At 45.4% G+C, this 121,896-nt stretch overlaps 2 protein-coding genes across 3 annotated transcripts; one reads left to right on the plus strand and one right to left on the minus strand.

Moving 5' to 3' along the window:
- Positions 1-11,441: 11,441 nt before the first annotated feature.
- Positions 11,442-44,613, minus strand: SMARCA1 (SWI/SNF related, matrix associated, actin dependent regulator of chromatin, subfamily a, member 1). Its single transcript, XM_032196568.1, has 24 exons — positions 44,472-44,613; positions 41,490-41,576; positions 38,009-38,175; positions 36,965-37,065; positions 36,740-36,840; positions 35,658-35,837; positions 34,106-34,261; positions 33,743-33,874; positions 32,940-33,008; positions 32,091-32,200; positions 31,143-31,369; positions 30,478-30,599; positions 29,936-30,088; positions 28,630-28,762; positions 27,505-27,653; positions 26,776-26,895; positions 25,451-25,561; positions 25,136-25,249; positions 24,624-24,746; positions 23,010-23,142; positions 21,955-22,073; positions 21,528-21,740; positions 16,554-16,664; positions 11,442-15,870 (listed from the first exon to the last, which is right to left on the minus strand). Exons 1-24 carry the CDS (start codon positions 44,574-44,576, stop codon positions 15,799-15,801), a joined length of 3,108 nt encoding a protein of 1,035 aa, XP_032052459.1. The 5' UTR covers positions 44,577-44,613; the 3' UTR covers positions 11,442-15,798.
- A 9,833-nt stretch (positions 44,614-54,446) lies between these two features.
- GAB3 (GRB2 associated binding protein 3) lies at positions 54,447-111,017 on the plus strand. 2 transcript variants are annotated; one of them, XM_032196232.1, is made up of 10 exons: positions 54,447-54,642; positions 91,185-91,488; positions 96,373-96,589; positions 97,430-97,902; positions 100,336-100,391; positions 101,368-101,623; positions 102,634-102,715; positions 104,170-104,272; positions 105,452-105,565; positions 106,502-111,017. In XM_032196232.1, exons 1-10 carry the CDS (start codon positions 54,571-54,573, stop codon positions 106,616-106,618), a joined length of 1,794 nt encoding a protein of 597 aa, XP_032052123.1. In that variant the 5' UTR covers positions 54,447-54,570; the 3' UTR covers positions 106,619-111,017. The 2 variants fall into 2 exon arrangements, with proteins under 2 accessions (XP_032052123.1, XP_032052124.1); XM_032196233.1 differs by having other exon boundaries at positions 100,339-100,391.
- The last annotated feature ends 10,879 nt before the right edge of the window (positions 111,018-121,896 follow it).

The following is a 121,896-nucleotide window of genomic DNA, read 5'->3' on the forward strand; positions in this document are numbered from 1 at the left end:
CAAATGCTCCGCAGGCTCCAGAGGATTGCAGCAGCACATTTCACCTCCAGGTCAATGGTTCAAACTCAGTCTGGGGGTAGGGACCGAAAAATGTTTAACATCTAATGGTTGCTCAATGGTCCATGAGAAATTAGTTTTGTGGTTGTACCTTTACTCCAAGTAACACTTGGGAGCATCCTAGCAGTGAACCCTCATGCTTCCCAAGAGGATCTTTACTGTAAAGGCAAGTCCACCCTTGAGCTGGCTGTGATACAGTTGTTCAGGATTAAAATAGGGTTTCACGGCATCAGGGCTTATCAGCAGAATTCAATTTAAGTGAACATCCAAGACGGAATTAATAACCAAACAGCTCCTGTTAGAAACAAGATCTGATTTGCTGGTGAATCAGCTATTCCCCTCTGAAAGTTTCTTATTCCCACTCCCACCCCCCTTGCAGATAGTTGAGTTTCTTAGAAGTAATTAGTAGGCCTGAAGCCTGAGAGACTGTTGGCAGTTTTGGAGCACTTCCAGAGGCACCAGACAAAGCACAATGCACCTGGAAAGGTCAGCTGTGGGCAGATGGAAATGAGCAATAAGCCCGTTTTCCTTTATGTAGTCCCACACCACCAGTAATACTGCCCAGAGGCCTCATTCTGTACCTGATCTATGAATACTGAGTCACTTTTATCCCAGTGAGATAATACACTTACTGTTTTTTAAAGGCAGAAGGCTACTGGAGATTTTTGAAATTGGAAAACTCATTTTAAGGCCAGAGCTTGAGATGCTTTGCCTTACTGAGAGAACACCTGCTCCCACAAAGGCTGCTCTGAGGACCTTGGCAAAAATCACTGCACCGATAAAAGCTTCACAGCCAGGCAAGAAGAACAGCTGTGCTGAATGCAGTGCTCTGCAGAGAAGCTGCATAATCCCACCTTCAGAACTTCCCACACCTGGGCTGCAGACACCCCTGTTCCTCAGGGGAACCAAGAGATGCTTTGAGGCTTTTCTGATTTTCTTCTCCTGCAAAGGGAATGTTTTCAGGGGAACTCCAGCCATACTTCTTCCCCTCCTCTATGCACACTACATGGGAGAGAAGAGAAGCTGTGCTGTACCTCACTTGCAGTAAGTAGAAGAAACAAAATCTGAACTTGCATGTTTGCCAGATCTTGCCCTAATAGAAAAAAAACAGCAGATGGGTAAAAAGGTTCTTGCCCCAGGTACCCACCTGTAACAATTTATAGCACCTGATTTGGGGGCATTAACCTGTGCATGCAAAATGTGTCCATTCTTATTATTCACTGTAAACATGTCATAAGCATGGAAATATGCCCAGCAAGGCTACTGGTGCAGGTACTGAAATAGAAAACAGCCCATTAAATAGAAGCAGTAAATACTCCAAAATGCAGTAGATCTTGTTCAGTTATATAGCACCAGGCAGGCATTAAACTTGGAAAACACTTGGCTCCATCTAAATCCTCTCCTTGCCATCCAACCTAACTCTGCACTGCAAGAAATTGAGGGGAAAACCAGCCAGGTAAAATCCACACAAGGGCTGCAAATACATTAGCACTTCAGTAACTGCTGGCTTCTAGAGCAAACACCTATTGCCATAAGAAACAGGCTCCACTAAAAGGTAAGAGAGGTGCAACACAGACAGGGGTTACTCTGCCAGGCCTCCTTGTCCAGAGCACAGACACATCCTGTGCAGTCCAGGGAGCAGAAACACTAAGCAGAATTCTCTACTGATGATAGGTGGTGGTTTTGTGCTGGAACACAGGACTGTGCAAGAGGCAGAAAGGAAACCATCCAACAAGATAATGGGAAAGGAGGGAGATAGCCCAACTCATACAGAAGTATCAGATGATCCTGAGCAAAGAGACAGATTTTTTTCTTTTTTCTATTTGTTTCTCTGCACTATTCTGGCCTGACTTAAGCACATGGGGGTTTTCTTTGTCAGGCTGAGATGTATATCAAGCCTGCCACGTGGAACTGAAGTAAGCTTTTCATTTCAGGGCTCCCCATATGATACAAATACCTTCTCTAAGGATCTGGTATGAAGTTCATAGGCAGATGTTTGCTAAGACATAATGCAGCTTCCTCTGGGTAACCCAGCCTCTGGACCAGCACAGACATGGGGACAGGACAGGTACCAGTGTCTTCCCAGCACCAAAGGGCCCAGACATGCTACCTGACCTGCCTACTGCAGGATGAAACCTGGCCATGCTTCATGGTACCTCGTGCTGTTGTCAGCCCCAGAACACAGACGCTTTTCTCTACCAAAGACCACAAAACCTCATTTACTCCCCTGATTGCATTAGCCACTATGAAACAAAAGTAATTTTTAATAAAGTGTGCCATGGCAGAGAAAAATTGATACAATCACAGAGCCAGGATAATAGGATTTAATTCTGCTTCAGATGTGCTAGTTTTAATAAAAAAGGATTGAGCAAATCTAAAATAAATTACAGTGAAAGGTCAGGCTTATTGCTTGTACAGTTATGTTAACTCTTCCACAGACACTTTTACAGACTGTATTTATGAGACCTTTTGATTTTCAGAAGAGGTATAAAGTACATCTGCAATTTTCCCATTATTTGCGGCAATGTTTCTTCTACAAGTGTCATTTCCCAGTGCTTCCATACAGATTTCTTTAACCGACATTTATAAGAAATGATGAGTTATTTATGGGGTGTTTTTGTTGAATTAGTGAAACTAATCCCCACTGGAAAGTTAAACCCAACCAGAAAAAAAAAAAAAAATGTTAAGGGAACGATGATTCCCATTTGTGTGCCAGCGATGCTCGTGATTTCTTATTCATTAATCATTCCACTGTCATGGCATTTATTCAATAGGAAACTAATCAATTACCTGTTTTTATACGCAGCGGCATGCATACTGCAGGCACAGCCAGGGACTGACAAGCTCTCCAGCCAGCTGAACTACACCCATCCAGCCCCACTGAGCTGCTCGCCTTTGCCCTGGCTACACGAGTCTACCATGTGCACATGGGTGTTCTTGCATGCTTCTCTGTGTTTTTACACACCTTACATATGGAAGAGGAACCACCTGTTTTACGTCAGACTTGAGATGATGCCAAGACACAACTGGCTCTGCAGTTGCTACCAGGGAAATCCTGCTGATTTTGATCAAAGGAGATATTGGAAAGCAAAGAAAATCTCATCCACTTGTTGGTATCTGTCTGTAGCCATGCTTTCAGGGAACCTAAATACAAACCCATCAGCTGTGAGAACAGACAAAGTAAGCTGGGGCGTGTCATCAAATGTTAAAGTAAAATTAAATCTTGGTTTCTCTGCGAGTTCTGCTCAAGAGTCCAGCATCAGCTAAAAGCAGCTCCAGCAGCACAAGGCTGCACAAAAACATGGCCAGCAGCCACAGGGCAACAAGGACCTGCCACAGGACCAAGGATGGTGCTTGTGAAGCCCCTTGACAACTTTTGCTTAATTTCATCAACATTTCTGCTTTAAACAAACAAAAAAAATCTTCTTTAGACAGAAAAAAAAAAAAAATGGAGGTAGAATGGTACCAAGAGCACAAACTTGTGTTTAACAAGTAGAAATGATGGACAGGATGTGTGCATTTAGAGGAACAGTGCCTGAAATAGAGAGGAATTGATTAGCTTTTGAATCTCTCTCTGAAAAAACAGCCAAGGAACACCAGACCAGATCCTGAACTATGGCAGGAGACACAGCACAGAAGGAGCAAAAGACAGTCCCAGTCACAAAATAATAGAGCCAAGGAGATGAAAGAGGTCAAGCAGGAACAAAAGACATCTAGAAGAAGCCAACAGCACTTGTAAGATCATTGGAAGAGAACATGAAACGGATCTCAGTGAACAAGTAAATATCAGCTGTCAAAAAAAAATCACAAAAACAAAGTTGTGTGGTCTTTTTGATGATTATTAGATGACTAGTAAACTGAAACAGGATGTTGTCTTCATTTTTCTATCTGGAAAAATATAGCAAGTCTCAGAGATACCCTCCTCGACTTCACTTCAGCAGGTGAAGCATCTACTAAGTTCAGTATTTTGATAGATCCGTTCACATATACTTTTCCTTCTGATGCCACTGACTCTTTGACAAGATATCCGTATCCATTTCTAGCTAGATAAGATACAGACATAAACTACAGCCTTTGCACAGGACCTACTATTTATAACCTGCAGTGACTTCAGAGGATTCACATCAATCACAGCAGATCTCCAGCAAGAATGTGGTCCCCATCTGACAAAACTGACTGTCTTATTTTGTCTTTTATTTTAATAGGTTTCCTGCCAGCTGGATTTTGCCTCCATTTGATCAAGGGTACTAAGTCTTCAATCAACTCTTCTTGTGTTTTTTTTTTTTTGCTCTATTTTTGAGAGCATTGACCTAAATCCATAAAAGGCAGTAAAAACAATACTGTTATTTCACAACTTATTACTGAAGCTAATTCCCAGAGAGAACAGTAATTGCTATAACAACCCTCAAAAGGTGGTCTCAAAGCTCTTTAAATCAGAAATAAATTGTGTACATAGGCAAGCTAGCAATGCTGCTGATCTTGTGTTCTAAGCACCTTCCTTTTCTGAGAAAAAACATAAAAAAACAGGTACGTAATCCACCAGCAGCCTTAGCAAAGCTGTATTTCCTCCAACTCATCCTGCTGGAGTAAGTGCAAGGAAGACTCTCCTTCGCTCTGCTGCACCCCAGCACATCAGGCAGGCTCTGACTGCCAGGTGTTTGGGGTTGCTTCATCTGGTCTAGTCCAGAAACATCTAGGAGCAAGGAAGAAGTGTGATCAATGATGAAAAGTCTTGGAATAACTTAGAGTGCAGTCATTTAATTCCAATCCAAAGGAAAAATATTATTTTCCCAATTGCTGTTTTAGCAGCAGATGTTATTAACTCTGTGTTATTTTAATTTCCTCTGCCAATGAAGCCTTCCTGACCACATGCAGACAGCCTACATTCAACACTGCATCAAGCCCTTTGTGCAGGAAAGGTGCAGGTTTCTGATGAGTGATGCCCTCAGCCCATGTACAGGATTCAAAAGGCAAATACAATGAGTAAGACAGAGGTAAACATGAAGGAAATCAAGTGGGCTCCAGCCAACCAAACATCCTTTTCAAAAGGAGTTCTGTATCTCAAAATAGCAATACCAAACATACAATCCACTGAGACACTTTTTCCACCTGCTATGATTCAGTAGAGCTTAGGGATATGGTTTAGTGGGGACTGTTAGTGTTAGGTCAGAGGCTGGACTCGATGATCTTGAGGTCTCTTCCAACCTAGAAATTCTGTGATTCTGTGTGCAAATAACATCATTGTGCTCCAGTTTTTAGTGAATTACTGCCCATAATCCTTGCTTTCTGCCTCTGCACCCAAGATTGGCTCTGGGGAGTCCTTATTAGACATATTTAGTCCATAACAGACATATTTTGGTCATTAGACAGATGACCAAAGTAGAATCAGGATTGTTAAACACAGTGACTGCGGCAATCTGTCAATACAGAGAGACCATTAGGAAAATAAAAATAGTAAGTTAACAATGCACAGAACGCTATATATCTTACAGCAGTCCAACAACTGCTGCCTGTGTTCAACCTCCTGCCAGGGATTCGGTCTCTTTATAAAATCATTGTGCCTGCCTTGCCAATTCAAATCACCTTTATTGCTGAAAAGAAACACTGAGCATCAGAAAGGAACAAGATTTGCCACAGCATACAGAACCTGATGCTTTTAATAGCAGAAAAAAAATGATTATGGAAATATGTTCTGTTTTTCAGTTGTTTTTGGCTGATTTCTCACTCATCCAGAGCTGCTGCTTGTAAGGATCTCTGGCAAGAAATTATGATGCTCATCTGATGGCACAATGAGTCTCATTCCCTCTGCCTGGTAGGGGCTCCAGGTGATGGTAAGGATACCCCCAAATATCTGATAGGCTGTTCTCCAGCACCATTGGCATGAAGTTATCTGCACTTCAGGGTGAGGTGGGTGGCATACCTTAAACAGCCTCCACCACTACTTTGTGCTCAAACACTGGGCCAGGCTTCCTGGCAAGGTGGTTGATGCCCCAGGCCTGGCAGTGTTCAGGAGGTAGTTGGTAATGCTCTTAATGAAAGGCTTTAACTTCTGGTTAGCCCTGAGGTGGTCAGGCAGCTGGACTTGATCTTGCTAGGTCCCTTCCACATGAACTATTCTAATTCTAACTTCTTCCAGTCACAGCTGTATCATTTTATGGAATTGCAGGCATAGTCATCTCCTTCGACCATTATCAATCAGGCCAAGGCATGCCAGTTTGTAAGGCAAGAGCCTGAGCTTGGCCCCATGCTGCTGAATCAGCACAGCATGGCCATGGCTCTACCAGCACCTGCAGTCGAGCACATGCACACAAAAAGCATAAAACCATGCATAAAAGCATTGCACTCGGGATGACTTCCCACTTTTCAGCCCGTCCCACCAAGGACAGGATAGGGACTAGGACCTGTGTTCAGACAGCAAACCCTTACACTACAGTACTCTAAATACACTGCTAAAACCTAAATACACTCCTAAAGCAGGATGCTTGTCAGCATTTTAACAAAATCCTATTAGCATCCAAGAAATAAGTGGCCTAACATCATTTTAGTGTTTCTGATTCTGCCTCAGGTTCACTACAAAGCAACTTGCAGCTCGATAAACTTTGACATGTTCTCATGTTATAAAAACAAAGTCAAAAACTTATTTATTCACTTTTTACCTCATAAGTCCCAAATCAATAATTGCACCTATTGATCAACAACATAAATTCAAAACATTAATTTACACCGAGTACCGTAACCTAATAAGAATGCAACAACTGTATTTGTGAAATTGATTTTCCTTTTGTTACTAGCAGAAAATCTTCAGGCCCGTACAATAATCAGATACAGCACACAGAGGAGTTAATTAGCACTGAATACCACAAAAAGCAAAAACTAAATTTCTTTTTAAGTACGGAACGGAAATGTTGAGTTTCCAGGGCCGATGTTTAAACAAAAGAAATTTCTTGTACCTCTTCTACATGCGCATTCAAGAAATGTGAATCACAGAAAGGTGAATTTCAGAGCCTGCTAAAATCACTTTGTAACATAAACAAGTGAAATGATTTCAGAGGTACAGACCCACAGAAGCTGTAAAGTAATGCTGAAACATTATTTCAGAAGGGCAGCGTTTTTGTTAGTTTGTTTGTTTTGTTAGTTTGTTTGTTTTTGTTTTGTTTTGTTTATTTTATTTTTAATTCCAGCAACAGTTTTAACAGTAAGTCACCGAAGCACAATCCAAAGCGGTGCCATGATGTTTATACTGTTTTTTGGCACAGAGGCTCCTACCTTCAAGCATCAATTGAACACAAGTGCATACAGAGCTCAGTCCTTGCAGGCTGGCTCCGAGCTGCTCATGGTATTGTTCTGAGCACTGCATCCATGGGAACTGACAACTGAAACTCTGGCAGAGACCTTTTTAAGTTAAACTTCTACAGTCTTGGGGCAGGAAGGGCTATCCAAGCTCTCCCTCATGTGACCCCTATCCATTCATCCAAGCACTTTGCAGGTACTTTTGGCAAGGAGTGGCAAAATGGGAGGAGACGGCTGGACTACAGCCTTACTGAGATAGAAATCTGGGCAGGAGCATCTCAGCACAGCCATGGCACCAGCCTCACCCACGAGGGAACAGAGCAGCTCCATCCTCACGGTTACTCCATTCAGCTCCACCAACATCACCTGGGGTCTGAACAAGAAAAGCATAACAGAGAAGTATAACACTGTTTGTGCAAACTACACTGTCCTGAAACCAAACACACTGCTCCAGCGCCTTCAGAGGCAACTCCACTCACTCAGCAGCAAATTACAGTGGCTTTCCTTTAAATTCCAGTTTATTACCAATAAAAATAGATAGATTTAGCCATCAATCTCCAGATGATTGCACAGAGTTTCCCCAACACAGCTCTTGCCCTAGCTTGGCACAGGCATTTGTTTTGAAGCTCCAACCTTTTCCCTCAGTGTTTCAAACGCTAGCAGAGGAGCCTGCTGAGGGAGCAGCCTTTGCATGATAACCCGGAGTCGTGCCAAGACACCCAATCTGTTCATTTGGACAGGTTTCCAAGGAGCCTCCTCATGAAACTATCCATGATGTCAACTGGCCCAGCAGGATTTGAAATAAGGCCTGGATGCAGAAGCTTCCTCTCAACCAAAAGCTGCATTTATCTTAAGGGCATCTCACACACTTGTGTGACTGTTGGTTACAGGGTTACAGCCCACCCCACTGCCCAAAAACAAAGCTCCAATGTTTAAAACAAGTCACAGTTTGGCTGCCCAAAACCAGGGTCTGGAGAGAGAACAGACTCCAAAGCAGCTCTGAGATGGGTCTGTAGCACCCAGAGATACTCAAATCAGGCAGCTACAGGGCACAGGAGAAGGTCAGAGAGGCAATGACCTCCCTTGTGATGGGGCACAAGGTACCCGGTGAAAACACTAATGCATATAGTTAAAATCCTATGGAGGCACTGGGGGTTTCCAAGCTCCAGGAGCAGGTACAAGTGTCACCCCAAGATGGAGGGGACAGTCACCAGCTCAGAGGTCTTCTCCTGTCACCCAGAGCAGAAACCAGGCAAGCACAAAACACATCAGGTTAAGTTTTATAGAAAGGTGATGACTGAAGCTGTGGGTTGATGGCGCACAGTATGTGGGCGAAACACATCCAGCTAAAGCAGCCTTTTAAGTCAAAAACACCCATAAAACACGTATATTTAAATATATATAGATATATATAATAGATAAATATATAGGAAAAAATTAACTGTTCAGTGGCACAACTCAAATTATGAACTGAATCAGGGCTCCAGGTTGACCCCTGATTAGTACATTTACCAACACATTGAGTTAGACCCCCAAGTTGTTGAGCAGTATTTAAATACTCATTTAAATACTGAGTATTTAAATGAGTAATAAATGAGTATTTAAATACTCATTTAAATACTCAGCTAGGAAAACATTGGTCTACAAAAGGTGTATCGACCTCTAATGAACAGCTGTTTGGTTTTTGGTTTTGTTTTTGTGTGTGTGTGTGGTGTTGGTTTTGTTTTGTTTTTTTTCCCAGAAGAAGACAAGAGCACTTCACTCACAATTTCTATTCAGATATTTTGACTAACTAAAAGACTCCGTATCAGCAAAGAGCTGAAAAACAGCTATTTTTCTCTGATCTTATTGTGCCTACTGCCACATAAGGAGTTCATTTTAAAAAGCAGTAGTCAATGAACAGGTATTTCAGGCAAAAAAAAAAAAAAAGAGCAATTAGCAAGTTCAAGTTCTATCTGTATGTTTATAAAGGATACAGCTAGTGACACATAATAAATATGAAAAGGACGTTTATGGTTTACCAATACAGTTGCTTACTATATTGCTGACTTTACTATAAGATGATAGAGTTTTATAACCCATTCCTCAAGCCAAATGAGGATTAAATTTTTGTGACAGGAAATTTCTTCAAGAACCTTCAAGTCCTACGAGGAGCGGCTGAGGGAGCTGGGCTTGTTCAGCCTGGAGAAGAGGAGGCTCAGGGGTGACCTTATCGCTCTTTTTAGGTACCTCAAGGGAGGCTGTAGTGAGGTGGGGGTTGGCCTGTTCTCCCACGTGCCTGGTGACAGGACGAGGGGGAATGGGCTTAAGTTGAGCCAGGGGAGTTTTAGGTTAGATGTTAGGAAGAACTTCTTCACTGAAAGGGTTGTGAGGCACTGGAACAGGCTGCCCAGGGAAGTGGTGGAGTCACCATCCCTGGAAGTCTTCAAAAGACGTTTAGATGTAGAGCTTAGGGATATGGTTTAGTGGAGGGCTGTTAGTGTTAGGTTGGAGGTTGGACTCGATGACCTTGAGGTCTCTTCCAACCTAGAAAATTCTGTGATTCTGTGATTCTGTGAACCTTGAACTGTAATCAAGCTGGTACCTGAACAAACCAATATATTTATTTGGAAACAGGCACTGACCACTTACACCATGGGTATACCCTTGGAATTTTGTAAAAGCTCCATGAAATTCAGAAGCCACAAGAGCGCAACAGTTGGCATGATTTGTGTAAAATCTCAATTGCAGTTTTATTAGTTGAAGGACTATGATGCCTAGGATTACTGCCATAATTTCGAATACTCAGCAGTCAAGCCTTTTTTATTTTCCTAAGTAGAAATCACAAAATAAAAGGCAAAACCAAACCAACCAACCCCATCCCACCCCAAACCACCAAAGAGATAAGAACCTATGTAACTGGAATTTCAGGCCATGTTGAAAAAACGTGAAAGCAAAACTTCTAAGGAAAGAGGTAAGAGATTTACTAGACTGCCAACCTTTACCACAAAGCAGTCTCACAAGGAAGGCCCACCTTTAAGTTGGAGAAAGACAACATGTAATTAATGCTAGTTACCAACATTCTGAGCAGATTTTAAGACTTTGTGGCCTTCAGCAGTATCCAACTAATTAACGGAGAAGATAAATGAAGGTGACTTTTCATGCTGCTTCCTATATGCAAGAAACTGCCCTGTAGAAGCCAGAAGGTCTGTTCTCTGTAGGAGCGTCTGTAGTCTGACCTCCCCAGCCCCTCAATGCCTACAGCATGAATGACTTATGCCACCACCACCAGATGCCTCTGCACTTCTGGCGCTTTCCAAGCTAGCAGCAAGAGTTGCCCCTTGCCACAAGTCTCAGTTCCACCGTGCTCTTTTCCAGGTGATTTATTTGCAGTAGTGGATGTACAGTCCCCCAAGAAAGAGATATAACCCAAGAGCAATGCTCTGCAGTTAGCTGGCTAAGTGAACAAATGCACCCCAAGCAAGACATCGAGTTTCTCTGGCTCCCCTGCTTAAGTGGGGCTTCTCCTGTAGGCATTCCCTGTGCCCAAATCCAAGTGTTTGCATAATTCCTGTACAAGCACAGGTCACAAAACAACTGTATTAGTGGAGTGTGACGTGGTTGACAGTCAGCTGAATATGAGCCAGCAGTGTGCTCAGGTGGCCAAGAAGGCCAACAGCATCCTGGCTTGTATCAGAAGCAGTGTGGCCAGCAGGGCTAGGGAAGTGATTGTCCCCCTGTACTCGGCTCTGGTGAGGCCGCACCTCGAGTACTGTGTTCAGTTTTGGGCCCCTCGCTACAGGAAGGACATGGAGGTGCTCGAGAGAGTCCAGAGAAGGGCAACAAAGCTGGGGAGGGGCCTGGAGAACAAGTCCTACGAGGAGCGGCTGAGGGAGCTGGGCTTGTTCAGCCTGGAGAAGAGGAGGCTCAGGGGCGACCTTATCGCTCTCTGCAGGTACCTTAAAGGAGGCTGTAGCGAGGTGGGGGTTGGCCTGTTCTCCCACGTGCCTGGTGACAGGACAAGGGGGAATGGGCTAAAGTTGCACCAGGGGAGGTTATTCTGCGTCTGGTAGACTTCAGCTCCAAACTATTGTATTTTAGTAACACAACACAGGTATGGGAAAAAAAAAAACCAGTAATATACTTTAATAAAGCATTAACATACATTGTATCATATCAAGAGACAACACAGGTAAGGCTGTCACAAAAATACAGGCACTACTAGTATTTTATTTAAGATCACAGGAGATGAGAAAGTTTGAAAGCAGATGAGGAACAGCCACACACACCCCTTATATTCAGCTACCATAGCCTGAAAGCTATGAGAGGTACAAGAGCAATACAAACAAATCCAACTACTCTGAACAGTATCCAAGTACGTGGGCCAATTTGTACCAGAAGTATAGTTACCAGAAGACATAAGGTTCATATCAGTTTTTATATGTACAACTTAAGAAACAAATGTAATTTTTAAAGAGTTCAGAAGTTAACTTTCAACAACACTATGTAGACTTGAAGGCAGTAAATCTTACTCCTATTAAGGCTATTTTGAAAGGATGGATATCATGCAAATGCAATCAAAACAATACGTTACATTTCAAAATATGCAAAAGTTCAATTTTAACTTTCAAAAAAAAAAATATCAAACATTATAACTGTGATCCACCAAAGCGTTTTACATACATGCTTGAAGCTAAGTACATGGACTAAACTGTCAGAGAGGGTAACAAATACCAAACTTGAGTATCTCAACCAGACCAGAAGTACAGTGATCAGTTCCTTCCAGCATCACCACAAATGCCAATGCCTGCACCAAACATTTGTCATTCAGAGGCTGCTGCTGGCTGCAAAATTCAACGTGCTTTTTCAAGCTGTAAGGCCTGCATAGCTTGTTGTTGGTTGTTTTTTAATAGCTCTGGCATTAATTTGTGATCACTGAATATACTTAACACCTCCAATGAACATGGGGAAGAGGTGTGCACAGAAAGAGCCTGTGGATTGACTGCAGACAGCACACAGCTGGAAGCACATAACAAGTTACTTACATCAGGCATTCAGACAGATTCTCCTTAGCTCCCATACACTGTACCCCTTGCTTATGATCTCAAAGAGAAAAACCATTACCAGCATTAGCACTAAATCTATAAAGCAAGGCCAATTAACAAGAAATAGAATCTTAGTTAATATTTTAGTATAGCGATGCTACTTGTTCAAATGGTATCTAAAGATGGCTTATGTTACCAGCAGGTAGGAAACTTCATTTTTTCTTTAGGTCATTATAATAACTTGAAATTAAGTACAATGAAGATGGCCAGCTGTGTAACTTTTATCACCACTCAAAAATAAAGTGTTGATAACTTGAAAATAAGTAAAGGAAAAATAACACTAGAACCGTTGTGACCTCTCCCAGGATGTTACGTGCACCATGAGAAGTGCTAGACTGCTGCAATACTTTCTTTCTTCAACCCCAATGCTATCATAATCAAATTGTAGTTGTGTACTCCAAAGGAGACAAGTTATTTTCAGTCCTTTTATATCATATTTCTTCAGCTACTATCAAATTGCCTGAAGGTTCGGACTTTTCAGAAGTTCCTCCTATGACATTACATTCAGTGCTTACAAGTTTCTTAGAAGCAGTACTCCTCATCTAAGAAAAATGTAGTTAAAAGTAAGAAGATTCCTTTATTTCAGTCCATCTAATTTTGAGTCACAGCAGCGTATCATTTGGATTCTGCTAGGCACATACTGTGTGGATATGTGCAACATGAAGAACGAAAACGGAAATGAAAGATCCATTTTACTTTAATCCTGACCAGCAGCTGTTAGCAATTTTCTTTAGTTATCACTGTGGGACATGATGGATGGGAAGACTCAATATGCTGAGGAACTAGTATATAGTATACAAGTGCGCTCAAGGACTGTGTTCAACAGCACATTTAGTTTAACTAGGAACTACAGACTGTAAGAGATAACAGATAGTTCCTGGGAGTATCTATCATTCTTCAGAGAAGGTGTCTGATGATCAAGAGGATAATATCTGGAAGAACGACTGCATGATCTTTTGCTACATGGCTAGCATACCATGTCACTGAGGAAGAAAAGTGAATATTAACTCAAGTGGTAATGAAAACCAAGAAATCTGCATAAAAGAACAAGTTGAGATATTACCATTTTAAGTTTACATATACTTTGCAAAGAATACAAAAAACAGATACACAAGAACATGCAAGTGAAACAAAGCTAATCTGCAATAAACAGGAAAACAGAATACACATTCTAATACTTAAGGCATTAAAAAGTTCACTTGATTATGCTAAAGAGTAGCAATGGAATAAGGTCTAGACCTAGCCAATGTAATTAAATAAAAATTCATTTGGCTCTTCCAGCCTTTATTTCCCTCCTCCTTTTTACATGTTTTTATAACTTCAGATCATAAAGTTACCAAGTGACATAGGAGATGAGAAGTAATTGTAAATAAGGCATCTTCCTCTATTAGTAGCAATGCTCCAGAGATTTGTGATTATTTAGATGTAGCTGCATAGCCATTTTACAGACCATGATTAGACTAGATGTCCTTCTGTCAAGGATAAAAGAGGATGTCGACTACTCTGATACCAAAGATATTTGAAAAGACATCCTTTTCCAAGTTCACCCTATCCCACCCGGGGTGCATACTCATTTAAAAGCATATTGACACCCATCACTAGCCCTCTGTCTGAAAGATGTGCCCCATCATTGTTATTAGGCATACCTCTCAACTCAGATGAATCTCAACAAATAAACAACATTTTTTTAATCTACAAGCCTTACAAATAAAAGCCCAGTACAAATAATTAATGACTTGGTCCCCAAACAAAAGCTATATACCAAAATACAAATTCCAATTAGTAATCTTTCAAGATGCCAGGCCAAGCCATCACACTCATTTTGCACAAAACCTTAAATGCAAACTATCAAGGAAATCTAGAAATTACTCATCAACCTTATAGAGATTAATCCCAGAACACCTCAGAGCCATTCCAGTAGATTTTAATTGACATGAAACAATGAGGACAGAAGTGTGTCCTAGAATTCATGAGAAGTTTTATGAAACTCAAGAATATTTTATGAAAGCCAATAGTTTTACAAAATTCAGAGAAAGGTAGCCAACACAAGCATGAAATACAAAGCAATTTTATCACCTCAAACCACTCAAGAAGGAAGCAAACTGTACTAGTAGAAATCTACAAGTCGTCTTCAAGGAAAGTACCATGTAAAGCACACTGCATTAATCTAGACTTGACATTATAAGGGCAAGCCTCGCTGTGGCAAGGTCCATACTAAACACCAGATCAGAGACAAAAGATTAAAGTAAAACATTAGATGTCACAGTCACTGTTCTACTGATCTGGGAAAGGCAGAGACTCCAAGGTGAACAGAAACTATGAACCTGCCATTCTCGCAAAGTCAAAAAAAAAAAAAACAGTACATCCAACACTTTCATCCCTTCATTAAAATAGAAGTACTAAAAAGGAGCACTCCATAACATATCCCCATTGCTTCTGACTGACATTTGGAATCAAAGGTAAAAGCAGAAAGTTAGCAGAGATAATTAGAGCAACAGAGATCTTTTAGCACAAGGCAGCATATCCGAGCAGCCTACCAACCAGGAGATGATGAACTTTGTTTGCTACTTAAAAAAGAAGCTATTAGTCGACTACTTCAGTTCATTAGGCGTATAAAAAGTTTCATCTAGAGGTCATTCCAAAAAACACCTCGCCTTGTGTTTAAGCATATATGCAGCCCAACAGAAACCGGTGATAATAAGGAAAAAAAATCTAAGTATCTGTTGGCTTTCCTTCTGGGTATTTCTGAGAAAAATGTCAATTTAATGCTGACAGCAAACAAGGATGTCAGTCTAATTAGATTTTTTGTTTTGGCATGCTCCTGATCCTATCTATATACTCTGAAGAAAATCTGATTGATGATGAAGGCACAATTATACAAACCTTAACATTCACTCTAGGTGTAGCTATGCAGAAAAGGGTTGGGGGAGGGAGGGGGAGAGGGGGAACAAAGGTGAAGTACATTTCTCTTCAAATAATTTTAATTCAGTTTATTTTCCCACAGCCATATAAATTTAAAATATGAAACAACAATAATACAGCTATAGAATCTAGGTTTCCTTTCAAAGCAGCAGCATATAAAACATATAAAAGCTAAAACTTCAGCATAAGCTTAAAAAAACAAGGACTGAGTGAATTTTGCAGAAGACATGAAATTCACAAAATACAGTACACAAAAATACTGGAATGCATAAAATATAAAGCTACACATTCTAGGTAATGAAAGACATTGTAAATATACAAAATTTGCTAAGTTAAACCAAGGGATTTGTGAGCAAGTACCATGAATACAAAGAAGTTGGCAATTAATACTTGTAGATGAAGACAAGAAAGAGGCAGTTTTATATTTAGCATTCATTTTGCGAGTTCACGACTTCACTTTCTTAGCATCTTTTTTTCCGGAGTTCTCAGTAGCCAAATCTGCTTTTCTCTTCTGTGACTAAAAAGGAAAAGAAAAAAATAATTAATTCCAGCAAATGGTGGCATCATACCACAATGTTTTTAAGTACATTAACTATTTTAAAAGACAAGAAACATTAATACATTCTATTTTTCAATTCAGTTTTCTAGGAGTTAACAGAAGGGTAAACAAAAATCCCAGATTTAGACACTTAAGTCTGCTACCCTTTTTGCTTTATTGATGTTCTGCATTACGTGGTCTCAATGGTACAAGTACTATGCATATCACGAATGGGATGAGAAGATCAGGACCTTGATTTATTTAGAGCTTTGCTGTTGTAAAAGTGACAAATATTTAAGATAAAAGGAGCACTTCTTACTTCTTCCTCCAGAAACTAGTACATAGTGGAGTAACAACAATTTTAGATTGAAGTCAACACATCACGTAAACATGTAGGCAGAAAGAAGAATAGCTGTTTTCTTTAAAAGTGCCTTAGCTACTTACACTAAAGCCTTTTCTCAAAAAAAATAAGTAAGGACCCAAAATATTGTGAATTGGGAACACCTGCATAGAATCTTGGAGAGCTGCGAATAGATAGATATTTGTTTAATCTCTCAACTAATGGTTTATATTTAAACAGTTACTATTACCTTCTTTTTCATTTCCTAACAAAAATATAATTGAATTCTACCCCCCTGGAAATAAAGTGCTGCTCAACATACCGATGTGACTTTTGATCCTCTTTTCTTCTTTTCAGCTCGTTCTTTTTCCTCAATTTCCATATTCTCTTTTTCTATTAATGATATGAGAGTATTACAGCGTCTCTGAAACTCCTGAGGAAACAGAGAACAACAAATATTATATGCAACATACAAACTCTCTCATTTACAAAAAAAAAAAAAAACTTGAATTCCAAAATACTCAGTTTTTCCAGAAGTATTCAATACCCAGACTGGTAAGATGAACTTTGTTATTGCACATCCGTCTTTATCTTAGTGCAACCTTTTCTATAAGGAGAGAAAGGTAAGATATTTACTGAAATATTCGGCTTCCTGACAGTTTTCAGGACTGCCTATATCTTCCAAGCTGATGTTCCTAAAGACTGATGCAATCTTTCATCATGTTTATGTGAAGCAAATAATATCCTGCTGCCAGCATACTATGCCAGATTTTAGGAAGAGGGGTCTTCAGGTACATATTTAAAGCAGGAAGAAATCAAAGCTATCTTCAGCAATATTTTGCGGTGGCACACAGACATTTTGTGACGAAGTAGGACACTTTAAGCTCTCAACTGGCAAAAATCTATCCAGTTTTAAGCCTTGAACACACTGTTGTATGTACCTTCAGTCAAAAAGCACCCAAAAGATAGGAGGCCTTAAATACTCTTAAGCATTAAAACTTCCAAGTCATCTGAAAATGTTCAAGATTAAATAACAAAAATGTCATTTATACATTAAAAAATATTTCCAGTACAATTGTCACAATACTTCCATTGTACTTAATAAGAGTTGGCTTGGTAGCAGAAATCATTTGATTCCTGTATCCCATCTGGAAAAACAGATCTCTTACCAAATACCGAATATGTACTTATTTCTATTATGATTATTGTTTTAAGTATGTTGAAAACAGCAATTCCATGGGCTTCTCTTTCTAGCACAAGGCAGGAAGGTTTCTTCTGATGAAAAAAGCTGGAAAAGAACATCTTATCTATTAAACTCAGTGAAAAAAAATGTGATCTATAAGCTACCCGAAAATAGCCTAGTAGCATAAAGCTCAACCTACAACTGGTCTATTCACCATGAAGTGAACAGGTGACCTTTTTGCCCAGGAATCAGTCTCCATTTTCTTAGTATCTGTAACCTGTATACTGCCTCAGCCATCGTGCATGATCTTGATCCTGATCATTCTGAAACAGACAAGCATATGACTCATTTTGGAGAAGTTCATGTCCTAAGACTAACTATTTTCCTTAAGTTCTCAAGGTGCCACAGATTCCTCTACAAATGGGGCTGCAAGGCCTTGGATGAAAGCTGCACAATCCAGAATGAACACAGAATCCTTCAACCTTTCTTATAAGCAAAGAGAAATATTCAGGAAGTTTTTCTTAACAACTCCCTGCTGGAAAGGTTCCAGTCCCATGCATGTAGTTTTACAGTCATTTCTGCCACATCCATGTAAAAGTAACCCCAAATCCCCCAACCACAACCATAAATATTCTCATGTCAACCAATAAAACTCCTCAAATTTCATGCAAACAACAGCATTCAGATAAAAAGGCAACAAGTTTGAGAAAACTTGGGTGCAAGCCATCCCAAAATGTATTGCATCCCCAAACACAGAACAGAGATCTGTCCCAAAATACTTCACAAATCAATAGAGATGATTGAAAAGAGGCAGAAGCAGAAAAATGATTGCCAGTATGTCAGAAGCATTTTCCATCATTTGAATTTGTGCATGTTACACTGAAAGACAAAGGAGCTGTAGGCAGAGACTGATGACAATCTGGTCCACAAAAGCAAGCAGTTCAACCTTCCTGAGTGTAAAAGAAATTACTTGGTGTTAAATTCAAGACAAACAGTTATCAGAAATGTGACAAGAAATAACCTCTGACATTTGCCTACAGCACTGAGAAAAGTTCTCATATTTGAAAGGAAAAAAAACGCTTGCATAGATGCATATGTTTACTATAATCAAGTGTTCAGGTTGACATTTAGTCTTTCCAGACTGCTACTCCAGAACGTGCAGAGGATGGACTCAAAAACAACTTTCTCAGGAGAATCGCAGAAGCAGTTGACAGTAGCATGTAGTATGCACACAGGTTTCTGCTTCACCTACTGTTACAAAGAGAATCTGCATTATAAATTCTGCGCTGAACTCCTGAAATTTCTGTATGGACTGATCCATCTCATTTCAGTACTATAAAAATACACTTCAAGTTTAAAATGCCCTGCACCTTTAGAGTTGCAATTTCATTCAGTATGGCTGATACTTTTCTCCTTAGGATTGAAAGAGATGAGATGTACTTTGCTCTCCACTTCATAGTTATAAAGACTAGTATTGCAATAAATAAGATGGGAGCACTGAACCATCACCTTCTGCATGACCGAAGGCATAGATGGTGGCTTGATAGAGAAAGTAGAAGTCTGAAGCTCTGTCAACAGGCCTGTACGTTCCTGTATTTACATAATCGTTTCTTACACTGGCTAGGGTTACAGAAAGGTAAAAGAACGTACATAAATTATGCCTAGAAAACAGATACGTGATTCACTACTGCCATGATATTCTGCATTCTTTCTGCATGGACAGAAATAAAAGAATAATTACTAAACCATAAAATTAAGCTTTGGTGCATAGTTTAAAAAAATCATAGTTTTAGGCATTCAAGTTCTGAAAATTTACATTTTGGGTTAAAAAACTGTTAATGTTATAATAAATCACTGAAGCAGAATCTTTGTTTTCCAAAGAGAAACCTTCAGGAGGAAAAGAAACTGAAATAAGAAGATGGAAGGTAAATAAGCTTCTTATACGGAATTCAAGAGACATCTAGTGGTTACTTGAACACAAAGTCTGAGAGCCCAGTAGCAAGTACTTGCCAGAATTACACTGCCCTCCCTTTCTATCCTTTCATGAGTTTGAATGTAATGAAAGGTAATTTTGATGTCACATGAACTTCACTGTTCTAAGAAGGCGTTTTATCCACTTTCACTGAACTTAATATATAAATCTTTATAAAGATTTCTGTTTATACTTAGTGCATTGTTCTCATAATCAAATGACTTTCCAACACTTTTCATCATACAAAGCATCAAGACAGTGCAAAATAGACTCACAGAAATGAATACTCCCCAGAAATACCACGGTATTTGTATGCATAAAGTATATCAGTTACGGGCAGTTTAAACCATACATATCATGACCATTTGTAACAATTACGAAAATTAATGCATTCATGAAATGAAAGATTACTTTACCTTTGTATTTTCATACCATTATTTCAGCTACATAACAGTAGAAAAATAGTATTAATAGGTAGACTTTTGAGAAAATAAGCCAAAATTCACTGTATTTCCACCCAGTCTCTCCATTTCAGCATTAGATACCACAGAACATGGTTCCACACTTTAGAAAATTATTCCTTTCTCCTTTAAAAAGATTTTTTTAAAGGAACATAATAATTTGAGAGAAGACTTAGAAGATTTAAGTCTACCTCTGACTTAAAAACATCAATTAATCTTAAATGTTGAGCTATATTTTTAATTTCTAGTACTAATTTATATTACATGTATTTCCTTAAGCAGATCCCTCCAAAGACAACTTAAAAGTAACTAAAGTTAATATTGGAGAGGTTTTTATGGTCACAATTTTAAATCCAGTATCTATTCAAACAGACATTTCAGCAAGAAAAGTCTTCAATTATTTTTAATGAAGAACATTTTATGAACATACCCTAATGTTGGAAAACAACGAGTAAAAAGTAATGCACAGTGGCTCTGCAGCTACTGAACTATCCAAAAATGCAGATTTATATACAAAATGAAAGTTACGTGACCACAACATATCATTTAATAAGAAGTTTGCTTACAAGGCAATGGGAAGTATCTATGAGCGTTGTAGAAGGGACAGGGTGCTCCAGTATTTTGTCAGCCATGCACATATGGTTTTGTGTTCAGTCAAACCAAAAAATAGGTGTTTCTTCTCTTACTCTTTGAAAGTGAGTAAGATTAGATCATTCCAGGTATTATAAGAAAAACTGGGAAGTACATGTTCCCCTTATAAATACATTCACATTCCAATTGCACATACATGTGGCCTTTAAATAAGATACAAACTTACACATTTTATCTGTAAGAAGGAACTTAATCAGGTAAATTTGACCAAAGATTCCAAGTCTGAACTAAGTTTCCTTAGAAGCATCCCATACTCAGAGGCTAGTGCCTACATAGCTTATTATTTGCAGCCACCGACACTCCCATTAGTATTATGTTCTGTTACTTAATTCCTAAATTAAAAAAAGAATGCCTCTGCTCTCCAGAAAAAGGAAAAAATACAGCTAAAAATCAGAGTATTAGTCAACTTACTACCTAGCCAAGTTATTTTTCTGAGTATAAACAAAATCAGCAGAAAAATAAGTAAAAAATGCACTTAAATACAATAGTCTTTATTCAAAACTACAAAGTTCATTTTAAACCAATAGTTTTGATGATTAACTCACATGAATCTCTGAAAATTTTCTCATGCTTTTAGAAATTAAGTAGGAATATTAGAAAAGCTGTTCTTTCCTCCAGGTATATAATTCAAATGTTTTGAGCCATTTAGTCCAAAAATTCTGAAGAGCAGTCACGTTCTAGAAAATACTGTTAAAACTTTCAGTTTGCAATAAAAGTAACATTTGTAAGGCTAGTTTATTTCTGCATTAATCCCTTCGGGTAACACACAACTTCAACTTGGCAAGTTTTCTACTCTGTTTGTTTCAGCTGTACTGTGTTGTTTGTTGTACTAAGGGAATAGGTAGTTTTATTAAAAATAAAGAATGAGAATGAAAGCTGAAATTATTTTTGAGAATGAAAGCCAAAATTATTTTTCCGGCACTTATTTCTTACTTTCCAGTATTTTGGCACAAATCCAAATTATGTAATAGGGCTTAAAAGTAACAAAATTCTTCAGATACCTACTTGGTCCATGTAGCTGATACCTACCATTGCAGTTCTAGATTTGATAAACCAGTCAAATCTGAACTGAGGAGCATTACGCACGCACTGCCGTAGTTCTTCATACACGTTTTCTTTGTCAAAGCCCATCTTGTGTAACATGCATATCAGAAATCTGTCTTCTTCTTCTGTGTAATTTTTCCCTTTGTTTGTTCCATACTGAATACGCAACTGATGGAAAGGTGCTTTATACCGTGCAATCTGAATGCAAAGCAAAAATATTGATATTAAACACACAGTGCCACATTATGGATTTATTACGTATTCATGTGGATTACTGATACATAAAAATAGAATTTCCATCCCCAACTGATCCCTTTCTGAAGGGATGTAAGAGATTACATCCACCTGTAACCACAGAGTTAGCAAGAAGCAGTCACCCTAAAAAAAATTTTAAAAATCCTGCAGTGATTACTTTGGCATCAAGGGCTTTCTTGATACTGATCCTCCGCTGAATTCTTGCCTCTCCTCGTTCAATTTGAGCCATAATCCTCTCAATGTCTTGTAGTTCATTGCAACGTTCCCAGAAAACAGCTAAAAACAAAATTTGTAAAATAAGATCTTTTCCTTTACTGTTTCACCTTTAGTCAACTAAAGCACTCAAGCAAGAAAATGTAATACAGTTTGTAGATCCACAAAACCTTAAGGATTCAGTAATACTTTCTCTTTTACTGTGCTAGCAAAGGAAGCTTGCACAGACCTTCATTCACTGTCTTTAAGTTAACTATAAGCAACAGATAAGTAACAAGTATAAGACTATTTATATCCAATATAAATTGCTGGAGTTAAGTAAAACTGCGAAAAATTACTTTTAAAGGTAGTTAGTTATAACCATGGTTTAATGCTGCTAACTTGTTTCAACATTCTTATTCATGTCAATTTTTTCTTGCTATTTCTGAAGTCAACAGGAACTTAGTGCACGACTTATAAAAAAGATAGTAATGTGTGGCTTCTCCTGATTCTTTGGGTTGGTTAAAAGATGTAAATTCAGCACTTTATACAGAGCTCTTGATGAGCTGTTCTTTTTTTAAGCTAACATGCAAAACATCGCAAGGTTACATTTTATGAAGGATTTTAGGAAAACTAATCATAAGGATGAAACAGGAAGAATTCTGAACAAATTAAAAAGTGTTGTGCAAATACCAAAGACAAAGACACAGCGCACTAGCTAGAACAGTATATAAACCTGTAAAGAATTATGTTGGCACTATAATGCAACTTCATGACTCTACAAGACCACCGTGTCAATGTAAATCAACTACAACGTGTTCTAAATTTCAGCTGAGGAAAAAGGATAGCTCAAGACATGTTTGTGCTGCAAATCTAACCTTTAACACAATTAAATCTGCAGGGGAGAACTACAATATTCTTCCTATACGCATCCAAATTCTACATTTTGTAGAAGAACACGTAGCAAAAACAATGGTTATTCGACACGACTGAGAAACATATTTTGAAATATATACAGACCTGAATACTCAATGACCTCCTCGGGTGACTTTCCTTCCACCTCACGGGCAATATTATCTATATCATCACGACCGTATTTCTCATTAGCTTTAATAAACTGATTAAAATCCCTTTTATTCCAGTTTGTAAAACCCTGTAAGCACCAAGAGATCAGGAAGCTATTACTAAGTAGAAAGGAAACATTTTGCAAAATTTTGTCTTATGTATCATTTGCTACAATTGCCAATGCCTCTGCAATGTCACATAATTAGAGTGGATAATGGTCTTTCAGCATTTCCGTAACTTCTATTATTCAGGGCTTATTACTGAGTCATTAGAAGTCTAAAGAGTTATTTTCTTGCATGACTCCACATGCATTAGTAAGAGCTTTTTACTTTGCCTCCTTTTTAAATCTTTTATGAATTATTTCTCCAAAGAAAGTCTCACCGACAGGTTACTGTAATTTTATTTAAGCAACAAAAAGTCTTTGGAATACAGGAAGCTCCAGGAGGAGTGTCGTTACAAGTTCTTCAAATATTTCAAGTATCTAAAGCAATAGCTGCTACTTAGTACACATACAAACCTTGAACCAACCAAACAGCTGGATGAAAGCTTAAATATATCAAGAAACAATCTCTAGTCCAAAAAGATGCAATCAAATGGAAACTCCATAGCACTGTCAAACAGGAAGTTTAGTGTGTGCTGAAGAAATTAATCCAGAACTGAACAACAGTTAAGTGAGATACAATGCATGGAAACATGACCCAAGAACATGGCACTACATTTTAAAGTCAGTGAAAGGAGAAAGCATCAAGAAAACAAAAGTCACGTCTACAAGGAACTTTGCCAGTTCTCCAGATGAGTAAGATGACTTCTCAATTAGATTGCATCTTTACAAGTTCAACACACACAAATATTTATTTCTAGACATCAACAGACATGCATACCATCAAAAGCTGAAGTATGTTCTCTTCTATAAACAGGTGAGGTTAATAGTCAAATTGGGACCTTGCAGGGCTAGGAATACTAACCTGCTTCCTTAAGCAAATTTTCTGAATCTAGAAAATCTCAGTACATCAAGACACGCCTTTCTCTTGAACAATTAACTTTTAATGACCCTAGGGAGCAGGATAATAGTCCCAAGTAGTCAATAAACTAGCCGGTGACATGGAGACAGTCCCAGTAGAAAAGGAACATGCTGAACCAAACTGGGACAGAATTAATGGATGTGACATGCCACCTTATACAGCTGTGTAAAAAACATATGGTAATGGAAGCTTGCCTTCTCTGACTTCAGTCTTGTCTGCTAAACTCAGTAGACAAATGCACATACAAGTAAGTCACTGACTAGATTTCTACATGCATTGCTGGGTAGTGGATTCACTGTACAAGTCTAGGCCTCGAAAACATTGCAGAAATCCGAATAACATGTTTTAGCTGACTAAGACAAACTTAGTCAAGGCCAGGAAAGGGGTCTCAACCAAAAAACAAGCCAAAATCATTACATCTTGCATGCTTACATCTCTATAACATTGATATAGCTTTCCTGTGCATACACGCCATCATTAGTACTACACATTTACAAGTCCATACTAGTAAAAAATACACAGTGAAATACTTGACCTATTATTTTACCTGTGTTAGTAGCTTTTCTTTCTCTTCAGTTTCTTCAGGAGTCAGAGGCATAGAATCATCTATCTTCTTTTGTTCTTCTTTTTGTACCTGGGCTGCATTTGGGAGGTCAGGGTTCCTGGGTACCTAAGATCAGAGGTATCAGTAAGCAAAAGTGCTGCAATGTTAAAGACACTTTTCCATGGACCTTGCTTTACAATCTAGAAGTACATGTTAAATTTCACACGAATGACATAGCCCACACCTACTAAACATTTGTTGTCACAGAACAAAACAAAACAAAAAGCATCCCAACCCTGGGCTACTCTAAAGAAATGAAACCATAACAAAAACAAAACAAAAAAAAGAGTTACACAAATATTTTTACACAAAACTATTGCAAAATTTAAAAACATTATCCTTCAAGATAAGGTGATGGATTAAAGATTGTCATTAAGTCACGAATATAAGGTCAAAAATGGTTCACTTCACTTCACACACACTTCACTTCTTTGAAGGGGAAAAAAAAACATTACCTTATATCCTATAGTTTTACGGTAATATAGAATTTCTTTTTCCAGAAGTTCAAACAATCGTGGTGGAAAAAATTGGAAATCCTGAATATTTGGCTGTTTTGGAGGTCGTGGAGCCTTCAAAAATACATGGGTATATTAACATAATGTAAGTTTGACTTCCATGCATTTAAACTGTCATAAATCAGCAGTATTGACAGCATATCACTTTACAAGTACATTATTCTATTACCAGAATAGGGTGAGAGCAGGGGATGCAACACGGGAGAGCAGAAGAGCGAAAACACAATATGAAGACCATTGTTGCCAACATCTTACCTTTGGGACTTTTGGTTCACTAACACGCAGGGCTTCTCTGAAATAAGCATCAACTGCATAATTAGCTTTGCGCTCTCGTTTTGGAGGCTCTATCCATTCCATCATGCTCAGCTACACACAGAATTGAAGAACAATGTATTAAACTAACTGTATTCTTTTCTCAAGTCACAAAATCATGTCTAGCGTGGCGCTGCCAAACAAGTATTTTTTCACACTAAGTATGGTGCTTTAGCTCAACAGTACAGATAATAAATCGGAGCTCAAAAATAAGCCAGAAGTTATAGTTAATTATAACATGTATTTAAGCACATTAAAAATAATACACCAGTAAAGGAAGGCTGTAGTCTTGCAGTGGCATGACTAGACACCTTTACAGTGATCTTTACAGTAATCTACTGACTTCAGTCACCTGAGTGAGGTTGTTTCCATCTGCTCAAATACCATTGAAGGTCTATGGACTTGGGCTTTAAATTCTATTATCTATGATGATAAAATGATACAAATTTACTGTGATATTTATAAGCTCTGCAGAAGCTACAACATTGGTAAAAAAACATTAGACAGGAGTGAGTTCTCTTACAAAAGGACTTCAGTTAAACTTAAAGCATATTTCGAGGCAATGCTATATTAAAATCCTTACAAAAAGGCAGCTTATCAAGATGAACAGTTCTTATTTACATGTATATACGCACCCATTCTATTCTCACAAAATATTTTATTTTTCTAAGTGTTTCTTCAAAATTGCTAAGAAACCTGCATCAGAAGTGCATCGTGTAGTTAACATGTAAAGAGTTCATATAATTAATTCTAGATAAAACCTTAAGGAAATCTTATGTCCCATACATAATGCAAAGAGACAGAAGTAACATCGTGGGACCATGATTAATACTTCTTCATTTTCTTCATTTGGATGTTCTTTCTACATTTAGCTAAATAACTGCAAAAAAACTTCACATGGATGCTTACAACTAAAACCTTCACTGCAGAAAAAATTCCACACACAAAATTCTAAACAGGATTGTTTTTTCTTTTGTTACATGGCAGTAAAACAATACCAGCTGCAGCAGTATAGTAGGATGCAGAGTAGTCTTTTTGCTGCAGAAAGGATAAAATTCGAGCGATTTTATCAGATTTTCCCATTAAGAAAAACAGGACAGGCCTGAAAGCTCGTTTAACACAAATTAACAAACCCAATGGTAGTACAAACCTAAGTGAATTCTTCAGGTCCCTCTTCACTACCATAACCTTTGCAGCTATAACATTGCTAGCATAGCCTGTATACTTACACCTCTAACATCTCCAATACTTCTCTTTAAAAAAATTACCTTCTGTTTTTCTCTATAATCTTCACCTTCAAAGTTGTATAAGCTCATCTCTGTGTCCATAGTGAAGTTTCTTAAAGAGCTTTCCCCCATTTTCTGCAATCGTTCATTCATTTCAGCTGTCTGAAATAAGAGACATTTTTAGGCTTACTCAAGCTGTTCTATGTTTTCTGCAAAAAAAAACAGCTTTCATCATTAAATGTATTTCATGTCGTTTTCTGCTTTAAAACTTTACTTACATTTTTCTTATTAAGCAGGATTTGCCCACTGTGCTTTCCAATTTTGAACAAACTAAGGCTTCCCATTATACTGTTTATTAATGGTGTGATGTAGCCCTACAACTATATAACTTTTAGATTAAATGAAATTTGTGCCCAGCACTTCATTTTTTCCACAGCTACCAATTCCCTAATAAAATTCTATAAAGATTTCGTGCCTATTACAATTGTTGGCATAAAATTTACATGTTTCTAAGAGTTCAAGAAATAAACAATGCTTAAGATACAATGCACTTAGTTTGAACTAGTGAAAGTAATTACAACTCACTACTCCTACTCCTTCTAGGCTTTCATAAGGTTTGAAATATTTATGAACAGTAAAGTAATATGTGGGCATATAAAACAGATTTACATAATAATTAAAGTGTTCTTGTCTTCTTCTATAAAACGTATTTTGCATATCTATATTTAATGTTTGACAAATCACAAATTCCATACAAAACTGCTCTCTAACCTTCTTTTCACCTCTTTCTAAGATAGTGGTTATGTCTTCTTCTGTCAGCTCACTGTCCTTAGATGCAAAAACATGTGTAGCTCCATGCCGGATCATCTGCAGCATTTCATCTTTTGCCAGTTTGTTAGACTGTTGGTCTATGAGCCTTCCTGGAATTAGAAGAAATATGTTGAAAGTTGTAATACAAAACTTCCAGTATGAACATGCAAACAGTGGATTTTTTGAGTCCACCAGCAAAACAAGCAAGCAAAAGACAACTATAGGAACAAATTACTCTTCACTCGAACTGAAAATAAACCAACTGGGAACTTCAAGGTAAATACAAAAAATGACTGCGGTACAAGACATAACAAAGAATTTGTTTCACATGAAGATAATCCAATTTTATATTTAAGATTATTTTTTTTGCAAAGTCAGCTGGACTTAAGATTAAAATCCTATTTCAAGATGAAAAGTGACAAGATATTATAATCATTAGAAGTATTGAAGATTTTTTAACGCTCACTTTACTGATCTCAATGCATTTCTGAATACTTTCATTTTCCCCAGAACTCTAATTCCTGTCCAAAAATTCCACCAATCCTGTCTCATCTTCATAGACCATCACAATTTTGACAATTATCCATTAAGTAGACCACTCTCAGAAAAAAAAAAAAAAAAAAAAGTCATATGGCTCAGAACCTACAAAAACTTAGATAGATAACTTCAGGTTTTGACAAACTATTCTTCCCAGAGCTTCTAAACACAGCCACACAAAGCAGTTTTAATGTTCAGAAAATTCAGATGTAGTAAAAAGCACTCCTATATAATTATCTTTCATGGAAGATAGCTTTTTTATCCTCTTTTTCACTGTCACAAGAAAAAGTAATACCTACTTCAGCAGTACTTTCTTCATTTAGAGTCTTACTTTGAATCTAAGCCCACATCACTCAGGATAATAATTCTTTCAAAAATTAAGCTGAACAACTGAATAACTTATACATTATAATTTAAGTAGCTTTAGCATACTATTATTATACACAAGGCCTGTTTTCTCTCATACTGTATGCTTGTACAGTTATTTAACCCATAATTTAAAGGGACTGAACAATTCTGTTGCAGAAAAACATTTAGAGCAGTTGATACCTTGTTGTATAACTATAGAGTCCAGTCTCAGTTTTATTTCAGCTCTTTCTACAATCCTCTCTTCAACAGTATTATCAGTGATTAGTCGGAACACCCGTACTGGTTTCTTTTGACCAATACGATGCGCACGATCCTAACAAACATAAATCAATGAGTGTTCAGCAGCAAATACTCACAAGCAATATGCAGTTTGCTATATAAGCAGAAACATCAGACCGAAGCTAGCATAAATTCCTTGGCTCCTTCCTTATTCAACAGTATACAAGAGTAATCTACTTATATGTGGCTATTACACCTTTTAAGTCTGGGTCATTCTATTGCAATAAACACATCTACCTCATCATAAATGCAGAAAATGGAATGCCTGTCTGAACTGCTGCTGGTATGTGGAGATACAACTACATATGCAGACAGACCTGCATTGCATTCAGTTCACGTGACAAAAGTAGCATCCCTTGACACCCCTAGCTTGATAGTACTAATTCCATGTGCAAAGTCACGTAGCTACAGCTTCAATAACAGAGCTGTCCCACATGAGCTATGTTAAAGCATCAGTATGCAGCTCACATTTTACAGGTCTAGTGCACAGCAAATGAAGTTAGAACAAACATACTTTATTTGTTTCTATCAAAACTTGTGGCTCTCTTCTCCAGCGAGCTTATATGAAAATTTGTCCTCAGAAAAGAAAAAGAATAATCGTCCTTCAGACTGCTGGCACCAAAATTGAGTGTCCTCTAAAGAAGAACTGTTAAATCTTTTACTCTTCTGCGTCATATTCAGTAGCTTCCTGAAAAACCTAAAGCTCACAAATCATCCTGGTCAGTTTCCAGGAATTTAGTACTATTAATATTGGTAATCAGTCTGCATCTCAAATGAAGGCAAAGATATTCACAGTAAATTCTTGATTTGTTTCAGAACATTAGAAGACAGGACCAATAACCTCAAACATGCAAGAAGGCTCATGAGATTTTTTTAATTCCAGAATTATAAACCTTGATTTTAGAAATTAACTAGCAGTCAGAAAGAGAATATAAGGGTTTCTTTTCATAGTTTTGACTTTATTTGCTGGTACATTTATGCAGAAACAAGGTGGTTTGCAAAAGCATAAGCCTTCCAAGAGGGCTGAATGTAATGCTGCAAGCTTTTAATTCTCTACTATTTTGGCAATAGCCAAAGTATTATTATTTCACTCCTTACTTTGTTGGTAATGAAGACAAAAACCAACAAAAATGCAGGTTCTGGAAATACTTACACAAAATTGAACAATCATAACTAATTACCACCATGTATTAGAAAATTAACTCACCATGGCTTGCAGATCTACTTGAGGGTTCCAATCTGAGTCATAGAGAATCACCACATCAGCAGTTGCCAAATTAATTCCTAGACCTCCAGCTCTGGTACTCAGCATGAAAATGAATTTACTGCTGTTGGGAGCATTAAATGTGTCTATTGCTTCCTAAAAGAAAAGCATCATTAATACATCAGAGCTGTTTCCAATATGTTAATTACATTTCAGTCAAACTTCTTGGAAATTTAATTTTCAGAGCAAAAAATCTTTAACAGAGAACGTGGATATTTTCACTTGTGCAAACCTACTCTGAGTTAACAAAATATGCAATTGTTCACTTAGTTGAGGAACACATGAAATCTACTTTACTATGAACTTATGGTTAGAAAAAGTATACAAACTCAGCTGCCTTTTCAAATCATAACATTTTTTGTTTTTAACATATGATTTCTTTTAAGGAATGATAACATATTTTTAGGAATTATAATCATCTGCAAATAACAGCTTCTTAATTTAATACGTAAAACAGACATATTTTATTTATACATCTGTCCTACCTCTCTTTCTTCATGTGGTGTCTGTCCATCAAGTCGGCAGTACTCATATCCACGCCACATACAATAGTCTTCCAAAATATCCAATAAACGAGTCATCTGGCTAAAAAGTAGAACTCTGGAACCTGACAGAACAACACAGAAGATTTTGTTGTTGATTTTATGTTTTTACATTACTCTCAGTATAGAGCTTACTATTGAACATCAGTAAGAACTCACGTGCAATATTCTGTACTATGCTAACTTAAGTCTTTCTTTTGAAGTTACTTTTCTGGTATTGATTTAACTTCTCCTCAAGGCCCATTGTCTGATAATTTATACATAAGAAATATGCAGCTGAAGAAACAGAACATGTGAAAACATGGTAAGATAAGTAGCTGACAACTGGCGTACACAAACAAACTAATGCTCTCATCAGAAATGCTCTTCAATACAGCAGGTAGACCTTTCCCTTCCTTTCTACTGCATCGTATCACTTCCTCACCATTCCCATAAGACCTCCTTTCCTCTGTGTGTTAGTATCTACTGAAAATAAAATTTCAACAAAAACCTCATTGAAAGTAATCAATGCTCTCACTGGAGGAGAGACAAGAATGAATCATGCAAGTTTTTCAATGCAATTTTACTTATGATGACTATTCAGAGCATTGTTTATAAGCACTACTCACCTTGCTCTCTGAGTTTTGCTAGCAGTTTATCCAGAACTAACATTTTACCACTGTTAGTGATGAGATGTGTGTCAGTGGTGTAAGGAGGGCCAGGCTCAGCACCATCAAATAGGTAAGGATGATTACAACACTTCCGCAACTGCATCAGAATATTCAGCAGACGCATCTTATCCATTTTCCCAGCTGAATTTAGGATATCAATATCTTTCATCAAGATCCTTGTATACCTGAAGTTTTACAGGCAGTTTTGAATAACTGTTTTCATTTCATATTTAAAACATAAATGAAACCCTGCAAATCCTGATTACTCATTACTGGAAGTGGGAATTGGTTTTGTTCATACAATAAAATGGTTCATTATTTATAAAACTTGGAGAAAAATTCTGACTGATAAGGATTTATAAATCCATACCTAACATAAACGGCAATTGTCACTGAGTGATAGTGATCTATCATGTACTATGTTTTCTTACCATTTTCTTTTATTTTTTTTTAGGATTATGAAGTCAAATAAGATATCACTGACTCTACTGAAACCGCTACATTGACCTGAGATCTGCATAAAGAAATAGACTGAATTTAAAAAAAAACATGCACACTTCTTTCCTCACTTTTATTCTCGGTATGTGGCTCCTGAGGCCACATTAATTTCAACTTTGAGACTTTTACTGGCACATATATATTTGGATCAAAAAATGAAACTTATTAGGCATACATTCTTTCAAATAAACTTGAGAGGAAAAGAAGATTCTGCTTTATTCCTCCCATCCCTTTTTATTACAGTTTTTGAGCTCTTTGCAACTCATGCACCCTTAAAATGCCCCAAAGACAGCTATAAATAGGCTTCTCCATTTGACAGTCTTAATATGCAACTGCAAAAAAAATCAGTATGAAGAGCTGTACTGTTTTTCATCAGAAAAGAATCTTGCTTTAATGAGAATAACTCACCATTCCCTCTGCATTTTGCTGAGTCCAAGATAAATTTTTACTTCCTTCTTTGGAGGCAAACTCTTTTCCACTTCTGCTTTTATGCGACGTAATAAGAATGGCTTCAAAACCTATAAAAATTGAGTTTTTTCAAACATATATTTATTTAAAACTGATTGCTTCAAATAAAAGAATAGATTAACTTTTGTGACATTTATCCAAAACTAACCAATATCTATTGCTCTCATGGTGACTCCCTCAGAACAATTGTGCTACAGTCTGAAAAATTAAGTTGTCCACTACTAAGCTGCCAAATTCATACTTGAAGTGTGTAACGTTACATTAAAATTTTCATACTCATCCTACTTGCTGTACTGAGCAAGGACCAAACCCATGAGCTCATAAAATCTATTTCCCTCTACAGTCTGTTTTATTACCACTAGAAGTGTATACCAAATACACCACTTCAAAGATAAGCAATATACACTGGACTTCCTTATGATTTATTTTATTACCCTATTATCTTGTGCACAGCAAAACAAAGATAAAGACGTGCCTTTTCAGGCTAGCCTAAAAGATGTATCAAGATAATATTCAGGATAATAAATAGTTTTCAAAAGGTCTCAAAATTCTCTTTGTATTTTATGTGCAGACTATCTGCTTCAAACAGTAACATTACAAAAACTAGTGACTGAAAAAAATAAGTTCTGGTATTTCATTCACAAAAATTCAGCTGGGCATTTCTATAAGTAAGTCAGTCCTCCATGTTCATCTCTTCAACTTGGACTTAGATAAATATGTAAATAATCAGTTCTTCTTTGTTGCTCTGTATGCTAATGACAACACTTGATTAAGGCTTTAATTACTTACAGCATGAAGTCTTTCTACAAGCTTCTGATCACCAAGACAATTTTTAGTATCAAACCATGAGTCAAAATCCTGTGGGAAGAAACAGCACAAGTATGACCAGTTTATCGTTTGCCTTTTTAACAGACATACTGACTTTTTTCCTCCAAGAGCAACATAGATCTTGAGAAAAATGACTTCTGTGAGTGAAGGAAAATCAGGCCACAATTCTGTGACAGCTACCCAGCACATCATAACATTTAAGTCAACCAAATAACTCCACTGACAAAATATTATTACTATTCTCCATTTCCCATGTTATCTACGTTCACCAGAGGAATATTCAAGCTCTTATCCTTCTTGCTTGTTTAATGATGGGGCAAGAGTAAATGAGAAAACAAAACCTTATGAGGTAAATGTGATACAAAACATGACAGCAAAAAAACACAGAAGTAATGCATGGATACAAGGGAGCATTAACAGTAAAAGAAGAGAAAGATGACTCAAATTCTAATGAAAAAGGGCTTATGCCTATTTGGATGCTCCATATTCTTCCCTCTGCACTGCCTTCCCAAATTTTCCTTCACTTTGCATAACTCTAGAACTATGCAAAGTATTAGATTTGTTATCACTAGCACTGCACTAACACAACGTATTGTTTTAACTATATAGTGCAAAAAAACAGTCTATATTTTGGCAAGCCACAGAGCTTCAATTGAAACCAGGTCTTTCAAATCTTACATCTCTTATTAGGCCGGCCATTCTCTCCTGCAGAAACCAGCCTAAGAATGAAAATAGCAAAATTTTACTTCCAAACCTCTACTTACATCTGCAGAATTAAAGACATCAGGTAAAAGGAAGTTGAGCAATGCCCACAGCTCATGGAGGTTATTCTGTAAAGGTGTTCCAGTAAGCAGCAATCGGTTCGTTGTCTTGAACTCACGGACAATCTCTGACAGCTAGGAATACGACAAATAGTTATCATCACATATTTGAGTATAACCAATTTTCATCTGTTTCTGAAACCATATGAACTGAATTTATAGACAGTGAGCTACAAGAAAGTCATATCCACAGCCTAACAGCTTACTGCTTATATTTAATACATCACACTTAAAATTTGAAGTTTACTAAAATCAGGTGGAATCTTGTGTCAAAATATCTTAAGGATCAAGTAACTTTAATTTTACCTTAGACTTCTCATTCTTTATTCTGTGGGCTTCATCAATTACCAGGTACCTCCAGTTAAATTTTTTGAAGACTGACTTCTCTTTAATTACCATTTCATATGATGTAACACAAACATCCCATTCACCAGGCATCATAACATCACGGATAAAAGCAGCCTACAGTAGAGCAATTGAATTAATAACATTTATAAATATATACAATGTATTTGAAATTCAGTAAAACCTACCTCTGCCAACATTAACAAAGTACTAAGTTAGCACACAAAGTCTGAAAAATCTTTTGTATAACCAAATGTTACTGTAACAAAAGCTTTCAATCCTTTGCACTTTAGGCACAGACACCAAAAAAAAAAACCAACAAATTCTTCTATTTGAAGTTCAGTATTTACTCTCCAGTATTTTTTTCTGTAATTTAAACATAGGAAAAACTACCAATAATGAAAAAAACATCTAGACTATCCAGCCCAAAGACACACAATCCACAGCAAAGTGTTTTGAAACAGCCCACATAGCCCACTCCCTCTTCTTCTCTTTCCTAAAAATCTCTCTCCTCTGTCCCATTTATTGATAGGTATACGATATCCTTCATATGAAAAAGTTACAACACGCTGCTCTCCAATAACTTTTTAGTAGGATGCATATATGACCCTAACTAAAAGGACTGATGCGAAGTGTGTTGCCTTGAAGAACCACCTAATAAGGGAGTTCTCTACAGCACTCTGCACTGACTTGGTAATGCAACTATAAACTCAGAGAGAGACTGTCTCTAATGTGGCTAAAGTAAAAAAAAAAAAAAAAAAAAAAAAAAAAAGTTTTGACAATGCTTCCCTTCACCACTATCTTAATTTCATCCCATGGAACTAGCAACAAACACTACTGTGGTACAAGTATTACCAGATTCCAAATTAAAGCAATCTGGAAGAGATCTTTTAAAAAAAGAGAATCTTTTACAATCTGACACTGAAGCACTGGAAGTAACTAAGTCATTAGCATGCCCAGCAGTTCCTCTCAGAAACAGGCACCCATGCAATCTGTATGAGGGTACCACAGAATTCACAGGAACCTCCAGGTCATTCCCCCCTTTAAGTAACAAACCACCCTATATCTAACTCAAAGCCTTCAGTTAAGAAAGATGAAAACTCTGTGATAGAATCCTAGTTAAAAGGCAAAGTATGGACATTACATGTAAGTACAGTCAACTAAAAAAAAATGTGAGGAAAGAGGCAACTAGGTAAGGACAATAAAGGAAAACTAATAAATGCTGTAATAATGTAAATAGAGAAGAAATAAAAAATAGGTGCAAAAATCGAAGAGGAAGACAACAGAAGAGGTGAGTAACAGAGAGCTGCACCTTGATTCCAATCTATTATTTCACTTACTGATCGGCATTTTGTCCTCACAAGTCTAACGTTTTGCATTTCAATGCTAATATAGTTAAAGATCACTGGAAAGAAAAACTGTAATGAAGGAAGTGGCTTACTGAGAGTTCCACGTCCCCAAATGCTACTTTCTGACAAAAAACATACACTTCATTTCAATGTACAACACTTACTCTGGCATCTTTGTCTCCAATAAGGCAAACAGCACGTAACGATGGTACCCAGCGTTTAAATTCATTCATCCAATTGTGCAAAGTTGATTTTGGAACCAGGACCATGTGTGGCCCAGGAATGTTTCGGTAATGCTTCAGATAGCCTAATAATGCTATTGTTTGCAGAGTCTTACCAAGACCCTACACGGACAAAGAGCAGGAAAAGAAACTTTCTAAAACAAAATGGCATACAGAAATAGTTTCAAACAATTTTCTTAGTATATCATTCTGCCACTAGAGCAGTTTATAGCAAAATACACGCAGCAAGAGTTTGCAATATCTTTGCAGTATCTTTCATTATATTACATTTCCAGGTGTGAAAATCTACCTGTTATAAAATGATCCATACTACTGCATATACAGTCACTACTGTAGGTAGTTTAATGTTTGAATTTTGCTCAGAGTAGCTACTACTACTGAATATTAATATCCATGTTATATACATATCTTGTTTAACTATTCAAAATTACTTTATTTTTTACCAAATAATTTAAAAAATACTTTAAAGATGTATTAAGTTGAACTCCAGATGCAAAGAGAAGACATTATGATATTCATCAGAAGCATCAAAACCTTGGACATCAATCTTGCACACATTCATCCTTCTCAGCAGTGCTGGAGAAAGACATTTGCACACCTGTGTTACATTTGAGCATTAACCACATATACAAAAAAAGAAATGGCAATTATACATTTCCATGTATTTGAAATATACACAGACTCTAAGTTACCATTGACACAACTGGGGCAGTAATTACTTGAATAATTCTACCTTTTCATCTACTTTTTACTATTAAGAGATTGACTTAATGCACAAATGCCATAATTTACATTCACTGTTAAGTAATTGGGCAACTGAAGGTTATACAAATCAGAATCATTTAGGTTGAAGAAGACATCTCAGATCTAGTCCAACCTTTAACCTAGCATTGCGAAGTCCAATATTAAACCACATCACTAAAATGAGTGTCAGAAAAGGATGGTTAAGTTCCACAAAAAAAAAAAAAAAAAAAAACAACAACAAAAAACAAATTGTTGCTTACCATTTCATCTGCCAGAATGCCATTAACACCATTTTCATACAGTGAGATCATCCAGTTCAAACCTCTAACCTGATAATCCCTTAGCGTTCCTCCTTTCACATCTGTAAATGTAAGATTCCTCTAAGTAGAAAAATACAAATTCTGAGTATAAAATTTTCATTGTGTTCTGCTCATCAGCTTGTAACTACATCAAAGCAATCAGCAAGCCATCAGTAGAATACTTACACGAAGGAGACTCCTCAAATCGAATGCACACATTAGATGTTTTCCGACTTTCTGACAATAGCTCTTCATCTTCTTCTTGTTCCGTGCGCCTGTGGCGATAGCTGAAGAACACAAATTGTGTGCACATGAAAATTTCAAACTTTTAGAACTAAATAAGAACTTATAAGAAAACCAAGTAATTTACCTACAATGTGCCTGTACGTTCTAGCACCCTGACCTTTGACTAAAATCACATCCTATTAATTCACTGTTCCTCCTGGCTCATTCCAGCTTTAATTGGAAAGGCTGATGTGAATCTCTCTCCTCCAGAGTCATAGCCATACTCTAACAAGTACCACAAGTTCTCTGAGGCACTATTTAATAAGCAACAGAAATAAAACACCCACATCAGAACTGGCCTTAGAACCAATTACTTGGTAAGTATACTATCCAGAAGATTCACACATTTGATCCCCAAATTATTTTTTAACAATTGATAAGACAGAAAACATCATTTGGTTAACATTCCAGACATTTGGTGTTAGCTATGACAAGACTCCTCATTAACACTACTTGCAGGGTGTGTCTGGATTAGCGACTAATGTAGAAGGACTTGTGCAGTGAGGCAATTCATGCTGAGGATCCAACACCCACATTACTTGCATGTTTTGTTATTTTAACTTGATTCCACTCTGGTTCAACTGACATGTCCACTAGCAGCTGGAGCATATCAGGTGCATTCCTGGAGCACATCTTCTGGTTTAGTGTCATGCAAAATAAATTCAATTTATGCCATTCAAAACCACTCCACAATATAGACCAGAATATGGTAAACAGCAATAAACAAGGATTTTAATTTACAAGTGCCCTCTTGATCCAAGCTCATACTAACCTATATGAGCCAGTATACATATATCAACCCATTTTTAATGAAATTGTGATACACCGTTAATAGGAAAAGTTCTGGACTCAAAGCACAATCTCTATGCTATTAAATAAATTTGTGTATTAAACGGCATAATTAGTTTGAAAGCATAGCAAGTCAGAAGTAAGAATAAGACATACTCCCCAGCTGAAATCAAACACTGCTTTTCATCCTTCTTTATCCGTGGCCGTCCCAGCTTGACTTTCAAAGGAGACGTTGGTGATTTTTGTGCCGCAGGCTGGATAAAATGTGCAAAGAGTTCTGTCTGCTTCAGGAGGAACTCAAATCTTTTTGCTCTATCTGCTTTCTGGTTTCCAAAGTGGGAAGAAATATTAAAAAAAATAATAAAATAAAATCAATTATTTCATTAAAAAATGTATTTTTATTAAGAAACAGAATTGAGACACTCATGAAGGCAACTTATATGAGTAAACACCGGCAAGACCACCTGCTTACTCTTAGCCAACTCAAGAAGGCTACAGGCATCGTGAAATAGCTCTTGAACTGCTTCAGATTTCAGCTTAGCATGAATTGCTTTAGAGCACCCCAAGGTGACTTCTGGTAGTTCAAAAGACCCTTCATGAAAACCAGAGCAATCTGGAAGACAGTCAAGAGCTGATACCCTCCTCCTAGCAACTCATCCCCATTCAAAATCCAAAAATTAGTAAAAACAACTCAAAAAGAGTTTACTCATGTATTCCTTAAGCCTGCAGGGCACATGAGTAACCCTGAGGGCATGTTTAAAGGATTCTGCACAGAAGGTATTTTAAAAGTACAGTTCTGACTTGCGGTAAAAGAAATCTGAGCTTTGCTCATGTCAGTGGTTCCATCGGCTTCAAGGTTATCAGGACTACATCTGAGACAACATTGTGGTACCTCTGGATTTGGAAGTATGACTAAAGTAACAGGGATGGACAAGCTCAACACTGCTTGCACTGAAGTTCATGACTTTGGCTGTCAGATTTCAAAAGGATCTGGTTGATGCTTGCCTGAATGTGAGCCAGCAGCATGCCAAGGGTGGCCAAGAAGGCCAACGGCATCCTGCCTTGTATCAGGAGTAGTGCAGCCAGCAGGAGCAGGGAGGTGATCTGATCGTCCCCCTGTACTTTGCTCTGGTGAGGCCGCCCCTTGAGTGCTAGGCTCAGCTTTGGGCTCCTCGCTACAAGAAGGACATGGAGGCCCTGGAGCGTGTCCAGAGAAGGGCAATGAAGCTGGTGAAGGGCCTGGAGCACAAGTCCTGTGAGGAACAGCTGAGGGGGACTAGGAGTGTTTAGTCTGGAGAAGAGAAGGATCAGGGGACACCTCATTGCTCTCTACAACTCCCTGAAAGGAAGGTGTGGGAAGCTGGGGGTCAGCCTCTTCTCACAGGTAACTGTGATAGGACTAGAGGGAATGGCCTCAAGTTCCACAAGGGGAGGTTCAGGGTGAAAATTAGGAGACATTTCTCCTCAGAAAGAGTGGTCAGGTGTTGGAACAGGTTGCACAGGGAGTTGGTGGCATCACTATCCCGGAGGGTGTTCAAGCAAAGGTTAGGGACGTGGTTTAGTGGGTAACATTGGTAGTAGGGGGACAGCTGGACCAGGTGATTTTGAAGGTTTCTTCCAGCCTTAATGATTCTTTATTACTTATTACATTTGTGACAAGGCATATGCACACATCTATATCACCATACCAAAACACATCATCCCCTGTATACAAAAAACTTGATTTTCAAAGAAAAATAGGGTAAAAGGCAACTGCTACCAGATGAACATAATTGCTATCAGTCTTTGTGCCATTTCTAAGCATCGTGTAACACTCTACCATTTAAAGCAATTTTCATGTGATCTCATTTTTCTGTCTTGCCATAAGCTATGGAAGCGAAACTAGTTTTGTACCATAACCTTTTTAGAGAAGTGTGAGCAAAGCTTTTCTGTGTGTAACTTACAAGTGTAACAGCTGTAACACCAGAGATAAAGGCATTAAAAATGAACATGCAACGCAACATCTTGCCACATGAGGGCACTGTATTCACAATGCATTTATTTTAAAAGTGGGTGACTTGCGACCAAATAAACGTTATCCAGTTCATTCTCAACAAATGAGTTTACTTGTGTCTTCTGTCTAGACAAAAGAAGTATTAGATCAGGTAGGTAGTAATCTGTGATAATCACACTCTTCCCTGGACCCCAGAAATTCTGCTGGAATTACTAGGCATCCATTTAATCCTAGATCTTTTAAGATAGATGCAGTAGGACACCGATTTCCAGCTTTATTCAAGAACTTCATAGGTGTGTCACTCAAGAACAAAACTTGCAGTGTCCACCTGGTTTCTTCCTTTGTGTAATACAGAAGAGGTCTTCTCTCTTCTCCAGCACTGTAAGCTCCCTAAATTTTGGTCATGGATAGATCCTCTTTTGCATTGTTATGAATCATATCACAAGAAATCTCAATATTTAAACCCTTTTTATTTTTATATGACAAGAAACTGGCAGCTTCAGTACTTCTTTCATTTAAAGAGAACCTTAAGGAAGCCTCTGACATGACTTGTGAGGTCAAAGAACTATCAGATATTCAAAACTGAAACAGTGGTGTCAAGTGTAAAATGCAGTTGACTAGAAACTCCTTACAGAAGTAGGGTCTCAATATTAAATCTACCTAAGAAAAAAAAAAAAAGGAAGTGATCAAATCCATGGTAGGAAAAAAAAAAAAAAAAAACACACTGGCACCTACTGAGTACAAAAAACACAGCCTCCAACTCCAGAAATCAACACAGACAGAAATACTTGTGAGAACTATCACAGAGATAAAGACAGGGAGATCACTCACCAATTACCATCACATTGAAAATAAATTCAGCATAGGGACGAATAATACAGTTTATTGGCATTTGATAATAGGCTAGAGCAGTGAAAAAAAAAAGCAGCCTAAAAACATCTTCCCACCACACACACTCTAATTCCACTCCCAGGCAGTGCAGAGAAAGGAGGGTTGTAGTCAGACCCCGACATTTCTCTCCACTTCTCCAAGTGGGGTCCTTCCCAAAGGATGCCATCCTTCAGAAACTGATCCCATGTGGGCTGCCCACCAGCAGCAGCTCTTCAAGAGCAGATCCATACGGGGCTGTACCACGAGGCCCCCCGCTGCAGCATGGAGACCTGCTCTGCCATGGGACCCACGGGCTGCAAGGGGACAGCCTGCTCCACCAGGGGCTGCAGGTGAACCTCTGCTCCAACACCTGGAGCACCTCCTGCCCTCCCCCTTGGCATCTGCAGGGCTGGTTCTCTCACACTGTCTCACCTCTCTTTCCCAGGTGCTGTTGTACAGCTGTTTCCTCCCCCTTCAACCTGTTCTCAGAGGCACCACCAGCACCACCCATGGTCTCAGCTCTGGTCAGCAGCAGGTGCTTTTCAGAGCCAGCTCTTCTCTGAGAGAGGGCAGCTTCTGGACTCCTTCCAAAGGCCATCACTGCAACACCCCTGCTACCAAAGCCTTACCCCATACACCCGACACATCTGTTTGTTTAACTTTTCTGACACACCCTGCCTGCAGTAATTTTTTGTTACTTGCAATTTTATTGACCTAATTCAAGCAAACAAGTGTCAAAAAAGCTGCAGTATGCTTTGTTGTGAGAACACTTACCATCTTCTCTTCATATTCTGGATCAATTTCTTTTTCAGGCCTAGCCGCCTTTGGAGGAGGCTTGAGTTGAAATGGAGGATCATTTTTCTGAAATTCAAATTGTAAACACTATTAAATATCAGTGTTATTTTTTTATTATTATTATTTTTTAAGAACGCAGAAATATCAGATTTTTAAAAAGGTGATGACTTCAACAGGGCGTGACTGCATTAGTCACATTACTTCACCCAAAAGAGAAACAATTATCTATGATGTAACTGAAGAATGACCAGATAAAATGTAAATAGAAGGTGAGTCTCATTCTCATGTTTATTTCTGGAAATAGGATCCAAGGTGGAAGAATTGAAGGAAAGCACTAAAAAAGGGCCAAGCTTAGTTTTTCATGGAGAAGTTATTCTCAGCCAAAAAACTCAAAGCATGTTTCTACAAATTCAATTACTACTTGCTTTACAAAAAAAAAAAAAACAAACAAACAAACAAACAAAAAAAAAAACTAGCAGAAGTCATAATGCTGGCAGAACATAATTTCTGAAAAAAGTATCATAGGAAAGAATGTTTTGTGCAGTTGCTTTCCCTACCACCACCCAATTCAGCCTTGAAGTATGCCTTTCTACACATCTTCAAGTAAAAATTATTAAATACTTCCATTTTTGAGAGGCACTAAAAGATGCAAAGTGTTTTTGAAACATATTTAACAATTTGAAAGGAACAGGCCAAGCTCATGCCTGCATAAAAGCAGAGTCAGAGGTCGGCAGGCGCCTTAAGCATCAGCCCACTATAAACACAACAAAATGAAATAAACTATACAGAGTCAGGTAGCAAAAACAGACCAAAACAGTACTAAATACATAACAGCTTGTAAAGCAGCATTCTACTTCAACTCCAGAACCGTTACTGATAAATACATATGCCAACTTACTCTTTAAGATAAGGCAGAAGGATACAAATAGGAGGGATGTTTTCTAAAGCTCTAAAATACCTTTTAAGTTTTGGCCTGAAGACCTAAGTCTCAGCAAAGATGAACAGCAGTAAGTGCATAACGAAGCTGTTTGATGATTTAATGATTTTCTAAAAACCCCAGTTCAATTTTAAAAGGTCAAATGATTGTGTCAAAAGGGGGCAGCAACTAAGATTTCCTAGGGTAAGTCACTCACAACTTCTTCAAGCATACAGGTAACTAAATGCAACAGCCATGTCTCTGGGACAAAGCCAAACAGTTCGGTGGCTACAAATCCCTTCTGGCTGCAACAAGTTGCTCAAGTAAGATGTAACTTATCTCACTAAGTCCTAGGGCAGATGGCTCCAACAGGGTTTCTGATGTTACATTTCCCCAGAAGGAAACTTCATGGTGGCACACCAAACAAATTTTATTTGTATATTTGTGAACAACACGTTTCCTGAGTTAAACAAGTAAACAAACTGACATTAAAAGTTACTGCAGCTACAGTGTTTCAGGTCCTACACCTTGACTCTCAGTATAAAACATCTGTATCTGTGTCCCTGCTCCCCTCACTGCAGTGAGCTGTGGAACACTGATGGCCCCAAAACATTAGGAAAAAAAAAACAAAAAAAAACACACAAATAGGAGACTACCAAAAACTGATGAAAAGAATGTAAGACACATGCATCCTTTCTCTTCCTGAGAGTTTACAAGGGAAAAGCACATTGTACTTTAATTAAAACACTATTCTTCATTCAAAAGTTACTCCGTGCTGGTGGAGCTGGACACATAGTAGGAACGAGCATCATCTCTGAACTTGCTTCGGGGTAATATTCTGGGTTATTAAAACCTAGACCTTGCCAATTCTTAAATTCTGATATGAACAACACCACCTCTTTTACTACCAACAATATCATGTACCTAACATAACCCAGAATCACAGAATATTTTATCAAGTTCATGGGAGTTTTACCCTAAAAACTACAGAATGCATCTTCGTTGCTTAAAGGGCTGATTTAACAGGAAATAGGAAGACCAGCAGAATCCTCACTGCAAACAATTAAAGCAGTAAAAGGGGACTTTTGCTTTTAACTTATTTTGTTCATGGAGCTGGCTAGTAACAGCCTGCTTCTACTGCAGAGAAGTAGAAATAAGAGGCCCCCTGAGAAATGGTGCCATTTAAATCCTCACAACAGACAGGACCGTGCAGCAGCTTCCAAAATATCAGGCCTCGGCTGCTTCAAGGGTCCAAAATACTTCACCTTGAAACCTCTGCCAACCAGCCCAAGCGGAGCTCCCAGCAGGGATGTAACACAGTGAAAGGGGCGAGGAGCTCCAGAGGCTGCACATCAGCACCGTCACCAGGCCGGTTCCTAACCCTGCAGCACCCAGCAGCTGTGGCCCAGCTGAGGCGGAATTCCATGGCCTAAGTAAGGACCCTGAGCACTCACCAATACTTTCCCTTAAGAAACACGATGATCAGCATGGCACAGTAGCACAGCATTGGTAATATTCTGAACCATTAACTGCTTCCAAATGATTTATAGAGAGCCTCTAAACGTTTAACACTCATTCTGTATCAGTTAAGATAAGATCTTGCAGAATAAGCTGCAGGCTGGCATAGAAACCCTTAAACTTTTCCCTCCCATTAACATTGCTACAGCGTACTTCACAGCCCTTCTTGCACCAGGGTAAGGGAATACAGCACTTGGCACCCCTGGGGCAGGCGGTGCCTCCCCCCAGCTGCAATCCCGGCCCCGAGCCCGCACCGCCCGCGGCTCCGCAGCCCCCTGCGGCGGGCAGCGCCCGCAGCCCCCAGCCCCCGGCTCCAGCCCCGCTCCGCTTCCAAAGACACCCGACCGCGACCCCCGGTGGTCCCGAAGGGCCCCGCCGCGACCCTTCGCCAAAAAAATAAACACAAAACGGGACCGGGAGGAGGCCGGCGGCCGCCCTCGCCCTGCCGAGGGGCTCAGCCCGCGGAGCGGCGCCGAGGGGAGCGGCCCTACCGCCGCCCGGGGCTGCCCCCGACCCCGCAGCGGTACCTCCTCGGAGCCGGGCTCCTGCGAGCCGGAGGTGGAGGTGGAGGGCACCTCGCCGTCCGAGCGGGCGGCCGCAGGAGCGCCAGGGCTGCCGGGGCCGGGGTCCATTTTGTCGCGGCCCCTCCGCCCCCAAAACGCGGCGGCTCCGCCCCGCGCAGGCCTCGCGAGGCTTCCGTGAGAGGGGCCGGGGCCGCCGGGGGGTCCCCGGGGCTCAGTGGGGGGCCTCGGGATGTGCACGGCGGGTCCTGCCTGCGGGTCTCGGGGCTCCTGCCCGAGGCTCTGCCGCAGTGCCCTGTGGGGGCGGCAGGGGTGCGATAAGGGATGCGATAAGGGATGCGATAAGGGGTGGCCCAGGCCGTGCCCCAGGAGGAGAGCCGCCTCTTCGTGCCTTCAGGGCTAATGCGCGTCCCAAAGTGCGGGCCCTGTGGCAGGTGTGGGTTGGGAGAATAAAGATGTGTGTTTCCTGGGGGCCTGCCTCGCTCAGCACTGCGTGTGTCTGCTGCTGGAAGTGGCACTAACAGAGCAGCTCCGGGCAGCTCCTCACGCAGTGTGTCTGTCTGGATTGCTGGCTGCTGAACTGCAGTTTGGTTCGTGCTGCTGAAGGAAACCCAAAACAGCCCTTGGGATGTCACACAGAAAAAAAAAAAAAAAGAAAAAAAAAAAAAAGAAAGCTTCAAATGGGGTGTTTTACCCAATGACTACTCACGAAGGCAATACTGCAAGCTTTTTGTCCACAGAAAGATCAAACCCCAGCCCTGTAGGCAGAGTGAGGCGTAATTGTTTTCTCCTTCTAGTAACAAACCCAGCAGCTCATCAAGATCTTCCTGCATAAATCGACAACTGAGCTGAACAAACGGGCTGTGTGGCTCATGCCCTGTGTTTAGACAGACCTCAGCAGTGTCTCTTCTATATATACCTTGATTCCAATCAAAGGTACAATTTGTGAAGCATTGCTCTGAAGTTCTGAACTGATCCCACGACTGCCTGATTATTCTGAAATGGAGCATCTCACCTAAGAGATGGTCCTGCATACACCATTTAAGCCCCAAACTCTCATTCTCCCTGTTGTGAGACATAGAATCATAGAATATCCCGAGTTGGAAGGGACCCATAAGGATCATCAAGTCCAACTCCAGGCACTGCACAGGTCTACCCAAAAGTTTAGGCCATGTGACTAAGTGCACAGTCCAATCGCTTCTTAAATTCAGACAGGCTTGGTGCAGTGACTGCTTCCCTGGGCAGCCTGTTCCAGTGTGCGACCACCCTCTCAGTGAAGAACCTCTTCCTGATGTCCAGCCTAAACGTCCCCTGCCCCAGCTTAACACCGTTCCCACGGGTCCTATCACTGGTGTGTACAGAGAACAGGTCACCTGCCTCTCCACTCCCCCTCACGAGGAAGTTGTAGACCGCGATGAGGTCCCCCCTCAGCCTCCTCTTCTCCAGGCTGAACAGGCCCAGTGCCCTCAGCCACTCCTCGTACATCTTCCCCTCTAGGCCCTTCACCATCTTTGTCGCCCTCCTCTGGACACTCTCCAACAGTTTAATGTCCTTCTTGAACTGCACACAGCACTCTAGGCGAGGCCAGACCAGCGCAGAGCAGAGCGGGACGATCACCTCCCTTGACCTACTAGCGATGCCGTGCTTGATGCACCCCAGGATACAGTTGGCCCTCCTGGCTGCCAGGGCACACTGCTGGCTCATATTCAACTTTTTGTCAGCCACAACCCCCTGATCCCTCTCTGCGGGGCTGCTCTCCAGCGTCTCATTGCCCAGTCTGTACATATAGCCAGGGTTGCCCCATCCCAGGCGCAGGACCCAGCACTTGCCTTTGTTAAACTTCATGCGGTTGGTGATCGCCCAGCTCTCCAGTCTGTCTAGATGTCTCTGCAAGGCCTTTCCACCCTCATCCGAGTCCACAACTCCTCCAAGTTTGGTGTTGTCGGCAAATTTGCTCAGAACACCTTCTAGTCCTACATCCAAATCATTTATAAAAACATTGAAGAGGACTGGCCCTAAAATGGAGCCTTGAGAGACCCCACTAGTGACCATCCGCCAGCCAGATGTGGCCTCATTTACCACAACCCTTTGAGCCCTGCCCATCAGCCAATTGCTCTCCCATTGTATGAAGGTTTTGTTTAGTTGTATGCCACAAAACAATGCTCTTCCAAATTACTTAGCACCCTATTGCCATCTGCCCCTGTTGCATAGTTTGCAACAGGACAAGGCCCACAGCACCTGCAGTTGCCCTTCCATCTGATTAGTTTATAAAGGCTTGGGGAAGTGCATTTTTCTTAGCACAATTGAGACGAGTGACATGACTGGTTTTTAGAGAGTAACCCAAATAGCTTTTCCAAGCAGGGCTCTCTAGAAAATGAAGCTTAACATCAGCTATGCAAAAGGTCTTTAAGGTGGGAAAATTCCAGTCTCTGATGCATTTGTTCTTAGACTTTATAGAAAATAGCCTACTAACTGTTTTTTAATATCTGGCTTTTCTACTGCAGTTTCAAATGCTTGTAGCTTCTGTTTATACAAAACACTCTCAAGTGTTTCTCACAGCTTGCTTTTTACTTGCAATTCACAGGAATATTACATGCTGTACAAAACAGTCAAGCTGCTGCTTTCATGAAAGATCCCCTTTGGATATTTTTTTGCTTGCATGCTTGACATTTGCATTTGGCACTTTGCGTAGATGTGCCTGGTTACTTCTCATAGGTTATGTTGTGTACTCCTGAGGGTCCAGAGGCCATTGTTTGAAAAATCACTTAGTCATACAACAGTATTTTCAAGTGATAATCTCATTAATTATTTAAAATGTACACAAGTGCTTTTTGTATTTATATATTCTTTCTTCTTAGACTTACATGATATCTTTTCTAACATATTTGCAAAATTTCACAGAATTTCTCCTTTTTTTTTTTTTTTGTTTTCTTTCTTTCTGTGGTTGGGAGGCTGGGAGTTAGTAGTTGTGTAAAGCTGTAGATGTGGCTATTAGTTCTTTGCTTTTCCAGCTTTATCCCCCCTTATTTTACAGTCTGCAAACACAAATAGAAAGGCTGAATGCACAGTCCCCTCCACACAGAGGTTTCTTAGCAATGAAGAAGGCCTCCTCTGTCCAACCCAGAAAGATAGCAGTCAACATATTGTATGACAAGAACTATGTTTTCTTGTCAGAAACAGGAAGAGCGATTGCGTATCCTTAGGCTCACTGTTGTCCATTTTTACATTTTGGACCCTGCCGAAATATAGAAAGAGTTGATGACATGCAGATCCGGAGGCATTTTAAGTCCTATCCAGATAAGACTGCAAGACTTCTGAGATCTTGTACTGTGGCAACTCAGCCTCTCCCAGACAGGGACTATTTGTCTTACTGTGCTGAATAAGAGACTAACCGTGATGGTCTTTGTTTTTCTAACACAGATACATTGGTTTGGGGTAAGTTTTAAAAATCAAACCATGCAAGGAAATATGTGTGTGCACAGCATAAGCAGTTATCTGCTACCAGTAGTGAAATCTTGTTTCTCTTAATAATAGCAGCTTAAATAATAAAAACTGCTGGAAATATTGGTTGTGATTCCTGTCTTCTCTGATGTGAAGCTCTGTAAGGGACAATTGCACTTAGAGCAAGCGGCAGCACCCTGCCCAATGTCACTAGGTGGCAATGATGCTGCGTGGGCTCGAGTGGTGGCTGCAGAGCACTGGCGCCAGGTGACAGGGCGGCCTGTGCAGCATTTCGTGGGAAGCTGCCCAGTCTTAAAGCTGGCCTGATCAAGAAAAGGAACAGGATTATGCAAGTCCGATTTGCAATGCATCCTGCACCTGCTGCTGTTTAGTCATTCCCAGCGCTGCGTTGCGCCAATGCAGCAGTACTGGGCAAACCCAGCACCGCAGGTTGTTGTTAGAAAGGGCTGGGGGCCCTCTCCTCAGATTTGGGGTCTCTTGGCTCCCATGTGCACCATAAAGAGATGCTCCATGGAGCACTGTAGCCTAAAATCCTCATCAACAACGCTAATCATTTCTAGCTCGAATGCATGAGCTATGAGTTCAGACCACAAATGCTGTGCGAGGCCTGTCTGCAACAGCTGATTTGCAAATACATCATTCAGCATTGAAAAATAGGATAAAATAGCTAACACATCCTCTGTATCTGGTTCAAAGGACTGATGGCAGCTGTACAAATACCCATTGCTTTTTCCCACCTTGTACCCAATATTGAATTTTTAGTTCCAGGTTTTAGCAAGCAAAGCTTTGCTGTGATATTGCAAAGGCTCCAAACATGCCTGAACTTCCCAACCACACAGATTTTTGCTAAACCCTTTTGATATCCACTTTTGGGGGGATTTTTATCCATTTGTAAAGGGAGAAGACTGTTATCTCCTCCTGGCCATGACAAGCAATGTTTGTGCGGTCACATTAGAATGTATAAAAAATTTACCAAGCCCCATCAGCAACTTCTTGCAGATACCTTAATTGACTATAAGCATTCCTTTAGCCCTTTGCACTCAGAAATGCAGTGTGGTGGCTCCTTCCCCTGTGCTGTGCCCCCCTCTGCGCTCCCCAGCCCTGGAACTGCTGCTGGTGTTCCTGCCGCCAAGCAGTGGGGCTGTACAAGGTCTAAAAATCCAGCCCAACAGGGAGAAATACTGTTTTTTTGTCAGCTCAGCTTAGCAAATCTCTCCAGCTGCCCACTGACACGAGGTAGAATGTGTCCACTTAAGCTGCCATAAACCAGGCTGTAGTAAGCAACAGTACCACTGTGTCTTCTGCCCTGTGAAAGACACTTTAAAAGTGGTTTTTAGATCAAAGCAAAAGCTGTCAAAAAAAAAAAAAAAAATCCAGCTGAAATAAATCTGAGTAGTACTTTGCAGTTTGGTGCAATTGCATCCCTTTCTCTCCTAACCTATGCAGTGGTTTTGTAGTATTGAAAACCTATAAATAACCTGCCCAGAGCAGAGACAGATGGTATCTCACAACATTTTGAATATTTATGAGTATCCAGAAAGCAGTTCAGTGCAGTATAGGCTTGAACTCTCTTTAGAGCTACTTGAAATTGTTTCTTCACAGACTCAATGCCCCAAATAAATTATCTTAATTATCTTCAGTGAAAGCTTGTTCCTGGGGTTTGCTTTCACTCTGTCATCCCTAAGCTGATGGCAGGGTATTTGTAAATGTAACAGTTCTTGCTCAGAGGTTTTAGTATGCACCAGGATTTCCTTTAAGTACAGGAAACGTGGAAGGATGCTGCGTGCGTATTGCCTCCATCAGCCTTGCAAGCATGGCAGATGCATTGCGTAAGCCAAAAACTACCACTTCATTGCCCTTTTCTTCTGTGGAAGTCCTTTTGCTGCCAACCTTTTCACCTACTTTTATTTGCCAGCACCCACTCACTGTGGAAGACCAGTTCTGCTTAAGAAGCTGGAGTAGCTGTGCTTCACTGATTGCAGCCCACAGAGGATCTGCTTCTGACCCCCGTGCTTTGCTGTGGTGCTTCCCTGCCTGCCTGGCCATCTTTCTTCCTCATCCTGCCATCAGCCTTCCTTTTCTGCAGCAGTCTCAAGCACACAGCTGCCACCAAGTTGTTCTTCCTTCCCTGCACTTACACTCATTACATGGGGCATCGTCTTACACACAGTGTTCAGAAGTCTGAGCTGCCTGAAATGTGGTCTCCTTGCCGCAGTACCCTCTCATAACTACACACAGGAGCGTTTTTTTTCCCCGGTGTTTTACCATCTTCATGAAAGTCTCTCACAAACCACAGTGTAAGTTAGGTAGGGTTCCTGTAACCGTCAGTAAGGCTTTTACAGAACAACACCAACGACAGAGGCAGGCTGTGTCCCACTTCAATTCTCCTATCTCCGTTTTCCCCTTGCCCTGGGGTTCTCTGGGCTCAGGAGGGACGTGCCAGGAAAGCTTCTCACACATGGGCTGAGCGTTATTTATTATGATATATCAGAAAGGCAGTCGGCTTTTCTTAGCCTCTGCACATAATGCAATTAGGAAAAAAATAAAAGGTTTAGATTCCTGAAAAGAAATCATCCTTCCTCCTGTATGTCCTCCCTCAGCCATGAGTACTAATGGGGCCACTGATAGAATAATATATTTGTGTGGTGAGGACAGGCTACAAGAGGAGAGAAGGGGCTGAACCGTCCCCTGCAACGTGGCTGAATTTGTCCTCGTGAAGGGACAGAGGGCGAAATGTGTTGTTGGCAGTAGGCGCGGGTTGGAGCTGTCAGAAGCAGCTGGAACATGCAGACTGTGTCCCGGCTTTTCGGGGGCACGGGGCTCTCTGCCTGCTGTGGGAATGCCGCAGCGGCATGCAAGCGTTTTGCTGAGTAAGTGCGGTGCGAGCTCCGTCTGTAAACAGGGCACTGGGGGAGAGAACAGGGCTGCTCGCCCCGGGCTGGGGCTGTCTCTCGCAGGCATCCGACCTTCGTGGCCTCTGTGGGGTTTTGTAAATCGTTTTGTAAATGTAGGGCTGGGCTGTTAACTGGACACTTTGGAGTTAGGAGCCAGCTGAAATTGTACATTTGATGGCTATCAGAGAGAGTACAGCGTGGTAAAACACCGTTCCTAACTCTGCATACAACTCCTAGATGCCCCTGTGAGGTTTTTTATGATTATTTTTGTTGTTGTTTTACGAAGAAGACACTATATTATGTACATAGGCAAGAGAATAGGAGCTCAATGGCAATGCAGTCACCTTCAGCACCCAGCTATTCTGTCACAGCCAGCTCTGCAGCTTCGGTGGCCAAAATAACAGAGGTGCTCAGTGCTGAGGGCATGCTAGCTGAAAAAGATAAGGAAGGACAAACAAGAGGCCAGAAAAAAGGTACATGGGCAAAAATGCTCACAACGATGGGTTTCTTCTTTTGTAATTTAACACCGGCAAGTACCAAACAGAAAACACAGGTTATGTGACTGGGAGCACATCTTCCTAATCAGTGTCCCAGGAATGTCTTAGTGCTGTTATTTCAGTTGCCTGAAGATGAATTCTTAGAGAAACACAATGAGAAGCAGAAAACAACAATATTGTTGGTTACAGAGAAGGGTAGAGTAAGAAAGTGCAAGTCGGTTTTAGTGAAACAGTGACCAACGGAGTAGTGGATACCAGCTCCGGGCTCTGCATTCCAAGAGCGAGATGGAAATAGCTGGAGAGAATTTGAAGGGGAAAACATAATATTATTCAGGCACCAGTCAACAATCCTCATAAACAGCTGCAAGGGAGCTCAACCCACAGGTTACAGAGGAGAAGGTAAGAGGTGATGTGATCCCTGTATGTGCTTGATATTTATTATGGTGGACGTGTTTAGTATACTAAAAGTCACAGAGAAGAGAAAATAACTGCAAGGTTAAATTTAGATAAAATAAAATGTAATTTACTCAATAGACCACTGGAACAAGCTATGAGGAAAGGGTTTTCTCTCATTGTTTGGCTTCTTGAAGATCAGACGAGGTAGCTTTTTAAAAGATATCCTTTAGTCCAGGCTGTGGGAAAACATATTTGCTTGTGGGAATGCCAGCCTAGGTTACTCTGGTGTCTCTTCCTGCTTTGATACCCACAACTTTGTGAACCAAATAAGTCCTCCTGGTCCTTCCTTTCCCCTCCCTCCCTCCTGATTACTCTTCTTTCCACAGGGAGGAAGAATTTTCACTGCTCTCAGCATTCATCATAACCTTATCTGAGCTGCAATAATATGGAAACGGGCAAGTTTAAATAGCACGCTTGCTTCAGTCAGTTGTCTGTAGGGTCATGAAGGAATTTCCCATCAAAATGCAATTAGCCAATTTATTGTCTTCTCTTTTACTAGTAGCCAAGTGCTATTTCTCTCCAAAACATCAGGAGAGGAGCAGAGCATCACTTTCACAACAAGCAGAGAGCTCTTGGGTACCAGGCTGAGGCGAGCTGCACCCACATGTGGTCAAACTGATTGAGCCCATGCTGGTCTTTGCTAGGGGCACGTGTCAGGTTAGTCTGGTGAGGACTTCAGCACTTTGTTTTCTCTGTCACAATGGCTACTGTTAATATCTACGATGGCTTCTCAACTTATGATTTTATTCTAGGAAGTTTCACTGGAAGAAATAAAATCTCTCAGCAGACTTTGAAGATTTGGTGAGTCAGGTTCTGCTCTTGTACAGGAAAAAAGGAAATTTCATCCTTATTGCAAATTATTTTTCGTTTTTCCAGTGGTCATTAATTTTTTTGAGGCTATTTCTGTAGCTCTGCCTACAGCCGATTTGGAGAGGCAGGCACCACTGCCTGGAGGCACCCTCAGCCAGCAGAAGCTGTTCTCTTCCCAGGAAGCACCAGTTGATGTGTAAAATAAAAGCTTCAGAAATGAGACAAACGAAGCTAAGCAAACAGCCAAAAATCCTACAATTTCAAGCCTTTCAGCATTGCAATAAAATTAAGAACTTTTTTTTTTAATTGGGGTTTGCTAATGATTTCTGCTTGTATACTTGAGACATCCTTGAAATCTCAAACTGAATGCTAATGGACAAGTGCAAAAGCAGGAGCTAACACAGAGCACCCCAAGGGTTCTGCAGGATTGTTCAGCCAAAATTGACTTTCCTCTGGTATTCTTTCCCTTTGCTTTCCACTTGGTTTCCAGCCTCAGCTCGCTCTCTACAAATGCCTTCATTTGGTAAGACTTTTAAAACAAAGACCCTGGCATTCACCATCCTGGTGAAGAGTATGCTTAAGTGAAGGATGTTGTAACTTGCAAGTGGTTGAGAAATTTGTGCACAAAGCAGGGCAAGAGTGAAATCCCTCCTCTTCCAGCAGGGCTAGATACCGCTCATTTTGAAGCTTGCTCTTGTCAGGCACGTACCCAGGTGACACGTTATTGGCACAGTGAAACCTGCCAGGCTAAGAAAATAACTTTGTTTGCAGCACAAATACCAAGAAGGCACAACAACGTTACCCCCACATGCTCTGTTTAATTTTGCTTTCTGGCTTCCTGCATTTCCCCCCAGTTTATGGGCATGGTGAGCAACCTGCCGTGGCTTTCATTTACCCTGAACATGCTGGGGAAGTGTGGGCAGGAGCCACCGAGGGAGCAGCCACACGGCCAGCAGGGAGCTGAGCCGCTGTGCTCCTCCTGGGCACCACAACTACTGCCCAGCATGTGTTTTGGGGACAGAAGTGACAATTTAAGCAAGTGTTGATGTCTTTTGACTCCCTGCATCACCCCTTTGGTTGGTCACGCACGAATGCGTGGTAGGCCACGGTGTTTATCGTATCAGGAAACGAGTCTTGATCCTGCTGAAAAAATAACCTTCTTCATTTTGATTGTGGACTTGCTGCGTTCCCCAAAGTCACTTTCCTGGTTCTGTCCATCACCGACCTGTCCTATCCCTCCCCGTCTCTTGCGGCACCGCACGGCGAGCAGCATGGGGGAGCTGGCGGGGCTCCGACCGGTCTGAAAACGATCTGGGGAAAAACGGGTGTTGTTGGGGCACTGCGGGGACAGCACAAGAGGCATGTCCCCCTGCCCTGCCCTGCTGAGGCCCCACCGGGAGCGCTGCGTCCTGGGCACGGCAAGGACGAGCGGGTCCAGAGGAGGCCACGAGGATGCTGGAGGGGCTGCGGCAGCGCTGCCGCGGGGGAAGGCGCAGAGAGGGCTGGGGCCGCTCAGCCGGGAGGAGCCCGGGGGGGCCTCGCTGCAGCCTTCCAGCACTTGAGGGGGGCTCGTGGAAGGCACGCGGGCTGCCAACGGCAGGACGCGGGGCTCGGCCGCGGTGCTAGGAGGGGACTCCTCATTCGGGGGGCGGTGAGGCGCTGCCCGGGCTGGCCGCGGCCCCGGGGCTTGACCCGAACCCCCCGGCCCCGGCCCCGGCCCCGCGGGGCCGCCTCGGCGCCGGGCTCCGCGGCGGGGGCGGCGGCCGGGCGGGGCCACCCCGCGGAGCCGCCCGGAGCCGGGGGTGTCGCGGCGGCTCCCCCCGGCCTCCGTCACGTGCCGGGCGAGCCGCGGGGTGGCGGCGGCGGAGGGAGGGCCGGCCGGGCCGGGGATCAATGTCATGACTTCCTCCAGCGCGCCCCGGCCGGGGGAAGCCGCTCGCACAGCGCCGGGGAGGCCGGGAGGCGCGGCCCCGCGCCGGGGGGAAGATGAGCGCCGGGGACGTGGTGTGCACCGGCTGGCTCATTAAGTCGCCCCCCGAGAGGAAGCTGAAGCGCTATGTAAGTGGGAGACGGCGGCCCCACGCGGGGACGGGGCGCGGGGGGGAGGGGGGCGGCTCGGGGACGGACCCCTCCCGGTCCCCCCCGTGCCCCCCGAGCGCTGCTCGCGGGATGCGAGGCGCCGGGCTTGGAAACCGCAGCTCGGCTTCGGCCGGCGCTGCCAGCGCGGGCGGCTCCGTAACGGGACTGCGGGCGCGGCTGCTGCGGGGAAGGGCAAGGACATCCATCCCCCTCTTGGGGGAGTAGAGGGGAGAAAAGGGGAAAAAAAAAGGAGGGGGAGAAAAAAAAAAAGGAGGGGGAAAGAAAAAAAAAGGGGGAAAAAAGGGAGAAAGGAATAAAAAGGAAGAAAAGGGGGAAAAAGAAAAAAGGGAAAAATAGGGGGGGAAGGAAAAAAAAGGGGGAAAAGGGGGGGGGGAAGAAAAAAGAAATAAAAAGAAAAGGGGAAAAAGAAAAAAAAAAAGGGGGAAAATAGGGAAAATGAAAAAGGGGTAAACAGGGAAAAAGAAAATAAAAAAGAAAAAAGGAAAAAAGGGAAAGAGGGGAAAAAAGCAAAAAGGGAAAAAAGGGGGAGAAAAAAAGGAAAGAAATGAAAAAAGGGACATTAAAAAAGAAAAAGAAAAAAAAATGAAAAGAAAAGAAAAAAAGGAAGAAAAAGGGACAAAAAGAAAAAAAAAAGGAAGAAGAAGAAAGAAAAAAAAAACCACCCTGATACTTGACATCCTAAGTCCCGGCTTTGTTCCGATGCTCGGCGCTTTCCGTGCCACGGCCGCGCTGCTGTCATGCACCAGCTCGGTGCACGGGGGGGCGGCCGCTGGTGCAGAGCGCTGCGGGGGGCCTTGGGGACCCCGGTGGTCCCGCGTGGGTCGCGGTGTCCCCGGGCACGGCCGTGGCCGTGGCCCGCCACCTGCCCCGGCTGGGCTGCGCGCCCTGCGGGGCTGTGCCCACGCGTGGCCCCACCACTGCCCGCAGCGTTCGTCGCGCTCGCTTCTGGTTTATCAGCGTTTTTCCCCGGGCTGCTGATGTTGGCTTTTTGTCGTGGCATGAGGAATAGCCGCCCAGTGAAGAATGCGGTACAGACAGCGCCGGCCGGGTGCTTTTCCTTTCTGCCTAAGAGCGAGGAGAAGGGCTCGGCTTCTGCTGTCAGCATTGACTTTTAACTTGGTGGAAGGCAGAGTTTCTTCTCTTAGATCATAGCGTGGCATTGAAACGGCTGAATATTGCTTTGTTCCACTAACATTTTCCAGTTCGAAAATAACTACGCTGATGTGTCTCGAGGGAGCTGCAGATAAAATATGGATATCTAATTTTTGTTGTATTTTATAACGAGTGTGCTAATGGCCCTTCAGAGCAGACACCAGACAATGCAAGAGCCACTGATTCACCCAGCTGGTGTCATTAGTAACTCTGTCAGTGAAGCTATTTCTGATGACTCAATATTCATAAAAGGGAGAAGCAGAGAAAACAGAATGTGATAAAAAAAAAAAAAAAAAGGCTGGGATTTGAAAGCCCCCATTATACGGTCGTGAGAGGACGGCCACAACAGGGGCTCTGCTCAGCCTGCAGGGCTCTGCAGCCTGCTCCGCTCCGATTTTGCACTACAAAACCTGGGGCATTTGGGTCTGTGTTACTCTGCAAACAAGAATCACTGGATTAGCCTGATCTCTGTGGATTAGGCTTTGTTTTCTGGTTAGGGGGATAAACTGCTCTGTAATAAAGCAGAAAGAAATCTGCTGTAAGTGCAGTAGAGGTTAGTGCCCTTTCTCATCTGCCTGGTGACACAGGCGATGCTACAAACCAAGTGCAAATCGCCTTGGACCTGCAGGGAGCTCTGTTTTTCACTTTTTGTGTAGTTTCACCAGCATTGCAGCTCGGGCATCATGCGCAGGGTGGTGGGCAGCCCATGCTGAGCCACCCTGGCAGCTTAAAACCGACACAAGCTTGGAAACAAAGCCTGTGTAAAACGACTTCGGGAGGTGTTGAGCATCAGCTGCTCACAGCAGCCTGGCGTTGGCTCTGCTCCTGAGCAGCCAGCAGGCATAAATCCCCAGCTTTACTCCAGCCCTGGGGCTCAGCTGGCACAGCCCAGGGTCTGGGAGGGAGCTTCAGAGGGGAGCTTGCCCCTGCCCATGGGTGCCCTGCTCCCACCGTGCTCCCCCAGTTGCTCACACTGGGTCATTTTACTTTTCCCTGAGCTCAGCATCAGGCCCGGGGCTTGCTGCCTGATGAACAGATCTGTTTGCAGTCCTCAGGCTCTTGCCATAAAGCCCAGTTAAATTCACTGGGATCTGTGGTGAGGAGACTGGGATCAAATGCTGAATTCAGGCTGGGAGACTGGGAGCTGCAGACAGACCCCTGAAGCCAGTGGGAATATTTACAGTGCTTATAAAATCAAACCCAAGTGCCTTTGCAAAATGGGACCCCAAAGACTGGAGCATGCCCTGCTTTATGTTTGTTCTCTGATGAAACCAATTAGGTTTTCTACACATAAACAAGGTCGGGATTTGGCTCTAGGTGAGCAGGACGTTGTTTTCCAAACTTTGAGAAACGAAAAGCAGGTGTTAGGAGCCTGTATTTTTCCTGTAATGTCTTACAAAGCTGATGCTCTCAGTAGTGCTATTCTTAGAAGTGTCTTATCATTCCCTAACAAAGGCTGCTCTCTTACATGTGCAGGAAACGAACATGAGATTAATTACCCGCGTGTAACTTTCTGTAAAAACACAGCGCCTGATGCTAAATGCCGAGAATTCATTACAAAGCACAGGGAGCCTCACTCCAGCAGGCAAATATGCCGAGAGTGTTTTCGTAGCATGCAAAATTCTGACACTGGAGACATGAAATCTGCCACGCCAGCCTATCTTGGAGAGGCAGAGGACTCTCCTGGGAGAGCTTTTGGTGTTTGCTGCAGTTCTTTGTCCCCCGCATGTGACCTGAAAGCTGTGCTGCTCTCCTCTCGGCTCCCGGGTTCCTTCCCCCTTGGGGCTAGGGGTACTGGGGGCTCCCCAGGCTTGGGGGAGCTGCGTGTGGGGCGGGCAGGAGGGGAAGAAGCTGCTCCCCAAAACTGGGAAGTGGCGGCAGTGGAGGTGAAGTCTGTCCTGCTCTGACTGAAAATGCAAAGTTTCAGGCACACTCGGCCCTGTGGAAGGAAAACCTGGCCCCGCTGGAGATTTCTGTTATTGGAAATTAGGAAATTGGATGTCGTGGGAGAACCTGCTCCAGGTTTGATGGGTTTCTGAGTGCCCTGTACTAAAGCTAAATACATCCAGCCAGGGGGGCAGGTTAGGCACAAAGAGCCTCGAGGGGAAAAGGCGTTTGTTAAGAAGAAAAATCAGAAGGCTCAGGATGGTGTTGTTCACATGTCCCAGTTCTGTACTGTTAGCCTTGAACGGCAGGTTTTTTGGTGCTTTTCATGTTGAGATACAGCTGATCACTGACTGATAATATCTGTTTTCTGCTTAGTGGAGTCAGGGAGAATAGTTTCATGGCCTAGAAGACAAGGGAATTGCTGCAGCCAGTGCAAAATGTCACTACCAGGGAAATAAAGGCTCAGAGAGGGTGCAGAGGATGATGCTTAATGAAGCAGGAGCTCAATGACATGCAGAAGACACATTGTTCGTGTGCTGATAAGGAGAAGGAGACTGAATTTTTAGCAGGTGGCCAGCTTGAACCTGTCCTCAACTCAGTGTCCTGTTGTTCCTTGTGCATGGGAGCAGCAGCAGGAGTAGTCAGCAGCCTGCCCAAACACCCCTGAGTTTGGTGGTTTGCAGGAGCAAAGGGTGATGGACAGATGCTTGCTCAATGTGACTCAGTGCAGCTCCACTGAAGGCAGCACGGCACAGCTGTACCCCAGCTGAAGAGCTATTTTTAATCTGCAGTACTATATGAATTGATGAGGGAAGACCACTTGCTTGAAAAAGACAAGTTTCCCGCTTTACTTCAGGGACTGCATTCTTCAGACTATATTGAAAATCAGAATTACTTCTCAGCATCTCTAGAACAAGAGTCCAAAATGGACTTGGGCAGAAAACTCAATATTGCACTTCTTAACTCTCTACTCATCGAGGTGCCTGAGCTAGAAGGGCAAACAGAGGGCTTAGCTAGCCCTAAATGAGCTAACTGACCAGGCTGAGAATAATTTACGAGTATGGCATCTATGCAAGGCCATACAGGATGTCTGCAGGGAAGGTTTGGCAACTCAGGCCAAGTTTAAGAAATTAGAGACCCCATACCTCACAGAGGTACTGCTTCTATGGCAAGGTTCACAGAACCCAAATCAGCAACAGCGTAAATTAATGTTTTTGGCTGCAAAAAGGTAGGAAAATGGTGTCCCTGCTGCTGTCTCTGCTGGAAGGGCCATGGGAAGGGCACAGCAGGTAGCAGGAGACAGTCACTCCTGCCTGGGGGATCAGCCATGCCACGACCATGCACCCACTGCCAGGGTTGTACGAGGTAAGAGAATGTAGACGACTTCTCCATTTTTAGCTGAAGTTCTGGTATTTATCAGGAGAACAAACGGGAAGTTACTGGCCACTAAGAAGAAAAAGTAAAGTAGAACTGTGGAAGAGTTTGCTCAAGTAATAGGAACAAGACTCCCCCAGCATGGCGAGGGGTGGGTGGGACGTGGAGCGGCTCTCTGGTCTAGCAAGGGCTGGTGTCAGCAGAGGACACTGCCACCCTCATCTCAGAGAAATCCCCGTGTGCTGTATGAAGTCAAATACTTCTGCTGCTGCTTTGGGATTTGGGGGAATTCTCCAGAAAACAGCTATAAAAGAAAAATCTGAATTTAACTTCCATCCATCAGCCTTTTTATCCAAATGTGTCCTGCAAAGCCTCACCTCTCGTGCTCTGCCCCTCTGAGCAGAGTTATGGCCACCTTTCATACCCTGGTGGAATCAACATCTCCGGCTCACGCTGAAATTACTGAGGTTATTTAACCAATTTATGCTAGTTTGTAACTCTAGTTTATAAGGCAGATGGGAATAAGAGTACCCTGTGATGGAGAAAGATCACAGAGTTATTTATCTGCCTGCAGTTTTAAGCTTTGTACCTATGTTTTTCCTGTTCTTACTTCATTTTAAAGGCCAACATAAATTATCTCTGGCTTGTATATAGAGGAAAAACTGAATTTTGAGAAAACTATATACCAGATGAAGACTTCCTTAGTATAGAAGCTCCTGTGTTGCAGACTCTACATCCCCTTCTTTGTGAAACCCTGAACAAATTGATCTCACTGGTAAAATACCAGCAGAAAATTTATTTTAGGGAGGAGTTTCCATCATTAAACATTTTTAATTAGCTCAGTGCAAATCAGACTGTGCTCCAGCATTTAACCATGTTTTGGTAGGTTAAGTGGGATGTTTATTCTAGACTATTTTCTTCCATTTCAAACATGTTTTGGTAGCTTAAATGCAATGTTTAATGAGATAGGCTGACTTCTAAGAAAAAAATAATTTCTAAAAAACACTGCTGTTCTTGGCAACCTGAGTATCAGAATGTTAAGCAGAATAATTTCCCTTGGACTATTTATTTGGGTGGGGCAGTAATAGCTCTGAAGCCCCAGTTTAATCTTTGCCTACATGTTTTCAGTGCACAGGAATGTCCAGCTATTGGTTTCTATTCAAAACAGAAACCCACAACTTATCAGGTCTTTGCATTCAAAATAGAGACTTTAAAAAAACATGCTTGTTTAAAATAGAGAAGGAAATGTTAGCTTGAGTGGTAATTAAACTTGTGATGCAATCAAACATATATTAGAGGAAAAAAGCATTAAAAGTAGCACTTTGGTGAGCCATTTGTTGCAGCATGAAAACTGTAATATGAGTAAACGCATTGCTTTTATCAGCAATGCATCAAAATGCTGTGAACGTGCATTATGCCTTTTTTTATTATTATTTTTTTAGGGAAGGGGAGAAGTTTACCCTTATAATGTTACTCAGTAGAGAAACAGTCACTCCATTTGCTTGCTCGTCCTTTTCATTTGAGTTGGAAATGAATTAGCAATGAGATAAGACAAGAAAAAAATGCCTTGTTTGAAATAAAATTTGCATGTCAAAACATTATGTGCAGCCAGATAAAATAGATTTTCCTCTTTCTCATTTCTTGTTGAATAAAATTCAAGATTTCAACCTTTTATTATTTTGAACTTTACAATATTCCTGACTTGTTTTAGTTTGCGTTGCATCAGAAAAAAAAAAAAAAAGCCCTAAACATATAGCCATGCAAAGTTCATTTTTAAAAAACTGCTGCATAATTTAGTACTCGATATTTCTTAAAAGTAAAACAAAACTGATGTCTAGCCTCCGGGCAGCAAAGCACTCTCTTTCCTTTCTGAGGTTAACTCATTAATACCTTTCTAATTGCTAGAATGAAACAACTGTTCTTAGAGATGTTGTTATTCCCTTCCTCTGAAGCAGCTGATGCCAAAAACCCCACCTGAGCCCTGCAGTCAGCACTACCTTGCAGCTTTCTGCCAGAGCCTGGGGAGGTGCATTTCAGCTGCTCGGTATCTGTTCCCATAGAGCATTTTACAAAAAGACAGTAAAATGTCATTATTAGTATGAATTTAAAATTACTTAAATGAAGGTGTTAATTTAAATGGAACTTGGATTGACACCTGAAAGCTTTTGACTCATTTTTGACAATGCATTTTAAAAGACAATAGTTTCTGTGAGCCCCATTAGCGGCAAATATTATTTGCCTTTGAATCCCGAGTCTCGGGGATCATGGGTTATGTGTTCATATTTCTGTTGGGCAGAATAATGGTCATAACGGGGCCCTTTCTGAATGTGCAACTGTTGTAATCTCAGCAGAGAGCACAGTTTGTGAGCAGTCTGTTTTCACATACCAGACTTGCAAACTGTTTGTGGAAGGTCAAGGATCGTGCAGTTGTGAATCCATTTGTTCAGGCTGACAGGAGCTGGTGGTGCCAAGGAGAAGAGGCCAGTAGTACGGAGCAATCATCGGCCATTTGTTACTTGCAGACCTCACGCTCTGGGTGGTAAAGCCACTAAACTCACAGAAGCATTGAGCTGATGCCTTGTGAAATCACTTTCTGTAAAGGCTGGGGAGGCTGGGCGCACACGCCTGTGGATGTGCAGACACTCATCTGCCAGCCAAAAGCTCCGGGCTCTGCTGCTGACCCCAGTGTGGAGCCGCCAGCAGGCGGGGTGGCCATGTGCTGGCCAGACCTCTGGAGACGAGAAGAAGCATCTGACAAGGTGCCAGCGGGGCTTACAGAGGCAGCAAAGCTGTGGTTGCACAAGAGGTCCCACGCTGCTGCGTGAAGTGCTTGCTGCTGCTCCAGCTACCACATCTGCGTTGTTTACTAATATTTATAGTGGAAGCTTTGCGATCTTAAGAAGTTTTATTTTTAATAAGTTCAACATTTTGAACCCGTCCTAATAAAATGATTGAGTTCGCACTGAGGACTTAGATTAAAAATAAGAAGCACTTAAGCAGCTGAGGGAACTCCTTTTCTGAGATACTTAGGCGTCATGCTCCCACTGAGGTAGGATTTGCAGAATGTTCTCAGGCGGTACCCCTCTGATGTGAGGGGTGTTTTAAAGCTCTCCACTCACTTACTGTCCCTGTAGTGGGATTTGGACTGCTAAATGTTGGCTGTTAATGGGACTCTGACTCCTATTTCACTTGGATGCTTTCTGTAATGTCCCTTCTGGACAGATAACCCTGAGCATCGTATCGCCCTGAGCAGTGGATCATATGATAATGGGAAACTGTTTCTGAAAAGTGAGGGGAGAACACCAAATACATTCCAGCATTATTTCAGTATCCTCCCCAAACTCCCGCTTTCGTCTCTGCTGAGCCTGAGAAATGTTCAGGCTGAAATATCATTAGGACAAGCAAACAAGAAGGTCAGAGGCGAGTTGGACTTGCATAACAAGGAGCCTCATGGTGGTGACACTGCCTGCTTCCCTTGGGCATCTCTGCGCTGGGTTTGCAGAGTGGAAACCTCATAATACTGGCTTGTGAAAGGGAAAAAGCATTTACTGAAGTGTTACTAGACTGCAAGGCTTTAGCAGTTTGGTTATGAAAAACATGTTCTTTTTTTTTTTTCCTTTTCTTTTTTCAAATTCACAACTGAAAGTACTGTTGCTATGTTACTGCAATGGTGTGTAGGCTGCTAAATAAATAGAGGCAGTTTAGTCCATGCCAGAAATAGAAAGCCAGGTCAGAGGTGACATTTGGGACATGTTGAGAAAAAAAGAATATATAATTATTTCTTTCCTTCCTATCATTCTCTTCAGTCTCATTAACCCCGGACTTACTTAGAAGGAAATTACAACAGAATTTTGGGGCATGTGAGAGTACTAAAAAATGACACCTCTGGAGTTTCACTGGGGCTTTTGGTTTTGTTTCTTGCGCGATCAAATTTGGAAGGGAAACTGGTGGAACCATGGCACCTCACGCGCTTCTGTACTGCATGGCTGCTCCGGGGTACCCGAGGGCACTGCTGAGAAGTCCCTCTGAAAAGGTGTGCTTGGGAGGGAAAATGCAACAAAGAGAGCAAGCATTGAGAAAACATGCTGCCGTGAAGCCAGAAACAGGAAATCTGAATCCATTGTCCTTTTTGGGACAGCCTGGCGGGTGACCAAGGCCCAGGCACACAAAAACATGCGTAGGCCCTTATGCAAGCGCCCCTGGGTGCCTGCCGGAACCCTTGGCCCTCTCAGCTCCGCTGTAGGCTCCAAATCACACACCAGCTCTGGGTTTCACTCACCCAGAGCCACCTCTGGTGGCACCCCCAGCCTGTGGTCATAACGCAGCCACCAAGGGGGTCTCCGGGGGCAGGACTCCCCCCGGGCCTGCTCTGGCAGTGAGCCACCAGGCCTTGCCCTGCCAGGGGGCGCAGGGCAGAGCACTCTGCTCCTCTGTTGGTCAGTGGAGCGGCTTTGTGATTAATCTGGAAGATTATATATACATACATACATAATTTACAAATACATATCTTCAACTGTAAACAAATTATTGATGTGGCACAAGAGGCGTCCGGTTTCTTTGGGAATTAGGGGAGAAGCCCACAGCCGTAACCTAAAGCAGTTTGGTGCAGGCAACCCCTTAAAGGTTTCTTTGCGGTGTTTTTGTCGTTCCACAGATCTGCTGCTTTCCTACCAACCAAAAATGTAAACGTACCTCCGATCCAAGAGAGCTTTGGATCCAAAGGGGGAATCTGAGGCATTCCAGAAAATGCCACATTGACCATAAAACTTAAAGAGGATAACTAAATTAGAGGGTAAAACAAGAACCAATGATGCTAAGTACAGGTTTCCGTGCTCCAAAATTGCAGGGCTTTTGTAATTCTCTTTTTATTTGTTAGCATATATTGAATGGAGGGCTGGAATTTCAATGGCTAGGGATATTTCCTTACATGATGGATTTGAATAGCTGATTTAATAAGAAACTTTTCCTGATTTTTGGCTATAATCCAACTCCTGGGTGCCTTTAGACCCTGAGCCACAGAACCTTGATGAGTTTCTGTGTCAGCACATGAATGAGTTGTTCAGGACCATCAGTTTGTTTTTTTTTTTATTTATTTACATGAAGAATTTGTTGTTGCTGTGATTGGAGACATTTGCTTTTTCTAGCACAGCCAGTATTCAACCTTGGGCTGAAGGAGCGGGGTGTCAGAGGCTTTCTTGTCCCCCGTGGAGTTCAAGCTCTGGTTTGGGCTCTCAAATCCGTTACCCTTGCCAGAGTTTGCATTTATCTCAGACTCTAAGGAGCAATTACTATGATTTATCTGTCTTTGGAGTGAAAAAGATTTTACCAGGCATTTCCTACACAGAAATCTCCAGCCGGGAGAATTGCAACCTACAGCCCGTCCTTTCCAGAGCTCTGTTGCCCACGCTCAGCAAATTGCCCAGCCTTCACCACCACCAGCAGCATTGCTAAATGGAAAGGAGGATGAATTACACCCTCTGCAGCTCTGTTATGTTATCCTCCTAAAGGACCTATTTGTCTCTTATTGTATTTCCAGCTCCTCTGTGCTTGACATGGTCTTCTAAACTCTAAGTAAATTTGGTGTACCAGCTTGGTGAGTTAAAGCTGTCTGCCCATTAGAACATTCCTTGTGGGCTGCAATGATGTTTTCCAGTTCTCTTTGCTGGGGCTAGGAGCTTTAATGAAAACTCATGTCAACCAGAAGATGTCTGACGTGGCCAGGTTTCGGATGTGCTATAGATAGCCAGGTGAAGTGTAAGTTTGTTTACATTGCTGCTTTAAGTCCCTAAGGGCTCCCCTTACCGTGGCGCTTACCTCATGTTGGCTTCAGAGAGGCTTTGGTGAAACCTGCCACCCGAGAGCAGGGGATGCAAGCTGGGAGGTGAAGAGCCAGGCAAAGCTTTCTTGAAGCTGTCATTGTACTGACCTTTCCGGAACAGGGATGGAGAGGGAGAGTCACAGAGATGCGCTTGGGTGCTATGTCTCAAGAACATTTCCAGGCAAACGATTTGCGTGCAGTTTAGCAGCCTGAGCTAGGTGAAGATTTCAGCAGTGTTGGCCCTAATTCTCAATGTTCAGAACTTACTGTGCACCCACAGGCAAGTTTCTGTTTGACTCGTTCCTCAAGGGCTTACTGGATTTGGAAATTGAACTGGGATCTCTGTAAGAGCAAAACAATGTAGATTTTCATTCAGGGATTGTTGTGTTTTTGTTGTTGTTTGTTTGTTTGTTTGTTTTGAAGAAAGGAAGTGTTTTACACACCATCCATGCGTAGGAATAAAAGATAAGGAGCAGAGGAAAGCAAACTCAGATATAAGACCCTGTCCAGTTAATAGCCATGGCACACAGGACCACTGTGTTGCAGGATGGCTGGTCACTGCTGGCATGAATCTAGCATTGCTGTGGTCAAGGCGCTTGCTTGGGTTGGAGAGTCACTCAAGGTCTGGTTCACAGTCTCAGTGTAGGGCAGGATCGTCATGCGTCCTTGCTGGGACTGGCAAGAAAAGGCAAACAATGCTGCAGAGCAACAGCAGCAAATAGGTACAGTGATGTAGCACAACTGAGTCTAGACTGTCAAGCAAGAAACCTTTGCTTTGCTGAAAAAAGTGCACCTATAATGGACAGAAAGGCCAAGTAAGCATTGTCTTTAATAAACTGCTGGAATTGGGCAGGTCTGCGGTCATGCTGGAACATTAGATCTGAAGCTTTCATTTGCATTTATCGGCTTGCACGAAGCTGTCTGAAATACCTTTTTGTCCTCTCTGGAAGGAGTTCAGGTAAAAAGTACTGGGCTCATCAGAAAAAAAGTCCTGAAATAGAAATGGCACCTCACATTCTATAGAAATACCAGTGTTTCAGAAGAAACCAGAAGCCAAAAAATGAAACAGTCTCAAATTCTAACCCATTATGACCACATTTCTGGGCAACATTTAAATAAGCTGAGCTGTCTCCCCCACATATTCCTCACAACTAAGAGCAGTACCTTATGACTGCTGATATCTTGTCTTCATTAAACACTGAAGCTGAAGATGAGAGTTGAGAGCCTGGCTTCTCTCTGCAGTGGGTTATCAGCTTTTGTACTAATTGGCTGGGCAGAGATCAAGGACACAGCCATGGTCCTCAGCAGCAAGGGGATGGGGAAAGGAGGGCCCTGCCTTCAGGTAGGAACCCTCACCTCTGCCATTATCCTGGTATCTCCAGTGTAGCTGGAAGAAATGATATGAGATATGGGAACTGTGGCATTTATTAGCTGGTAATTGGAAATGGAAGATAATGAATGGATAAGTTAAAATTCAGAGTTTCAGTTGATTTTGTGTTACATCCTTCATGCAGAACATTTCCACTCAAAGAGACTACAGCCAGACAGAATTATGGCGAAAAATAAAAGCAGAGTTACACAGAAATGGGTAACTTCTTCAAAAGAGTAAACTGTCACTGAAAAAATCTCACTTTCTATTTGAGAGATACAATCTATGCACAGCACAGCCATTTTTGCTTTGCATGGCGTAAGATTTGCATGACTCACAGCCAGCAGCATGCCAAGGACCCAGAAGCAATGCATAATACAGAAGCAGGTGCTGGCTGCTGGCTGGGGGATTCCCGTTGGTTCTGTGAAATGGTGATGCTGTTTGGTGGGGCAGCACCAGTCTGTAGCTTTGGGACGACATCTTCAGCCTCGCTCTGCCCTCGACCTCAGCTGCTGGGCAATAGGAATGCCTCCGCTTTGGGCTATAGAGCAGCTCTCTGCGTGTTTTGGGTTTATTTCCTACAGTTCCAGCTCCTCCAGCAGTGAAGTCCAGTGGCCTGAGAGACTTCATTGACGCCCTGTGCGACTTGCACCTTCCCTAATGACTGCACCCCTTTCGGAACTCTGGGGAAATACTCGTCCACTTCAGAAAATCTCTAAAAATCCATTCTTTGTTTAAAAACCGACCAGACTGCATCTCTCTTCCTCCAGGATATCTGCTTGTTGTGTCTGTGGTTATTGGGCTCCATTTGCAGCTATGCCATTAGAGCTAGATTCTGGAAAAAGCATCTACAGCACTAATAGCCCACAGCAGCCGTTGCCACCTTGCAGTCACATTGCATTGCCACGCACCATTGAGGCTGTTAGGAGCTGCTTATTTTTTCCGGTGCCTGTCTAACAAACCCCTGTTAATCCAGAGCAATATATTCCTTTGGGAAATTCCAATAACACAAGCTTGGTAATAGAGCAAAATTCTGTCTTGCTAACCAGTTTATGTCTACTGCTGATGAAACAACCACCGCTCTGTTGTTTCAAGAAGCTCCATTTCCAATGTAGGCATATAATCTAGTGGAAGGTTATATACATGCATGCTGATGCATGGATTTAAATCAATATAATTAGTCTCATAAATGTCTTACTCATATGTTCTTGGTCTGAGTGACATGTTTTTCCTTTATCTTAAGCCACTTCCAAGGCAATATAAACTAAACCAGGAAAAATGCTCTTTTTTTCCCACTATCAGTGGTGTAGTTATGCCAACAGATACATGGCAGCTGTGCTGTGCTAGTAAAACTACAGACAAGCCCTTGGATTCAAACAGCAAGACACAAGCAGTCATAATCCCTGCTTCTCCACACACCATCTCGACAAAATTCCTTTTATTATCTTGTGTCTTAAGACCACAGTTCAGTTTTGGTGGCTCTTTTGCCTTTGCTGTATTGGACTGTGAATAAAAAAATCCTCGAATTCCTCCTGGGAGCCCCCAGCCAGGGTGCTTGGACGTGGTGGTGCACCAACATTGTCAGCCGAGGATATTTCGATATTTCAGTACTGGACCTTTAAAGGGTGCTTAGCAGGGAGCCTGCTATGTTCTGGGGATTCTCAGGAAAATGTTTTTGTTGTTGTTGTTGTTTTCCAGAAAATCATGGCAAAATAATGATCTTCCATAATTACGTTCCATACGCACAGCAGCTAAACAACAACAAAAAAAATCCAGGTCTGTATTCGCTGTTGGTATAATAATACTCTCCAGAGTATCTGTCAGCATAAGGACTGTGAGTCAAAGTGGAAGGTTTTGTGTAAGTAAAGGAAAAATTAAACATCATCCCCTGTCTTTCTGTAAAGAAGCAGAAGGATGTGAAAAAAATACGTTATTCTGGCTCACATTTGTTCTGCATAAAGTGAATTTTCAGGACACCGTACAAGCTTGCTGCAAAACAGTTAAATAGGAAATAGTGAAATCCAGCATGAATTTTACATAACTCTGTCTTTCATAACATACTTGGGCAACAGAAGAGTCAGTGCAATAATCTGACCATGGCTTTTCCATGCTTGATCATTGGTGACTGTCTGGAAAAGTACATGAAGTACGTGCAACGTGTGTTTAGTGAATTGTCTGAGCAAGAAAGCCCCTTCCAAAGAAACTTAAACTTGTTTTATTTGCTTGTGTAAGGTGGCTTGTGCTGAGAAGGAACGTAACAAGGTAAAAAAAAATCAGTTTGCTGCCGGTCCTAGTTGTAGATGGTACCGGGAGCTCTCGCTGTGCTCAGACCCAGCTGCCTGGCTTGTCGTGGGGCTGCCCTCATGGGGCTGGGGGCTGCTGTAAAGGCACCGGAGAAGCCTCCAGGGCAGCAAATGGAAACACCCAAGTGCTGGAAAAACAGCAACCTTCTTCAGGAAGAGAGCAGCCTGAAGAAACCCCATCGGTTTGAATCCCCCAAGCCAGGCTTGCTGCCCTTAGTCCCAGTGTGAGCCATCCTGTGACTGTGAGATGATCTGCGGAGCTATTTTCTCCTCTTCACTCCAGTGTGGACATTATCAGCCTGTTTTCCTCCCTTCTGCTTTCGGAGGGGGTCTGGAGGGCGAGAGGAGAGGCTGATGGCTGCTGACAAGGGCTCTGCCATCGCAGATACCCCTTCTGCTTGTGCTTCTAATTGCAGCTCGACAGCTCCCTGGAGGAGCGCTGGCCGGGGTGGGCAGTTATCACCCTGCTGGCGCAGGGTGGTGCCTCCCCTCTTCCCAGTACCCGCACGCTGCCGGTGCCTCTTCTGGGAAGGGGCTGCGGGCACCGCTAGCCAAGCGGCATCCGCCGACAGGAGGCCCAGGCAGCTTCACCCCCTCTGCTTTTGCAACCTGTCTGGCGATGTCACAGATCCTGTTTATCCTGGATTTGCTCACCTTTTGGTGAGATTGTCATTAATTACTAATTTGGAATGAGAAAGGCTCAATTGGTGTATGCATATTGCATTTGGTAGTTCAGTTCGTAACTGCGTTTTACTGAATACAGTGTCTTTGGGAAAACTCTTAGTTTCACGGTATCAAACCATTAATTAGCCAAGGACCAAGCCAGAAGCTTGGTGAAGATCCTCAGCTATCCCAAATCACTGACAGCAACTGTCGGTGGATCTGGTGGTTGGCTGCCGATGGGGATGCGCCTCGCTGCTGTGTGCTCCCCTGGCTGCAAGTGCAGTGAGTACTCAGTACCCCAAATTCCTTAAAACTCCATATATAAAATACATGTCAATATGTATATTGACATATACATAATGATTTACAGGGAAAATAAAATAAAGGAGCGTGGAGCTAACTTCTGGCAGCAGTAGTGCAATAATATAACAATAGCACACTATATGTGCTGTAAGGCTCAACTTCCTTTAAGTATTAACACTGTCATAGGATAGAATATGAACATAATGTGATGGGTTTAAAAAATGAATTCAAACAATCAGCAATACCAGAAGCTCTGTAAGTGCCTCATTATTGTTGCAGAAGTATTCTCTTTTATCTGTGGCTCATAATTTCCAAGAAACGAATAAAAAATGTAAACACTTCCAAGCATTCGTCCCTTTGGGCATAGGGTGTGTTAAGCAAAAAATAGAAAGAAAAAAAGAAAAAAAAATTCTTCATGGACAGAAAAGAATTGTTGGCCAGGGCATTTCAGACAGAAGCCAACAATGGCTAACCTAGCAGACAAGAAAGAAATTTGCAAATGGTTTTATCACCTGATTCATGGAAATTCACCATTCATGTCAGCCTTAAAATGAATTCTTCTTCAAGTTTAAAAAAACAACTAGGAACTTTTTTCTGTAGTAGATTTCAATGCATGAGCTGGTTGTGGTAATTACTGGTAAGCAAATAGTAAATAGTCTGAGAGGTAGAAACCACAGAGCTGGAAATCAGGCCTCAGCTAAGCTGGGTCAGATTCTGTGCCTGATTACACCGTATGAATACATTATTGGAGGGCACATTTCCAGCTTTCAGAAGTGAGAAAATAAATTTTTGCAAAGCAGACCAGAAATTGCAGAAGAAGACGGCGTCATTACTTTTCTGCACTACTTGTTTAGAGGTGTCCTTTTAATAATACAGGTAAAAATATCCTCATGCTTCCAGGCTGCATTGTAAGAGCTGTAAGATTGTATGAGTTGTTTAAGTTTCTCAGTCCATTTTGTTTCCCATGTCAGCTCTTTAACGGTGGTTTGTTCCCACAACAAAAAGTAAAACAGTACATCAAAGATAGGGTGAACGAAAATTGGCAGCACCCAGCCTTTTGTTGATATGAACATTAACTGGGGGCACGAGGAGAGGACCGTTTCATCTAACCCAAGGAGCAGATAGGAACACCATAAAAATTAGTAAGGTTGTTTTTTCTTTAAGACCTCTTGGAAGCCAGCTGAGCAAACATTGCAGCTCGGGAAGGATCAAAGGCGGAGCAAAATTCTTTGTGTTGTACCTGGCATGGACTAAGACCATCAGAAACCACAACTGGCAGCTGGTGGTGGGCACAAAACCAGAAAGTGGCCGGGGCTTTTCTGCCTGTTGCAGTCTTTGAAATGCCCCCAGTCAAATCCTTGCTGTGCAAGGATTCGTGTTGTTAAAATCTTCCTTGGCTTCTTTGGAAGCTTTTTCAGTTTTCCTCTGTGACTCAAGGTGAATCCATCAGCTCTCTGGAAAGAGTAGTTATCAGAATAATTCCATAGCTTGAGATACTACGATGTATTGTTTACCTTTGTCTTGCACAGTATGTGTTTCTTTTTTTTTTTATGTGTCTAATTGCTCTCATAACTTGTTGAGATCTGATAAGGAGTTCTCCCATTTTCCCCAAGGCCAGGGTGCCGTTCATAGCCTTCCAGTGTGATGCTGTTTTCTCCCTCCCTGGTTTTCCCTCTGAACCAGATCTTGCTGAGAGTAGAAGAGACAATTCCCTTGGGGAACTCCTGGGAAGCAGCTCCCTAGGATTTTGCAATGGCTTTTAAGGCACCAGAGAAGACAGCATCACCATATGATTCTTCCTGAGCCTTATAAACAATTTAAAAATATTTTCTGCTTAGGGAAGGCTTTTCTATCCACAGCAGGATCAGATCAATCATTAAATTTTCTCACAAGTTCACATATATCCTCGACTCTTACCGTATCTCTTCACCTGTCCTTTAAAAGCCTCCTAAATCCCTCAGCACCACATCGTTATCCTCCAAATGGCCAGCATCCATGTTGCAGCTACATTTACTGCTTGGCTGAAAAACTTATATGAATTTCTATTTCAGAATCAGCTTACTTTGGGCTGATTTAGCATTGCACGCTTTGGTAACACAGGTCTTCGTTCTCACCAGGGGGTTCTCTACCTCCCAGCTGGTTTTATTTGAATCGAGTAGTTTAGTCTGGAGATTTTAGGAACTGCATTTGCAACACTCAACCTGGTTCATTTAACTCACATTACTTGTACGCTGCATCCTAACAAGTCACATTTACAAACTGCTTCTCTGAAAAACACGGTAAGAAAGAGTCAGAAGCGAGGAGAAGAGTAGGAGTAATCCCGCGTTCAGATCTAAATTTGAGTGAAGTGTAGGATGCAGTTTAAAATAAGAAAAGATAATAGTTGGGGTTCTGTTGTTTCTTTCCACCTCTTTCAAAAGTCAATTTTGATAATACTCCTTACCTCTTAGAAAAAAGTAAATACAAGTGACGGACCTTTGCTGAAGTGTTTCATGAGTTAAAATTAACCTCAGAAGTTTGCACACTCTGTTCTTTGAACTGCGTTTATTTCTATTTTATTTGTTCATATCTGACCAGAAATGGGTAGCATGCAAATGTCTCCTCGTGGTTTAAACAAATAAGCCATGAAGTCTAAAAATGGAAAGCAGTTACTGCTTTCTGTGTACAACCACTGCTTTCAGATGTCTTTTGTAGCTGCTAGTGCTTGTGACTATGGCTCCATTTTTACTCAAAAACACGCAGTCTTCTGAGTTGCTGGGGGAGGAGGGATCCAAGGAAGGGATTTCACTGCTCTGGTTTTCTCCTTGAAAGAGGGCTCCTGCGGTATCCCTGCCCTGGCAAGGACAGCAATCAGCAAAGACCGAGGATGAACCTTGCCTTGCCCTGCAGAACAAGAAGATTTGTTATTCAAAATGTCAGCTAATCCCCAGCAAAAAGCTGCAAAGGTCTCAGACGTGGTGCCCATCCCTGAATTCCCCTGCCAACGTCCGTTGTTTTACAACCGTCCTTCTGACACGCTGCTCTCGGCACTGTTGCTGTGTGCAACACCCAGACAACGCGGGCAATGCCATAAAAAACCCTGTATTCTCAGCAGGGCCACCCTTCTGGGACACCACGTGCAGGAATTATCTCAGCCTTTGCAGGACAGAATTTCTCTCTTCCTTGCAACTTGGCTCCCAGTCTGTAGACAGCACTTTGCATTGGCACATTTTAATGAAATGCAGAAGAAAAAAAATAACTTTTTCCTTTTCCTCTTTAATATATCAGTTTATTTTTGTCAATTTTGAGCTTTTGGATTGAGTTTAGTTTAGACTTGTCAGTTAGGATGAGACACGTGGCTGTAGTGAATTGGGAACTCTCAGTGCGTTAGCTTTGCTCCTGTACTTTCTCGATCATTGCTCTGCTGGAAGGTTTGATGGAGGGTTTTTATAGAGAACAAATAAACCAGAAACACAAATAAAGGCCTGATGGCCATTCTCTTTGCTTACAATATATATTATTCTTTATATTCAGAGTCATTAGGTATTCTTGGCACTTTGAGAGGTCTCCACAGATTAGATCAGCCCTTTATGGAAATAGGTGTTAAACATGCTGAAGTTCAAACCACTTTGTTCTTCATTTGTGATTGATCTGGTTTCTCACATTGCACTTCAGCCTTTGCTTTGCATTCTCGGGAAGTATTTGGTTACTGAGCTCTCTTTCTTTGTAAAACCTTTAAAAAATCAAAATCTATGGTAAATTTTGACTCTTAGAGAGGGAGGAGTTGAAGAAATCCATTGTGCCAAAGCAGCAGTGCAAGGCAGGGGCTTCCATATGGAAATGCATTTTGGTTAAAAACAAAAGGTAGTGGTTTTGAGGCCCAAAGTAAATTGACAGCTTTCTGCTTCTTTTAGAAGAGCCTGCCCCTTCGAACTGCTGACCCAGCTGACAGCAAACTGACTGCTGCTATGGGCACGGGAAGGCAGGGAGGGGACAGGTGGTCTAGAGCTTGAATGGGATCTTTCCCATAAGAGCAGCGCAAAGCCCTATAAGGAGCTCTCTGAAACATAGGGATTGTGGGTATACAGATGAAGAAGGATGAATTTACAACCTTCATTAACCTCTAATGGATTTACAAAGCATGTCCAATGATATTCTGGTAGGGGTTGCCCGTTGTTTCAAGGCAGCTGTGCAGGGGCTCTGTGGGCAGCATCTCCCATGGATGGAGCGAGCATCTGATGGCACCTGCGCACAGATCGACCTGCTGAAGGTGTTGAGCTAGAAGATGGCTGCTAGGAGATAGTGGCTACAAGGTGTACTACTGCCTTGTTATCGGGGCTTAAATTCCTCTTCATAACTATAGGTAAAAAACAAGAGTGTGATTCACAGTTTGGCTTCAGCTGACCCATGGGCCCAACTGTTGTTGTTTGTTGCTGTAATTTCTATAGTTACACTGGAAGCACTCTGGGCTCTAGGTATTCTGACTGCTGAAAGCCAGAAATAACTAGTTGGAATAAAAGTGTTAATAGCCTGATGGCTGTGTGAGTCATAGTCACAGTGGCCTTTGAGACAAAAGAGATTGCTCTGAGCACAGCAGTGGAGAAAGCCCTTCCTCTATGCAGCCTTATTGCAGGTCAAATTTAAACTTCCTTACTCAGAGCACAAACAGCTCTTCTATTTATCCAGTCCAAGCTCCCGTACCCCAGGATCCCATTCAGCCAGAGCAAACGAGGAAACCATTGCAAGGCCTGCAGAGGCAAACCCCGCCTGGTGCTCACTGCAGAGCACTGGGGAGATGTCTTCCAGGCAGCTGCCGGGCAGGGAGAGGTTTTGCACAGCCCACTGGCAACTCAGAATTATGGAGCATCCAATGTTCAGCACTCAGGAGGATTCCCACATGGCTCACACACATTCATGTATGGTGCTTACTTGCATCTCCATGGTGCATTCTGCTGGCTTTTGCACGAGAAGTGGAAGTGTCCTCTCAGTTTCACGACCCCATGCACAACATCTATGTTTTAAATGAATACTGTAAGATTGCATTTTTGGGGAAGAAAACCTTTACTGTCTTCAAAGTGAGGAGGTGGTTAAATGGGAGCTTGGCAGTTGGTTGGTGTCAGGGTTCTCACTTCATCTTGCCAGGCACTGTTCAGGCTCCAGGTAGAAAATGGCAGGGAGAACTTGGACTACAGCCCAAATGAGTGTGGGCTCAATTCCTCAAAGCATTTTAGTTTAACTGAGGTCAAAAGACTGTTCTGAGCTTGCTGCAAAGTGCATGCCCTAGGAGCTTCTGGATCTAAACTGCGAAAGCAAGTGATTTGGTTATAAATGGTTTGGCTTTTTTGGTACATTCGGGAACCAGGCTGCAAGGAAAGAGTTTCTGTCAAGTTGAATTTGGGAGGTTAAATAGTGCATTTATCCTTTTGGACTTAGGAGAGAGGTACGACCTTTCTACTGGTACTAACCATCCTGAAGCTGCAGGACCAAAATGCTGTAGGGCGTTTGTTTGTTTGCTCTGTATTCAAAGCGCCCTTATCTCACATCACGCTTTGTGGGATCCAGTTAGCAAAAACAGTGACTGTGAGCTTCACACTTCTGCTTAGAGCTCCTGACACGATCGCTGCTTTGTGCGCTCTGCAGATGGAGCAGATCGTGTTGAGTTTTGCTGTTGTGAAGATACAGTAGCAGGGGCACAGCTTCCTGCTCTGTGGCCAAGCCTGGAACTAGGTCAAGTGGCAAAAGCAAATTGCGAAGTGTGAGATGTGTGTCTTCAGGAATGGGAAGGGGAGCTCTCAGCTCTGTTGCCAAACTGCAGGCCAGTTTCTGCAGAGACTTCGAGGAACTTCATTGGAACACGTGCTGGAATTCAGGACAACCTAACATTTTTGCTGACACCACATTTGCCTGTTACCCTGAAAGTTCTCTTGATGCCAAAGGATCACACAAGTGCCATGCTGTGGGATGCCTGTCTGGGTTTGTGTCCAAGAACTGAGAGCTTTGGATGGAAAACAATAACAAATCCTAGGATGCTTTATGACGAGCAGCAAAACTGTACAGAAAGGGAGCTGATGTCTGAAGGAAGCATGAGGAACAGACTCTCTGTTCCGGGGCTTTGTTTTGCCAGTTTAGTAGAGAATTAGCCTGAGTCTATAGAGAGTGAGCTGCAGTGTTTTGAATCTTTATTAGTGTTTTCTATTTGGGGGATCTGTGGTTGGTGTAGGTCTGGTGAGAGCTCTCACACCTACACACTGAGTGACATTATACCTAGACAGACGCCGCATTGCCGGACTACTTCACACGTGCTTACCGAAGTGTGAACTATTACATACATGCGATGGGCTGGTCCTTTTAGGATAAAAGCAGTATCAGGCTTTATTGCATATTGGCCCTTAAATACAGTGCAAGGTGTGTCTGCAGTCACCAGCTCAGTGTCTGCTAACAGGGCGGGAGGAAAAAACCCACGCATATGAGAAAGTCAAAAGAATCTGTCAAAGTGCATTGTTCTCATGTATATGTGGATATATGGTACCTACAAGTATGTATGTATATAGAGATATACGGTGGTTTCTGACTTCCGAGAAGCAAAAGCAGTGGTCAAATTTTGAGAGTTAAGGTGTGATGAGGACTAATTACTCAACCCTCAGATACCTTTCAAGCTGCAGGTGACTAGATGCTCCACGCTGTGACAATCCCTCGCTGTGTTTTTCGCATTAGTGACAGAGGGTAGAAAAAGAGGACAGTATGCACCACCATGCATCACGGGCTTTAGCCTCTGATTTTCAGACTGTTAGCAGTAGTAGTTTTATTTTTATTTTCAACTGCTCGCCTCACAATACTTCCCTAAACTACTCTAATCCCCTTGAGAACGTTTCCCTATATAGAGCCTTAGTTGATGTTGACCAGTGGTATTGCAGATTTCAATCCGGATTTAAATGAGAGGGTCAAAATCTTTGAATTAAATTAACATTTGTTAATGCCATTTTCTCCATAGGTACTTTTATTTATTTTTTTTCATTGAGATATGCTTTCATTAGTTGCTCTCTAATGATTTACCACTAAATGTAGTTTTTAGAATGAATGTGGCACTTACTCTCACTAACAAAGATACTCTGTACCTGTCCATGACTATCTCAGCATTTGCGTAGCTTAGTATACAATTACTCACACTTTTTGTGTTATCATTTTGATATTAAAGAGGCAGCATTGTGCAAAGCTTTACTCCCTCAGCAGGGATTATTTTATATGATTTGAAACAAGCTGCATTTGAATGAAATTGGAATTCAGTAAAAATGCACAAAAGCATTTTAAAAAACTTCTTAAAGCATTTAAAATTACTTATTTATGTGAAGTTAATAAGCAGATGAGCTGGGTTGTTTTTATGCATTAAATCACCCCCTCCTCTTTGGTTGCACTTCTTTTCTTTGTCTTCAAACCAATTTGCATACAAAATTTCAGTTTCTTTGACACTGCCTGTTTAGAAAGCAGTAAGTGGAAGAGACATCGGAGTCAGAACTGGAGTGCAGGCTGTGAAACAGAGGAGTCAAGAACCGCTTCCTTTGGCTGTTTAAGAGAACTGCTGTGCGCTGCAGCTCAGAGCCATATTACAAAATCATGCCATAAATCTACGCTGACACATATCAGTAACGCTCCTGAATTCCCTTGAAGCTGAAAACCTGTGACGGGCATCCATGCATGGAAGTGCTAAGTATGCTGGACGTTTTAGTGCTTACTTTGAAAACAAACATGACGTGGCTTTGGGATAGATTTGCTTTTGCTTGGTAAGCCAATTTATCCTCTGCAAGACATGCTTGCAGCAGGGAAGGCACAAACACAACCTCCAGCTGCAGGCACAGGGAGAGCCCTTGACCCAGGCAGGGAGACCCTGACAGACAGGACTGGCAGCTTGGGTAGCCTGCATGAGGCATCCCCAGCTAGCTCTACTTGGAGACTGATGGCCAGGGGAGTGCTAACCTGCCTTTTTCAGCCCAGGATTCAGCCCACCTGGTGACAGTATGCTCACTTGTTCAAAGGAATATCAGTAAAAGGCAAAGATCGTTCCTACTCCAAATTTCAGGGAGGCAGAAGCAGCCAGCCTGCCGGGTGAGTCACGCAGGAAAATACTACCACACATGACTTGTTCACGGTGATTTTGCCTACTGATGAGCAAAATACAAGAAACAACGAAAAGCTGGCTTTGAAAAGACTTCGTTTAAAGTACACATTTCCTTAATTCCCTGGGAGTTCTCGGCAGCTCAGCCAAACAACAAGAGGCTATCAAGGTTTGGCCCTGCCTTTCCCAGCAATGGCACAGCGTGGGAATAGGACAGTGATGGCAGCTCAGGCGCTGAACTCTTACCTACAGTCTTTTCCTAGGGCTCAAGCTGGAGCTGGCTAGCCCTTGTTTACCTGGGAGCAGCAGAGCTCTTGCAAGTGCCATTACAAGCTGCAGTGCTGTGACTGTAAACTCCTTGGGTCAGAAACCAACTGTTTTGGGTTTCGTATTTTTATCTAGTACAACAGAATGATGGATGAAGACCATTAAGGTGTACGGTACAAGGCTTCCACTTAGTCTTTTAGATTCCTGAGGATGCACGGGTTTACCAGACTGAAGGCATTAGCTTCCTTCATGGTCCAGCCTCCCTCCGGATACCCCCCACTGGTGCCAGAGCCACCAGCCCAGCACAGGTGATGAGACTTCGCCTCCTCAGCCAAACTGCTCTGCTGAAAACATCAGACCTGGCAATGCCACTGTTAAAGTCAGGCAGGGATGTAAGGAAAAGATGCACGCAGCTGCTAAAAGTGCACTGAGAGCAGAGCAGAGCAGCCCTCAGCCTCAGCCTCGGCCCCAGCCCAGCCACACGGACAGCTGGGGGAAAGCTGGAGGAGGAGGGCAGGCTTGCACAGCAACATTCTGCTCTCAGCATCCCAAAGGATCGATTCTCAGGCCATTATCTACATTCCCACACGTGCAAACACACGTGCCTTAGTGATCCAGGGAGGATCTGTGAGTTACCACCCGAGGAACAACCATCCCTGTAGGATAACATTTGCTCAAGGGGTTGCCAGTGGCTGCCCAGGCCCCGCTGCCCCACCACAGACAACACACAGTGCTGCCAGCTTATTTTTCTCTGGGGCACATACAGTGTCTTTGGGATCTTTTAAATCTGTCTTCAGCCCAGCCGCAGGGCTGAGGCTTTCTCCGTTCCTACGCCAGCCCGACAGACACAGCTATCTAGCAAGTCAGACTAGCCCTCTGCAGCACAATCGCAGGAAGTTATTCCAAGCCTCAGACAAATCCCATTTCTATCTCTGGAAGAGTAAAAGGTCAAAAAACACCAGGCTGTAGCGGTGCCAGCAGCCGGAGCAAGCCGCGTCCCCGTGGGGCAGGGCTGAGGCGTGAGGGGCGCTGGGGGGCTCGGTCATGGCCGGCCTGGGCCCACAGGAGGGGAGGCCTGGCTGGGGACAGGGAGGTGGCGTCCTGGGGAGCTCACACAGCTCCGGGCCCACCCGCCCCGCTGCTGGCTCCCAGCCACCTCCCTGTCCTCTGCCGGCGATTGGCAGCGTAATTAGCACAAGTCCTGATTAGCTCCTGCACTCCCCTTGCAGCGTGCTAGCAAAACAGGAGGTGTCTGGGGCTCGGGGCCATTCTTCAGCAGCGGCTGTGGCGTCCTGAGGCGTCCAGGCCCGGGCAGGCTGTGCTGTGGCCACAGGCACACAACAGGGACGTGGGGACGTCTCTCGTCATTCCCTGCTGTCCTCCCAGGACTTCAGGAATGTCCCCTTCCCTCCTGTCACGTTGCTTTCCTTTCTGCTTGGCCCTAGTGAGAAGGAACCCCCAACACCGGCCAGGCAGGGCACTGCCACCGGCCCTGCGGCTCCTGGCTGGGGACCCAGCAGTTCCTTGCCCAGGTTTTCCATCCCTGCCGATGAGTCCATTCATTTTATGTTTGTCCTTCAGCTTTCCTGCTCCTCCCATTCCTGCCCGTCCAAGTTTCTTGCCAGCTGGGGCTCCCCTGCTATCCCCCAAGCTCTTGCTTTAGCTCCTCTGGTGAAACCTCTCGCCATCACCTTCTCCTGCTCTGCTGCTAGGACATGAACCCCTGAACCACCCGTTTAAACACAGCCCTCATCCCTCCTCACGCTGCTACCTGCTGTCACTGTTCAGTTATCTGATACAAACACGGCCTGTCACAACAGAGGTGCTTTGAGACTTGCAGTGTCCACATGCAGAGCGACGGGCCGAGGCACACTTTGGTCACTGGCTGAAAGCTCCCACAGCTCCACTCCTGCCCACACTGGCTCACGTCCTCTCCCCGGGGTGCTGAGCCCTTACAAAAAGGGCTGAAAGACTCCACACGGCTCCAGAGCACCCAATTTAAGTGAGGGCAGCAGCAGGGAAAGTCTTGTTTGTTTTCCTCGAATAGCCTGCACACAGTGGGATCAGCCCCAAGCAAAGGCCTTTTCATACGGTCTCTTTGTGGTGAGTCTGCCTCCACACCCTCCCTCAGACGAATGCTCTGAGCGGTGGTTTCTGTGTCACTGCCACAGCACAGACTGTCAAGGGTCTGCGCTCTTGGAAGCAAGCTCACAGCAAAGGGTTGGGCATGGACCATCAGTAATTTAACCATTTTGCAGCAGGAGCACTGCTGTTTGGAGGAGTGGGAGAGGCCAGGCTCTGCAGGGCAGATGGGCTCTGCTCTCCGCTCGGCTGAGCAGGATCTGGTGATGTCCTCAGAGCACTGCACTGGGAGGTTTGTGCAGCTGCTGCGTCCTTTGAGCAGATCTCAATGTATGGGGCTGCCTCAGCATTGCTGCCGTTGGTTTCCCTTTCTTCACGGATCTCTCCCATGGGGTTAGAAGCAACAAAAAGCACTTTAAAAATGAAAATGAGGTTCTGCGATTTAAAAAATTAGCAGAGGAACTCCAAGCTAGGCTGAATTTCACTTCAGCTCCTGTTTTGCAGTTCAGGTTGACAGTGTCACATTAGCAGCAGCAGCAGCCACGCTTACATTCACTTCCTTCTGAAGCACATGCAAGCGCTGCAGACTGTACAGTGGACTGTGCTCCTTTGGTTTTGAGGATTTATGAATTTTGGGCTGGGTTCAATAGAAGGGAACGGCTTTAAGATCAGTAATAAGACCAGTGACAAAGCTTTCCCGTCAGAGGAAAGTGAAGATGGTGAGGCTACGCTCAGGTGTGCTTCAGGTGCCCCATTTTGGGGGCAGGGGGAAAGAAGACACATTCCTAACAGTGCTGGTGGCAACCTCACCCTCTGTGATCATCTGAGACCATCTGTGACTGGCTCACAGGGCGTGCCAAGGCACCTCTCCCTGCTGCAGTGGCAGGGGCATCCTCCAGGCTCAATGCTTCCTTGTCCCCCGTGCCTCCAGGGCACCCAGCGGGACAGTGCTAGCAGCACCCAAGCAGAAAGCATCCTTATCCCGAGTGCTGCCCGGTGACCTCATCTTCTGGGTGTAGCTCGGCGTGCAAAACCCACGAGAAAGAGATAGGGAAGGGAGGAGAAGAGAGAGAGAAGTTTCAGAAAAGCAGAAATAAATGCTGCCGTTTTGAAAATGACTGTGGAAAAACCCAGCTGGCTCATTGTCCTCACTTTTGTAACAGTAACATTGATCCTATTTCACCATCCCACGAGCACATTCTCGGCGACAGTTTTATGGTTTAAAGGAGATGATCTGGGTAAGCTGCACACCACCACTGCCTGCCACCGAGTTTACCTGTTTCCATTTGGTCAGGCTCTGGCTTTTGGTGTTTTAATAGATCAGTGCTCTGACAGGCTGAAAAATGATGGAAAGGGAGCTATTACCCTTCTCCCACATTGCTCATGTTTGAGATATTGCTGAGTACATTAATTGCACGTTGTTCCCAATAGATCAAGCTGAACTTTTGTTTCTGAAATCTGTTTTTACTCCCAAACCGTTTCCACTCTTTGCGGAGTTTGGCAGAGATTTTTACTCCTGCTGCACTCGCAAAGAGTCTGCGTTACAAAATACTGACAACTGGCCGAATGTAACCCCAAAGGGAAGGCACCTGCTCAGGAAAGCCGGCCCATCCTCTGGAGGCTGGAGCAGGGAGGTTTGGGCCCTGTCGGTTTAGGGCCACGTTGAATTTTGCCTTTCCACACTGCAAAGAGAGCGGGACAGCAGCCACTGCTAGGGCAGGCACACAGCTGAAGGGCACCGACCCGCTGCCCTCGGGCCAGGGGTAAGCGGCTGGTTTGGGGCATCCTGAACTCATCGCCTGGGCTGGGCACTGCTGCGGGCACCCAAAACACAGGCTTCCAGGCAAGGCTAGTACTTGGCAAGTCCGGGGATTTCCTAGGAAATGAATTATGGCATGCAGTTGTTTTCAGTGCTGCTGTGATCGAGTGCAAATCCACAACACGAAGGGACTCCAGAATTCGGAACGTTGAGGCAAAAGCGCGCAACGTGCCAAATGCGATTGTTTTCCTCTTGCAGCCCGTTATATTCAGATGTTGAGGAAATGATTTAATATTTCTGAACATGTTGTGATTTCATCGGTGGGTCCAGCAAGGGAAGTTTGAGAAGTCATGCAAATTAAGATAAACATTAAGCACGCTGTTGGTGCTAGCTTTGCCATGCTGTTTTCTGGCTGTGAGGCTCAGGAGGTGGAAACAAATAGCAGTGCTGCACCAGGCATGCCAGCCGAGGGCACAGAGATGTCTTCACAACAATGGCAGAAGCTGCAGCATTAACAAGGGACTGGAAAAGCTTAATGAATCTGTGGGTCACAGCTTGAAGGTCCCATTTTAGGAAGGCAGAAGAGAAAGGTGTGAGGATGAACAATGCAGCTGGGGAGCGGCGCCAGCTCTGCTCCTCACTCCATCTCTGCTGGAGCACCTTGCCCCTGGTGCTGGTGTGAAGTCAGCAGGGCATGAAGTAGCACAGTGAGAAAAACTGCGCGGATCTGCAGAATTTCACAGGCAGGGTGAAGAAATGTGTGGCTGCCCCCGAAGCATGGGAAGTTTACTTGATGGGTGTTTGGATACTCGAGCTGACTTTAGCCAGCTGAGCTTGTGAAATGCGCCTCAAGTGTGGAGGGAAGCGGAGCTCGCGGGGTGTTAGCCCTTCAAGCCTCGCCCTGAGAGCCCTGCTTCCTTGGATGAGATGCAGGACGCAGCAGCAAAAACTCTGAAAAAAACTCCAGAAAAATTCTGGCAACTCAGAGAGGATTCTTAAACAAACAAAAGAAAACCTGGCATGGGGAGCGTTGTTTATATTTTTCCTAACATTTATGTACTTTAAAATAAAAAATGACGGGCAAGAGATGCTGTATATTAGGAGCCGTATGAGTGATGACCACTTTTCCACAAACTAAGGAGAATGAAAGTATAATTCTAAAAACGTCTAAAAACCAGCTCAGTCTCCTGTGCAGTGTAAAGCAGAGAAGATTAATTTAGGAGAGCTTTTAAAGAAGAAGGAGAACTGGTTCTTAAAATGTACCACTGCCTAGCAGGATACTTACAGGCAAAGCAACCCAATGCATTGGTGAAAAGGCAGTCCAAAGCAGCAGAACTACAATCAAAATAGATGCATAAACTCCTTAGCACAGCTGCTTTTCTAATATTGTACTTCAAAATGAGCAGGTGGGTGTGAACGCAGCCACTTAGCTCTTCCAGCCTCCTTCGGTGCTGTGGGGCTCGGTGTGGCCACACACACCCCACCTGTGTACCTGCAGCCATCCCGACCAGTTCAAGGGAGCTCACTCAAAGTATTTCACCATATATTTCAGTCTGTCTTTCCCACACTCCTAGTGTACTCTTAATTGCAATTCTGATATTTACTGAAATGGCCGGGCAGGTAGCACCCAGTGGCAGGGAGGGCCTGTGTCCCCCCAAAATGGGGTCTCGTGCCTGAGATCACCAGAAGACACTCGCTGTCTGGCTGGAGAAAAGTCAGGGCTGAGGACAGCCTGGGAGTAACCCACAAACCCCAGGCTAGACCCGTGAAGGGTGAGTTCATCGTCTGATGCGGTAGATAGAAAGGCTGCTCATTTGTCTAAGGCAGATTTTCTCGATTCAGATGATTCCTTCGGCATGTGTTTCCATTTTTGGGAATCTCTGCATTTCTCAGAGCTTCCTGTTGAGAGGAGGACCTGGCCTTCTCCAAGCAAGTGGGAGCTTTGCCATTTACTTCAATAGAGTCTAAATGTCACCGTGAAGGCCGGGTGGCTCCCGTGGGACGGCTTGCGAGCCAGCACATCGATCCCAGCAGAGATCTTCAGCATCTGCACAGCAGGGAGCACGCCGAGCCCTCCGAAACCAGTGCCCCCTCCACACACCTGGATCCCGAGCTCTTCTGGACATGTGGCAGTTGCTGTTGTGACATTGGGCCTCTCTCTTTTTTCCTTCCTATCTCCGTACATGTGTCCAGAAAGGTTGGTTCTTGTTTTCAACACACTTGGCCTGCTCTGCAAGACAAGCCCTCCCACGCATGTGCACCTCCTCCCCGCTCCGCTGCCTGCCTCCCGCACACTTCCTTTCTCCAGGCAATTTTAGGAGAGAAAATGAAGTGCAAAGGTCGAAGCGCTTGCAGCCTACGGCAGGGAATTGGACGCGGGTGGACAAAAAGACGGCCGAGATTTGGCCCACGGTGGCTGTGGGGGATGCATCTGATACCAGCTCGTTCCCTGCACACGGGGCGATGAGCCCAGCTTCTGAGCACAACCCGGAAAGTGGGGTCATTTCGCTGCATCGAGCACATTGCTATCATCAGGCTGAAGTGTCACAGCGTAAACATCTGTGGCTTTTTTTTTTTTTTTTTTCTGATCATGCTGGCTACTCTGCTTTTCTTCATCAGATCCAGCAGTGTGTTGTTAAAAAGTTTAGCTACTGAAAAAGAAAAAAAAATGGTGTTGTGGTCCCCTACTAAAAGAGTCACTTTGCCCAATTTCCTGTTTATGTTCCTTCTCTTCGGAGCCGTAGCATCATGTGAGCTCAGACAGTTATAGATAGGCTGCGTGACTGTTGCTGACCTCACACCACATGTTCAGTTAACAAGGTGAAACAGCAAAATTTGTTCTGTTGGTGTAAAAATACTGAGAAAACTGCCAGTTCCCAGTAACACAGAGGAGAGGGACTCCAGATAGCCTGAGGCAGGGCGCAATCTTCAGGCTTGAGAAACCTGCAGTTCCTTCTGGTCTTTAACTACTTCGCACATCTGTATTTACATCTTGCTGGGGAGCTGCAAGGAAGGGGATTAGCCCCAACTCGATTTCTTCCCTTAGCAGGGGAGGTTTGGAGTCCTTCCATAAAAGCTATTAGTTTAGCGAATTTGCTCAAAATTTGTCCAAACTTCGGTCCCTTTAGTGTATACGTTTTCCTGTGTTTGCTTCCAAAAATAACTGCAAACTACTTTGAGTTGAATAGCTTCGGCCATCCAGCAGATGCTGATACCCAGCTTTCGTGGTTGAGAGCTGCTGCTCAAACAACCTGCAGGCAGCCTCGCTTTAGGGGGATCTCAAGGATCTGCATGGAGCCTTTTAAAAATCCTTTAGGATTATGCAAGAGTTTTGGATGAAAGCTTCCAAGAACTTGGAATCTACCTCTAGTCAAGATTTTATCTTATTACTGTGTTGGTGTTAAAGAATTTATTGTGGACAAGTCAGAAAAGCCCTAAAGGTTTCCAGGCTGTCTTACACAAGTAGTTTTCATGCAACTGTCGGGATCCCTGCCGTGCTGCATGAGGTTTCAGTGGCCCCTTTCCCACTGATAGAAAATGAAATTATGTTGTCAAATCCAGGAGAGCCTGAGCAGTGTGTTGGTTTCACCCTGGTTTTAACTCATTTCTGCAAAAAGCACAGTCCTGAGAAGTGGGGCTTTCATTTTGTAGCTGACAAAGGGGTGGCACCAAGCCAGACCGGGGGGTTTCTACCCATTTTCCTCTGCCACATCACACAGGGAAATGAGGATTTGGGATGGAAGAGACCAGCCAAAGCCAAAGGCATGAGCACCCTGGCCATGGGGAGCATGGCACGGTGTCGGCAGCAGGTGTACCCCGGGGCAGGTGAACCACTCACCGCATATGTGGCGTGTAACAGGCGTGTACCAGCTGCCAAGTGCTGCAGGACTTCAGGGGAAAGAAAGCACTGGAGAAATCCAAGCTGCGTTCAGGACGGTAATAATAATGTCACTTGAGATACTGCACATAAGCATGCTGCGAGGGAATATGGAACTAAAACTCTTGGCTAGCTGGTGAGGCTGTAAACATCCTCATGTGAAGAGCCCTGCCTGTAAGTCTTCACTGTCAAGGAGCGTAGCTGCCTGCAGAAATGTAGCAGCAGCCAGAAGGTGTCAGCTGGGGGGCAGTGGGAAGGGATTCGTGCTTCGCAGTGCCTGCCCTCGGGAAGGAAAACGTGTGCCCCAGCAGTGAGGAGGGGTTTGCTGGGAGGAGATCTTTCAGTGGCTCCAAACCAAGCCCTTTGCCTGATGGTTTTGGGGCTGTCTTCTGTTGCTGGTATGTCTCCCCTGAACTGTCCTTAAACAGACGAAAGAGAAAGGAGAGTACAAGGATGCTGAAGGCATGAGGCCACATCCCCTTGACGTGCTGGTGGGACAGGGTCCAACAGCCTGCCATGGGGCAAAGCAGGCTGTCCAGCGCCAGCATCCCTCCGCACGGGGCTTTTGCAAGCCTCTCGTGATGAGTGGTCCACCAGGACGGCTGGCAGGCTGCTGGAAGTGGTGGCAGCTCAGGTTCAATCCCACCTGGAGACACAGAAATTTCTGTCACGTCCTGAAAGCACCTGAGTCCGTCTTCACTGCCTTGTTCATCCCAGGGATGTGTGGCCAGACACACTGGGAGAATTACTTGTTGCATTTATTGGTGGTGTCATTTTTAATTCTGCTTTCAGAACTCATTTGCTTATCTCCTGCAAGGTTTCTAAGAACTTAAACCTCCCAAGTTTCTAGGTCGCTATGACTTTGACCCGCTGTGCCCAAATGGACGCGTTAGCTTTACAAAGAATCTGCATGTTTATTAAATAGCAGTGACTCAGTTGGTTGCAGATGTTTGTATATGTAAAGCACCATAAATATGGATTGGGATGTGGAGCAGGCAGTGGGAATGTGTGTAGGTTAGCAGACAACAGTTGAGTCCGGGTCTTTTTCTTTCTTTCTTTTTTTTTTTTTTTCATAGTGTGTGTCATTTATTTCTACACAAACCACAGGTTGCTTTTTGTGAGAAGCAGAAACAAAGGAAAGCTCCCTGGTTCTAAAGGACGTCACCTTAGATGCTTTATTACAAAGCTTTTGCTGCACATAGAGTGCAGGAAATTTTTAGGGTAGCATTTTTAGTCAATCTTTGTATCTATATCACCTTGCAAAGAAGAAGGTATTTCCCCTTCCCCTGCATCTCCTCCGAGGAAGGCTCATGCTGACTTTCCTGAAATAAGATTCATTTAGACTCATACTGAAACCACCACAGGCAGATAGACAAGTGACTCAGTCAGTGACTCACGACTTAGCAGATGGAAATAGGGTGTTAGACAGTAGCCCGTCCCGAAATCATCGTACTGTGGTCCTCTGCGCGGGATGCGCAGAGCAGCTGTACGAGGCTGTGCTGAACGCGGCTTGCTGTGGGCATGCTGGTGTCCTTCAGAGCCTTTCCCCTTGAGAAAACAGAGCTGCGAGGGCAGGAGAAGATTCATTGACTTTTCTTTCCCAGCCGTAAGCCTCTTCAGCCTCTTGCTGCTGAAGTTTGTGAGATCTGAGCAGAAAATACGAGAAGCTGGGCACAAGGGAGGCAAAACAAGGCGGGCAGAGTGCTAAAGCCAGGGGTGATAGGCAGCGAGCTCCGCTGTCCCCCAGAAAAGGGACACGCAGGCAGCCTCGTTAAGGAGATTTATTATGCAGAGCTGATGGGAGCTGCAACCCTACAGCCAGGACTGAGACAGCAAAGCCATCACTGCAGCTGGGGGAAGGTTTAAGAGGTCTTTTTCTTCTCTGATTTCCACAAGTGAGTTAATCGAGCCTGAATGCACAACCAGGTGGGCAGAGAGCAGGAGGCAGGAGCCCTCCTGCGAGGGGCTGGCCCGTTGCTCCTGCAAAGCATGAGCTGCTCCCTACAGCACCCTTGGGCTCTGTGAGCACGAGGACGCAGGTGGGAGCTGAACCCCTCCTGGCGCATCGCCCTGCGGCTGGCAGCTCTGAACCGCCGCGCTGTCGACAGGCCGAGACACCAGCTGCTCACAGGGCTGTCCAGTATGAATTCAAACTTCCTCTTAGAAATCATTTATAGGAAACGCTATAAAGTTCTGCCTCTTCTTTTTTTTTTTTTTTTTTTTTTTTTTTTTTTTCCCTAAAATAAGACGTTTTAAAGTGGTTCTTCGAAAACTTTGGTCTCAAACGCCGGCACAGCTGCAGGACAATTGCCCTGTGGCTCTGCTGGTACCCAAAACCACTCCGCGGCTCGGGCAGCCGAAGGAGGAGCACGGCGCACACTGGAACACCCAGCCCCAGGTCAGCCCCTCTGCTATGGCACCCGCTGCTCCCCTTCCTCCCAGCACTGAGCTCGCGGCCTCTCCTTTCCCTGCCGGGCCTCCCCACAGCGGCCAGCACACTGCCGGGCCTCCAGGCGAGCGAGGAGCTGGCACGCCTTGTCCTGCTTCCCCTTGGCTTCACTGTGCCTGGTGAAGATTATCCTCGCGGGGGAGTCATGAGCATTAATTCAGCTGGTAAAGAATGTCAAGCCTTTTGGCCATCCCCTGGTTTGTTATTAAAACCAGAAAAAAATCAAACCTCACAGGATAAATCCTATTCCAGGCCAATTCACCTCATGGAGCTTGTGTGTGCTGCAGTTAATTATTTAGATCTCACATGCTGTGTTTGTTTCTCACAGACAAAACCCAACACATGCTCCCAGGCAGAAGGTAAGCGGTTACAGTCCCTGGCTAAAACCTTCCCATGCAGGCTCCCAACATGTTTACTAGTCAGCTACATTTTCAGCACCCGACTGGTTTGTTTGTGGCCTTTTTTATCTGGTGTTGGCACCGACACCCCCGGTGCATCAGTCGCCCATGTGTAATAGCAGCCCTGGTTCAGCCTCCCATCGTCCCAAAGTCCCCATCACCTCCCCCTTGCACCCGCACTGATTTCGTTATTTCCACCCAGCCCTGTGCTCTGGCTGCCCGGGCGTGATAACCAGGGCTTCCCACAGCCTCGGTGTCTCCTCCTCTCCCGTCGTGGACCACCAGCACCAGGCACCTCCCGCTCTCCTTGCAAGAAGCCTGGTGGGGCTGCCTGCCCGCAGGGAGGGTCATGGGGCAGCTCCTGAGCTTGTGCCAGCTTGCAAAGCACAGCTGAGGGTTTCTGCTCTCCTCTCACCAGCTGCCCAGGTTCTCCTGAAGCCTACAGATCCCGTTAGGCTCGTTAAAGTCAAAATGCTGAAGAAATGGGGACAGATGCTGTACTGTCCAGCCTGACCCAGAGACACCCACCTCCTCCTCCCTCACCGTGCTCCCGTGCAGGTGATTTCCACCGGCTCTCCATCAGGAACCAAATTTAAGCTGCAGGCCCAGCAGCCTGAGGGCAGTGGCAGTGCCCTGGGGGAGCTCAGGTGGTTCCTGCTGGCTGCTTTAGCAGCCAGCTTCCTTGGAGGGCAAAGGAGATATTTTTTGGCTTATTCCTCCCGAGGCATTTCTCTTCTTGCTGCCTGGGCTGTGTGTGCGTTAGGGGAGCTGAGCTGCCAATCCTGCTGCACCAGCAGGCTGTGCATCAGGCATGCGTGGAGCTTGGGCTGCAGGTGGTGGCATGGCCCTGTCCAGGGCTATGCAATGCAAGATGACTCTGCTCTACTACTGAAATTTGCTACTCAGGGAGCTGTTTTCTCCATTAAAAGCTTCATTTTTGCTTTAATTTGATTTGGGGAGGGTGCGTGTGTCACTTTCTTCCTTGGTTCCTACACAATCCAACTTCTCTGCAAGATCTCAGTGATCTGATGTTGCCTCTAGCTGCTTCTAACAGAGACCAAATCACTTTCAAACCTTGACAGGTCGTATAGGTGACCCTGAATTTTCTTTGTGCAATACTTGGCACCTCACCTCTGCTTTGCATCCGTTCCTGATGCGGCCCTGCTTTGAGAGCCACTCCTGTACATCAGCTGCTGCGTGTTAGTCAGCCTTGCAAGAGCTCCCTCTAAAGTACTGCAGTCTCTGGTCCCTCTTTGTTATTTATGACTAGTCTATTGCTTTCAAAATAGATTAAGGTACTGCCAGGCTGAGTAGATTCATCTCTAGATAAAATATCAGATGAGTATGGAAAGGCAAAAGCTTTGCACTGTGAGGAAACCGCTGTAAGTGCGGGGGAAAAATAAATCAAACACCTCCTAACAAAGGATTGCTATTTTTTTGTTGGTTGCTTTCACTGTTGCTGTACTCACAGGAACTGTCGGTGAAATCTGTAGTGCCTGTACTGAGCCCCAAGTGTCCCGGTAAGGATTTGTACGATGCAGTGACAGCATCCTGCCATCAGTTACTTTGCACCAAGGCCAGCAGGTTGGGTGTCAGTCCGACAGCCGCCCTGCGAAAGGAGCACTGTGGTGAACCCAAGTGCAAGCGATTGCCCAGGTTCACGTTGTGATGAGTCGCTTTGCGGCGAGCACTTGCGTAATGCTTAGGCAGGGGGTGGTTGTTAGATGTTTCATTGCTAAACTTTTAACTGATGAAGGCAATTAGAGCATCTGGGGCTCTATGGTGACTGTGTACCTGGGCATTGTGCAAGCCTCTTTGCCCCCACGGGGCTGCCGTCAGAGCTGGTTTTATCCAAACGCTATTTGCAAGGAGTTTGCTGACACCTTGCTTCAGCTTTCCTCTGTGGAGCAGAGCTCAGGGTGGATTCCTCTTGGCCCTTGAAGTAAGCGTGCTGGTGACAGCTGTAATCAGCGCAGGGGCTCTCGTGCTGCTGCTGAACTGCAGCAGCTGCTGGAGGAGCGGAAAATGTTATTTTGTTCCTAGAAACTTGCGTGCAGCTTAACGAAGTGATGCGGCATCTCAGTCTTCGTTTTAGCCTGTGTGGGTCCCGTGCCTTCAGCCATGTGGGCCCAGGAGATGCCGGTGCTGACAGGGGTTGGTGCAGGTTGCGGCGTCCCTGGAAGCAGAGTCTGGGTAAACAGATGTTCTGCAGCGCTGGGGAGGTTCCCGCTTAACTTCTTAGCACTACAGCTCCCTCAGGGTTTGCTCTGGGCTTCCAGAAGTAGCTGGCAGCTCATTAACAGCTTTTTTCCTGGCCAGGGAAGCTGTGCGGGTCATCCGGAGGCCTCGCTTTGGGCAGGAGGTGCGTGCTGCCAGGTGTTAGCTCACGTGCTGCAGCACACGGTGTGGTCCCAGCTGAAAGGAAAACGTGTTACAATCTCTTCTGGGTTCACCCGCTGTAGCTAAAGGCAGGTGAAGCATCAGAGCCATCGCACCATGCTGGCAGGCTGAGGGCGAGAGGAGAGAGAAGCCGTGTTCCCTGTGCTCCCCCAGGTGACAGCCCTTCTCCTCATCCTGCCCCAAACGCAAGCTGAGAGCAAACACTTCGGGTCCAAGTCCCATTCCCACAGGTTTATTAACAAGCCCTAACGCCAAAAAGTGCTGCTGGCTGTGTCGCGAGGCTGACGGGCCCTGTCTGTGCCACCTGCAGGCATGGAGGAAGCGCTGGTTCGTGCTGCGCCGAGGCCGCATGAGCGGGAACCCCGACGTGCTGGAGTACTACAGGAACAACCACTCCAAAAAGCCCATCCGCATCATCGACCTCAACGAGTGCGAAGTGCTGAAGCACTCGGGGCCCAACTTCATCAGGAAAGAGTTTCAGAACAACTTTGTCTTCATCGTGAGAACCACCTACCGCACCTTCTACCTGGTGGCCAAAACTGAGGAGGAGATGCAGATCTGGGTGCACAACATCAGCCAGATCTGCAACTTCGGGCATCTGGAAGATGGCACAGGTAGGATCGTGCTATCTTGGGGCTTGGGGCTGGCTTGGGGTTGGGGTTTTCCATAGCATTGCTCGGGGCAAAAGGAAGCATAGGGCTCATTGGGGTGGCAAGGGATGTGGGACTTAACATCTCCTACAGCTCCACGTGGTCCTGAGGCGGTGCAGACCCTGCTCTGAAGGTTACTGGGGGGCTGGCTTCTGCTGGGCGGAAATAAGAGCTGGCCGCTTGGTCTCACGTCGATGAAGCAATCGCTGCTAGAATAAACAGCAGGTCCTTAATAAGAAAAGGTACTGTTTATGTGAAAAGCTGATTGAGTGTTATCTTCTGGGGTTGTTTATTTCATTACACGGCCCATGTTTATTTAGTTTGGCTTAACGTAAGACACCTGTTCCAGGAAAGTGTTCTGCAAAACTCGCGTTTTCTCAAGCTTTGTTGAACGTGGAATGTGCGCAGATCTGGGTGTATGTGCACACATAAATCAATGACAAAAATGGTGAACTATCCTAGCTTATTAGTGAGAAGAAAAATAAAGCAAAGGCAGAGGACAGGAGAGCGCTAGGGGTGTCTGTCTAGGCTAAAGCGATGGTCCTCCAGTGCAGCACGAAGCCGGCCTGTTCTGCCAGCCCCACACCTGCGGGCAGTCAGTGGGGTGAGTTTCCTGGAAAGCTTCCAGGAGCTAACCACTCCAAGAGGGATCTAGCCAGGAATTAAAGCCAGGACCCATGTCATCATCAACTTACCTTTCAAATGAGAAAATCAGGCTCAGATAACAGCCATCTGTCTTTCCCTTGACATTTCCAATGGGCAGATACAGCAGCAGTTTCAGAGCTTTGTAGGAAGTGAGTCAGGGCTAAGCCCTTCGTGGTGATAAAAGCCAGCCTGAGGGCAGAAAAGGGTGGTGATGGAGGGACTTGGCCCCACCAGGGGACTCAAAGGGCAGCAAGATGTTTAGGGGCAGTCTATCCTGCCATGGTCGGTGTGCTGCTGTGCTCCCACTGCTGCGTGGGCATACCCTTACCTGGCAGAGAGGAAGCAAAAGGCCATGAGATGTTTGGTTTTAACCTATCCCAGTTCCTCGCCTTCTTTAATCATCTTTTCAGTAGTTTATTCTGAGGGGAAATGGGAGTGGAAGAGCTCTGCAGCGTTCCTGTTATGAATCTGATGTCTGCCGTTTTCATGTTGGCTCTAGAGAGCACCAGGAAAACTTGCTGGCACGTGTTCTTGTGCCAGTACACACTGCCCATGGGTACAGCTTGAAGAGTTGAGCTGGTAGCTTTGGGGGATGGCAGTCATCCCCCAAGTCCATCGGAGTTTGGGGTAATTAGGGACTGTCCAGTGACCTGCTCCCTGCTGGTCGGCCCTTGCTGAAATGGAGCTGTCGCCCTTGTGCTGCTGCTCTCGCTGCGGTGCTGCATCGGATGCAGCTTTACCAATCAGCCTGACACGAAGCTGTCTTCCCTCACAAGACAAAGAACCAAATGTATTTCTTTGTCTTTCCAATGTACGTGTAGGCTTCTGGCACTGCATTGAGGACGTGCCCAAGGAGGTGTGATCTGAGGCAGAGGAGCCAAGGCACTCCCCAGGAAAGATGCATTATTACTAGAAATCTCTGTTGTACTGCTCGAGTGTAGTGTGGCTTGTATGTGGGCAGCACTGGCAGAATCCTACGGGTGTTTCCCAGCCAAGACCACCAGTGTAGATGCTGATGGATGAGAAGTGACAGCTCTTGCTGTGGCAGGCTGAAGAGCTGACATCCCAGCTTTCTGCTCTGTTCCTCGAGGCAAATATCCCCTGCAGTGCAGAGCATTTGTCTGGGTTCAGTGTAAAGTCTGGCAGCTGAGCCTGCAGTCTGCATCGCGGGCAGTGTAAGCTGAGCTTCCAGCCATGCACTTGCTACATCCCTCCTGGCAAATAACACCTCCTATTTAGCCCGCAGCTCCTGCCAGTGTGGTCGGGTCTGGTGTGGATTTGGCTCAGGCTGCAGGGCATGTTCAGCTTCTGTTCCTGCCCTCTGATTTCAGCCTGCACAGTTGCACAGCTTGCACGGCACGTTTCAAATACTGATAAATTGCTTCAGCTTTCTGGGAGCACAGAAATCCCCCAAGAGGTTGGAGGTTTAAACAAATTACTCCTAAAAATTAGCATAAGAAAAGCCCTATTAAATGCAGCACGCTTTTTTAACGTGAACGCTACCGCTACAAGGCACGGTCCCTGCAATGAATCACCACAAGGAAGGCACATGCAGAGCAGGAAACCTTACCGAGCTGCTCCGCATTGAGGTGACTCTCACAGCCAATACCACAGTGGGAAATCAATCGCTTACAATCCTGGCATCTCTCTGAGAATTCACGGTAGCTTTGAGGCCAAACCCCGAACCAGTGAACCCCCGAACTGATGCTCTGTGGGCACAGACAGCGCGGTCGTGGCTCTGTGCCATGGCTCAGCCCCTGACAGCCACGACGAAGCCAAGCTCACAGCCGGCTCCTCCTCACCAGAGGCCTCGGGTTCGACATTTAGGCAGCTCGGAGCTGGCCCCGTCAGGCCAACGTTTTAGTCAACAGGAGGGGCCGGCTGGCCGGTGGAGGGGAAGCGCGAGCTCCAGCAGATGTCAGGAAGCACCTGGGCGGGCGGCAGGCGGGACGGGCTGGCCACCAGCCACCGGCCATCCTCGCCCCATGGCACTCGGCTGCCACAAGGAACTGTGCCCGTGGCTGTGCTGAAGGCACGGGAGCTGCTGGGGGAGGAAGAGGTTCCCTCTTGGGCTCCCTCTTGGTCTCTTCCAGGTATTGCCCCTCACCACGTGTAAATGCCTTGCTTCCTCCCCATGCAGCTCCTACTGATCCCCGCCTGTCTCCATCACCCCCCTGTACCTCCACCTTCTCCCCCAGCACGATGGAGCCTGACACCCAGGATGTCACCGCTGTCACCTGAAGCAACCAGTCACCCGTGGTCCCTCCTGGCTGCGGGAAGCTGGACAGGAGCCTTCTGCTCCTGCACTCCATCCACCTCTCCCTCACTTCCCCACAGCTCCGGTCACTCCTGCTCGCACCCATCCTGGGACTTTCTCCCTTCCTGCTCCTTTCTGATGGTTTCTTTGCTGCTTTTAATGCATGTTTTTTGTTTTTAAACCTTGCTGAGAAGTGGTTTGACACCCTGGGAGCTCGCTGCAGCCCCCCTGAGGACACCTCTGGCAGCCAGGGCAGCGCACTGGGACGCGGGGAGCCAGGAGCCCCGTTCCTGCAGGAACCCTGCTGTCCCCACTCGGGGCGTCCCCTTCGTGTCCCCGCTGAGCAGCAGGCCTGCTGGTGGCAGCGCCCAGCCCATGTGTGGGAGTCAGGGGAAGTGTGAGGGCTCCTCCCAGCCCTCCTCGGGAGGAAATCCCTCCCTGCACTCCTCAAGGCTGCTCTTTCATGTCAGCCTCTGGCAGCGTCTCCACCTCCCTGCAGCCCGGTGTGGTGGGGGGGAGCTGCAGGCAGGGACCCCCGCTTTCACCCATTGTGCCATTGCACAAGGACAGTTTTGGAGCTGGGGTCTGTAGCAGGAGGGAGAAGCCTTCTGGTTTTCCAAGACCTACATTGACAGGGAAAGTTGATGGGGCATCCTCCATGGTGAGTCTTCCCGTCAGTGCAGGGCAGAGGTTTTGGGGTTAGTACCCACCAAAACAGCTATTTTGCCAGCCGAAGCGCTGTGCTCAGCCTTGCTGGCAAACGGGAGGACAGAGGGGGAGAGGCACCGAACCTATTCTCTGCCTGCTCTCCCTTGAAAATGGCCATGCATAATTCATTCTCCCCAGCTGCCGCCGCAGCACGACTTTAATGCACGCCTGATGCGGTTCCCAGCAGAGCTGGTGGGGACTGGGATGGGGGGCCAGGAGCTGGCTCTGGGTAGCCACGTCCCCAAAGGCTAAAGAAGGGCAGCCACGGCGAGCGGCAGGGACAGGGACGGTGCAGACCTGCCATGTGTTGTGCAGCCCGCAGCCCTTCCTGATGGGATAATCTGAGGCTAAACCCTGCGAGTAGCAGATGGAGCTCAGGCCTGTTCAGTCTCTGTGCTAGTAATCCACAATGTCATTTATTTTTCTTGTGCACTGTGTTGGTTTTGTTATTTCTTTAAATACGTGGTCAGATGGTGATGTTCACATGCTCGCTGAGGTCTCTGTGGAGTTAGCCTGGTGCATATTTGATCCCCCTCAGCTTGCAAGCCAGCTCCGAGTCCAGGCTCTGCAGGCTGAGCCAGTGCCTGAGCCAGCAGGATGGAAAAGAGAAGTTATTTTTCAGCTGGGAAGGCTTCAGCCGTCAGCCCTGCTTCACGAGCCTGAAAGCCTGGAAAAGCTGTTCCCTTCAGATGATCGCTGGGGCCAAGAGGGCCGCTGCAGTCCTGCTGCTCCAGGCACCTGCTGAAAATTAAGCAAACGCTTTGCTGAATAAGCTCGAGTTGAAGCACGCGTGCGAGTGCTCTGCAACCTGGGGTTTGCTGCAGTACTGCAAATCCAAGCTATCAGGAGGAAACAGCTGGTAGAGAAGGAAGGAGATGGCTCCCCCTGCTTGAAAGGGGCAAGCCACGGGGTAGGGCGAGGAAGAATTCGGCTTTTTTCCTGCTTCTTTTGGCTCAGAGGGGGAAGGAGCCGGGGGGAAGCCTGCCGGGGCTGATGTGGAGGTGTGGTGTCACCGGAGGGGTGGGTTCCTCGCTGGTGGTGCCCTCCCCATACGCCCCGGGGCTGAGGGGTGACCACGGCAGCCAGCACGGTGCAGGCACTGAGGGCTGGCTCGGCCTGCTGGGGCCCTCGCATCTCACCCTGTGGGACAGGGCCCAGCCCACACAGCCCTGCTCCCCGCGACGCCTCCTCGCCTCGCCCCGCTGTGGCTCAGCTGGGGCCATCGCTTCTCCCTGCAGGTTCGGTGGAGAGCCTGTCCCACACCACCTCGTCCCCGCAGCCCTCGCCAGCCGCCTCCACCCACGCCTCCCGCATCGCCGACCCCTCCTTCTCGGTCGAGCAGGCCGCTGCCGACGCTTCTGCCACAGAGGAGACCCCCAGCGAGTCGGAGTCGGTCTTCCTCCCCGACTACCTCTTCCTCTCCAACTGCGAGTCGGGCAAGCTCAGCCACACCAGGTAACTCCGGGCTCCACCGCACACCTCGGGCTGCAGCCACCCCGGCGTGCCCCTGGGAAGCTGGGGCAAACTGGTCCTGGAGTCTTGCAGCTCGTGAGCCCGATGGGACCCTCAGAAAGCCATTTCTCGGGGGGCTTTCTGTAGAGGAAAGCAGAGCGGTCAAGCGTCAGCTGTCAGTCCTGGCCCGTGCAGTCTCCCTCCAGGTGCTCTTTCCACCTGCTGCTCAAAGTGCCCCATGCTCAGGTCGGGGGGACCCTCCATGGCCACAGGGAGGGGACAGATCTGGGCTCAGACTGTGCTTTTTGTCACACGCTGTCACTTGGGAGGAAAGAATGGGTGAAGCCTCAGCAGGACAGTGCTAGTGCTCCTCTCCTTCCTTCTCTGAAAGTCCCCCTGGTTTTTAACTTGGGTTCCTGCAGCACAACAGATGCCTCGCTTGGCGAGCACGCAGCTTTGGGAGCCACTTCTCCACTTGCCTGGTAACCAGACAGGGAAATAGGGGTTGTAGCAAACGCTGCAGCATGGAGGTTGAAATTTGAGGTGTGGTGGTGCGAGGACTCCTCACGCGGAGGGCTCAGCCTTACAGGGCTGGTGGAGGAGCATCGCTGCTGGCCACGCTGCCCTGGGGGTGAGGACAGGGCCTGGACAGTGCCCTGAGGGTGTGCAGGGCCAAGTGCCAGCAGAAAGGAAACCACAAAGTGGTCAGTGGGCATTTTCCAAGCTGGGAGTGCAAAGCGGCCCATGGAGCCGCTCCCAGCAGGTTTTACCCCCCAGCCCCGCACGCTCACCCGGCTGCGGGCAGAAGAGGCAAGCAGCAGCCCTGCTCTCTGCCCCGTGCAGGTGTGACAGCTGGTCCAACTCGGACAGATCCCTGGAGCAGACCTCATCGGATGACGTGTTTGTCGACTCACTGCAGTCCCAGCCCTCGCTGTACCTCGTGCAGCCCTGCGGTGCCGTGCACCAGGACACGGCCCCGCTGGCAAACCCCGGCGCCGTGCCCAGGAGTGCCGACGTGAGCGGGACACCCAGTGACTTTTCCTCCTCCTCTCCACTGCTGGGGACGCCGCTGACGCCAACCTTTCAGACTGAGCAGAGCCAAAGCGCGCTGCCCTACGGCGTGAGCCAGCTGGATGTGCTCTCCAACACGCCCCCCCCGCGGCCCCCCAAGCCCACCCACTTCTTGGACAGGCGAGGGGACGAGGCGGGCGGCAGGGTGCTGCAGAACGGCCACGCGGGGACCTGCCGGGCTCCAGTGGCGCTGGTGCCCAGGAGGATCTCCCTGTCCAGCCTGGACAACGTCAGGAACTGGAAAGGTGAGCGTGTCTCGGAGCTGCTGGCACTGGGAGGGGTGGGAGGGTGCCCACTGCCTGCTCTCCCGCTGTGATGCTTCATGGCAGCCCCAAAATGGTGCGAGCAGGGTTTGGACCTGTCCATCACTTGCATTCAGCTCCTGCCCCTCTGTTTCTGAAGGTCAAAGCGTGGGCTTGCCCAGGGGAAGTGCCTTTGTGGCTCCGCACAGAGTCCTCTCCGTAACAGCAGTGTTTCTTTTCTCATGCTTAAAGGACAGGACGCCAGGGAGGTGCTGGGGATGGGATGTAATCCTGGGTGAGCTGGGGACTTGATGTCCTTCAGCAAATCCCCCTCTGTCCTGGCATTTCCTCCTGGCTAGCCTGAAAACCTGCTGCAGAGGGAGACGGCTGCAAAGCAAGCCCTGCTCCCAGCGGGGGTGCCTTTTTGGTTCTTGAAAACCATCTCAGACCAAATAATGGTTGAAAACCAGGAACATCCAGGTGACAAAATCCAGTGTACACAGTAGATGCGAGTTTTATGTTGTGAAGCCACAGAACAGAGGGAAGCAGCTGGCTGGAAAGCATCAAATATTTTGCAGAGACGTGTCAGTTTTGATGAGGAGACAAGGCAGGGTTTTATGGGTGAGCATCCTTCAGGCCCCTGTAGTCTGAATGGGCTCTCAGTGTCTGGGGCCGTTAGATCTTGCCCTCCGAGCTCAGGCAGCAGAGCAAGGAGAGCTCTGCCCGGGCTGTTTATCAGTCTACAAACAATTCTTGGAAGGTTTCTGCAGAAACACCCATCGGTGGAAATGCTCTTCTTCATTATCAGTTACGCCTGCTTGCTCCCTGAAAAACACTGCTTTTGCTTCCACGTATATGCTGCTCCAGCCCTGCTGGCACGCGTGAGGTGGTTAATGTTTCTCCATCCCAATTTACACCGAAGGGTTCTTAAGAGGATTAAGTGTCCAAATGTCATGTTCTGCTGCTGTGCTGCAAGGTTATCTCTGCCTGACAGGGGGCAGCAATGAATTAATAAGTGCTGCTGTTTTTTTTTTCTCTTCCCCCAAGTGCAGCTGAAACTATTTGAAAGGTTAAACTCTGAATTAAAATGTGTTTCACAAAGGACGGTCTGAAAAAGAAACAAGGAGGAAGCAGCTGCAGCTCGTGGGCTCCTGCAGTGAGCCCACTTGAGTTTAGTTCTTTTTTTTTTTTGCCCTTAGCAATGTGTAAAAGCTGCATGGCTGTGAATCGACCTGCTGCAAAGGTAGTATGGGCTGGTAAAGCACCTGTACCCTGGCACCTACCGGTGTGCCTGACTGCTTTTGTGCCAAACGAAAGAACTGTATCCATCGCAGGACGCCTGCCCACCCCGATGCATGTGCACCCGCACCAGCAGCGCTGCGTCCTTCTCCTCTGCACTGCTGCGCTCAGCCCCGAGCTGCGGTGCAGCACAGGCATCTCCCCGGCCACAGCAGGGTGCAGGGCTCACCGTGCTCCTACCTGGGGGCCCTGAGAGCACGGAAAAGCACTTTTCGGATTAGAAAGTGATTTTCCAGAAAAGGGTGGTGGTTGTAAGCAGGGGTAGAAATGTCTGTAACCATACACGTCTGTGTGTGTGCCCGTATACGCGCCCATGTGGTAGGAGTGACAGCAGTTCTGTTTCCTCCAATTCCCCCAGTTCCTTTTTCTGCCCTCCTTGAAAACAAACTGTAACAGCCTTCCATTATCCACAGTAAAATCAGACAGAAACATTCCAGCAGCTACCACTGCTGATCTAGGGATTGAAAGCCATTTTTCAATTTTTGTTGCCTTTTCCTTCAACAAACAAGTTGACCTACACCAAGAGGAGGCCAGCCTGCACAAGGGAACCTTCCCTCTGGCGGTTTGTCCCCCAGCAGCTCAAGCCACGTGCCTTGTGTCAGCATTTCTGGGCTGCAAAGAGAAGAATTTCCCCCCTTCGTTAGGCTTGCTCATGCACCCTTGCTAGAACAACATGTGTTTCCCAGGCACCCCGCATCCCAGGCACCCAAATGCTTTCCAAACAGCAAAATAACCTTCCCTACGTCCCTGTGGTGTAATTCTGTATCTGAGAGATGGGAAACAGAGGGACTAGAGCAGATACTGGGTTCAGATGTTAGTCTGCTTGCTTGCTTGCTCTCTGCACCACACCAGTCTTTCTCCCCACCTGCTTGTGAGTATGGGAAGTCTCAGTTACAGCAGGGTTACACGATCCTGTTCCTTGGCTTCATCACACTTAAAATAGCCGAAATTGCTCTTGAAACACTACCAAGTTGGTTCTGGTCTTGTGTGTCATTGGGTTTCCTCATTCAGGGTACATACCAGGAGTTTGAGAATCTCTGTAACACTCCGGTTTGTTTAGGGCCATGTGCTTTACTCCAGCATTGTTCCCCCAGGTTGGACTACCTTGCACATTTTTAATCGCTTTTTTCTGTGCAGCAGACGTGGAGGGCAGTTCTTTAAGAAGTCGGGACAAGAGGCTTAGCTTGAATTTGGTGAGTACTCTGCTTGCGTAAACTTAAACACTGATGCATGCGGGCTTCAGCAAGTGACTCATTTCACATTCTGGTAGTCAGTCATCTGCTGGACTCAGCAAAAAAAAATAATTAAAAAGTAGGAAGAAGCAGCCCTTGGCTTCAGACAACTTCTGTGCTGCTTCTCTGTGGCCATGGGAAGAGGGAGGCCACAACATGGAGCCCCTGCTTTTAAAGCAGACAAAGGCAGGTCTGCTGTGAAGGACTCCAGTAACTTCAAGAATGAAGCTGTTGACCACAGGCACCTGAGAAAGCCGCTTCCCTCTTGGGGAAAAAAGAGGTTTAAAGAAGCCTATTTCTTCCTGATCCTGAGGGCTATCTCCTCCTCAGGATATAGGAAAGGCTGTGAGCAAAGCCCCTGTGATTCAGCACTGTGTCAGCCCAAAGCTCCTGGCCCAGCTTGCACAGATGTGGGTTATGTGTGGCACCACCAGGCACCACGCAACCAGCCTGCTGTCTGGCACTGAGCGCTGCTTTCTGTGGGGGAGCTCCTTTGCTGCTTGTATGCAAGCCTTGGTGGTGTGCAGCTTGTGTTCCTCTCCTCTGGAAGCTTGCAGGGTTGGTGATCAACCTTTAGTGGTTATGTTCAGCTATCAGAAGTAACTTGTCTGCCTGTATCTCTGCTCTCTCGGCTTCTACATGTGCAAAAACCCAGTTGTTCTCCTTTCAGAAGTTGTTTGTGTGAAAGGACTTCCTTCATCCTGTAGGTCAGAATTGCTGCTGGGAGAGGCAGACCTACTTCAGTCACCCCTAGGTTTGGTCCTAGTGTCCAGCAGCAAGGCGCTGAGCTCCTCCCAAGCTGGCACAAGCACCCGAACCGAGTGTGTCTCCCGTCCTTGCGTGTCGTGGCAAGGTCCCAGCAGGACCTCCCGAGCCGCTCGGGGCGAGCTGTTTGTTCACCACCGTTTCTTTCTCCTTTCCTCCCTTGCTGCCGAAGCCCTGCCGGTTCTCCCCGCTCTACTCGACGGCCGCGGATGGCGCAGAGGACAGTTACGTGCCCATGCGCCCCAGCACCTCTCCCTCGGCGCCCGGCTCCGACTGCTCACCCGACGGCTACATCCCCATGAGCCCCAGCTCAGCCACCTTCACCTTCCCCGTCGTCAGCACTGAAAAACTCACCAGCCCCTTGCCCGAGCTGCCCTCCGACCTGGAGCCGCCTCCGGTGAACCGAGACCTCAAGCCTCGCAGGAAATGTAAGGCCAGACCTAAAGAGCATCTAGGCTGCGGGTGGCCGTGGCGCGTTTCAAGGCTTTTTCCCTCTCTAGAAGGGGCTGAATCCCTGTGTAGGAGCCTTGAGGACTGTGGCGTAGCGGGGTGCATCCAGGGGGCTGCTTGCAAGCAGAGGAAAAGTGTCTGTGTGTCTGTGGCCACTTCTGCAGCCACGTCAGCGTGGGGCAGGGGTGTGGACCCACTCTGTAGCAAAACAGGAGGCTAACCCTGCGTGCTGCTGCCTCCCAGGAACGGGGCATCCAAACACTCAAATCCTCCACTTGGCGTGTGGGCTGTTGGCTAAACCTCTGCTGGGTGGGTGCAGCTGCCTTGGGTTCACCAGGAATTTCCTGCAGATACTGTTACTTTCCATTCCAGCTTCTCATAGCACTTCCAAAATTTGGGTTGATGATATACTGGTGACGAAATACGGCTATGCAGAAAAAAAATTGCCAAAGCCTAGCCTGTGGTAAAGCTGTTTGGGCTACAGAGCCACAGGGGTACTCAGGAATGGGTTGAGGAAATGCTACGTGAAGCAGGGGGAGAAATGCAGAGCACTGCCAGGAAGCAAAGCAAGCTCAGGTCCTTGCTTGGAGGGTTTTGAGAACTGAAAGGAAAATATGCAGAGGTGCGAGGAGAGACTGCCACGTGTAGGACCTTTGGGTTGAGGAGAGAGCCCAAAGCCTGCCATGACCTGAAGCTGACCTGTCCATTGCAGGCAGCACGGGCTGGGCTGCGCTGAGGCAAGGGTCAGGCGTAGATCTTGCAGGGCGTTTGCTCTCCTGGTGCCCGATGTATTTATCCTGCTGGTTCTGAGTAAACGAGGGACTTTGCTTTCTGGCACTGCCTGAAGTGGTCATCTGTTACTGACTCCTATCTCGGCTGTATCAGTTACGTTCTGTGAAATATTCTATTGCTTGCATTTTTCTAATCAGTTCCTGCTTTTCTTGAGCCCTGCTTTTGCAAATGCCGTTCCCTTTGTGTCTCCCTGCAGCACGGCCACCTCCTCTGGACCTGAGGAACCTCTCCACAATCCGTGAGCACGCTGCCGTGACCAGGATGTGGACCGTGCCTTAGTAAGTCGCCAGGAAACCCACCCTTGCAATCTTTCAAATGTTAACGTTGTGGGATGGAGGTAAAAGTAACTTCTCACATTCCACACGATGCAGCTTCCTGGTGAAGGCCACATACCAGAATTCCCCAGGGCTCCTTCCAGCACCCACCAGGCTTTTGCTGTCTCTAAAAAGCAAGGCTCCCTTTCGAGACTGGCAGCTCCAGTGAGCTGAGCATCACCCAGTGCTGTCAGGAGGGATGTGTTCTGGGTATCTTGCAAATTGGGGTTTGCAGGAAACTCCATCTCTTGTGAAGGTTCCTTTGGGAAAGGCCAGAGCTAGTCTGGTGTGGCTGCTGTGATGGCCAAAAGCTTCACATGCCTCAATTTTATTTTTTTTCTGGAGTGATGGCATCATTTTTGTTTCTGAAAACTGAGAAAGAAGAGAACTAGTTAAGATCAAGATCTGTCTGACTTGCAGCCTGGGTGCAGGCTTCTGTGCTGCCACGTGGAAACTGAGGTTTGCTCTGCCGGTGTGACCTTGTGGCCCTGGAAGCGAGCTGTGGGGAAAAAGAAACGCCTTTGTTCACACAGGCAGTGCGAACGGGTGGTGCTGTCGGGCTCCAGCTGCACAGAGATTCAACCTGAGGGAGCTCGAGAGGAGGGGAGGACACAGCGAGATGCTTGGGGGAGAGCTTGGTGGCTGCGGAGCCCTGTCCCAGCCCATCCTTTCCGAAGCAGTTAACCCCACGGGCTGCCTGGGAGGGCAACCCAGCAGCCTGCCTCCCCAGCGCCCTGCCAGAGCGCCGCGGTTAATTAGTGCTGACACAGTGCGGAGTCCTGAAGGATAACGAGCTCAGGGGGGTGTTTGCACATTTCACGTTAACAAAACTAAAAAGCAGGCTGCCCGGAACTAATAAAGCAGAAGGAATTACGCCGTTCATGCTGCATCAAGTAGCCGCCCAGTTTCCTAATAACTAACTCCCCTGTGCCAGCCTGCAGTCATTCACTCGTGATGCAGATTTCCTCGAACAAGGGCCGAGCTGCAGCCATCTCCACGGCACAGACAGCCTGTGTTTACACAGGGTTTGGAGCCAGCCAGCTCCTCCGTGTGCCCCTCCAGTAGCTGTTTAATTCGTGTCAGTCCCCATAAAGGGGTGCCCATGTAGCTAGCTGCCCCAGCGGCGCTCGTTACCCTAATGAGTGCTGTCTGTGCCCCTCGCTGGAGAATGGCTCCAACGCTTTATGCTTTCTGTCATGCCAGAGATGGCAAACTTTCATAAATCCTCCCCTAAAATAAAAAGACACTTGGAGGAACGTAACACTTTCTGGAACTAAGGAATGTTTTTGGACATCCTCTCCATAAAGGCTGCAGCGTTAGTGCGAGTTTATTCCCCATATGGACTGTGTCAGGCTTTGGCTTCATTTCAGAGCATCTGTAAGATGCTTCCTTAACCTCTCCTGTGTTTTTCTTCATAGCAATCGAATGAGCTTTATCTCACCAGAAAGAGACGGTATTAATTCAGCAAGAATATTTGCCAATTCAGTTTCCGGAGAAGAGGAAGAAAGTTACATTCATATGGTAATCTTCATTTTCACACAGCCATCCTTTGCTTTATTCTGCTCTGTCACATTGATGGAGAATGCAGAAGTTTGTTTTCTAAGAAAAAATGTTGAGGAGGTTTGTCCTTTGCCTTCTGTTTGAACAAAAAATGATGAAATGGTTTTAAACCCAAGACAGTGGGACCGATTTACAGAGAGATAAGGGGAGCCCTTCTTCTGCTCCGCAGAACTCAGCTGTTCACCCACGAATGTTGCTGAGCAGTTCCAAGAGAGCACAGGGATCAGCCATATTTACATGAGAACTCATTAAGGCGAAGGCAACTGAAATCTTTTCACCTTTCAGAAGTGTGCCCTGCAGAAATCTCCTAGGAAATGACAGAAAGCCGTTAGCGCACTTCCTAAAGAAACACACCAAATATTGTGCAGAAACAGAACGCCCATTGCCGGCTCCTATTGCTTCTGCTTTGGCTGGTGGCACTAACCCCACTTCCCATCCCACGAGAGAAGAACATCTGGCTTTGTGGCTTCCTTTTCTTCATTCACTCTCTAGCCATATCTTGCAAAAGACCAGAGCCTCGGTTTCCTTTGAGTTTTAGGTGGAAATTGGCTCAGACCAAGAGACTTGAGACCCATGTCTGCCGATCTGGCCCCGCAGCAGTGGCCATACAAATGCATTGCGAAACTGACCACAGCCTCCTTAAACAATCGTCCCAAATTTCAACCCACACCGTTCCCAGACCAAAATCTGCTTGGTAGGGCAGTTCCAGTTGTAACTGCTGCCTGTTTGACTTTCCGGTCAATTAAAACCTCCCACGTGCTTGTGGTCACCTTGATTTCCCTGGCACTAGATGCGGACAGACACTACCACGACAGCTCCGCGGGCACCCCTGTGAACCTGAGCCTTCCAGGGGCTGGGGCGAGGAGCTGGGCTCCTGCCTCGGGATCTTGTCCAGATCAGAATGAGATTCAGCAGGGTGTGCTGGTTTTGCCATAACGACCAGGAGAAAAAGGCACTCTCCATTTCCTTGTGGTACCCAGCTAGTCAGCTTTACCCCACTGGTCGTCACCAAAGGCTGTCCCGTGGGTGCTGGCCGGCCTCACTCGTGCTGCCGGGAGAGTCTCCTGCTCCCGGTGCCGTCCTGCTTCCTCCTGGGATGGTGTTTTAAGAGCATTAAAAGTTTCTCTTCTTTCCTGACAGGAACACAGACAGGCAACATCTCCATACAGTGGTGCTTTTCCATGGACAAGGAAATCTAACCTTGATTACTTAGCATTGGATTTTAATTCTGCTTCCCCATCCCCTGTGCAGAAGGTATGAGTCCCCTGTGCAAAAAAAAACAAACCTCCTTTCTTTGTGTCTGCTGGGAGGAAAAGACCCAGAACCATGCTCTGTTAGGTACCAGTCCTGTTTCCAGTGGCAAGATTAACCCCATAAAAGCAGAATTAGGGTGATGGCAGGGTGTCCTTAGCTTGCCTTGTAGGGCTGCCATTAACTTGAGCTCAGCAGAGGGCAGGAGGCTCCACTGGGACATGCAGCAGAGGGGCCCGTGGGTGAGCTTGTTGGTGCTTGAAGGGTCTCGGCATGCTCTTCCATTTTCATAGTCTCCCTTTCCTACTGGTTTTCCCCCCGGTCTCTCTGCAGTAACAAGTATTACAACCCACGATAAATTCATCAGGTAAAAACTGTACCATCTCTCATAACACAGCAAGATGTGCACTTTTGTTCTGGCATCTCCAAAAGCATTTTAATTTCTTTAGCAATGCTGAGAAACTGCAAACCCTGTTCCAAAGAGCTTCCAGCCTGCCCAGGCACTGAGCAGGTACCGCAGCAAAGCCAAGACTGTTGTCTGCTGGGGAAGTTTTGTGTCCTGTACAGCTTTTTATCCAGTCCTCCTGAAGGCAAAAGCCTTGGGACACCAAAGCTTTCTTAAAAGCCAACCATTCTCTGGTTAAAAGTAGGCAGGTTATCCCCAGCAGGATGTGACAAGGCAGTGATGATCTGCAGGGGCAGAAGAGCCAGGGCAGTGTCCTCGCTTGGCAAAGCAAGCGGGGCTGAGCACCGGGGCGCCGGGTGGGTGGCTGCAGCTCTGGCAGGCTGCAGAGCAATGCTGCTGGCAGCTGGTGGCACTGGGAGCTTCGAGGTGAAGCGAGGCAAGCAGGGAATGAGGGGTAACAGAAAATCAAGGCAGGTTTCGCTCGCCTCCCTTTTCACAGCCTAACTAAATGTGTTGTTTTTTGTCTCTCACAGAAACCATTTCTTTCTGAGGAGCAGAGAGTGGACTACGTGCAGGTGGATGAACAGAAGACTCAAGCTTTACAGAACACTAAGCAGGAATGGACAGACGAGAGGCAATCAAAAGTCTAAAGGAAGAAGGTTGGGATCTGGAGGAGATTTTTTTTATTTTTTTTTGCACTGGAACCACAACGTTAATGAAGCAGCTATCACAGAGCTCAAAGGTGGAGCTGTAAGATGCTTACGATCTCCCGAGGAGTGGCATTTTTACCGGAAACCTTTGATTTTGGCTGGAAATAGTATGTCGAATGAGTGAGTGGTTCGCTGGTGATCGCATTACCCTTTTTACTGCCCTTACTGGTAAGCTACATGGTACCATTTTCTGTCATGATTCTTGGACGAGTTGTCCACCTAACCTTAACAAACCCACTACACATCGCATTAATCTAGGTAGCCCTGTCTTCTCCCTCTGTTGTGTAATTCCTAGTTGCTAAAGCTATTTTTTGATGTTCCTACGGACACTGCGGGTGCTCGGGCTGCTTCTGGCAGCAGGCACCTGGCAGGTAGCGGTGACTAATCAACTAAGGGCTAAATACTGAAACAATAAAAAGAACTTTTTATATAGCGCTCAAGCAAAGAGAACTTGGGGAAATAGCTTTTTTTCCCCTGGGATTAAAAAGCCTGACTCCGAGCTGCTGCTGTCAGAAGCTCCAAACAGGAGTATGGACCCGGGACCGGGACGCGCGGCTGCTGACCCTCCGGCTGACGGTCATCATGTGAAGCTTCTGCTCTCTGTTGTGGCTCGTGCTTGTCGCCTCTCTGTCTGATTACTACTGATGTTTTCTTCCTATCTCGAGGAGTGTCCTCAGCACAGCACAGCTGCTCCTCTAGCAGGAGGCTGCTGACACACAGCTCTTGGCCGGCCAAAAAATAGAAAGGGAAGCTGTGAGCCTGTTTCTGCAAGTCTTGGGAGACCTGGCAAAGGATCAAGAATGCTTTCATCCGAGCTGCGAAGAAATGCAATTGGAATTGCTGGTAGCAGTCATCAAACTGATTGTTTCATCAGACCCACCCCAAAAAAAAAAAAAAGGAGAATTAGGAAGTGCAGCACGGTCCGCGAGAGGCTGGCGAGCCTGCCAAACGCAAACAACAATGCGCTCGGGCGGCGCGAGGACCTCTGCCTTCAGGAAGCTTATCTACCTTGGGACTTGTTAGGGGCGCTATCTCAGGATCACATATGTGTATAGTTTATGACATATTTAACTTTGCAAAGCTTGGCTGCGACCTGTGTTTAAGGTGGCGCACAGCCACTCGAGCACGGGCAGCGTGGCCCATGCTGGATCGGCCCTGGCAGGCTCTGCTCCTGCAGGTAGGTCCCGCTGGCCGGCGAGGTGTGATCCAGCTGGCGAGGACAGCCAGCCAGGGCCCTTACGGAAGATTTCCCCTTTGACAGGGCCAAATCACTGGCCTCCCTCGTGTGCCTGTTGTACCGCGATCATCTGACCTCCCCGAAATGCTTGCAGACTGAGCAGAGGCTGTAGGAACATTGCTGCAGACGTCGCTGGCGCTGGAAGTCCCTCCTTGCTCTTCTCCCTTCTGCCTGCAGCCCCTGAGCTCTCGCAGGGTGGGAGACGTGGCCAAGTTGCACGGCCTGCTGGCAGGGGCAGCCTTGAGAGCAGAAACACCGTTTTCCTCCTACCTCAAGAGAGCTGAAGTGCTCGCAGGCCTCGCCATCTCTTTAGAGCAGATGCAGAGCTGGGAGCTCCGTGGTGAGCACCCTGTAAGAGCGAGGTTCGCCAGCAGCTTGGCTGACTGGGCGCTTGGCCCCATCCCAGAAATTGTCCTGGGTTAGAAAACAAGCTGGTTGAAAGCAGGGGGTTATGCTGCAATGAAAGCTGATGCTTGGAAAAGCTGTGAAAATAATCCAAGCTTTTCAGTGTAAATCTGGTGTGAAGTTTAGTTTTTGAACCCCTTTTTTTTTGATCCTAAGACTGATGTAGGCGAGCGCTGCGGGTGTAGCCGTGGGAGAGAGGAAGTGGGCTCAGGGTGGGGCTGTGGGGATCCACACCTCTGCAGGGCTGTGCCAGGGAGGGCTGCAGTTAGAAACACATCTGCCTCTGCTCAGAAGTGCCACTGCAAGGCGTGCAAATAACAAATGTCCCTGAAAGCTTTCAGTATGCAGAAAGCTGCATTGTGGAGTTGCATGTCTGGACGAGATGTGTATTGCATCAGGGGACCATCATGCTCAGGAGCCTTGCAAAGCACAGAAAGCATCTGCAAAGGGTGAGCACAATGATGCTGAGCTGCTGCAGAGCCCCAACTGCAGAGGGAGGGCATGCCAACCTCCCAGTCAGGCTGCAGGAGAGTGCAAATCAGCTCGTGTTTTACCGGAGTGTTTCTTTCCATGCTGTCAGAAAACCTTCTGAAGTGGAAAAATACCAAGCTATCAAGAACAACTGTCACGCTCATTATTCTAGTTTGTTGTAAAACTATTTAAACTTGGACAGACGTGGCTGCTGGGTCATTCAGAAGTTTAGGAAAGAGCAACGCTTTTGGTTTTATTTTCCTAAAAATATATAAATGTTCAGCTTGGAGGTGGCTGTCCTTAGCTCAGTCTCCCCCTTAAACTTCCGCATGTCTCCTTCCTGCCCCGGAGCTATCTTATCTCCATCGAACACAGCTTACTGGCTTCTAACTTTCACTTCTAAACTAAGAGCTAAGTATGGGGTTTTGTTCAGATTTCTCATTTAAGGTCCCACTCCAGGGTCTGTGACATGTATTCCTGTGCAAGTACAATGCACAGAACAGGAGCGAATAAATTGCAGAAGTTTAAAAGCAGAGCAGGCCTCCCCAAATGCTTTTTGTCCCCTCCACATAGCCAAATTGTGCAATACTCCGAAGAGGGTATATAAAAGGAGGGTGGTGTGAGGATGGCAAAGGCTGACTGCAGAGGTCACCCCCATCGCTAGGGATTTCAGTCTGAAATGGAGCCACCACCTCGCCATGGGCCACCAGTGACGTACCCACATGCTGCTGTCAGCATCCCTGCAACCTGCGGGCAGGAGGAGAGATGCTGCAGTGCTCAGTAAATTCTGCTCGCTGGCCAAAGAGGAAAGAAAAGCTGTGAAAGCACCTGAAAACCGAAAGAGCTTTTGACAGCGCCGTGTCTGAAAACGTAGTTGAGGCAGGATGCCAGGCATGCCTCTGGTAGCCTCCTCTGTTTGCTGCAGGGCTGTTGTTTCGTTATTTGTTTGTATTTCGTAAAAATATCAGGGGAGTCAGTGCAGAGGGAGGCTCTGCGCCTTTATGAGCGTGGCATGGCCAGCAGCCCCTCGTGAAGCTCCTGTCTCCTGGGGAGCTGGCTTTGCCCTGCTGGGACCTGTAGTGCCTTCTCCAGCTCCGCTGGGGGTTCTTGGTCAAAGCGCAGAAGCGTTAACCACGCGGAGTGGGCTTTGTGGAATTAGCAGCGGCGCCGCGCGGGGATTGCAGGTGCAGCTGGACTGCGTGACGAGGCGGAGGGCAGGCGGACGGCACTGGTGCTGTGGGTGCTGTGCGAGCCCCGCGAGGAGGCCGTGGGGCCCAGCTGGCTCCTGCAGCGCCGGCAGCGTGGGGTGCTGGCCCGGCACGGCACAGGCGGGAGGAGGTCGGGGCCGGTACGGGGCTCTGCTGCCAAATCATCTGCAGCCAGCGGGTGCAAGAACACCTGCTGGAAGTAAATCTGACGGAATGGAAAGGGATTAAACTGCTCTGGACTTCTTGCCTGAGGAGAGCAGGATTTAAGTGCTTGCTGGGGGTTGCGCTCGGTCCCAAGGTCTTCGCTCGATTTGAGGTTACCACAGCCGCCTCCTGCAGTCTTCTGGTGATCACACAAAGCGTAGCAGGATCCAGGACTCTTGCTTTTTGGACTAAACCGTATTTTCCATTTATAACTCCTTTATTACAGGAGACAGCATTAAATACCTTACCGTCAGATAGGAACACTTTACCTGAGAAATGCCAACAGCCATTTAACTCGAGCCAGGTGGTTGCTACCCGCTCGCTTTTGCCCAGGGTAGTGCCCGCTCTCCGCGCCGCTGAGCTGATTACGTCCTGGATGTACGTTTGGGAGTTGCATTGACTTTCAGTGAGTCAGTGGTTGAGGAATTCAAAGACCATCAGATGCTGTGATGAGAATGAAGCACAGGGCAATGCCTTTCCTTTGTTCCCCTGTTCCGCGAGAATTGCTCAGGTTTGAAAAAAAAAAAAAAAAAAAAAAGCCACCAAAATAGCAGACTTTGCCATTTCGAAGCCAGAATATTTTTTGTTCAAATAAGAATAAACTTTTTGTGTTGTGCAAATGAAGCATTATACTTGTTTTTGTATTTGTAAATCTGTGGGGAAGCATTAAACAGTCATCTCTGTTATGAAGGAGTAAGTCACTGATAGAGCGGAGGGGCTCTCCCTTCCCGACGTTTCATTGTAATGTTGGTTGTATATATTTGCACATTAAACTGTGTATCTTTTTTTTTCTAATAAATTAATATAAAACGTAGCAGTGCTCTTTATTTATTTTGATTAGCAAAGGGAAACTCCCACATCTTTCATTTCGTGCTTCCCCCATTTTCCAGCCATTTCTAGGCTGTGACTTGTTGATAGAAATTATCTGAATGTAAATTCAAACAAATCTGCACCCGATGTCACACACCCGTGTGTCAGGAGATCATCTGCAGGTGCCTTGAGGAACAAGCAACGATGAAGCTGTGGCTACATCCTCCCTGGGATGTGGGTGAGTGGCTCCTGCTGCAGCCTGGGAGGAAGGGGCTGTGCTTTTGCAGCCCAAAGAAGGAGCCTCCAAACGCCACTTTGCTCAGGAAATGCTCTGGGTTTGGATACGACGACTGGTCACTGTTCCATCTGATACTTTGACTGTCCTGTGCTGAGGAGCTTGGATGCTGTCAGTGCAATTTTCCCACTGAGCAGGTGAGGTGGGATCCTCCCAGCACATGGGTCTTGGGATTTCATGAACAGAGCAAGGCCATGGGAGCAGAGCTGCTAACAAGGGAGGTATTTGGGATGCCGTTTACATAGAGCTTTGGGCATATTTACCTTCATGGTCCTGGTGGGACCCCTGCCCCTCTGTGGGCACCTCCTAGCTCAGGGGCACCCCGAGCAGCTTGGACAGGGGCAGCCCAGCCTTGGGAGTGTGCCTGCTGAGCCCGAAATCACACTCGGAGGCTGCAGATAATGGGACTGGAATGAGGTTACGGAAGGCTCAGGAAGCTCTCGGGCTTCTTGTGCCTCTGTACAAAGCACTTCAGGGATTTTTCAGGTGTGCTTGGAGGGGCAGGGACTTGCCCAGGCCCAGTGCCAGCAGCAAAAATCCTCTGGGTGTGTTGGGCCATAGCCCTGTCCTTCTGCCCCCAGTTAACGTGGGCTGCCTGCTGCGTTTTGACGGGTCTTAAGATCTGCATTTCCCCCAGACGCCATCCAGAGCTCCTCTCCTGGTTGTTTTGGGCAGCCAGGGACTTGGCTGTTCTGGTTACAGGCTGATAGCCTTGGGTGGCAGCAGCAGCACCTCCAGCGCCTGGCAAGGAGCAGTGGGGCAGGGGCTCGGCCCCTTCCACCCACTTGTAATGCTGGGCTGCCCTCGGGAGTCCTGGCTCTGCTGCTGGGCTCCTGCTGAGGGTTTCAGAGCTTGATGTGTGACCTTCTCAACAGCCCAAGCCAGACCAAGAAAGGAAGCTCCCTAGGGAGGAGGTCTGAGCTGCTATCCTGCATAAAACCACTTATTCCAGGCTCCTGTGCCTCTGATTTAATTTCTTAAAGAAGCATTTGCACCGTAGGGAGCACTCTTTCAGCCTGCGAGCTACTCCTAAATAACTGCTGGGCAATCCCACGGAAGCTGGCAAATAAAGCTCCCAGAAAAGCACAGGGGCTTTCCAGCAGAAGGTGTGCTTGGCGCTGGTGCATGTTTTATCTGTGAGGATGCGGCCATGAGCAGGATAGCGGGCAGGCTGTTTGCAGCACAAAAATAAGAGACGTCAGGGTTTTTAAGTTATTTTAAAAATAAAAAAATGGAAGATTCATCATTTCTTTGGCTTGACTTCCTCTGCAGTTAGTCAGAAATCATCAGGAAATGCCACCTAAGGAAATCCTTCCCCATCTGCGTGCTCAGCAGAAGGAGCGCGTGCATGCGGACGGGAAGGCGAGGGAGGTTTCTGTGTTCCCAGGCGAAGAGCTGCGTGACCCCGCAGGGACGGCTCGAGAGCAAGCTGCTGACTGGCACACAAAGCAGAAAGGACAGGGAAACAGAGGGAGGATGGACAGGGAGGTGAGCAGCAGAGATGGGCGAGGGCTTGGAGCCAAGAGAAGAGCAGCTGTGGGCATGGAGTTTGCTCTAAATGAGATGCCGCACAGAAAGGGTTGTGTAGGTGAACAACCCCACAGTCACTTCTACAGGCTAGGACAAAGTCTAGATCTTTCCTAATTTCCTTATGGAGAAAAAGACCTGTGTTGCATTATTCTGTAGCAGTGATTAAAACATGGTGGGGTTTTGTTGGTTGTTTGCTTTAAGCTCTGTTTTGCGTTCCCTGCAGCTCCATGGCTTGTGCAGACCCAGCCTTCAGAGCTCACCTTCAGGAGCCCTTCGGCATGCGGACCCCAAGCCGTGCCTGCAGGCCCCCACTGCAATACAAATTTGCTGTCAGAAAAGCAATATCCTCCCAGAACGGCCAGAAAAGGATTAAAAACTCGATTTCCCCGGTAACTCTGCCGCTCACACCTCTGCCGAGGGGAGTGTCGGGGCGGAAGGCGCTGGCACGGAGAGCTCAGTGAGCGGGGCGGCAGCACGATGCGGGCACAACGTCAGCCCGGCATTGAGCAACCTGCTGGGCAAACCCCGGCACAGCCGCTTCCCCTCCTGCAACCCGGCCAGGGACAAAGGGCCAAGGCCGGGGCAAGCGGGGAGGAAGGCAGCCAGAGAAGCTCCCGGTCCTGGGGCGAGGCTGTGCCCTGGTGGGACTGTGAGCCGCAGGGTTGGGGTCCCCTGGTGGGACTGTGAACACAGCCTCGGGAAGTGCCAGGGGACGTGTGGGGAGCCGGCAGCGGGGCCTGCCTGGGGCTGAGCCTCCTCTTCAGCCCCCAAAGCCTTTGCGGGAAGTCTTAGATTTTTAACTGTCGTTTGGAGTTAACTTTCATGGAAGTCTCCAAATAGATCTCACGGCTCTGCTGAGAGCTGAGTGCTGGTTTTAAGCTAAGTGAGCAGGGCGCTGTTGCCAGAGGTGGTGCTGAGGCAGGGAGGGTGCTGGAGGAGGCTGGCGTTCGGCAGGATTTTTCGGGCTGCTCGCGCTCACAAGCAGCAGGGGGACGTGTGACCAGCAGCGGTGCCTGCAGCCCGGCCCAAAATGCAATGGACAAATCCTTAGACCTCAAGTAAAAGCAATTCCTTTGGATTTCTTTTTTGCAAAACAGCATTTTTCATCAGTGTGTGCACCTGGTGAGCTGGGAGCATGGGTCAGCCTCGGTCCAAACTCCTCTCCTGCAGTGCCCAGGCTCCCCTGTCCCAGGAGACAGCAGCATCTCACTGTGCCGTGCTGCTGCGCTTGCATGTGTGGTCCCAACAGCATCGACGTGCTCTGTGATGTGCCGTGGCCACCTGCTCCAAGCCACTGGTGTCCCCGTTCTGCCTGCTGGGCTGCCCTCCCTGCTGTGCGTTTCTGTAGGGGATTCATTCCCAGGACTTTGCCTCTCCTCCCGCTGGAGCTGCAGCAGCTGTGCAGGCTCCCATGCAGGGAACACCACCAGTCTGGGATGCAGGAGGCTTCGTAGTCCCTGTTCTTGTTATCTTTGCCACTCTTCCACTCTCACTGCTAAGCAGGCAGACTAACGTCCACGTTACTGATATTGTTCTCACCGTGGCATATGGGCTTCTGCAGTCTTTGGGCTGTTTGCAAAACACCCAGAGCAGGACACGGCGCCCAGCACAGCTAATGGGTCTTTAAAAGACATTTAGATATTGAACTTAGTGATACGGTTTAGTGGAGGACTTGTTAGTGTTAGGTCAGAGGTTGGACTCGATGATCTTGAGGTCTCTTCCAACCTAGATGATTCTGTGACTCTGTGATTCTGTAATCCGGGGCTGCAGCTGCTCCCTTGACCTGCCCTGGCACAGCGCTGGGTGGCGCGGCCGTGTGGGGCAGCCCGACCCATGGCAATGCAACGGGTGCTAGGGTGAGAGGTGGTGTTCGACAGGCACAGTGGGGCTGGAGAAAACAGAGAGCAGCTCTCAGCACACAAAGCTCTCTGCTGTTTGCATGTGCCACCAACCCAGACAAGTCTAGTACTGCAGAAGGAAACAGGAGTCAAAGCAACTGCAACGTGAAATCCCATCCCTAACTGGCCATATCTAAGAGGTAAAGTAATAACACCATAAGCAGCTAATGAAAGTCCAAATGGCAGAAAAAAGAAGCTGTGATGGGAGAAGCATCAATCTGCGGCCAAGAGGCAGGCCACGGAATGAGTTAAACCCTGGGAAAAGCCTCAGTGGGAGGTCATGCCTTACGGGACATGAACACACCACTCTTAGTCAAGATTTCTCTCTCACGTGGATACCCTGGTGCTTCATACGGTGTGAGGCTGTTCCTGTGGTCAGGACGTTCATGAGTCTGTCAGTCCCCAGACAAACCCCTAGCAGGTTAGTTACTGGTTTATCTAATTGTCCTGCGGCCACGCATCCAGCATTTTCCCATAACACAGATGGAAGGAAGAGCTGGCTTGGGCCCCCTCCCCACCACAAGCACCCCCTGCCTTCCCCAGGTGCTCCCAGCAGCGTTAATTTTATGTTATATAAAAAAATCCATCTCCTGCGTGGTTTTGAACCCACTGTGTTTCAATGGCATTGAATTAGTTCTTGTTTCACTTGCAAGGACAGGGAATTAAAATAAGCATCTGGGTTTCAAACACTTGTAACTCACTCCTATTTACTTCTACTTCCATTTCTTCCTTTCAGGATCAGCTTTTCAAAGGTTTGTGAGCACCTAGTAACACAGGGAGCTGCCTGGAGGGCATGCACAAGTGCCTGAGCTTGTTTATCCGTGACCTTTTTATTTTTTTGACAGTCGAGATAAAAGATACGTGCTGGTTTGCCCTTATCTCCTGTGTTCCTGCACACCAAAGGAATTTTATACATTACAAGATGGAAGATTTTCCTTTATACACTTCTGCATCTTTGTCCCTTTGAATTCAGGCTTAGCCAAACGCCTCATATTTAGCCGTTATTTTTCACTGCCATTCATTTATTTGGTACACAAATAATGCCCACTGGACTGTAATTTCCAGGACTGCTTTAAGCTGATTTTAATGCAAGATTGTTTGTTATTGTCAGGTTTATGTGTGTCTGAAAGCTACGCTGCTGGTTCCTTCCTCTGTTGTCATGGTGGCAGCCCCACAATCCAATCAGTGCCCCAGCCCGAAATCCTTCTTTTGTAAAGCAGGTCCTCTCCTCTTCCTCGGTGGGGATGGGAACATCTCCGATCCTCCTCGGTCCAGTACAAAGATTTGTGTAATTGTATTAGCTGATGAGTTTAGCTGTCCTTGTTCTCCAGGGTTATTAAGTTAAAATGATTGGTGTTAGAGCAGAAGAATGGCTGTGCTTGTCCTGACCAAGGCTCCTCCAAGCAAGGCCAGGAAGCAAACACACCCCCAAAATACGTGGCCAAATCGGGAACCCACCAAATATCTACAGATGGCTTTAAATGGCATTTCTGCCCCTTTGTCTCGTGCTCTGAGACACAACCTCAGTCATTCTGCTCTGACCTTGCCAAACCATGGTGTCGGGCTGGCGGCAGGCTGAGGGGATCGCAAGGCTCCTGCTCTCCCACTTGGAAAGGTTCCCAAAAGTTCACTAATTATGGCCAAATCAGCCCCAGACATACAGCTGCAGCACCTGCGCTTACATGACGCTGTTGGGTAAGCTCCCCAAAAAGCCTCTTGCAGAGAAGCACCTTGAAACGAGTGCCAAGGTGATGGGGAGAGAACAGGTGAAGCCATTCCTTGGTCAGCTGTCAGCCCGAGGCTTCTGCAGTGCCTAGAGGAGGGCAGGCAAGCCACGTGCTCGGATACCAATTAATTACATTTTATTAGGTGTTCAGGTAATGTGGGCAGCCGCTGTCATGATCCGTACTGCTCACGTGTACGCACACATGGATGGGCTTCTGGCCAGCCAACAGCTCATCCGGGGGGAGTCCCAAAGCCGAACCTGGACCTGGAGCCCTACTGTTACACCAGGACCCATCTTTCAGCCTAAGCTTCAGATCCTGAATTTCCGTGAGATTCCTCCTGCTTTTCAGAGCTGACGAGCCATCACTAAACTCATCATGTGACAGTCCGAACTGGAAGTTGCAGTAATTCGATTACAGTGTTTACTTCGTGCTGTGGCATTCATTTCATCTTTTAAAAAACACTGACCTGCAATGTCAAGAAGTCCAAGAAAGGGGCATAACTCCAGTTTGTTCTTTCCTTTCCCTTCTTGCTTTTCTCCTTTCTGTGGACAAAGTCAGTGATTTAAAAGCTGAAACTTCAACAGCAGCTTGGATTTCCCCGCAGGTGCTGGGGCTGTTCTGGGTGCTGCAGCTGGCTGGGGTAGCAGAGGTATCCCCTTAGAGGAGCTCCAAACTGCCCCTGGGATTGCTCACAGCCACGCAGGTGGCGTCTCTCGATGGCAAGCTTTTCAATGAAGACAAGCTTTAGCTTTCTGAGCGTGCACCTGATTTTGGAAGCAGCTTTCTTTAGGACTTCAGAGGAACACACGTATCTGAGGTGTTGACACTGCTTTCTGTTGCATTCCCAAGAAGCACGCTTCATCGAGCTTTCCTCACGGCCCTCCCAGCCCCATCGTATTTTTCCTAAGAGCAAATTTCCTCCAACCAATTTCTCTCTTGCCATTTTCAGGCCGCATTTGTTTGCCACTCTGTACATTTCAGTAACTTCACTGATGTCAGTGAAACAGAGGTAAGTGGATCTGTTCCAGGTTTACATAAAAGTAAGCAAACTCCATTTAAAAAGGACCTTTTATGATTTACTTGCCCAGCAAACTTTTATTTTCTCTTTCATCCATCTCTTTTATGATTCCTCTTTGTACATTACTTTTGTCCTTCCACGCAGAAAGTGAGCTGGGAATTGCGCTCCTTGGCACTGATCTTCCTTTGCATCTTCACCTTTCTCCTTGTTTCATTACTCTTACACTGCATTTTTCTTTTAACTTATTCTCTGTAAGAGCTGCTTATTCAGGCCTGTCTCTCCCTGGAATTCTCTCTGATCCTTCACTAAAAAAAAACAACTCAGACATAAAAATGAGTCTGAGTTTCAGCCAGGCAATGAAAACTTCCAATGACAGCCTCTTGATCTGATCTCTTGGTATTTTGCAGTCATGCAAGATTTGGATGAATTTAGCCATAAAGAGTCCCAGTTATGTAGCTAAACTTCTTACCCACATTTTACAATACAGATGGAGGGAAATGAAGACCTTTAAAAACAAACTGGCACAGTATCGCACCCACAAATCCAAGCTGGACAAAAGTGTGATTTTTTTTTTTCTTTCATGTCTCTGCTAAGGGAAGAATTAATCTACGAGCAGGTTAAGGTTCTCATTTTGGCTTTAGACTTTTTCACACAATGCTCATGGCTCATTTCTCTCCTGGAGACCTTTGAATCCAGCAGCCAATCGTAACTAAACCTAGCAGCAGTAAAGGTCCCACAGATGCTCTGCTTTTGCAAAGTTTGTGGAAAACAGGCAGCCAAGCAGCAAGGCCTACTAGTGCCTCTGCAGAGAGACTGGCTGTGGCAGGAATTCTCCCCTTATCGGCTATCGGAGTGCTCAGGCAGGAAACCAGCATGGAGCCCCCAAGACAGCAACAAGGAAACCAGGCCCTGCTACTTCTGAGGCTCACAGAGTTGCATTTCCTTCCCTTGTGGGCAGGAGTGACAGCAACACATTTTTCAGACACTTAAGTATCAGACTTAAGTGTCTGAATCCATGTGAGAAGCAACTTTACTTACAGCTTACACTTCTGCTAGGATGCCTTGCTGTCCTCCAGGAAGGAAGCTAACTGCAACTCTTCAATTCTCTCAGACTTGAATTGGGATTGAACAACTCTCATTAAATGTAGCATGTCACACCTTTGGGATCAGAATCACACTATTTACAAAAAATACGTGGTAGGCATTTTTATCTCACCTGTATGTAGCAAAACAGCAGGCACCGGTGAGGTGGGTTCTGTCATAGCTTGGATTCCATGCTGCTGAGCAGATGGTATTTATTGACAAAACTACTGCTAAACTGTTTGCATTCTCCAGGCTGTAGGTGCAGCCAGCCTGAAGCACGTTCACTACTCATTACTGAAATACTCATTTTCCCAGAAAGCCATCTGTGTCATTCGGTCATGGCAGAAGTCCAGAAATGTCCCATTCTCTCCACCACCACCAGCTCCCCCAGACTGTTTATTTGCTGTCAGATCTGGACTATGTTTCCCGTCTCCTTTCTCCAGAAGCCCTTGTCACTTGGGCTGCAGTAAGCACAGGGCAGCAAACTGAATGAACTATATCATTTCCAGTTTTTCATCCTCACAAATATGAATCTGAGAGTCTAAAGGTGCAAGTGTGGCGAAGAAAGAAGATTTGCTAATGGAGCAACCTGAACTGAATTATGTCATGTGCTGCTTTCACATTAAAGGGGGTAAGGCAAGAGAGAAAGGAAAGGAGCATTACAGAGGTACCGATTTGGTGTAAACACAAGAGCTGCCAGCAACTGCACGTAAAGCGTGCTGTCCTTCTGGCTGCAGCCTGCCAGAAGCACAGGTGCAGAGACAAGCAGGCCAGCTCCAAGGGCTCCTGCAGAAACACACTCTGCAGAGCTGCTAACAGGGATAATATCTGCCCTAAAAACATTGATGCTTCCTTGTCTCCTCGGGACTAATGATGCGTTCGGCACCAGCAAGCTGAGGAGAGGTGGGTAAGGTATTGCTCCTTATTTACGTACCTCCCAATCAAATTTCTATGCAACAGTTTGCATAGCTAATTGTGCATCATTCATAGTGCCATGGCAGAGCCCTCTGTAAATATGCCTGCAATTCAGGATGATGAATGCACCTTGTCATCCACCCTAGGGGGTGGTAGCTGAGACTTCTTCTTCCTTATCTGATGTGAAGGGTGTAGAATTTCACCCAGACGCACCTGTTACTAACAAAACAAAGTTCTGCATTGCATCAAAAACATAGATGTGTATCTCAAGGTGCATGGCTGACAGCCTGGATTAGCTTGTCACTGATTTCTTCTCCTTCAGACCAACACAAATCCCCTTTTTGCCTGTAGGCCCTTTGAGCTGCAGGACATAAGAGGTGTTTGATGGCAGGGTGCAACATCCCAGAGAACTGCAGGGGTGAACTTGAACCAAGTCCCTACAAATTATTTCTATTATTTCTTCTTTATCAAGCACTTCTGTAAAATATTAAGTATTTTAACACATATCTAGGAATAGATGCACTTGGAAAAAAAGCAAATGGTTCTGGTTTCCTTATAAATGTATAAGTAGCACGTACCTCATTTCCTTACACATATAAATTGTGTGGCATAGCAGAATAATTTCAGTATCGAAGAAGAAGCAGCTCCTGAGAAATGTTTTACCTGATTTACAGATATTTACAGCGATTCTTTCCCAAGTACACTGACATATACACAATGTGTGCTAATACCTCTGATTTTCCTTCTGGACAGACAGCTTGGCCTTCTTGACCACACTATTTACAAGAACCTTACAAGAACAACAACATATATGATTTTTATCCTTTTGTTGAAGGTTGCTGAAATTCACCAACAGATCCCTAAGATATCAGGTGTCTCAATAGCCATCTTGTCTACCCTAGTTTTGCTCCTTCTGGAAAATGTAACACCATATTGACAATGGATATGAATAACAGAGGTTGCCCCCACTGGCTGGGGAGTCTCCTTCCTTGGAGATCTCCAGTGCTGTTCTGAATGGGACCTGAGCAACCTGATCCCCCATTGAGGCCAGACCTGCTTTTAGGTCAAGCTGAACTACATGATCCCCAGCGGTCCTTCCTTGGCCTCAACACCAAAAAAAACCTGACTAGTGTTTCCTATTGGTGGGCTTCTAGGTTTCACAGATTGTTTGTTGTGACAGCCTGGGCAGAAGTTCATGCTGAAGGGCATGATCTTCAGTCACCCAAGTTGTGCACAGGGTGGACTGAATTGGGGTGAGCTTAATGGCCTGAAGAAAGGCAGAAATTTGAACTCATATTTGGGCCTGTAAACCGAGTAAACTCATATTTGACCAGTAAACCAAGTGCAGACAGAAATATGGCTGCATAGCCAATGGGACACACTGAACTCTGGCACTTTTGTGAAATTTTGGCTTTTTGAAATAGAACAATATAGGAAATTCCCCGCTGAGGATGAAGGTAGTGCTGAATAGTTGTTGTGCTTCAGCTCACACCCTCACTTATTTCGAAATAGCTTCCCTGTTTAGACAAGCCTTAAGAGATTGAGACATTTATAATGAGTATTTAATCTTTCCATCTCTTTTCTTACTGTTTTGATGTTTCCTCAGGCTTTGAAGATTCAAAATTATTTTTCCAGAAACTACAAGTCTTAAGGCAAAAATCAGGCAGCTAGAAACTGACTGCTGCCAGTAGGAATAAAAAGTTTATAAGTTTTTTCACCACAGGAAATGTTCATGATCTTCATTAGCAGTGACCACGTTTTAACGTATTTATGCCCTTAGGGTTATAGAAATGCTTCATTCACAACTTTATCCACCCAGGATCATAGGACCGCTAATATTTCTACAGTGGCATTATGCCTTTCAACAGGATCTGTATTGTATGCATGTTTTGAAGGACAAATGGCTACACGTTTTTTAAGATAAAATCAGGTCTGAAGACACTCACCGAGAATGCAGCACCTGAGGCAGCGGTTTCTTCCAAAGTTTTCCTGTGCAGTTGAGTACTGAATGAGTCCTCACCAGGGCCTCAAGGCATGATGGAAAAATAATTAATGATTCGCAGCAGCAGCGAAACTTCCTCATTGTCATTCAGGGAAATACTGTCTTTGGAAACCATAACGTTATAATAACAATCACGTCACAACAGCCATTTGGAGAGCTTTGTGGAGCAGCACAGAATATAAGAAGTAAGCATTTACTTTTCATGGTGGGGATGGATGTCCTTTTCAGGCTGGAATCATAAATCAGAATTATTTTTACCTCAGTTTCCCTGTGATGTCCAGTTTGAAGTAATGTGCTATCACTTCACTGATACTCTTGGACTCCACTGCAGAAAACACCTCTCCTCACTCCACTAAATGTTCAAAAGAGAAAAGGGAAATTCCTCATCTTGGTCTGGAAACTCAAACATACTTTC

This window comes from Aythya fuligula, chromosome 13 (genome assembly GCF_009819795.1).
Source record: "Aythya fuligula isolate bAytFul2 chromosome 13, bAytFul2.pri, whole genome shotgun sequence".
In the NCBI taxonomy this organism is placed as follows: Eukaryota; Metazoa; Chordata; class Aves; order Anseriformes; family Anatidae; genus Aythya; species Aythya fuligula.

Excerpts from the sequence above, each read along its gene's own strand:
- SMARCA1 (XM_032196568.1), bottom strand. The coding sequence starts at position 44,576 with ATGGACCCCGGCCCCGGCAGCCCTGGCGCTCCTGCGGCCGCCCGCTCG. Across the intron at positions 30,089-30,477 it reads CACCACATGAAGAAAGAGAG|GAAGCAATAGACACATTTAA; the intron begins GTAGGACAGATG and ends CTTTTCTTTTAG. Across the intron at positions 24,747-25,135 it reads GTAAAACTATAGGATATAAG|GTACCCAGGAACCCTGACCT; the intron begins GTAATGTTTTTT and ends CTCTGATCTTAG.
- GAB3 (XM_032196232.1), top strand. The coding sequence starts at position 54,571 with ATGAGCGCCGGGGACGTGGTGTGCACCGGCTGGCTCATTAAGTCGCCC. Across the intron at positions 96,590-97,429 it reads GGCAAGCTCAGCCACACCAG|GTGTGACAGCTGGTCCAACT; the intron begins GTAACTCCGGGC and ends TGCCCCGTGCAG. Across the intron at positions 102,716-104,169 it reads AGGATGTGGACCGTGCCTTA|CAATCGAATGAGCTTTATCT; the intron begins GTAAGTCGCCAG and ends TTTTCTTCATAG.